At 36.4% G+C, this 144179-nt stretch overlaps 5 protein-coding genes, 7 long non-coding RNA genes and 4 pseudogenes across 19 annotated transcripts; 12 read left to right on the top strand and 4 right to left on the bottom strand.

Moving 5' to 3' along the window:
* The first annotated feature begins 4840 nt into the window (after positions 1–4840).
* Positions 4841–5235, top strand: LOC147506357 (uncharacterized). The gene is made up of 3 exons (XR_015220804.1): positions 4841–4870; positions 4967–5084; positions 5173–5235. It is a non-coding gene; the product is annotated as an uncharacterized LOC147506357 (long non-coding RNA).
* A 4487-nt stretch (positions 5236–9722) lies between these two features.
* On the top strand, positions 9723–11636 carry LOC147506356 (uncharacterized). The gene is made up of 3 exons (XR_015220803.1): positions 9723–9790; positions 10350–10627; positions 11531–11636. It is a non-coding gene; the product is annotated as an uncharacterized LOC147506356 (long non-coding RNA).
* A 6963-nt stretch (positions 11637–18599) lies between these two features.
* On the top strand, positions 18600–19097 carry LOC147506355 (chlorophyll a-b binding protein of LHCII type 1-like; annotated as a pseudogene).
* Positions 19098–29428: 10331 nt separating this feature from the next.
* LOC147506353 (pyruvate decarboxylase 1-like) lies at positions 29429–35203 on the top strand (annotated as a pseudogene). The gene is made up of 7 exons (XR_015193696.1): positions 29429–30078; positions 30629–30792; positions 30902–31553; positions 31775–31892; positions 31993–32181; positions 32274–32405; positions 34677–35203. The product of XR_015193696.1 is annotated as a pyruvate decarboxylase 1-like (transcript).
* LOC147506354 (beta-amyrin 28-monooxygenase-like) lies at positions 32617–34159 on the bottom strand. The gene is made up of 3 exons (XM_086558543.1): positions 33879–34159; positions 33401–33588; positions 32617–33063 (listed from the first exon to the last, which is right to left on the bottom strand). Exons 1-3 carry the CDS (start codon positions 34087–34089, stop codon positions 32713–32715), a joined length of 750 nt encoding a protein of 249 aa, XP_086414669.1. The 5' UTR covers positions 34090–34159; the 3' UTR covers positions 32617–32712.
* A 2581-nt stretch (positions 35204–37784) lies between the features above and the next one.
* Positions 37785–39812, bottom strand: LOC147506352 (ethylene-overproduction protein 1-like). The gene is made up of 2 exons (XM_086604240.1): positions 39630–39812; positions 37785–38359 (listed from the first exon to the last, which is right to left on the bottom strand). Exons 1-2 carry the CDS (start codon positions 39778–39780, stop codon positions 38109–38111), a joined length of 402 nt encoding a protein of 133 aa, XP_086460366.1. The 5' UTR covers positions 39781–39812; the 3' UTR covers positions 37785–38108.
* Positions 39813–48048: 8236 nt separating this feature from the next.
* On the top strand, positions 48049–97419 carry LOC147506346 (uncharacterized). Of its 4 annotated transcripts, none has more exons than XM_086558540.1 (7): positions 48049–49330; positions 53207–53309; positions 53500–54161; positions 54263–54516; positions 94677–95006; positions 95646–95705; positions 97202–97419. In XM_086558540.1, the coding sequence occupies exons 4-7, from the start codon at positions 54337–54339 to the stop codon at positions 97385–97387; spliced, it is 756 nt and encodes a 251-aa protein (XP_086414666.1). In that variant the 5' UTR covers positions 48049–49330; positions 53207–53309; positions 53500–54161; positions 54263–54336; the 3' UTR covers positions 97388–97419. The 4 variants fall into 4 exon arrangements, with proteins under 4 accessions (XP_086414666.1, XP_086414668.1, XP_086414665.1 ...); XM_086558542.1 differs by adding an exon at positions 94523–94572 and having other exon boundaries at positions 53500–54516; XM_086558539.1 differs by having other exon boundaries at positions 53500–54516.
* On the bottom strand, positions 50241–50939 carry LOC147506351 (secreted RxLR effector protein 161 pseudogene; annotated as a pseudogene).
* LOC147506350 (uncharacterized) lies at positions 56762–58617 on the top strand. Its single transcript, XR_015193694.1, has 3 exons — positions 56762–56962; positions 57162–57230; positions 58516–58617. It is a non-coding gene; the product is annotated as an uncharacterized LOC147506350 (long non-coding RNA).
* LOC147506349 (protein NDH-DEPENDENT CYCLIC ELECTRON FLOW 5-like) lies at positions 62607–63918 on the top strand (annotated as a pseudogene).
* Positions 80912–81587, bottom strand: LOC147506348 (uncharacterized). Its single transcript, XR_015193695.1, has 2 exons — positions 81492–81587; positions 80912–81221 (listed from the first exon to the last, which is right to left on the bottom strand). It is a non-coding gene; the product is annotated as an uncharacterized LOC147506348 (long non-coding RNA).
* On the top strand, positions 82618–87305 carry LOC147506347 (uncharacterized). Of its 4 annotated transcripts, none has more exons than XR_015193691.1 (4): positions 82618–82673; positions 82982–83031; positions 83626–83817; positions 86103–87305. It is a non-coding gene; the product is annotated as an uncharacterized LOC147506347 (long non-coding RNA). The 4 variants fall into 4 exon arrangements; XR_015193692.1 differs by lacking the exons at positions 82618–82673; positions 82982–83031 and adding an exon at positions 83277–83340 and having other exon boundaries at positions 86103–86185; positions 86332–87305; XR_015193693.1 differs by lacking the exons at positions 82618–82673; positions 82982–83031 and adding an exon at positions 83288–83340 and having other exon boundaries at positions 86103–86927; positions 87001–87305.
* Positions 97420–100247: 2828 nt separating the features above from the next.
* On the top strand, positions 100248–101078 carry LOC147506345 (uncharacterized). Its single transcript, XR_015220802.1, has 3 exons — positions 100248–100508; positions 100855–100904; positions 101003–101078. It is a non-coding gene; the product is annotated as an uncharacterized LOC147506345 (long non-coding RNA).
* A 3787-nt stretch (positions 101079–104865) lies between these two features.
* LOC147506344 (uncharacterized) lies at positions 104866–106936 on the top strand. The gene is made up of 3 exons (XR_015220801.1): positions 104866–105254; positions 105991–106064; positions 106674–106936. It is a non-coding gene; the product is annotated as an uncharacterized LOC147506344 (long non-coding RNA).
* A 9426-nt stretch (positions 106937–116362) lies between these two features.
* Positions 116363–117518, top strand: LOC147506343 (protein FAR1-RELATED SEQUENCE 9-like). Its single transcript, XM_086605749.1, has 2 exons — positions 116363–117231; positions 117330–117518. Exons 1-2 carry the CDS (start codon positions 116482–116484, stop codon positions 117516–117518), a joined length of 939 nt encoding a protein of 312 aa, XP_086461875.1. The 5' UTR covers positions 116363–116481.
* A 23107-nt stretch (positions 117519–140625) lies between these two features.
* Positions 140626–141723, top strand: LOC147506342 (uncharacterized). Its single transcript, XM_086605747.1, has 2 exons — positions 140626–140766; positions 140857–141723. Exons 1-2 carry the CDS (start codon positions 140626–140628, stop codon positions 141721–141723), a joined length of 1008 nt encoding a protein of 335 aa, XP_086461873.1.
* Positions 141724–144179: the final 2456 nt, after the last annotated feature.

The raw sequence follows: 144179 nt of genomic DNA, 5'->3' as shown, positions 1-144179 counted from the left end.
GACTATAATGCAAAATGATCGAAAAGGACTGGGCTGGAAAGGGAGGAGAAAACAATTCAAATGGATAGCATGCCTAAAAATGATCTACTATTATTATAAAGGGGGGGCCTCCTTTCTTAAGTTATAGCATCGCTTCAATGGACGTAACGACAAGAGCTTGATTCTGACTCACTTTACGCTTCGGATATGTCGGCAAGTCCTTAATATAAAACCAAGTTCCGATTGTGGTTGTCATAGGTTTTCATCTTATGGTCATAAACAAAACCAATTTTATATGCATGACCGGGTTCCACCGACCCGATCGCAGCCTCTATGTTAATATTCTTTTGCTCCAAGATATTTTTTTGTTTTCAACTTTAATTTTGGTCGGTTGAACACGAGTCAAACCGGGCTGCTTAGGACTCTAAAGTGACATTGCATTTTGATCGACTTTCCCAAACAAATGATGGTACATGGGTTGTGGGTACCTTATACATTTGATAACAATACAAGAAGTTATTGTAAAGGATTTGATCGGATAGGACAAAGTACAATCAGAAATCAACTAGAAAAATCACAAAATACAAGAAAAACATATTTTTTAACTCGGATATAAAAATAGTCCTAATGAAACAAGTTGTGATAATGACATATTAGAATCTCGAAGAAATTTGGCGTGATATTAATATTAAAAAGAAAAAAATGGCCGATTTAATCTAATGCTAATGTCACTATTTTTAAATATTTTATTGAAAGGATATACATAGATATCTTTTTTACATATCATTATTCTCGAAAGACGGTCAACCTTTTTACAAATAAGTGGAGGTGACTTGCATTATTTTCGTATTGGTTCCCCGAGGTAACCCGAACCATTTTCATCTTATACAATTTCATTTGTATCTTTCCGCTTTTAAATATTTTATTATTTCATTTCATCTTATCTTAGCTCTTGACATAATTTTCAGCTGACCGATGCTAAATGTATGTATTTTGCATTTAATTAGTGTAATAATCTCTACCTCTCTTAATATTTCCCTTTTTTATTTTCTCTTGGGAGGACCCGGCTTTTGAGAGCAAAGGCATTGGGCTTGAACCAATTCAAACATATGTGCCTTGGAATTTGCATGAACCAAAACCCGGGAATGGATGTTTGAGGGTATTCATGGACTTAGAATCTTTTCTCAAGATGTGTCCCGAGCTAGGTTTCCTTTGTGATGCTTCACTGGACCATACATATCGTGGGTGAGCAATTAATTTTCTGTTTGAATAGAATAAGGCGCAAGAAAGGTAACGCATTTGAGTGCCCATTGTCTTTCGATTGATTGTTTGATTGTTGTCCTCGATTTGACTTGACCTTTAGTTGAGATTGAATTTACAAGTTCGGTAGTGAAAGGTGACTTTCAATGTTAGGTGGTAATGACATCCACGGAACAGTCATAGTGGCAATAAATTAAACGCTAAGTTTTTCTCATTTTGAATCTTCATCTAGGAGGAGAATTCATTGGTAATTAGATTGTTCAAGTAAGTAGATTCCTAGAATATTGCTCAAGTTAGGATGCATGGATTGGCTATCTGCATATTTGGCTCCTACATGGTCAAACACAATTTGATCTTAGGTCACTGAACCATACAATAGTATAGATTCAATGATTTGTTGATTAATGAATTTCTATATGTTGTTTCAGTGGATTATTTTGGCGAGTTTGCAGACTTTTGTTTCAAACAATTAGGTGGTGACAGGTTAAGAAGTGGGTTACCGTGAATGAACCTTCAATCTTGACTACTCATGGCTATTTAAATGGACTTAATGCTCTCGTGTCGGTTCACCACCAAATGGAAACGGTAGATATATCAAATTAACCAAATAGTGGTTCATGTATGGAAGCCACCTTGAATTGATGCTACCGGCAAAGATGCTTTAAAAAGGATCAAGGGTGAAAAAAACATATTGATCTACAAAAACACCGGTTCTCCTATATTTAAGAACAATCGACGGATGTATTCCTCATGTGAGAGCCTATATTTCTATTGTGTGCTGTGGTCGTAGTGATTACATCTCTTCAGTTTTCTTTCTATTTTTAAAAGATATTATTATTGCTTATTTTGTTTCTTTTGTTTTAACGCCATATTGTTTCAAAAGATACAATATGAAAGCAGTCATTATTTTATTGCTAATATCTATATATTATTTTCAATTCAATTAGTATATTGGTCAGTTAGTAAATTCACATTGTCTTAGTATACCAACAACAACGCACTTCTTTAATGTATACATTTGAACCAAAAAGAAAAAAAAAGGAAACTAATGTGTACCTCAAAACACAATTTCCAAAACTAATACTATTTTCGCATTAATAAGGGGTATGAATTTTCCATTATCACCACACCTAATTATTTTAATCTCAATTAAATCAATGTGATTATTCCAAGGAAAAATTATATAAATCAAATTTAAAACATCTCACTAATTAAAAAAAACAAGTTAAAAGCCAATAAAAAAAAGTTAAACGTTAAACATAGAGGCTAACAATCATAATGGGCCTGATATTAATCGTTCATGATAATGATTTGCCGTTTTGATTATTCTATTTGAGCTTTCTTAAGATCAGCTTAAGTCCTTTATCAAAAATAAAACTTAAGTCATAAAGTCTTGCCAGAACTAACTCAAATTTAATAACGATCGTTTTCCAGCTGCCCTTCCCTTTGCCTAAATGTATGTAATAGTTGCAAAAACAACTTCCAGTCATTCCTCCTTCTAAAACGGCCGCAATCTATACAACTTCCATGCCTCCCATTAATGTATATGTTAAATATCACAAGCGTGATACAACCCCTTACAACATTGAACCTCTTTAATTGGTCAAGACCGTTTCTTCTCCCGGGCTTTCTTTACTATTGTTTATATACATGTTGTGCTGGAGAGGTTGGGAGCATATAGTTCAATTGATCATGTAAAATATTTGCATATTTTAGGTAATCGTTGGAGTTACATACCATGCTATTGTTTTCCTCATGAGTCATATTAGTCTTAGCCTTATCTTAATCAAAACTTTCTTCCATGGCACTATAAGATGATTATATTCTTTTACTTATGTGATCTAGATACTCTTTCTTTGAAAGTGTGCATTTAAGATTTTGGCTTAATTTCTTTCGTTCATTCAATATTGGTTGTTTTGTAGGCATACCTCAATGGCAACAACAGAATTCCAACACCTTTCTATGCTTCGATGCGGGCACAACCAAATTGAAAATAAAAGTTAAATCTAACAAGAGTGTGGGAGTCAATCCCTTTGGAATAACAACAATGAGGTCCTCAGTAGAGACTTTCTTCCATTGGATGCTAAGGTAATCAACCGCATTTGTTTTGCAATCATTCAAAATTTACCACTGATTTTTCCCCTTCTTGCTAGGGAACCCACATACATGCTAAATTGGAATCGAAGGATTTTAAAGATTTTGACAAATTTGGAAAAGGAGCTTTGTTGGAAGAGGGCAACATCTACATCATTGAGAGATTTGACGTGGTGTTAGCAACGACCTATCGACGATGGTGCATCCCTTTGTAATAAAATTCAAACCGCATTAATATTGATCTGATTAGATGATGAAGGGGGCTGAAATTGCAAGATACAACTTCAATTTCATTGAGTACCATGGGTGATTGTCCGACAAAGCGAAAGCAGAAAACTCTTCTATCGGGTAATCAATCACAACCTTATGCTTAAATATTCCCTCTCGGTTTTACTTCCCTGTTAAATTAAACTGTCACTTAAAGTTAATCTGGATATGATCAAAGATCTAACCTTATATTTATTTAAACAAGCGGATGTGATTGGTGTGTTGAAAAAAAGTCGGCTGACACAAAGCAAACTGGCTCTGTTTTAAAGGAGATAGTACTCATGGATCGAAGTTAGTACACCCTTTATATATCAATTTAAAGCAGGACAAACATGTTTTTGTAACCTCATCAAGTTTATTCACCCTTTAGGCGCGCTGAAGTGACCATTACTTTATGGGGTGATCTGGTCAAATCAATTCCGGACGACATACTAACACAACAGAATGTGATCATTATAGCCACTTCGCTGGCTGCAAAGGATTATCAAGGTAATAATACATTTACAGTGTTCATAATTTGAATTGTTATTGAAAAATTAATTAATTTTAAATTCTATTCTAAGCCAATGCACTTTTAATGTCTTTTGTTGTAGACAAGATTACCCTTTCATCACATTAGTGGAACAAAGATCTATGTCAACCTAGATATCCATGCCGTAACTGAATACAAAGCGGGTAAGTTTAGGATATTTATCTAACATATTTGCATTCGTTCTTTCATAACGCATTAAAGAATAGGTTATGGAAATAAAAAATAAGTTTATGTAACAAATGAATGTGTTGTAATCAACCACATTGACATTTGGGCCAATTTCCTCTCCCTTTAATTGGTTTGTGTATTTTGTTTACTACCATTCCTTGGCTATATTGTCCTATACTCATAACGGTCTTACATTCTTTTATATTGTTGCCCACTAGCATTGAAGCGCAAACATATTGGTTGAGCTTGAAGGCCCCATTGAAAATCTATCTGAAGAAGCCTTTGCTTAGAGGCGGAGAGTTACCATAGGTGAATTGAAGGAAATGGGAAGAGATCAATCATATAAGGTATATGCTAATTTTTTTCTTTCATATATGAATGTATATACTTTTTGCTCAAAATATACTCCATTCTTTCTTTGTAGGGATCAAGTTATACTTGCAGTGCCATTATAGACAAAGTATACAGTAATAATTGGTACTACAATAGTTGCAAGCGTTGTATGAAAACGATTGCAGTAGGTGAACAAGACACTAATCATCCAAAATGTAGGGTGGACAGCGAAAAAAGGTGAGTTAAATATATATTTTTTGTTGCTTTTTTAGAGTATTATTTTAAATGACAAATGACTACTTCTTGCCTATACACATTCTAATGTCTAAACAGGTACAAGCTTCGATTTGCTGTGAATGATTTCTCAGACATTACCACTTTTGTCGCTTTCAACAAACATGTTGAACACTTGGTGAAGAAGTCGGTTGAAGAATTAGAAATTATCCATAAGGCAAGCTAATTAAAAAACCCCATGACTCCCGTCTATTTTTAAAATGAAGGCCATTTGTCTAAATTACCCATTCTTATCCAACTTACAGGACCGAGGCCCCAAAGCGATTCAAACCGAACTAAGGAAACTTGAAGGCCGATCTTACATTTTCAGTGCAAATTCATCGAAGTTGCAAAGGAAGGTTTTGAATCGTTTACCGTTGAGAAGGTTTACCCCGACCAAGCTGTCATCGATTGTCAATTGGTTGGCGAGGGTAGTTTCATCGTGTCTTTTGGTCGGATAACAAATTTGTTTTACTACAATCACATTTAACCATTTTACACAACCTTAGGGAAACCAAGGTGCATGTGTGGAGTCATCTGTTGATATTGTTGAAGAAGGTCGATCCGGGCAAAGCATTAACCTCGAGATACAACCATAAAAAAAAAAACTAAAAACATAGTTCAAGGTGAATGTACAACACAACACTCTTGGATGTAGTAATTTAAAAAATTGATTTATTCTGTTTGTTTAAAAATTCTACATGAAGCATAAAATCAAAAGTCCATGTGTGACAACGCGTTTTACCCTTTCTACATTGCGGGGAGACATCCATGGCTGAGAATCAATACATTGTCTTAACTTCTACTTCTTTTAATGTGTGTTCTTAACAAGAGGGATTTGGATACTATTTGAGAAGTGTGCCTCTTTATGTTTTTTTTTTCCTTTGGTGCCTTTTGTGTTTCACTTTTTTTTTCAACCTGTCTTTTTCGTTTAGGTGGTTTGGTGCTTCCGTGATCTAACTTTGATTTATTTTTATATCAGTTCAATGTTTATTGTTATGTTCCATTTTTTTTTTTTCACTTTGTTTTTTTTTTCATGTACCATGTGCTGCAATTTATCACTTACTTTTCCCTTCGCATGCACCAAACATCATGTATGAATTCTAAGGATTGTAACTACCATACTAGTACAAGTAGAGATGAGGGTATATGTGGAACGGATGGAATCTCTTATGCAACTTTCTAATGTAGGCCACTTTAATTTATGGGTTCTACTAGGCATGTGATCATCTTTGCTATTAAAATGTTAAGCGTGTTCGCCTTCACATGAATCTTGAATTTTTTCCCATTTATACGGATTTAGTTGCTAGCAAACTAGGCGTATTTCTCTTATTATCGCCCATTTCTCTCATCTATATATTAAATTCTTTTTTTGCAGGGTATATCTTAGCGAAATCGTCACAAAGGTGACCTTTTCAATTTTCCAAAATATACCGAATTTTTAAGTGCTTGGTCTGATTTTAAAGGGAATGATGTGTTTTTTTTTGATATGCATTGTTGCTGTTTGTTATTTGACCATCAATAAAATTATAATGCTTACTTGCGTACTTTGAGCCGCTAAGCGTTAAAGGTAAGAAATTTGTTCATACATGTGGTGTTGAGAATGGATTACAAGGAGTAGTATATATGCATTAACGTCATATTTCTTTTTCATAATTTAAAAAAAGGTTGACAAAACCGAGTCTAACATTCTCAAGAATGGTTGTTTCTTATAGCACAACACTTAACAAATATTTAAAATTATTAGTCGATATTGATTGTCGCCAATTAATTTGTTCATTGTCTAATAGCCATCGTTTTCGTCTCGACCGACACTACAATTTAGGTCATGTTGCGCGTCGCAGTTCTTATGGGTTGCCTCCGTTTTAAGATGGTTCCCTATTCCGGTTTCTGTTTTCCTTTTCTGGCAGTTCATATGGTTTTGCTCTCTGTAACTTTTTTTTTTCTTTTGTTCTAAGATGAAGCTTTGAATACCCTTATGTTGCGACAAGGTTGTAATTGTTTCACATTGGAAGTTGATGGAAGGTATGTATAGGTAGTGGTTAGGATGATTAGAATCGACAACAAGAAGTGCACACCTTATGGACCCGGCTTTTGGTGATCAAAAATTTGGGATTATTTTTGATTAGTTTAATACTTTTGCTTAAATTGATTTAGCCAACCACTTAATCATAATATTATTAGGGATGATGTCAAATCGAAACCTCTCTGGCGCGTCATCGCTCATTGTATGCTGATTTCCCCTTAGTGGTAGGGATTTGACGACATGTGCAAGGTATAATTTTGCACACTCATGCTCTTAAGTTAACCAATTTGGGTCCCTTTATTTAATTATAACTATACATTATGTTTCTTCCGGTGTGTCACGGTTATTAGTTTTAGTTTATATTTAGTGATATATTCTTTGACCTTGTTCATGTGAGAAATTTCAAATAGTTTGTTGTTGGCAATTTCAAATCTGAGAGGTGCATGACATCCACTAGCAGCAACAACAGCAACCCAATGTGTGGTAGCAGCATCAAAAATTCAATCCGCTGAACGCCACGTCAAGTAAATATGTACCAGCAACTGCGGTGTAATGACGGTGGGATAGGGGGAGTAGGTGAGCAAGGGGAAAGGGGTGGGTCGGCGTGGGCAAAATAGTTTAGTGAGAAGAAGGACCATAACACCGGTGCAATCAAGCCATGCCCCTATCTTAAACCATTCTATTACAAGCGGACAAGACCGCGACTAAGGGTGGTGGATCGATCAGCCGCGTCTCGGGGTTATTTACACATCATGGTGACTCCATCGAACATAAGGTGATTTCCTTTTTAGCTTTGCATTTACGTTGACACTATGTGATTCGGTATATGTTTTGCAAGTGTTGGAGTAAGCACCTGCTTTTAGCGTTTTTCAAGGACTTCCTCTTAAAAAAATTGTCAGTTATACATGTCGTCTTAGGTTTGGATTCAACCTGTATAGGTCATTTACTTTCCATTAGGAATATCATTTGATCTCAAGTTGGATCATAAAGCTTTTAAAGCTTCGGGATGTTTAAGCTCGGCTATTTTTAGGTTTTGCATGAGAACAACAACATTTTGGCCGTTGAAACAGTGGTTTGTTAAGGGGCAAATAAAAGTACATTGCCTCTAAAGACACCCATTTTTGGCACTACAAAGTGACAATGTGCTCGCGCAAGTTGAATAAGCCAAGCCTAACAATAAAGACCAGACAATGGTGAAAAAGACAAGCACACCAACTGAGTAACCCCAGTACATTAGCTTAAACCTATGAAGGCTTTAGTTCTTATCTTTCATATTTTCCTTCTAGGAAAGGTTATATGATCTTATGTCATATTTTTGATATGATGATTCTTAATTGACTTCGTTGATTGGTTTCTCCATTTTTTGTAAAGTTCTTTTCTTAGTATATTGTGTTGTATAGGGATGAAGCTTTGAATCAAAGAGTTTTTGTGTTATGATTGATGTTTTTCACTTGGTCGACCCACAAAACATGTTACTCGGTCAATAACCAAGGGATACGACATCCGATGTCTGACATCTTAACTAACCCTTCATTTAAGTTTAATAGATCATAAACATATATATATATGTAACATGTTATTAATTGCTATAACACTTACCCCTGAATGCACCTTTAACCAATTCTCTACTAATGACATCCTCTAGCGATCAGCGATTCATGGCGTTTATGAGTCATTACTACTCACTCAAATACATGAAGAACTAACTTAAGAAGTCAATCAAATAGAGGAAGATTAAGCTCGGGGAGAAGATGTTGCGAGAACCTCTGAGAAGAAGTGGATTGATGGGCTAAGGCTTCAAAGAATTTGATACCAATCTCGAAACCAACTAGCGGACCATCGGGTTATTGAATGCTCATTCTTATTACGTCTATTTTCTTCCTGTCATTTGTTGTGCTTACCAACCGATTAGCTTACAACTAATAAAAATAAATAATTGCAAGAAGTAATGACACATTCAGGATATTTCGTGATATTCAACACACATACCGTACTCATACATAATACAAATGCCAAATGTCTTTGTGGAATTTGGACTTTTGGAGGTCTTTACAAACACACTCCAAGGGCTGTCTTCATTCATAACTAAGTAGCGCACAAAAGTGAATTCTCTTTTCAGATATTTTGCAACACAAATACAAAGATCAACACATAATACAAACAACACCAAATTTGCGATTGATACAAACAACACCAATATTCCAACTAATCAGGGATTGACTGATTGGCATCATAATACAACATTCTAAAAACTATTGACGCTAAATTCTCTACATCTTTTATCACTATTTGCTAATTTTGCCTAGCTCAAATCATATTATATTTGCCAATCCTTTTTTCTTGGTTTGAAACCTTTAAACTGTATATATGCATGTCCTCATTTTATTTAGCCATTTAACATTTCTTTTTCTTTTTTTTTTTAAAAAATAAACACAATTCTAGAAGAGACAAAAAGAAATTAACGAATTATTTCTAGAAATACTTAATATTTTGATGCAGGAATATGATGATCTAGGAGATGATTTTTTTGCCAATTAGCCACAAGCCAACAGAGAATCTTGATCTAGATAATGTGGAGCAAGCAACATAGGACACACGCGACTTACGATCCTCCAACATAGGGTTCGTGGGGCTTCTACTGAGAAAATGGGTTGGAAAGGGAAGGGGCTTGGCAAAGATGAGCAAGGTATCCTTTATATTTTGGTAATTATCGCCAGTTTTTACCAACTGATTAGACTTACAAATTGACTAGGTTGTGGTTATAATTACAGATTGACTAGGACATGGAGCTTTTGCCCTAAAGCTTAGTAGAATTGTTAGACACAAAAGGATTAAACTTGCTCTACAATTGGATAGTGGTAAGGATTGAAGTCAGAAACCAATTGGATAGTACTTTAGAATTTTCACTTATTAGTTGCTTTACAAGGCATTATTCAATATTGATTGGTAAGTCTAGCTGATAATAAGGAATCTCTCATAAACGATCTAAGCCTGGTTTTGACAGAAACCAATTAACCTTTACCCCCGTTCTGCACAAAGATGTTCTATTTTTGGCCATACTTTTCTTTTTTATATTATTTTTCCTTTTGCCTATGTAGAGCTTTTGTTTTAACTTAAAGGTTGATTGCTCTCAAAGAATATATACTTCGTGCCAAGTATGCATTTTTCCCTCCCTTCTCTCTACTGAACAATTTTCTTGCTTATATATAATTAAGCATATTCCACTTCAGCATGTTCGTTAAATTCATACTTAAGTTTATGTATGTGATAATGTTCACGTGGAGATAATCAGTATCATTTTTTTGGGGGTAGATAAGTTGTTATAGTGATAAGCTATTAAAGTCACTTTCGCCTATGGTTCTTGGGTGGTGATAGACTGCTGAAGCTTTCCTTATGTTTCTCTTTTGTTTCCTGTAGTTGGTCACTGCAGTACTCCTGTGTAAACAAGTGAAAGGCGATGGAATTGCGTAGTGGTGCGCAACACTTATGATTGATTAGTCGGAATTTGAATGATAAATGGCATTAGGCTATCACTATTTAGATTAGATTAAAAGCCTGAAACCATCGAGGATTTCACTGTCCTGTCTCTCCATCTTTTTAAGGATTTTGCTCTTTCGTTTGGTGAAGAAACCCAACTTAACTCAAAGCCAACAACAATTCTCCCTTCTCCAAAATTTAATTGATGGTTGCATAAGGTACGTTTTTTTTCCTCATCTTCTTTCTATGTTTGACTATGTTTATGGGCAAGTAAAATAAAAAGACAAAGATCTATATTTTGGATGCCTATCTGCTATATATGTCGGGAAAATCTATATAGATGTTGATAATCAAATTTGATGAGCATGGAGTCGTTGTACTTAATTATTGTTTGTTTCCATGAGAAAATCAAAGGATGTTGAGATCTTACACCAAATGAGTTTAATTATACCAAGCTTAGAAAGTTAGAGTTTGTGATAATTTTTATGTTACTTTTGAACTTTCTTCGGATATATCTCTACTGTGGTAGCAGTTGATTTTCAAGTTCGTGACGATTTTCTCCCCTGGCTTCTTTTTTAAGGTGTGGATAGAAGAGATGAAACCGGCTCTTAAGTAAATTATAAGGACTGCAAAACAGTCAACCAACAGTGTTGAGGGCTAAATCTTACATTTATCTAATTAAGTATCGAAACAGCTCTGTAGCTAAAACCGTATTCCCCAAATTAAACGTTGTCGTCTTTGGAACCATGTCGAGGAGGAAGGCCATGCCCGAGAACCCAAGGAGGAGAACGTGACAAGTCTTGGACCTGTTGTACGAGATGGGGAGTATGTTTTTGGTGTGGTCCATATTTTTGCATCGTTAAATGACACCTTCATTCATGTCATTGATTTTTTAGGAAGGGGTTCATGGTTTGGATTTCTGGTGGAATGAAGGTCAAAGTTGATTTTCCGTGGTAACAGCAGTGTCAAGGGAAAGTCCAGTAACATTTAGAAGCAGCATACCTACACTTTATCTCTGCAACAGAAATGACTTTGAAAGACTGATTCCGCACTCTGTTAAATTCTTTATCATCTCCTATATAAGTTGCAGCTCTTAATGCATATGTATTTACTCCATGCAGTTTCTATTGCTTCTTACATGCGTATCAAAACCGCAATGCCTCAAAGACTAAAGACTTAATATGTTGCAAGCCAGCGCTAATTTGTAAAGTTGATGGCGAACAAGGCGTCAAAACCCGCTATTACATCTATTCGTTTTAGCGGTGATGAAACAATGCGATCTCTCAAGTAGGCACAATTTATGATATTCAATCATTGTCGAGGATCTATCTACTTAAACTACTCTCAATCAGCGGTTGAGCTACTTGCCCAATCTTTGTTATAGTTTGTAAGACCCGTTTCTTATTAATTGTAATGTATATAAATTTTTTTATCGCCAACGATTTAACAATGTTTTTCTTTGGGTTATACAAATAATAGGTCGTTTCTCACTTCCTCTCAAGATTCAAGCGGAAGAATTGGAACGCAACCTCAAGTGTGCACCCATGCATATAGCAAATCCAAACTTCAGTGACGGCTGTCTTTTAACGAGCTGCACCCTGTAGCAAGAGGTTAGTCTAATGATGTGTCAATATATATTTTATATATATTCAATAACGCAAGCAAAGAAAACAAACTAATCGATAATTTTATTGAATTAACAATATATATGTTTGCCTTTTCATATTTTATATATGTTCTTAATCCGGATATGCCAATGCTAAACATTCAATAAAATTGTTAAACATCAAGGAACTTAAATACGTACTTGAATTGACAAAATAACAATTGCTTTTCACCCTCCAATTTTTGGCTACACACATACTTAGCTTAATGTCTTTTCGATTTGATATTTTGATTTAATTTGCAGGTAATTCTTACAAGCTAACCAATAGGTTACGTCAATTGGGTGAAGGTCGAAACAATCGATGTTTACAAACCTATTATCGAAATGATATCTTTGAAGAAGGTCCCGGAGACAACAGGTTCAGTTTTTGTTCTTTGTAGACAATCGTAAGAGGGACAAATACATCAATACTACTTACTCTTTTCAACAAAACAATTAGGAAAAATCTGATGGAACCGCGATGAGCGATTTCATGATCGCCCATACCGAATCAATATGAGATTTTTCTGCAATCTTTGGATGGGAATAAGCGGGACTAACCTTCCCAACATAGTGTGCCATTTCTTCCCTTTTGAATTCATGTAAGTTATCTCGGACAATGGAAGCCGAAAGTAACTATTATGGCCAACTTAGTCTACTAAAACTAAGTACTTGACTCTGCTTTCAAGTTTTCATCAGCGACGGTATTGTCTTCTTTAGAAGTGTTCCAATTGTACTCACACTTGATCCAATCAATCAAATTTATTTATTTAATAGAAATTACTTATTTAAACATTGTGATGAATTCAAAGGATGCATCAAATATGATCCTCTCAATCAAATTTGCTTCCACTTCTAAAGGTGACCCTAATATATGATGTATGCACACAATAATATGTGCAAAACTAACCTCATGGGAGACTTCAATAGCCCGACAATTTATTGTTGTGCAATACAAATGGGGTGGGCGTCGGGGAATACTCTAACACTAAGCACCTTTTAATAGCTACTCACATGTGTCGATTACTACATTAAGCTAGCATATCCTAAGTTCCTATTTGGAGATTCTTCCATATCTAAGTCCAAACTATTTGGATATTAATCCATGTCGTTAGGCAATATTGATTTATACATTACTATGAATCCTAAGATGCAACATCAAAATAGCGTCACCCTCTTGCTATGCTCTAATCAACACTCTGCTCTATCATCTCTATTAGTATAGTACACCCACCTCTAATGCTTCAGCAAATTAAAAAATTTGTGTCATAACCATTTTCACTTAAGTTATTCAATATTTGAACTCCGTTAGCTACAGCTGCTCTTTATTTTGACACAAACAATTTCATTTCTCTATATCCCATTGACTTATAGAAAACCATCAGACTTAATAACTGTAAAAATATAGACAGCTTTTAAATAAAGAGATTATAAACCAATAAGCAAGGGTCGAAAACACATTATTACACATTATTAGATTCGCATAACTGCTTCAAAGCAATTAGATTAAATTCTTTGGCGTCAAAACGCGTCAAGACAAATTATGGGCTTTCAATAATCCCGTCAGGTTAGCCCAACTTAATCCTTCGCCAGCCTCTCAAATGTTTCGTCTCCCACTCTATTCACTTAAGTTCAAGCAAAGGGAATGGAAAGACACCAACATATAAATTCAAAAAAAAAAACGGAAACCGTTTGAACCAAAACTGATTACCCACTATCCATAGCTCCTTGCCAATCATAACGACGAACCCCATTAATGCCCGAAACAAAATATGCGTCTGCCTCTCCAGCTTATTTCTACTTTGGGTTGGTTTGTTTTCTATAAATCCCCACGATTTGATTCCATTTCCTCAACTATTATAGTCTCCTTGCTTATTCATTCTCTCCAACTAGACAAAGAAGCTAGGCATGTTATACTTTCTTATTGTGGCTCTCCACTAATATTTCGGATATTTCCTAACTAATTCATTTTCTTTTTTTGGTTATTCCATTACAGGCTATGGCTTATAACAACATTCCAATTTCATTCAAGAATTTACTCGATGAAGCATCCCGAATCCTAGGTATGCAATTACCATTGTATGGATCGAATTTCGTCAACAGGAGGTATGAGGCATGGGTTGAACTGCAACCTACAAGAATGAGGTTTCTTGGATTGCCCACACCATACGAGGATGATTTCAACAAGTGGCGGCAAGGCTGGCGTTAACTACCTTAAGAATACGTTCAAGTCGAAATCATTGACTACAACTTCCGCGGAACTGCGTGAAACACGGATGCAGTTTAAACTCTTGCGAACCAAGTTAATCAACTCCGAACCAAATAGCACAAGTACACAACCGAACTTTGATCTTGCAACATCAAATTCAAAATTCTGACACCCGCTTGCCAATCTAGAGGTTATAATTATCGGCGATGATGAAGCCGATGAGGCCAACAATAATGTCGACTCAGATTATGAACCCTCTCCGGAAATTGAGCGGGGTCCGAAGCTTGAAGCTTTTACTTTTAAGTGTTTTTCTTCTTGTTTGTTCTTTTAAGTTTCCCTAAAGCCTCGATAGTTACTTTCGAAGCCATGGTTTGTATCAAAGTCATTTATGGCTATGCTTAGTATTAATTTGAGTTGAAAAAGTGTTTGATCCTCTAATCTTTCACATTATTAAGTTTATATATGTGTTTGAAAAAATAACTTGAGCAAATTATGCTTAATTCCCAATTCGCTATGATATTTCCATTACCTTTGCAACTATTAATGACAGTTTATATGCACACACCCTTTTTTGTGTTCATGGTGATAAGCGTCGGCTATAAATGCAAGCGAGTGTATGTGTTCATTTGCCTGTTTCTACCTTCTTTTGGTATTTACCCTGTTCCTATTTATTCAGGATATGCTTGACGCAAGGCTGTGTCCTAATGTTCCCACATTCAATTCTCTTCTTAGTGCATTCCTTGGCAACCGGTTCCCTAATGTGTATGAAGTGCTTGAGTATCTTGGTTTTAGGGCGCAACCTTCTTTACAAACTTACAAGTTGCTCTTCAACCGCTCCACGGACATCGAATTCATGGTGATATCATGTTTTGTTGTGAACTCATAACAAACCATCGGCCACGCAGCTCATGCATTTCGCTCTCCATGCCATTTGCCGGACTATATGGTCGAGCGTGAAAGATCATTCAAGCAACTTCGTGGATCTAATGCGCCTTCCAATTGTGACTTCAAGCTCACGGGGCTCGCTCCTTCAAAGACAAACTACTCCAAACGGGGATATATATAGGCGTCCTGTCATTGAAGGCTAAACCATAAGACTATAAAGGTTATGGAACCCCACACCTTCTTCAAAATTTGCGGATGAATCGGTTATCACCGGCACCTCTCCTCGTGATATGCCAAGTCAACATTAAGAGGAGTCGCCAAAAAAGTGTATCCTTTTGCTGCAATAGTCGGGCAGGATGAAATGAAACTGTGTTTTCTACTTAATATGCTTGATACAAAAATTGGAGGAGTCACGATCATGGGTGATCGAGGGACTGGAAATCAAACACTTGTCGGCGGTCCTTAGTGGACTTACTTCACGAAATTAAGGTTGTTTAAGAACGCTGGCTGATGGCAGTCGTCCCCATAGGCAAACACATACCTAAGACCATCAATGAAGGTTAGGTTCGCTTCTTTTCTCTTTATGAGTACATAATAAGGTCCACATAGACTACTATTAAGAAAAATATGAGCATCCGCCAAAGTCTGCCGTTGTAGTGCTTTTCGTGTTCTTCACAAGTCAAGAACACAGGTGATAGAAGATCTTTGAATTTCACAAGAGCACCTACAACTTAATCATGAAAAGTGATATTGATATCGAGAACGATTTGTATGGGAACTAACTTTGTTCTTAGTGGTGGATCTACTATGTTCCTTGCCATTCTGATTCAGAAGAGAGGGGAGATCATTGCACTTGCACCAAGCCGCATGACAATTAAAGTAGCTGCACCTCCTAAGTGAAATTACGGTGAATGGAGGCTAACAACTTTGCGAAGCAGTGGCATCTATTGCTTCCAAGAGAGTACAGGTTTGTACAACTCAAGCTTTTCAGAATTTTGAGGTAAGCATATGCATTTGTTAATTTTCTAATATGTGGTCCGCCCGGCCCCGATCTTGTGAGAAGTTTACCTTCTACGAAATGGATCGACTACTATGGTCCTTTTGAAGCAGTTATTGTAGATGCGGTGACATGGGTCTTTTCAACTTGATGTTGGAACCCCCTAAACCAGCTGATTTTACAAAATAAACAAAACAATGCCGGTAAAAACCCGATAGAGAGGAGGTATTTAAGAAAAACTCACGAAAGAACGACTCGGAACACATTGTTGCAAAAGGTTGGTGGCTGCCATCTTTGCTTGATGGCTGAACTTGATGGATGAGTCTGGGAGGGTTTAGATAATGATAGAATCTAAGTGAGTTTTAAAATGATCGATATGGGCGTCTTGAAGTTGCTCTCCAAGTACTCGAAGCTTTTTGTATCGGTTTGGTCATATGGTGAAAGCCCTTGGTCCGTTGTAAACTGCCCGGCTTATCTTGGTGAACCTAACACATTGTAGATTTCAATGATTCTCGATTAACTTTCAGCTTAGAACGGATCGGCGTCAAGTGCTATTTGTCACCGCAACGATCCAGATACGGTTTGAGGAAAGTACCCGGCGTTTTCAAACCGCTATGGATGTCACTTAAATTGATCTCCACGTCCCCACCGGCCAGGTGTGCTTGACAAAGGACCTCAAGATTGACACTTTTAAAGAGTTGATTGTTAAGTCGTGACTCGGCAATAGTTAAGCACAAAGAAATTGGTGCTTCCATATGACGAGTCATACTTTCTTAAGCGTGAGAATTCTTGGTGGTGATCATAGACTTTGTGTAAGGCTCTTTTCCTCATTGAATGTTCTTTCGGTTTTGTAATGAAGTTGGTTGACATTTGATTAAGCGGAAAACATTTATCAGCCAGTGTGTTTGACAAAGGACCTCAAGATTGGCACTTCTAAAGAGTTGATTGTTAAGTCGTGACTCCCAACAATAGTTAAACACAAAGAAATTGGTGCTTCCATATGGCGAGGCATACTTTCTTAAGCGCGAGAATTCTTGGTGGTGATCATAGACTCTGTGTAAGGCTCTTTTTCCCATTGAATGTTCTTTCAGTTTCATAATGAAGTTGGTTGCAGTCAGGAGAATTTTTCAATGACCCAAAAAATTTATCTCAGATTAGTCGTCCTTCATATTTTTTATTTGATATATTGATAAACTTGGGACTTATTAAGATGTTTGAGCATTGTTGCACGCTTATACAATTGATGTTGTTTCGAAGAACTTAAAGCTTAAGTATCAATAGTGATCGCTTTCCAATATACTACAAAAAAAAAAAAACCTAATGAGAATCAGCCCTTTTAAGAATTGCTTTTATATAGAAGGAACTGATTCACCATGCAAAGGAATTCCCTACATATAATTCCTAAACACAGGTGTTGAATTGATATTAAATAGAACATTTTGTTGTATTGTTTTTCCATACTTCTTTTCAATATGAAGTCTGCAATTTTGTTCCTGTCGTTTGACGAGGTATTTTGCTTGCGACACATGAAATTTTATTAGCTGGTGCTTCTTTGAATTTATCTATTAAGCATACCTTTATCATCATTTTTCATATAATGACAGTGATACCTTATTTCACATCACTAACGATAAACAGTTATTGAATCTAGCTAACAAAATTAATACATGCTAATTTTCTAACTAGTTACGAATGGTGATGGTCCGAGAAGAAGGCAAGATAAAGCTAGCAAAGGTGACTCGACTTCACCAGAAATAGATTAACAATAGAACTCCAATGGATGACCAGGTATGCTATTGTTTTTCAGTTATTTGTACCTTTACCGTTAGATCTTTAAATTTGTCTTATTTGTGGGCCTTTACTTCCCATGTTTTCCATTATGTTGTGATTTCCCCTCTCAATATCGTTTTAAACGGGTTTGTTTCCTTTTCGGTAGTGTTCTTGACATTTGTTTTAGAGCATTATGATATGGATATGGATATGGGTATACATACAAACAAGAAGAAACATAAATCCCTTTCAACCAATGAGAAAAGATATTCAGATTTTTGGTAAAAAATTGTCTCCGCCAACTCCTATAAATGCAAAACACTTGACAACAACTAGAAACACAACTTGAGTAACAAGCATACATATTTTTCTTTCTCCGCAGTTTTCACTTCCTCCGATTACCATGGCTGCTTCATCGATGGCTCTAACTTCTCCCTTTCTATTTTGGAAAGGCGATTAAAAGCTTGCTCCATCAAAATCTGAGCTTCTAGGTGAAGGAAGGGTCACCATGAAAGGCGATTAGGCTAACCCAATGGTATGGTCCCGATAGAGTCGTACTTGGGACCATTTTCGGTGAGCCGCCATCTTATCTAACGGTCAATTCCCCGGTGACTATGTTTGGGACACCGGTGGCCTCTCTGCGACGACCGAGACATTCTCAAGAACCGTGAACTTGAGGTCATTCACTCAAGATGGGCAATGCTTGGTGCCCTTGGGATCTTCTTCCCTGAACTTCTTTCACGCAATGGGGTCAAGTTCGCCGAAGCAGTTTGGTTCAAGGCTGGTGAACAAATTTTCAGTCAAGGTGGATTGGACTACTTGGGTAACCCCAGTTTGGTTCATGCTCAAAGTATTCTAGCCATCTGGACTACACAAGTTATATTGATGGGTGTTGTTGAGGGCTACCGCATTCTTTGGTGGACCACTAGGTGAGGTAGTCGACCCATTGTACCACGGTGGCGGTTTCGACCCTCTAGGATCGGGTGATGATCACGAGGCCTTTCTTTGAATTGAAGGTAAAAGGAGCTTAAGAGCGGGAGATTAGCTATGTTCTCGTGTTTGAATTTTTTGTTCAAGCAATTATGGCGGGAAGGGACCTTTGGAGAACTTGGTCGACCACTTGGGTGACCAGTTAACAATAATGCTTGGGCATATGCCACAAACTTTGTCCCCGACAAGTGATCCGACATTCGACCTATAAATTTGAGCGGGGCATTTGGATTCTTATGTATGATGTAAATTCTTATGTATGGATATTTATTTGTTACATGTTGTGTGCCTTCTCTTAGTGTTGTAGAAGTCTTGCCTTATCCTAAGATTTATTTATTTTTAAAAACAATAATACTCTTAGGTGGGTTGGCTTGCACATGCAATCCATCTGCGAGGTTCGTGAAAGGGCTATGCATCACCTTAAGTTGTTTTCATTCATATATATTTTTGTGTAGAATCTTTTGATGATGCCCAATTGTTTGGCTATTGGAACTTATTTTCTCATTGCACCTCATATCCATATGTACAACATGGAATGGAACATGAACATGTTACATTAAATACATATATGTTAGTATTAACAAAGGATTTATCTTTCACTTGGTTTTCTTAACCATCCTCATCAAGCGATAGCTTGCACTTTGCAAATGGGGCAGACATTCTTCACTTGCAGCCATTTTTTAATGCGATGCATGGTATTCATGCCCACAACCAAGAGTTCCAACCTTCTCTTCATTTTCGATACTCAACCTATTCGGTTTAAGACTACGAAATACTTTAAAGAACAAGCTGCGTGAGTTTTTGCGAGTTTTGCAAACAACTTTGGACCATCATTGGCAATTAAGTTAAAAAAACTCAGATAAAAATATCAAACCTTGCATGAGGCTAACAAAGTAGTAGTATAAACAATTTAAGTAATTTTGGATTTGAACTTTACTTACGTTATATAGGCATGAAAGCCTAAATTTTGTAATCTAATGTTGATGCATGTAGCTTTTATATTATTTTGACATATATAAATACTCAAAATTCATCCTACACTTTTATTTTCCATCCACGTGCGAGCACGTGCATTTTAGCTAGTAATAATAAAAGCAGTCGTCCATAAGAAGACAACACGTAGTCAACGGGTCCATCATAAAAACACAGTTCGTCACATGGTCAAAAAGTTTCCACCACCTCCTCGGCTCCGCTCACAAAAATAAAAGGAATTAAAAAGAGGATAATCACAGGGTGATCTTGGATATACCCATAAAAATACTCCCGTGCCCCATAAATAACTAAGTTTTTGCCATACCCCAATAACCGCTTCAATCCAATAATATCTCTCAAATTAATTTGAGATATTTCCAATAGGGGTAAAGAAAGAGAAAAAACAAAAAAAACAAAGACTCATTCCAAAAGGAAACAACAAATATAAAAAATTGAAAATAATACTCTTGACCTTGAACAATAAGAGAACTTCTAATAAAGGTACTGCACAATAAGAGAACTTCTAATAAAGGTAAAGAATGTTCAAAAACAAATTTTTTTTCCTTTTCTAGAAGTTGCTTCAAATTTGATTTTTTTTTTTTCTTATTGCAATTACTTCTTCTTCATCATTGTAGAAGGGTTAAAGGAGTTTATTTCTCAAGCGGTAAATAAGAAAGACAGCAATGAGGAAAAAATACATTAATGGTGATGAGTGAGAGGAGGAGGAAGACTAAATTCTACAATTTTATCTTTTTCTAATTCCTTTAGTAAATGAGAAAAAAAAAATGACAAAAAAAAAAAAAAAAATAAGTCGCGAAAGGGTTTGTGTTTCTTTGGATGGATAAACATTTGTTCGTTTTGTCTTGAACTAGTATTTACCGTGCCTTCACGGCACGGATATCGGTGCCTTGGCGGCCTCGACGCGACATCCGCCTCCCTGACGCACAGATGAAGCCCCGACGCAAGATCCGCCCTCACGGTATGGCATACGGATACGCGCGCCGGCACCCTCGACGACATCTACCCCCGATATGGCGCAGATCACGCTGGCCTTCGCCCGGCGATCCGCATGCGACATAGATTCATAGATACGGCGAAATCTCGATGCACACATCCACCCGACGCGGCACATATATCGTGCGGCTTCGCGGTTCCCCACGCGACATCTGCCCTACTCATGTTTCCAGTGCGACACAAATCTGGCGTGCCTTGAAACCCGACGCGACATCGCCCGATGCGACATATATATCACGCGCCTTTAAGCATCCATCCCCCTCTACTCATGTTTCTAGAGCCCAACATCTATAAAAGTTCAGCCCAAAAAAAGTCTACACTTTTTGGGTGGGGGTGGGTAGATGGTGAGAAAAATTTTAAATTCACCCCAAAAACTTGTTAACTCACGGGGAAAACAATCTAGTGGCTATGGTGAGGGGGGTGGCACGACCAAATATCACCTTGTGAGGTGGAATTTGTTGTCCCACTCCTCTCTTCTTTGTTATATAGACTAGTTAATGCCCGTGCCTTCGGCACGGATTTTATAAAGAGATATTTTACCGAGTGTGATTTAAAATTTCACATGCATTTATTGTAATAATGGAAAAGAAAATTTGATAAATTAATGTATTCGTGAAGTCTAATGACTGTCTAAACTATCTGTGATAACTGATATTGAAGAGGAGTCTCCACCAAATAAACAGACCAACGCATTGAACACAGTTGCTTGCTGCTAAAGTCAGTTAGTGTGCAAAGCTATATGAGAGATATATCATCTATTGAAGGTTGATCCGTAACTGGTAAAAGCCAGTGTTTAAATTAATGAAACCACAAAGTGGGTCACCCAAGAAAAAAAAAATTTGTTTATAGAGAATTATAATTATGAAATACTAATATTGCGTCAATTTGATTTTTTATTTAGCGCCAACAACCAAGCCATTGCGATGTCCATCAGCTCACCAAAGAAAGGAGAAAACTGCGGGAGATATTGTCATAGCAGACATGTTAAAGTCAAGGGCAACTAATTATATGGGAAAGTGAGGCTGAAACACGTTTCAACATAAGAGAACTCCAATTAGGTCTTAGAACACCTAATCCATATGGTCACCGGGTGAGTATAAGGGTCCTTGTAGACTCTCTATGCACGCTTTTAAAAGGTATCCATAAGATTGCGGACTTCGTTACAACAAACAAGGTGGCCGGGCTTTAGTACAACTCTCCATGATTTTGAAGCAAAAAAAAAACGAATCGAGTTATCATTTTTTCGACATAATGTCAAAAAGTAATAATGTATTACCTTAATCACTTAATGACCCCTAGTTGATATTTTTGCGTGTACATTTTCATCAATCTTTTTTTGTATAAAAGTAAGATATCCGTCAAGAAATAGTTAAAACTACATATTGGTCTAGGTATGCACACCGTTTTTGGCTTGCACCCGAGCCTCATAAATTGTTTACATTGAATGTACATTTGGCAGCAAGATGTTGTGCCTTTCACACACCTAGAATGTAAACGGTGTAGATTAGCGATATATCCTAAGGTCATAATCGAAATTCCAATGCCGAGGCATTGATAATTAATTAAAGTTGGCATTCCCACAATCATCCATCAAAACCGTGAAAATACTTAAGCGATGAATTGAGCTAAAGAAAAATCTATATCTAGAGAAAAAAATTAAGGATCGAAAGTATTAACATTACATCGTACATTCCTAAACCACCCATGTGCAAATCTGCTCTAGCATCCTTCCCAATGCATTACATTGCGTTACATTTGTAGCATGATATTTGTACATATGCGAAATAGGATAGGGTTACGTTGATAAAAAAGTTGTATCACGAATAATTTCAACTAAACGGTTTTTCGAGAATATGGCCCATATATGTTATGTTAGCTGTTTATCTGACGAAGCGACTCAATTTGAATCAATTAGACCATAAAACTGAAATTGATATCGAATGATAGTTTTACTTGATAAAAGTCGACGATGATAAGATCAGCCTCACGGTTATAACTGGAATCCATAAATTGCCTAGGAAGAGAAATTAAGAAATGAGACCTAGATACGTGTGAGATTCATCCTAAAGCAAATAACTCAATAATAAAAGATATTTCAACAGTCACCTTACCTCTGGTCTTGTCTGGGTGGTCTTTTATTAACTGGTTTTAAAACTCCATCTAATGCCTTCATTTTTGAGTTCTCCACTGTTAGGAAGCTTCGAAGCTTAATGCTACTCTACATTATCGCCCGCCCGAACTCAAAAAAGGAAGCTTGTATTAGTAGCCAAAAGGTAGCAAGTTACATGGTGTTAATCTATACTAAGTTCCAAGGACTTTTAAGAGAAAGCTTTGTTAGTTTTAACTCTTTTATAATATTAAAAAATCTAGAATAAGTGAGTCCACCTGTGTAGGAATCCAGGCTTACCTTCCCACCAATGTGCAGTTCCTTTAGCGATGGATGTTCCTTTAGCTTTGGCTTTGCATACATCCATTCTGATCTAACCTTCTAGTTCACCTTGTTTGCTTGGAATGCCTTTTTTCTGCTTCGGCAGAATTAGACTCAACACAATAAAATTCCATTCCAATTCATTTGGCCTCACCAGTTCCTTCGATAAGGGCCGCACACTGAGTTACATAGCTACTGTCTACACCAAGTCCCTCAGTAAAAAGAAACATCCGACGACTTAAAGTAATACACCCCCAAACATGCTACCCACGGATTATCTTTAAAGTATTCATCATTTGACATATGTTATGAAGTTAAAATTTACTCTAAACTTGTGAATACTTTTCTTGTTTGGATTTTTTTCTCATAACTAAATCCCAAGGCATCTAAGAATAATGAGAATGGTATATACATTACAACATAATATGAGGTCCTTTAAGTATCAGGATTATTTGATACGTAATCTCGTGTATCCTCAATTTTATGCCCAAGCCCTTTTCAAGTAAGGAGTACATGATCTAAGCTAGTTCGGTCTTTTGCCCTTGTGATCATTAGTAGTAGAAGATGCATAATGCTCAAATATAAGGCCATTTTTAGTATGAGTAAATTTATAATTCCATTTAGAGTAAACAAACCAAAAACAACCTATCAAAAACTTATTATTTCAAATATAATAGAGAGTTCATGATAGGGTGGGTAGCAAAACTTTGAGCAATTTGAATAAATCACATCATATAGTCCTACACGAAAATGTGGGGGTGGGGGCTGCTTATCTGACAATTCTTCCAAAAAGAAAGAGAAGGAAAACATTAAAGCAGCCTACAGGAAAATGGCAAAAGGAATAATGTTAAGATTCAACTATAAAGCCATATCTCAATCCACAAACTCATACTTGTAGAAGGCTATGGCCTTTCTGAACTAAATGCAGAATCTTAATTGAAACACTATGATCCCCTTAAATTGGCGTAAATGCATTTATACCCATGTTAAGAAGCTGCTCCCCAAGATTATAGACTGTAAATCAGTTGCACGATAAGAAAATAAACAGGTAGTATTGAAGTTAAGAAATCATTAGGCTAAACTCGCAAATACCAAATCTCAACACCATCATATTGTTACTAAAGGTAGAATATCATCACACTTCTATAAAGAAAAAACAATTGGAATTGCTGGCCAAAATGTACTGTTCACACGACCATTACATAAACTTCGGAGAAAAATAAGAACGAAGATATAAACAATTGATTGGAAATTGAAAATAGAAAGGACCTCAATTGATGAAACCTTTTAGAGAAATTAGAAATTGACTTGCAAAATCGACCATTGTATCATGCGCCATTTTAACGTGGAGAAGTAAGATCGCTTTTTTTCTTCGTTGAGAACTTTGAGCACTGAAGGGCTTTTGTGAGCTTTGGAGAACGAAAGTTTTTTTATTCATTTTCACAATTAAAACTCAAATTAATTTCTAATCCTATTTGGTTGCATTGTAACCCTTGATTTATCCACCGTTAGATCAAATCCCAACCGTTGGCTATAAAATAATAATCCCCACACAGGCCAAACCTTTTAAATCCCCTCCATGTTTGGGCATTCACAAAGTTAGTGGCTTCTTAGGATTAGTAAGCAAGCACATGCACTCCTTCAGATAGTTTTAATTTTTATTTGAATAGATTACATTCGAGTCATTTTAATTGACATTCTAATCGACCAAATTCATCCATATAATATAAAATTCAAGCAAGATAATAGCAAGTGAAAAAGCGAAGCCGACTCACCGACAATCCCAAACTGGAAGGAGATAAATTTTTACTTCAAGAGATGAAAACAATTTGGGAAAGATCTGTAACGTGCTTCTGAACCTAATTCACTGGAAACGACAAAAAACAAATATTAGTGAGGAACTGCATATTTTTTCGTATGAATAATCAATGATTATCTGATGAATATTTAGTATCAGGTAACAATTCAAACTCAATGAGCTTATGCGAACTCTCAGAATGAAAATAATAAAAATTGCATAAAAAAGGAAAAAAAATAGAAACTTAAACTGGGGAAGCCCCAAGTTGAAAATAATTAATTAAATTGGGTGAGCAAGTTCAGAATAACTCGGTGAAGATGACAGTTGTATTACCTACTGTGTGTACTTGAAAGGAGTTCCATTTCACAAAATAAATTGAGAAAAATAGAAAAATGAAATAGGAAGAAATTGAGTTATGAGAGAAATCCAAAAAAAAAAAACAGAATGAGGAGAATAACCCTTGAGAATTTAGTGGACGTCTCTTTTCCAGAGTCAACGTTTCGTCAAAATCAGAATTACTTTGACTATGAAGCTCGAGAGTATTGTGACGAAATTACAATTAGAGTGTCTGTTCGGTTTCAATAATTAGGACACAAATAACTCCTAATCTCATTCAACATTGGGTGTTGGAAGCATACCAACACCGTTATGGGTGTCTTTGATGTTCCTTTTATAAGTTTGGGTCTTTTTTCTTTTAAACATGAATTCAAGGAAGAAGAAGTGAATTAGTATGGATGATGCATACTTTAACCTCAGTTAACATTTGTCGAGAAATATACATACTTTGATAAAAAAATTATATGATTACCTCATTGCAGTCACCTTGTTTGCTCGAACTTGCTCCGGCATACTTGTCTGAGAAGCTTTCACATTCCTTCTAAAAAAAATGTAGGAGGGGCTGACAAATAAGTTAAAAGAGAAATCAAACCCGAAATAAATCAGTCTTTAACAGCTGACCCAATCTGGTGTTATCACCACACACACAATAACATAAGCATATTGAACAGCTTAAGTTGCCGCAAGCTGTCAATGCTTGAAATAATTGAGAATCCAAATTCGTAAATTTTAGTTTCATTTCTTTATATTTCAAAAACAAAAGACCAATACATCAATCGACCTTCCTTTCCGACAATCAAGTAAGTGACATAGTAGGAACGAACTTGTGTAACAATTATGATAAACGAATTTCACTATCCAAAATTTTTTTAGTAATATAATTGCAAAATCAGAGGAAAAATATTGGAGGGTTCACATTCCTTTGTTAGAACTTAGAAGATAACAACCGATATCCCTTTCGACAATCAACTGATAATTGATCAATTGAGCGAGATATCAACTGATCTTCCATAACGACAATCAAGTAAGCAAAATAGCGAGGGACTAACTTAAGTAAAGAACCAAAAGCGCCGGAGGTTTTCACAACTAAGCACATCCGAAGTTTAAAAATAAATAAGCTGAAAGAGATACTTGGCGTACCAAATAGAACTAATGGAAGAGAACCAAAATATGGAGAAGAAGAGGAGCCGCGAGTGGGCGTCTAATATTTGATTGAGCTATAGGCGTTTGGTAATTGGCTATAATAGAAATGAATCACCAAGCAAGGTACATAATTTTCTGAGCTAAAGGAGAACCGATCAGGAGACAACCATTGTGCATGTAAAGAGTTTGAAGCGTAAGGTTTACTTTTTAAGCTGTTAATATAATGTGAGGGGGAGGCGAGCGATTGGGTTTGCGTTTATTTCACATTTCAGAATTTAATTAATTAATTGTTAGGCTAATTTTGGCTCACATTGTGGTAGCATTGATATTTTGTTGAAGAAGGTAAACACGTTATAGAGATAAAAAGTAACTTGGAGAACACGAAGGGTTTATTGGAATAAAGAAAGGTAGGTCTATTGGAGCGAATTATTTGTGCTAATTAATTACTCATTAATTCTTTTCTAATTTTACACGTGCCTTGGGTTTTGACCCTCGATTTATACCCCCTCAAATTGAAACCCAGCCACGAGTCAGAAATCGAGCTGTTTTGTTAAGTAGATGAAATAAATCCTAAAGCCACCCCTTTTAGATTGCATGCAGGAGACATATAAGCCTTAGGCACGCACTCTTTTAAATTTATGGCTAAAAAATGGCTGAAATAAATGACACCCTAAACATGTGTATAAAAGACTATATAGCCCCCTAAATCATATACTCTTTCACATCACTATGCTACTTTTAAGAAGGTTATAGTATATTTGATTCTTCTACCTTGTTATCCAACCTCACAATTTGCTCTAGTTCTTGAGACATTCTTGATTAGGTGGCGTCGTTGCAAATGCCATTCCTTTGTAGTTGGCGATGTTGTAGACCTATTGGAAAGGAAAATTTAGAGATCATGAGCATATAATCCACCTCAATTATACTTTGACCTGTTAAGTAGACCGAACTAAATGAAATTCAAGTGAATTTGGCAATGCGACCTGGGACATTATAATCTGATTTGAGTGTTTATTAACGTGAATTAAATAACCACTATCCTCAATCATTCGATTATAAATTACGATCTAGCGACTTGTATAGGGGAGAAAAAATAGAAAAATAAAACACCACATAATTAATTCACATCACATTAATGTAATTCAACTAATGAAAAGTACAATGGTTTAAATATGATGAACTTGACACTAACTTTGATACGTCCTATGCACAATTGTGTGAACCAAAATACTACAGAGAAATCAAATTTCAATACGTAAATAATTTAGATATAATTTGTAACCTCATGCATAAAAAAAATATAAGAGAAATCTAGCACACACACACACAGAGATATTTTCACGACTCATGGGTCATTAAAGAGTTGTAGGAAAGAAAATAAGCTAGCAGCTATTCATAATTGGCCAAGGTCCATAATGATCGATCCCCGCATATAGTAAGCAAGTGACAATTTTGATATGGCTGGACTTGAATGCAAAGTAAAGGACTCATGGGTCATTAAAGAGTTGTAGGAATGAAAATAAGCTAGCAGCTATTCATAATTGGCCAAGGTCCATAATGATCGATCCCCGCATATAGTAAGCAAGCGACAATTTTGATATAGCTGGACTTGAATGCAAAGTAAAAGGCTTTTAAACATTTCTACTTCTCAGTTTGTTTTTGCTAATGTCAGTTTGTTTTTCTCTGAGTAAAGCATTGCAATTCAAAGTAAAAATATTTAACATAAACCTTTGCATGTGACATTTACAAAGTATATCCTAAAGCAGTCCATAAAACACGCAGAAAGATACATGATTTGCATGGGCTTGGAGGGTGCCTAGAAGGATTTCTTGATATTATATTGCTCTTCAGTGAAGGGTTTAATGATAAAATTTGACCCAACACATAGCTGAAGCATCCCAGCAAATATTTGAACGGTAATGTGGAAATAGTATAACTGGTTCCACTAAATGATGCCTATGGCCAACTACCCTGCTACTTGCTACTTCACTTCAGTTTTCAAGGACTATTGCTCTGGGATCCATTCCCTCAACCTTCATTAACTTCCATCACAATCACAAAAGCTTATAAGAGTATTTAAACATCAATCTATTGGAGAAGAAAAGGAAATTAGATAGATATATACAGCTTACGTAGGATGGTTTTATTTGCATAGAAAACAAATAAACTAAATACTGTTTTGACTTTTCAAAATTAACAGAGAAAAGTCGAGAATTACCGGAGATACGAGATGATTTTGTATATATACGAGATGGAGGGGAGGAATAGAGATCAAAATCGTGACCTTTCCTTCTTAGCTTGAGAAAGGAGAAAATGACAGAATCAAATTAGAGAAATACCGAAGGAAGCAATCATTGGAAAGAAGACATATAATAAGTGAGGTACCTGGTAGAAATCTTAAAACCATATCTTATGCTTACCATCAAGAACTTTAGAGAAAAAAACGTGCGCCCCTCTTTTTTTTTTTTTTTTTTGGAGAACTTCGAGGGATTTGGAGAACGGAGAACGGAGAACGAAGGGTTTTTGTGAGCTTTGGAGAATGAAGGGTTCAAGCTTTAGAGAACTTAACCGAAGGGTTTTTTATTTATTTATTCAATTTCAGAATTAAAACTCTAATTAATTCCTAATCCACATGGCGCATTGTGGACCCTCGATTTATACCTCCTGAAACTCAATCCCAGCCGCGAGTCAGGAAACAGCTTTGTTTTGTTAGATTGATATACTTAATAAAAGAAAGGGTAATTTAGAAACTTAAATGTGTCTTAAACAATTTTATTTATTTATTTAAAAGTTGGGGTGTTTTTATGGGTGTGTACATGATCACCCTAATCACAACTCACAAACCTTCCATAAGAATAAAACCGCCCCTCGTTTCTCGCTCGTATGTTCAAAACCGACTAGAATCTTTCTAATTCATTATTTCCTATCTTTACTCCCAAGTCTCAAAGATCCTATAAATACTCCCTCACCCTTAAACCTTTTTCAAAACAAAAACCTTTCACTATTTTCTTGATCATGGAAACTCAACTAGGTACTATCTCTACAAATGGAACGGTTTCAACACTCCAGAGCGCAGTCTGTCCAGCTCTTCTTGGTTCACCCGAATCAACACTTGGTCGACACTTGGCACGTAGACTAGTTCAAATTGGTGTAACTGATGTTTTCTCTGTTCCCGGTGATTTTAATCTCACACTTCTTGATCATTTAATTGCTGAACCTGGTTTGAATAACATTGGTTATTGTAATGAACTTAATGCTGGTTATGCTGCTGATGGTTATGCACGTTCACGTGGTGTGGGTGCTTGTGTTGTTACTTTCACTGTTGGTGGTTTAAGTGTTCTTAATGCTATTGCTGGTGCTTATAGTGAGAATCTTCCTATTATTTGCATTGTTGGTGGGCCAATAGAATTCTTCATCATACTATTGGTGTCCCTGATTTCTCTCAAGAACTTCGATGCTTTCAGACTGTTACTTGTTATCAGGTAATTTTTACGAAATGCCCATCTTTTAAATCTGTCTAAATTTTATGTTTTTTGGTGTTATTTGTTTAATTTGATCAAGAATTATGATCCGGGTCTTTAGTGGTTTTCATGCTTATGGATAGGGCTGGAAATGGTACGGGATGCGACCCGAATCCGACCATATCCGAATCCATTTTAACGGTTTCTATGTTTGTGACTAGAATCCGACCCAAATATCCGAAAACCCGAATCATTTTAACAAGATTTATATTTTGATGCTTAAAAATTAATTTATATCTTACATTTATATATGAAAATCATTAAAATAGTGTATTTTTTTGTGTTTTTTAATGGATATGGATATCCAAAATCTGACCAGAATCCGGATGGATCCAAATATGGTAAAGAGTTTTGAGTGAGAATCCGACCCGAACCCGCTCCATTTCCAGCCCTACTTATGGATTATATTAATTTTGTGTTTTGTGGTGCAATATGTTAAATTAATGAAAGAACTATGATGTTGTGGTATTAAGTGATTTTGTTGATTATTGTTTGTGTTTTTGAATTTTAGGCTGCGGTGAATAATTTGGAAGATGCGCATGAGCAGATTGACACTGCTATCTCTACTGCTTTGAAAGAATGCAAGCCTGTTTATATTAGCATTAGCTGAAATTTTCCTGCAATTCCACATCCCACTTTCATTAGGGAACCTGTTCCTTTCGTCTTATCTCCCAGGTAAATTGGTCTGGATTGATCTTTGTTGATTTAAAGCAGTTTTATTACATTGAGTTGTATGTTAGGATTCATGATTCAAAAGATTGATTTTGGGTATTGTTGTTTGCAGGGTGAGCAATCAGATGGGTCTAGAAGCGGCCGTGGAAGCTGCAGCAGAATTCTTGGACAATGCTGTGAAGCCGGTATTGGTTGGTGGGCCAAAACTTGGTGGCAAAGGCTTCTGATGCTTTTGTGGAATTAGCTGATGCTTCTGGTTATCTTGCGGTAGCAGTGATGCCATCAGCTAAAGGGTTTGTGCCTGAGCACCAGCCAAGGTTCATAGGAACATACTGGGGTGCTGTAAGCACTGCATTTTGTGCTGAAATTGTGGAGTCAGCAGATGCTTACCTTTTTGCTGGACCCATTTTTAATGATTACAGTTCGGTCGGACACTCGCTTCTTCTCAAGAAGGAGAAGGCAATCATTGTTCAGCCCGATAGTGTGATTATTGCTAATGGTCCCACATTTGGGTGCATTCTGATGAAAGATTTCCTTTGTGCACTTGCAAAGAGGCTTAAGTGCAATACAACTGCGTATGAGAATTATCACCGCATCTATGTTCCAGAAGGTCTTCCTCTTAAATGTGAACCTCAGGAGCCTCTGAGGGTTAATATCCTTTTCAAGCACATTCAAGAAATGCTCTCGGGTGATACTGCTGTGATTGCTGAGACAGGGGATTCATGGTTTAACTGCCAAAAGCTAAAGTTGCCACAAGGATGTGGGTAAGCAAACAAAGTTTTGTGGTCTCTGTGAATTATTAATTTGATTCTACTTCTTCTAATCATTGCCATTGTTATTTCTGAAAATGCAACGGAATGCATGCTTTCCTTCCATTTATTTTGAGTCCATTGAACTCTCCTGTCACTTATTCTGCCTGAACTTAACTTAAACTTTCTTATCTTGGAAGATTATGGCCTAACTTTAATGTGGAACTGTTTTCTAGATATGAGTTTCAGATGCAATATGGATCAATTGGATGGTCAGTCGGAGCAACACTTGGTTACGCACAGGCAGCGAAAGATAAACGGGTGATTGCTTGTATCGGGGATGGAAGCTTCCAGGTAACCATCAGCATGGGTCCAAGATCCTTCTTTAATAGTTCTTAAGTAATTCTGATTTCTTAGTTGGAAACTTGAAGTTGTAAACATGCTGTGTGGACAGGTGACAGCGCAAGATGTTTCAACAATGATACGAGGTGGGCAGAATAGTATCATCTTCCTGATAAATAATGGTGGATATACTATTGAGGTTGAGATCCATGATGGGCCTTACAATGTGATTAAGAACTGGAACTACACTGGGGTTGTGGATGCCTTCCACAATGGTGAAGGGAAATGCTGGACTACTAAGGTAGGATTTCAAGTTTTACGACATGGTTAGTTAAAACCAAATGAATGATGCGGTCTGTTATACTTAATTGTTTATCATCTTTGTTTGTATAGGTCCGATATGAGGAAGAGCTTGTGGAAGCAATTGAGACAGCAACAGGAGTAAAGAAGGATTGCCTGTGCTTCATTGAGATTATCTGCCACAAGGATGATACAAGCAAAGAGCTGCTTGAATGGGGTTCCAAGGTAAGCTGTATCTATGCAAGTGGTAATATGAAATTTTAGTTTCCTTGAATGTGTTTTTTTGCAATGAGTACTTTAAAATTGGATTGTGCTAAATCTTGTCACTTTACGCACTCAAACTAGATATTTTTGAAACCATTGTTAAGTCAAAGAAACATATCTCAAAGGCTAGCTCTTCTAGATTCTTGATCAATATATTTTATCTGAAGAGAAATAGTTCTTAAAACACTTATATAGATAGTTGCTTGACTGATAACACGCCCATGAATTACATCCTTGACATAAGGAAGTCCGTTTAACTTTGAACGCACTAGTTTTGTTCAGTACAAAGGCTTGGAATCACATTAAACCAACATATATCCTTCCTAGGATGAAGCTTAATTGGAAGACCCATAGCTGGATAAGGCATCGGTTCACGCGTTATAGCTTCATCAGGAATCAACTCTGTCCACTTGGAATTTATTATCAAATGACGAAGGATCAACATCATCTCAATTCGTGCAAAATCAACTCCAGGACAAGCACGCGGTCCAGCTCCGAAAGGGATGTAGGTATATGGTGGTGCTGATTTTGAAGGATTCCCAAAGCGGGATGGATCAAATTTCTCTGGTTCTTCAAATATTTTCTCATCCATGTGTGTAGCACATGCAATCCAAAATACCTGTGATAAATTCTTAGTCAGATTTCCACGGGATTACAAACTGAAGTTAATTATCCGCTCATTGGTAAAATTTGCGTCTTTGGTACTCAATCTTCTAATGGGAGTTTTTTGTGGTGATTGAAAGAGCACTACAGACAGGAAAAAAATGCAAGCCTACAACGACAACAGGGTGAGAAGAATTGCATACCTGGTTGCTTCCATTTCTAGTTGCTTGGCAACAACAACATACACTTAATATTTAGAGATCTCTAATATTTCTGTACTTACAGATATTGCCGAAATAGTGTTTTGTGTATATGCTACATTGCTACTCATTAAGTCATTCATGGACACGTACCTGCCATCCTTTTGGAATATCAAAGCCACCAAAGCTGGTATCTTTAGTACTCTTAAAATTCCCAAATACTGGAGGAGTCACTCTCATGAGCTCCTGGGCCACTCTCCATGTATACTTCATCTTCTCTACATCACTCCACCTAAGCATTCCATCCTTTCCTTCCTTTGTCTTAGAGATTTCTGTTTGCTCTATAGAATGTAACGATGTAGCACTTCAACTAATCAGTACATTAGAACAAACATTCTTAAATTAAATAATACTAAGATCATAATGACTATGTCTAATACGAAAGTGTTAGTACTGCATCCATATTGTTACTGTATGTGCATTACAGGTCAGAACTCAGAAGTTCTTATATATATAGTCATAGTGTTGATCAAATGTCAGTCACCATCAAGTGAAGAAATGGATATCCCAAATATTTTTGCTGTAATAAGTAATACTGTAAATAGTACTGAAATTGGCAATTGTGACTAACCTTCAAGTACTGCCTCGTAAACATGAGTATCTCCAGCGAGGTGTCTTAGAAGGAGACTCAAAACAATTGCACTTGTATCATGACTGGCAATGATCATTGAGACGATGTTATCAATCATCTCATCTTTTGTTAAAGATTGATCTTCTTCATCTCTCAAATTAAGAAAACTTGAGATGACATCTTCACGAGGCGCCTCTTTCCCCTCTTCCATTTCTTTCTTTCTTCTCTCTACAAGTTTAGTGATCACAGTCGTTATCCTGTCTCTTGTCTGGCATGTTTGTGGGAAAATGGTTCCTGGAAAATCTATTGGAATCGCCCAAGCTCCTTTTAAGCGATTGTAAAATCTTCAAGCAATGCATCTTTCTCCTTACCTTCTGGTAATCCGAAAACCAAACTACAAGTTACCTTGAATGTGACCTTCTTCATCATCGTTACAACTTGTACTGAATCCTTCCCTTTCAGTTCCTACGGAACATATTTATTCAATCCTTTTACAAAATATCGCCAATTATATTCTGGAAAAGACTAAGGTAGTAAGGCCCCAAAATCATTACCTATCAATTATAAAACAATAATAACATGCATAAATCGTCCAGCGTACAACGAAAGTATACTGGCTATTATTTCAACATGATTGTATAGGTTAAATGTTGCAAGAAAAGCAGAGGGGAGACTTGGTAGTGTACATGTAGTTGTGAAGTTGAAACAATTCAAAACTAGTCATCATGTACAATACCTGTAACAGTTGTTCCTTTACTATTGCATCCATCTCTCCAACAAATCTCTGAATGCTTTCAGGTCTAAGAATTCTTGCCACCGATACTGGTTGGTTGCTCCCTAAGGCGTCATTGGCGCTGAATATGAACTTGTTGCCAGCCTGGCCTGTCAGAACAATCACCGGAGAACCCATCAGTGGGTCTTGAATACTGGACCATACTTGACCAAGCGTTTGTCAATCCATTGTTTTGTTTTGTCAATCTTTTGGGATCTCATAAAGCCTATAGACTCACCAACAAGTGGAAAGCCGAGTGATCTTGGAGGGAGTTTTTTCCCTAACAAAGGGAAGACTCTAAATCTGTAATACCCACCCAGAAGTGCTAGTAGTGTAACTAGTACAACAGCTAGTAATGGCTGTTGAAATGTAAAAAACGGTTCTATACGGCTCAAGAGTGACTCCATTGAAGTAGGCTGAATGAATATTGGTGAGGATGACTAACTCATGCCTAGTTATTTATAGTGCCTAAATATTATTGTGTTAAGTAATGAAGTTGAGTTCCTGTAACCTTTTATTTTTACTCTTAATACAATTACCTTTCGCCAAACAATAATAATAATGTCAAGTAAAGGAGCATTCTTAAACAGAACAACAATTAAAAGGTAAAAAAATAAACAAATCAATCGGCGTCTTGATTTTTTCTATTTTCCAAATAAAAAGCTATGATGCTTACTTTTTAAAAGTATTTCCAGAGTCTATATTCAAGGGATTAGGCTCAAAATATAACTCTATTGTAGCTTACACTTTACACTCAGTTTACAGTGAGAATACAAGTTATACAACAGAGTAATTCAAAAGTACGCCTACGTCTTCCTATCAATCAATTTTGACTATTTACGTTTTTAACCAAGGCAGAGTACAGGTGGAAAATGATCCGAGTTGCTTGGGTTTTTCGGCATCTTGCTCGCCCACTCTTTTGTGGTACTGTTTAAGCCGAACCTAATTATACTGAAGTTCGATTGTGCTCACTTCGGCGCTTCTGCTTGTTTTCTCATTTGCATTTCAATATAAGCCAAGTCTGAACATTTTTTTTTTCTAAGTAAACTGTGAATCTATTTTCTGAATATTTAAGCACAAATAATGGGTCATAAACTACGAAAAGAATTACATGTAGAGGAGATTTAAATTCAATGAGGTTGTTTTGGAGAACTCCACTGCTAATTAACAGAATCACATAGCTGGCCACATAGAAGCACCGATTCTCCGTCTTAACAGTAAATCTATCTCATGCGCACTGAAATTCCTTAACAACTCGCACAACTTGCACATCGTAATACCACAACTTGCACATCGTAATACCACAACTGCGATCTCCATCAACTAAACATGGAACATTTGTGGTTCCGTAACATAAACCAACAAATTTTATGTTCATAAGATGCATCAAATCCATCTGTATGTACTAACCTAGCAAGGACTTGAAGATGATTGCGGAGAGGGAGAGGCACGAACATCTTAGCTATATGGGATAGTATAGAATAGGTTTTTTACATCTCAACAATTTCCTTAAACTATCGATCTTTTTCTCAAGGTATTTGTAAATAGGTCTAAATGTTCGAGACATGCCAGGGGCTTTGTCTTGAATTTGGAAAAGGAGTATTGGCAATGGAAATATCCTCTCCTTTCTTTGCCACTCAAGTGACTAGCTCTCCAGACTATGGGAATGATTGGCTCAAAAGCATTCTACACTGGCCATGCATGGATCCATGCCCCTATGGTAGAAAGCAGGGTACTACTTATTTTTATCCCTAGACTTGACATCTACTGAAGTCACGCAGCCTAAAAAATGTCTCTGATATTTTTCCATCTTTTGTTTGTAGGGAAGAAAAAAATATGTTTTGTCTTGAGTCCATAGTCGGATGATTTCTTTGCTATTGTAGATTGAGCAAACAATCTCCACTTCAGAAGAACGCAAGGTTACATATCTATCTGTTCACTTTCGGTTTTTTTTTTTCTTTAAGACCCGTTATTATATCATCCTTCTCAATGTTTAAGTAATTATATTTAGTGATTGCATATTATTGTCAATCGGTTGATAGATCTTCTACGGTGCCTTAATTCTCAATTAATTTCTTAGTCATTGCGTAGTAAAAGATCAATTAGTGAGTGTATAAGTTACTACATTGTCGTTTCTTCATTTCTGTTTTGGTTCTTGATTGCTGCCATTTGTTAAATGATGTACTATCACCAGTGATGACTAGCCACCAAGAAATGACAATAGAAGTGATGACTAATGACCAAAAAACCTCTTAATAATTCGATTCTAATTGGGAAGCTTATGCACATTTCTTTTGTGGAAATAACCGAGATAGATTCCTTTAATTTTGCTAAGACCATTAATTCTTGATCTCTTCTACTATTCTTGATCTTCTTTTAAAACAATGGTAGAGCAAGATTAACAGCTTCTTCAAGAAAATAATAAAAGCACGAAAGCTATGTTCTTGCCATGAAAAATTATTTTTGAGTTCTTTTTACTACATCTAGAGACGGCTTAACGAAGAAATTGGTACGAGCATAACATAATTCATATGAGAAAACGAAATAAAAAACCTGTTAATAGAAGAGATAAATACTGCTACGGACTACCTACACTTCAGTGTAAAAATTCAAAAGATGTGAACAACGGAATTGCTAAAAAGATGGACCAGTGGTCAACCAATCAACCAATGTATATCATTTTGACAATGTACAGTTCAATAATCAAATAAAAGTACAAAAATAATATAGACAATCAATACTCACAGAATCTCAAACATTTCGCAGACTGACCAACTCTCCTCATGATAGGCAGCTGCAACATAATTTAGATGTGAGGGCAGGTCCAGAATTTCCGTAGAATAATAGGGTGAAACACCTAGTTACAATCTAATTCATATGTACATGAAGAGGAGAAAGCATTGCAAGTATGATCCCCAGATCAGGATAATCGACAGATAATGCAAAAGAGCTATTTTTTTTCCCACACAAATTGGGAGCGAAAAATCATACTTCGACTCCAATCATAGGAAGCTACCGAGTGAACTTGTCTTAATGAGGGAAAACTTTTAAGGGTGGAACCTTATAGGAAAGAAGGAAAGAACAGTTCAAGACCTTTCAAATAAGCAAATGGAAGAAACCATCACAAATTGTGATTTGTACAAATTTTCTGCTTTTATAAAGTTCCATTCAACTCTGGTTTGCTCTCTCAACAGACTGCAGCAGAAACTGCACACTATAACTTAATCAATTTCATAAGCCGATTGTAAATATATACATAGTACTCTCCTGCTTCAATTTCTTCAATATTTTCTTCGTCTGCTGTTTATCCTTTCTCTTGGTCCGATCATTCTGCATCTGGACTCTCATAAAACAAAGTCCTGATTCCCAGACCTGAGAGGTATGCTTGAGGTGACAGTTTTGGCTTCACCAGCATCCAAAATGGCAGCAGTAGCTTTGTCACATTAAACTGATACGGACTACAGAATACTTCTCTTAATGTGTAGTGGTTCATTAGCTCGATCCTGTGCTTTTTTATACAGCTCTAGTGTGTCCGCATGGTTGGGATCAAGACAGAGCGCTGCCTCGCAATCTCGGAGAGTTGAAAGGGAATCACCCATTGAGTCGTAAAATGCAGCTCGAAGATGGAGCAGCTGCATGTCTGGCTTGAAAGCAATGGCCTTTGAGAGCTCTGCTATTGCTTCAGCTTCTTTGTGGTCATCCATCAGGGCTGTCGAGACCCAACCACTACTAGTTAGTGCAAGATTCAATTGTGCCACTGGTAAACAAATTATATTGCTAGAAGGGTAATTAATCATGATTGCACACTTACAAGTGAGAAGGTGATGATAAACTTAATTCTAGAGGAACAGAGCATATGTAAATGGGACAGACACAAATAGATAAGACTAGATCGTAAGTATCAGTTCCTCATTTCCACCTAATAAACAATACATTCATCACTTGAAACAAGCATTCAACACAACATGCATGGACCTAACTCTTACACACATTAAACATACGTGAAGCTTACTTTTACTATTTTTCTTTTCCAAAAATCTATATTTAATATTAACCCATTTAAGTTTTCAGTTGAATGCATCTTTTCCACATCTCCTGCCATAGCATAAGTACAATTCAAGAGACCACGAAATCAAGGTGTTAGGTATATGTCTTTCACTAGCCGAAGTTACTTTTTGTAATTATTTCTCACATCAGCTCAAGGCATATGATATAGACCAGAAATCATATCATCTTTCAAAAAAAAATGAATATTTCCACAGAGAACTAGATGATGCATCTTTCAAATAGATGAAGAGTGTGTTTCTAAACTCATTTCTAATTAACAACTCAAAGGCAGTTTCTTACTATGGAAATTGGCCTGATGACGACATGAAAGATAAATGAAACCTTTTTTTACACAAGTATAATACATGGAAATTGGCTCCATTTGCCATTCTTTGGTTGCGAATCAAGAAGTAGAAAGATCATCCATAAGAATGCACAGTTGTTAAGATGCAAAAATCCCATAGGCGAAAATGAATCACAAGAGGGATGCAAGTCGTGAGACCTCAAATAATAACGCTAATATTATCTATATAGCTTTTGATCCTAGTTGGTTGGGAGTAGTTATTTCATTATTTATTTTTTCTCTGATATTCCTTAACTCAAGTAATTTGTATTGATTAATGATTAAGAAACAACAATATGAACATTGCATTTCAATTGTATCATTAGAATAAACACTATTATATTATGTTAGTGGCGTGTGATGCAATTGGGGTAGCAAACAGGTATTACACCATGTGTACTAGCATATTGGTCACTTTTCAAGGGCTGTAAACAGATTCTACCCTGTTGGTCACAATAACAAATGCACCACTACAAACACTTTATGCATGGAAGAACAATCACATGGTTATGACCAATTAGTCCTCAATTTCTCATTGACCAAAATTCCAGAGAAACAATAATTAATAAGGAATAACCACTGAGCTTACCAGCAGCCCTGTATCTGTAGGGGTAAGTCCTTAGTGGATCTAATTGTGTTGCCATGCTAAGGTCACTTCTGGCCATGTCACGATCACAGTACTCCGAACGTTTCTCATAGGCCGACGCATTGTTTCGTGCCTTTTCTATCAATTTTGCCATCTCATCATAAGCAGCTTTCCTCTGATTCTTAAGATGGTCATCATGATTATCTTCTTAATCCGGATATAATAACGGACATTTATGTATATTGTACATTGCTTTAAATCATCAATGAGTGAGATTCTTTTGTGAATCAACAAACTCGATGGATTGGATAATGACATTGTATGTAAGGTGTGTTGTTGATTATAGAAGGAATCCGTGACCCGCAGGAAGTCGGGTTGATGATGTCCCCTTGAGGAGCTCATAAGGATTGTCATGTAAACCCTGCAGATGGATTTAATCCGACATGACAATGAGGTTGAGTGGTACTACTCAAGGACATAAGAAGTTGATTAATGTAGTTATCAGTAACTTGACTTAATCAATGGGCATTCGATATCTTAAACACGGAGAGATCAACAAACATATAATATGGATCCCATAAACGTAACACGTAATTTGGGATTAGGGCGGTAGTGCAACAATGACCTTTAGTGGAATAAGCCATTTGTTGACGGACTTGGATTGTGTGTTCTGGGCGAACATTGGAAGCCCAAGCTCGTCAGGAGGCCCAACCCTAATTTTTCCTCATGGTCCCTATTGTAGCATATAAATAGAAACCTCTTTCTCTGGCCGTTTTTTACACAAGAAAAACTCAGGTTTTGCTCAAGGAAAGAGAGATCCAAAATCGGTTCTAACTTTGTGAGTGAGAGAGGCCAAGAGAGAAAGAAGAGGTTGGAAGATCGTTGCCCACATAACGTCCATTCTAAGGATAGGAATACAGCAGAAGATCAAGAGATTGCTGATTTTTCGTAGATCTTGAATTCTCATAGATATCACAGCTGATCGGTATGATTTCTAACCAAACCGTGAATACCCTTTATTCCGCTGCGCATGGGTTTTCGCGGTTTATAAATCATTTGGTGAAACCATAACGGTTCCTACAAAAGGGCGGGGGGCAAGACGAGTTGCCCCCCTCCCTTAGGGCAAAGAACATAGTACAGTCGCCCTAGTTGGCAAATCCCCGGAAGCTCATAAAACATATCTAAAAGTAACATGAGAGAATTTACATTGCATCAAAAAAGCTAAAAGCAAAAAAGAGACAGCGGTGCGAGAAAAGACCAAAAAAAAAAACTTGGCACTTCCTTAATACATTTGTGACCACAATGGATTAACATACAAAAAGGGCAACAATTTAACAAATGCAGAGATCACAGTCAAATACAAAGGAGGGGGCATCAGTTAAACACTTTCAGAAATCACGGCGTCCGCGGCTTCCTCAATAACCTCATCAGCGGCTGTCTCAATAGTCGTGGATACAACAACAGTGAGAGTGCCAGGCTCCGAGTCCTCAGCAGGATGGATGGACCCCTCAGGTGCTAAGACCACTGTTGACCCATCCGGTGGGGCATTTGTTCGTTCGAATGACGACCCTATTTGATAAGGCGGTCATGTTCTTCCTTGATCTTTTTGGCCACCCGCTTGTCGGCCAGAGATTTGAAGCGCTCTTGAAGCTGGTCCATGTCCACCTCATGCTGTTTGAGAAGAGCCACAGTAGCATCCTTGTGTTGCTGAGAGAGTGTGGCCAGAGCTTCGATATGTTGTTGGAGGAGGGGCCTCTCGCTGATTGCTTAGGCGATCATTGACGGTGTCCATGTAGGCCTGGTGGGAAGCCTCAGCAGAATGGAGCTCATCCTGAACCTTAATCTTATCCAGGGCAGTGGCTTCTAGGTCCCGTTTGAGTTGAGCGCAGGTTTCTTCCAGTGTGTCCACCTTGGATCGGGCGGCAAACAGGCTGCAGATCATATAAGAGATGTCCAGGCTCACCTAAGAAGATGAGAGGAGTTACACAACTGAGAGTAAAGACAAAAACAGAAAAGAAGATGAAAGGGAAGAGCACCTTCTCCCAACCGGTGTAGAAAGAGGTCCGGTGGTGATCAAATGAACCTTCTTCTGCATACGCTATGTCCTTGGGGAGGTGGGACCCATAGAACAGAGCAGAAGCCACCGCGGGATTATCCAAGGCTGAGTCATTAACATTGACAATACGGCTGCGGACCTTGAACGTGGGCCGGAAAGCAGGAGGGTTTTCCGCGGTTTCTTTCCCAGGTCGCTGCATATGGCGAGTAGGAGGAATAAGAATGGGGGGAACGGAAGCCTGGACAGTGGAGACTAGTTCATTAGACGCTTGTGAAGCGGTCCAGATTGAGAAGGAGGAGGGGCGGTAGGGGGTACTTCAGTTACCGCGTCATCATCGGAGTCGCTGTCAAACAGCTTCCTCTTAGAGAGGTTCATGTCGGAGCAGGGGGAGTATGCGGTAGGAGAGTGAGTGGAATGGTATTGGTCCTCCCAGGTGGTCAGCGACTGGTAAGAGCGAGATGCGGGGTGAACTGAGGGGGAAGGATGAGTGGGGCGCACTGGTCTGTGAGTGTTAGCAGGAGGTGATCGATGCTTTTACGGTCGCGAGGCACGGTCTTTGGAGGAGAATCGAGGGTTTGCGCTCTTTGGGGGGAGGTGGGCGGTAAAAGGGGTCGTTTGTATGTACCGATGGTTTGCAGTTGAGGGTCTGACAGTAGTTGAGTGCAAGTATGAGGGTCGACTCCAAGTACTGCGGCTTAAGAGGGACCTAAATCGCGGAGTTTCTAGAAGATGGAAGAGCTCACGCCAGCATAAATGCCCGACTTTGAATCCGTCCTCCAACCTGAACAGAAGAAGAAAACCAGAAGATTAGGGTTCATTAAGCGAATTACACATATAAGGGGAGAAATGCAAGGGGACTCACCGCTGGGTAGAAAGGCAAGATGATTTAGAGTCAAGTCGGTGGAGATCCGCGGACAGGAAGTTCCCAGATATGTACAGTGGATAGTGGTGCCACGTTTTATCGGAATATGTGACGCGGAGTACAAATGACAGTTTCTTAGGGCGAACACAAAAAGAGTGATAACCTACAAATACCAAACAAGCAAAACTACAAAAGTTCCAACCACAGTATGACAGGGGACGCCATTAACGATTTCTCCAAGCTTCACTGCCCCGACATTACTCAATCACCCAAAACCAAACATCAACCCAACGTCATTCAATCCTAACCTCATCAGTAAGTAAGGGTTCACTACCCCAACAGAGTTCAAAATAAACATAGAGGACGATTTCTTGCTATTGGGCTTTATCTGCCATTAACGCCCATAAAGCTTGGACAGTTCAATGTCGATTTCCTAGCTTCAACAGAGTTTTGACAGTTTAACCAATATTTAACAACGACAATTTTAACAAGTGTTTAACAACGATAGGACAAACAATAATGACCGAAGAATGAGCGAAAACTTTGAACAGTAAAATTATACATGAAATAGAAAAACTAATCTACTCACATTAATCCCAAGCTCCACGAATCCTCCTAGTCCGAATCGTCGCGTTCCAACGCTCTAGAAATCCAGCTTCTATCTCTGCCTCCATTTTTATTATATTTTATTCTCTCAAAACCCTATTCTCTAGAACAATGTGATTATATACTTGGGTTTGAAACCCAAGCTCAATACAAACTCGGGCCCAGAAACCAGGCCCACATATCCCAAATCCAATCCAAATCAAATATTAAATAAATAAATAAATAAATACGTATTTTAAATACTGCATTCTGATTATACAATATCTCAAAAGAATCTCGTCCCGAGATTCGGAAGTAAAGTAATCTATACGAACAAATAATATTGGTTATTAACTTAGAACCTACACAAGAATGTATGTATATTAAACTTAAGCAAGATAACGTTGATATTAATTATTTTTAAATAATTCCATAATATATGTCCTTGTGCCACTACAAAATCTATTATAGGTTAACTGTCTATATTAAAGCAAATTATTACTGCCACTTAAACACAAGACAAATATATCATTTCTCATTAGCATGCAGTTTCTTGACACGTAGCAATCTCTACGAAAAATAATATTCTACTTAAACTAATCAATAATATGGGGTAAGTTCATCCCTGCATAAAATATTATGGAGTCTTTCATTATCATGCACCAAAGAAAAATCAGTGCCCTAGTACACTTAAAATAAAAATCACTCATGTCATTGATATTACAATAAAACTTTATATTTACTTTAGTCATGCTATCAGAAATATTAAATTTAAAACAACCCTTGAATCCTAATTCATGCTTGCAACTGGATCAAATATAGCACGTATCAAAAAATAATTTTTCATATTCATCTATCAAAATCATATAGACTGAAACAAAACAATTAAGAATAAATACTCGACGCTCATTGCTATTATTATTATTACTAATTTTTTTTTAAATGGTGAAAAGATTCAAAAATTAATCTCCATATACAATCACAATTAACATAAGACTTGCTACCGTATCATATAATTTTTTTTAAAATTCTTTAGGATAATATAAACTCACTTCTAATATATCACCCATAACAAGTTATATTCTCATGGTAATATTTATGAACCATAAATCAAGGTACATATTTAAGAATACTCGAATATGCAAAAATCAATGTGAAACTAATTTAACAATATTAATCAATCATGTCATAATTTATAGGCACGACACATACTTATAAGACAAAATAAAAATCCGTTTGTTGTTGAAATACGATCATCATTATATTAAAACATCCTCTACATAAATTCCAATATAGTTTAAAAATAACAATTATCACCATTATTTTAATTAATCATTAATAACGTGACCTTAAGAAAACAACCTACACATGCATGTTTTCTTGGTAAAACAATATTAATCATCACATACGCACGGTAATAGTTCCTCTATATACAATAATATAAAAACGGGTATACGCAAGTATACACATCTCAAAAAGAATACACGTGTATACGCAAATATACACATATCAAAAAGAATACACGTGTATACGCAAGTATACACATCTCAAAAAGAATACACGTATATTTTATTTATTATTCGGTCTATTTCTAACTAATCACCTCTAACAGATTAATCACTTATACTTTAAAATATTATTCATCCATTAAAGTGTACGAGTAAGGCGAGATAGTTCCTCCAACACCGAGGCAATTAGTTCCTTACTTAGTACGTCACAAAGTCATCATATAATACAACTCATTCAATATAGATGAAAATATCTCATTGTTTCTAGAATAATAACATAACACTCCAATACAAAGTTCATAGACATGTTGTCGTACTTTATCCATACTCCACATGAAAATGAACACCAACAATAAAACAATATTATAGCAGCACACATCATTTTGATCAAGTCCGTTAATAATTAACATATTACACCTATAACCACTCATCATATGATAAGGAAAAATAAAATCATTTCATATGCACTCCACCAGAGTAACTAATATAAATATACACATTACACGTACAAACAAATCAAGAAAAATATTGACTCTCTTTATTTCTGTACCTCTTTCATTTTCTTTGTAAAAATAAAACAACTAGCGGAAATAGTTTTGAAAATAAAACTCCTTAAACACTACCCATAAACCACGATCCGAGAATCACTTAGACTTACCTAAGTCTAAGCTAACCAAATGCTCTGATACCAAACTGTGACACCCCGAATTTCGACAAAATTCAGAAAAACAATATTTGTTCCCGACTCTTCGATCTCCGAGGTGTGACGCACTCTCAACTTCCAAAAACCCATAAACAGTTTAAATATGCGGATAATTAAAAACCAATAAAAATTTAACATTTAACAAAAGTCCTCTTCATTACAAAACTTCACAAATAAGTTTAGGTTACAACTCTCCTTTCAATAACTCTTTAATTAAAATTACAAATGAAAATACAAAAACATTATCTAGACTGAAAATCTATATCACCTCAATGGAAAACAAAACCTATCTTGAATAGTGACGCTAACGCCAACCACAAACATCAACCAACCTTCTTCAACACTAAACCTGTCAAGACTTATCAACTATGTTCATTTAACGAACACACCCGATAAGCAAACATGCAAATCGGGTTGAGATTATAAAAATCTTTGGTGTGAGTAGCTCTAAAATACAACATATACTTATACATATACATACACAATCCATAAGGCAGGTTAGTTCCTCCACCGAGGCTTTAACTTCCAACAACTAATACGACATCCTTAAGTACAATAATTAAAGGTGTAGTTTCCTCCATCGAGCGCCTTAACTTCCCACTAACCACACAACAAACCATACAGCGATAATGAAAGGCATTTAGTTCCTCCACGAGGCGCCTTAGATTCTAACTAAACTAATAACCAACCAAACATATTATAAACGTACCGCATTTCATGCTCAATTACAGAGTGGGTCGTCTCTGCCCAAGTAATTAGTTTGACCCACCCCTAGGCAAAGTCATATACAATCCTCTATCTAAAGATATATCATTAACCAACATATTACCATAATTATATTAATTAAGGTTTTCTTTGCGTGTCCCTAAAATCACGTCGTATCTATGTCTTACCTAGTTTCCCTGGCTACCACAATTGCTTCCCAACGCCGAACATGTACATCCACATGCCTCCCCTTACATAATGAACCACTCCGTGTGTAACTACCCTGAGCGGGATGCCGCACACCAGGTAACCCTCACACGAAAGCCATTATGTAAGTACTGCCACTATTCGGCATAAAATATCGCGCATCTCGTTCTAATTTTGCGAACGGATTAATCAAGCCACCATTCGGCTACGCCAGAAGGGCCATTCAGCTTTACTGAAACGCCAGAAGGGCCAATCACATTACTTACGCCAGAAGGGTCATTCAGATTCACTGAAACGCCCAAAGGGCCAAATCACATGAGTTGTGGTAGCTAGGTTCTAGGATTTTCGTTACGTAATTTATTCAAGTGCCATACCTTTATATCTCATAATAATTCTACTATATCACGTGCAGGTCAAATACCCTATTGCACTAAGCCACAATATTTAGAAATATCTCAATTATATCTCATAACCACTTTCATTCTTTCACATGCCAATATATTATTGCACTACGCCACCATCCTGTGAGAAATATCCACAAATACTATACTACCTCATAGTAGCATCTCACATATATAATAATGGAGCTGTTATACATTTATTTCTCCAAAACTATTGCATTTAATATATATATCCCAACATATTATATAATGTCACAATATCAACGTCAAATCTTAATTAGATAATGACAACCAAATTTATACAAGCTTCCACAGCATTTTAGCATTTGATTTGTCCATACAATTTACAACATAAAATGTAGCACAATTAAACAATCCACAGTCCACAATCAAATCCCAAAAATCTAAAGTCCATGAATCTAAGTCCGTATGTAGTTTAATACTCATAAAAACATATATATCAAATTCTTATTATCAGAATTCCCCTATAGTTACGTGCCAATATTTATATGCTTTACACACTACTTACGTCAAATCTTAATTAGATAATGACAAACAAGGTTATACAAAGTTCGACAATCTTTTATTACTACATTTGTCCATATTCTTAAACATGTGAAAAAAAAATTGGAAAAAGTCAATGGTCAAAGTCAACACATCATGGTCAAAGTCAAAAGTCAACACATTATTGTCAAAGTCAACACATCATGGTCAAAGTCAAACTGTCATTTCCATGTTCAACAGGTTCAGGGTCATAGCCATGGTTCATGGCTAAGGGCAAAGGTGCATGGTTCATGGGCTCAATGCTAAGGTCATGGTTCGGACTCACTAGCCAAGCCCAAACCTTAGAACCCAAAAGTCTAAATGTTGAAAGACCCATTTGGATCTCGATCTATTAAGTCCTATGGACTGGCCCCAAACAATATTAGAAATTGGCCCAAAAACTAATTGGAAAAGGCCCAAACAAAACAAACTAAAATCGGGCCCAAAAACCAACTAAGGCCCAAGACCAAATAATAGAACTTTGGCCCAACCCAACTAACAAGCTAAGGCCCAAAAACTGAAATTAGATTTCGGCCCAACCAAAACTAAAACATTTCGGCCCAAGCCCAAACCGACCTACTGTTTATCTTCTCCAACAATTCTCTCCTCCACCACCACCAAAATCGACCACCACAATCTCCACACACCACCCAAAAATAACCAACCGAAATTGGTTAGGGGCAAAAACCCCACAACATTAACAAAACCGAAACCCTCAAATCATTCAATCCATATCTTCTTCAAAACTAGATCTAGAATAATTTCGACCTCCATTAATGGTTATTCAAGCTTTCAACAGCCCCCCCCCACCACTCTACAACACCCAATCAAACATCCATAACCAACAATTCATCAAACCAACAAATACCAAACAAGCAAAACTACAAAAGTTCCAACCACAGTATGACAGGGGACGCCATTAACGATTTCTCCAAGCTTCACTGCCCCGACATTACTCAATCACCCAAAACCAAACATCAACCCAACGTCATTCAATCCTAACCTCATCAGTAAGTAAGGGTTCACTACCCCAACAGAGTTCAAAATAAACATAGAGGACGATTTCTTGCTATTGGGCTTTATCTGCCATTAACGCCCATAAAGTTTGGACAGTTCAATGTTGATTTCTTAGCCTCAATAGAGTTTCGATAGTTTAACCAATCTTTAACAACGACAATTTTAACAAGTGTTTAACAACGATAGGACAAACAATAATGACCGAAGAATGAGCGAAAACTTTGAACAGTAAAATTATACATGAAATAGAAAAACTAATCTACTCACATTAATCCCAAGCTCCATGAATCCTCTTAGTCCGAATCGTCGCGTTCCAACGCTTTAGAAATCGATTATATCATAAATATCGTCGATTATATTGGAAATATCCTCAATATATCGGTCAAAGTCAACAATTTATATCGTATATATCGGAAATTACGATATATATCGGTAATATATCGGATACATCGGTCGGTGATATTTTGGGCTACCGCAACCCTACATATAAAAAGTGACAGTAGGAAGAGAGAAGGGAGAGGAATTATCACAAAGGAGGCTAGACGGCTAGACCTAGAGAATGAGGAGAGTGAAGAGAAAGTGAGTAGTGGGATACCACACCACGTCTTTGATAATAGACAAGAAAATCTTCTTACCTCTAAATTCTTCTGTCAATCCCAAATTCTTTGGCATTTAGTTTCTCTCTCCTAAACAAAATTTTTTCTCAGACCAAAAAAACAGCAATGGTAGACTCAGTCTCAGAAAACCAAAACCCTAAAACCGAAAAAGACAAAAATCAAGAAAACGACAACAACACCGTAGAAGAAGAAGATGATGACGTCATCGACGACGACATCGAAGAAGACGAAGGAGAAGAAGATAAACTGAGCAAAATCGTGAGAAAAATAACAGAGAGAAACAATTTTGTATATCTAATGAACATATTATCAAAAGAAAAAGTCAACTTATGTGTACACGACATAATCATTAAAGGAAACAAGAAAACAAAAGATCCATTACTTGAAAGTGAAGTTGAATCCTTAAAAACTGCTACGACTTTGCAAGAGTTACTTCTAGCTGCTGCTTTAGTTAATTCACGTCTTTGGAATCTTGATATTTTTCGTTCTGTTAATATTATGTGAGGATTTCTCCAATACCCAGAATACATGTCAATCAATAAAGAAAACCAAATAATAATAGGACATACCTGAAGCCATAGCGTTGATCAAGCAAGTCCTATAAACAGCAGCGGAACGTTGTTGTCTTCCACTCCAAAACCCTTCTTGTGTTCTCTCACAGTGGATGGAAAACTTATGAGAATCAGAATAGGGTTTGGGGTGGGGACCTCAACTTATATATTATGGGTGTATTTCTATTATAGCCCATCATGATAATAGAAATACGCTTAAGCCCAAAAAAGTATCTGCACATATAGTTAAGCCCATACTCACTTTATACACGTGTCATGACCTGACACGTGTGATTTGAGACATGTAAATGACTCGGTCATGTTACTTTAAGATCACGATTTAGTGAGTCTTCTTAATGTCACTCGGACGTAGTTCGACAATTAACAATTGTGTAATGTGTATGATCTATGTAGGTACACCTTAAAGAGAAAAGTTCTAACAATCTCCCACTTGTACCACATAGGTCATAACCTGATATTAAACAATGTTGACCTTAAGAGCTCTAAATTTTATTGTCGAAATAATGAGTGATGTCTCAAAAAACACAATCTGGTCCATTGAAAAGAAAAATATAGGATCACAGCGGCCTTTGCCACATTTAGCATGACTAGACCCATCTGTGGTCACAATACTAATATCTCCAACGACATAGATTAAGTATGGATGTGTAGCATGAAAATAACATGTAATGTGATCCCTGAACATGTTCATTTTCAATTAGTCCAACCTTATGATTTATAATGATTTCTTTATTCTATTTAATCAAACTTTATATGCGCAACCATAAATGAATAAGTAGATAACTTTATTTCAAAAAAATAATCATCAATAGTAAACAAAAATTAATACAAACTCCCACTAAAATGAAACATCAGAAGGACTAACCACCCCCATACGAGCTACATGCTCCTTAAATGCCTTAGGTGGTAAGCCCTTAGTTAGCGGATCAGCTATCTGGAGATTTGTATTAACATACTCAATTGTCATATGATGATCTTTAACCCTCTCTTTCACGACAAGAAACTTGATGTCAATGTGCCTAGACTTTGACGAACTCTTGTTGTTCTTGGAATAAAGTTCTGCGGCTTTATTATCACAATAAACCGTTAATGGTTTCTCAATGAAACCCATTGCATGAAGCCCAGAAGTGAAATTTCTATACCACTTTACTTGATTTGATGCTTCAAAACAAGCAATAAATTCTGCTTCCATAGTGGAGGAGGCTATTAGTGTTTGTTTGACACTTTTCCATGATACAGCACCTCCAGCTAACATGAAAACATAACCAGACGTGGATTTTCTACTATCCAAGCAACCAGCAAAATCTGAATCCGAATACCCAATCAACTCAAAATGATCGGTTTTTCGGTATGTGAGCATAAAATCTTTTGTCCTTTGCAAATACCGCATCACCTTTTTAGCCGCTTTCCAATGATCCATTCCTGGATTACTTAAGTATCTGCCTAGCATTCCAACTACGTACGCAATATCTGGACGCGTACAAACTTGAGCATACATAAGACTCCCTACTATTGATGCATAAGGAATATCTTGCATTTGTTCTTTCTCTAAATCGTTCTTTGGACATTGAAGCAAACTCAATTTATCACCCTTAGCAATGGGGGCATCACCTAGTGCACGGTTTGCATGCCAAACCTACTTAGCACCCTTTCAACATAAGCCTTTTTGTGATAAGCCTAGAATGCCACGTGATCTATCACGATGAATTTCAATGCCTAGCACAAAAGATGCTTCACCAAGATCTTTCATCTCAAAAATTCCTTGAAAGAAATCGCTTTGGTTTCATGCAAAAGGCCTATGTCATGCCGCTAATAGGATGTCATCAACATATAGCACTAGAAAAATAAATTTACTCCCACTGATCTTGTGATAAACACATTGATCCACATCATTTTCCTTAAAACCAAAAGAGGAAATGATGTGATCAAACTTTAAATACCACTGACGAGATGCCTGCTTTAAGCCATAGATAGATTTCTTTAATTTACAAACCAAATGTTCAGAGCCTTTGGACTCAAAACCATGAGGTTGCCTCATATAGATAGTCTCCTGAATGTCACCATTCAGAAAAGCTGTCTTAACATCCATCTGGTGTAACTCTAAATCATAATGAGCTACAAGTGCCATAATAAGTCTAAAAGAGTCTTTCGATGAAACTGGAGAGAAAGTCTTTTTATAGTCAATGCCTGCCTTTTGAGTAAAGCCTTTTGCAACAAGACGTGCTTTATATCTGTCAATGCTACCTTTTGAGTCTCTTTTGGTTTTGAAAATCCATTTGTTAGCAATGGGTTTGACTCCATTAGGCAACTCGACAAGATCCCAAACGCTATCATTGTCTTTTTCATAGACTTTAACTCCTCTATCATGGCATTCATCCAATCTAAGAAGTGAGCACTTTGTTTGGCTTGAATGAAAGTAGTAGGATCATTTTCCATTCCTATATCAAACTCATGCTCTTGGAGATAGACTATATATTCATCTGAATTAATAGCTGCTCTCGGCCCCTAGTTGATCTCCTTATTGGCACTTTCAATTGAATTTGTTGAGGTTCTTCTATAATAGCGAGGGGCCAACTCTGGAATATTTAGTTGATCTACAACCGCATCCTGCCTAATGACAGGTGTAATCAACTCATCTCTATGGATATCTATTAAAGGAATATCAACATGCTCTTCTTCAAAAACAATATTCCGTTGTTGTGTGCTCCCACTATCCTCAACATCCTCAATAAATTTGGCATTATCCGTCTCAATTAGGGTATTGGAAGAGGGGCAATAAAATTTGAAACCCCTTGACCTTTCCGAATAACCAATAAAGTAGCAACTAACTGTTCTTGAGTCCAATTTTCTTTCATTAGGCCTATATGGCCTAGCCTCAGCTGGACAACCCCAAATATGTAAATGCCTTATCTTTGGGTTTCTTTCGGTCCATAATTCATATGGGGTTTTAGTTCTTTTGCTTTACTAGGTACTCGGTTAAGGATATATACTGCAGTCTTTAAGGCTTCACCCCAAAGAGACTCTGGTAAGGTAGAATGACAAATCATACTCCTAACCATGTCCTTTAGAGTCCGATTTCGTCTCTCAGATACACCATTTTGACGTGGAGTCCCCCGGCATGGTGTATTGAGGAACGATGCCACATTCCTCCAAGTATCTTGCAAATGGTCCGGATGTTGGCCTTTTCCATCATACCTACCATAGTATTCACCACCACGGTCGGATCGATAGCTTTAATTTTCTTAGAATGTTGATTTTCAACTTCAGCTTTATAGGCCTTAAATACATCCAAAGGATCTGTGATTTTTCATGAATTAAGTATAGATACCCATAACGAGAATAGTCATCTCAGAAGCGTGATAAAATACCGTTGACCATTCCAAGAAGTCAGAGGAAATGGACCACAAATATCGGTATATATCAAGTCTAAGACACTTGAACTCCTGGCGGCACCAAACTTCCTTATATTTGTTTGTTTACCCTTTATACATTCAATACAAACTTTAAAGTCTGAAAAATCAAGGGCACCAAGAACTCCATTTGACACAAGCCTTTCAATTCTCTGTTTAGAGATATGACCCAAACGCTTGTGCCACAATGTAGAGGAGTTCTCATTAATTAATCTACGCTTAGTACCATAGTTATTAACATGCAAAGTTTCATTTAACCTTAAGTGAGAGGCATCCAAGTCTAACTTGTATAGATTATCAATCAAAGAGTATTTGTTGACATAGTATTTGTTTGATTGTTATTATATTTGTTGTATATGTTTTATTAGCTAGAGAGGTAGGGGTTGTTGAGTAGTCTTGATTCTGGTCCACTTCCTGGTACTGCTAATGTTACTATTGAAGTTGAGGAAAAAAATATCTTCAGTTACTTCTTAGGTTACTTATTCTCCAAACCCGAGGTATTGTTTTCGCTTTCAATGTAGTATTTGTTTGATTGTTATTATATTTGTTGTATATGTTTTATTGGCTAGAGAGGTAGGGGTTGTTGAGTAGTCTTGATTCCGGGTCGGGTCCACTTCGGTAATCGCTAATGTTACTATTGAAGTTGAGGAAAAAAATATCTTCAGTTACTTATTCTCCAAACCCGAGGTATTGTTTCTGCTCAATGTAGTATTTGTTTGATTGTTATTATATATGTTTGTTTAAGGGTAAAAATGTTGTATATGTTTTATTGGCTAGAGAGGTAGGGGTTGTTGAGTAGTCTATGCATGCTACTTTAGCTAGTTTAGGTTATTGGGTTTTGATGAAAGTCAAGTTCTATGGTTTTAAACATTTGTAATTGTTTAGTTATGATAGAGTTTTGCCTCCCTTAATATTTTACAATTTGAATGTTCAGAGTAATTTGTAGTGAATAAAGTAGGCCATATGTTGTTAGCAAAAATGATAGCAAGTGTTTCTTACAGCTATTCACATATTACTTAATAAGGGTGGCAAACAACCAGGGTATGATGTGTTGATATAAGCTGTGCATAACCTCTATATTCCTAGCTGTGATATACGATGTGAGCAGTCATTGGTATGCATGTGCAGGGAAGCAAAACATTTTATGTGAAATAAGTTGAAATGGTTTACCAATATTTACGTTCACACTTTGTTTTCTTTTATGACATTATTTTTTGTAGGCTAGGTCTTGTTCTCTCGAGTTCACAATAAATTTGAAATTTTTTTGGAAATGGTGACATATGGGATAGTTCATGGGCTTATCGTTGCGATCAAGCTTCAGATATCAGTGCAGGAGCTTATTTACTGAGGTTTAAAGGATTATCATACCCTTTAACGACTCGGATATCGCTACAATCTCAAGATTGGTTGAATATTTCTTCTTACAAAGAGCGAATGTTGGGTCTTTCAGTTGGCTTACTTTCAACGAGGCATCATGATTTGGCTTACAATCTCACTTGGCGTAATTTAACGGATCCATTTCAAATGTCCTCAAGGTCGGTTAGGAAGCAGCTTGGGCATAGTTTGCTCTCATCGCTAAAGTACAAATTCACTGTCGATAGGAGAGATTCTCCTCTGAGGCCAACCCGAGGATATGCTTTTGTTTCCAGTACCCAAGTTGGTGGGCTTTCACCCGATAGTCGGAGCTTGCGATTTTTACGCCAGGCCTCACTCTTTCTCTATGTTCTTGCTTACTTTAAAGCGCAGTTGTGTTCTGTGATTCTGTCGAGTAGTGTCTTGCTATAACCTTATTATTCATTGGAAGTTGGATATTTGATTGTACAATTGTTTTTTGCCTCTGATCTTCCGTTTTTTTGGATGAATACCACGTTTTAACAGTTGACGTTCATTGAATGTTTGTGTCTATGTTCTCATATTTTAGACCTATTAGATTCAACAGGGTTTAATACACGTTACATTGTTTTCCTTTTGGTGTGTGTGTGGGGGGGGGTGTTGGGCTGTGGTGGGATGGCATATGGTACTGTGTTGTGTACTGTTCTTTCAGACCTATTGGATTCGACAAGGGGTTGAGATACATGCTTTCATATTGGATTTATAGAAAATCTACTTTTTTTTCTTTGCTCGGTCAGTATTTACTTATAATATATGAAAATAGGCTGATATAGCCCACAATACAATAGGAAAGCATTACAATGAAGTGGCTAAATACCAATCGACTTTTATTATTGTACCGGAGTAAACAGATGAACAAAACCTTCAATCTATATTATGTGGTGTATCGTCATTGCTTCCTTAGTGGTTATCTCTGCATGACCTTGTTTTACTTTTTTTCCTTTTTTGGGCTCAGTGACCTTGTTACTCTGCATGGCCTTGTTGTCTCAGTGTGACTTTCCAGTTTCCACATAATAAGTTGGATCAGAAAGTGGAATGCTTAAAACAATAACTTGTTTGTTTCTGTTCTCCTATGCTGATCACTACGGAAAAGTAATACAAATATATGTACACCTTCGCTAAGCACTTGGGCCTTTTAGTTTATTACCTCATTGGGCTCGTACGTGGTGCACATCTATATATATATATAAAAGCTCGCGCACATTCTCTCTCCTCACCATATTGTTCTATTTTCCAACCCAAACAATATGATTGGCTCCTAAAAAATCGGATAGAATAATAATTAGTGACACCTCCTCAGCTTTGTTTAAATCTCCCTAATTTATTCTTAATTTTCTATGGTTCCTCAAACTAAACAAAATAAAAACCATTCCCTAATCATAAACACTCAGCACACTATTCTTTCTGTCTCTTTTTCGCCCTTTTTACCTACTCGCAAAGAACAAAAAAAAACTAGCCGTAATTCACATACCTTCTTTATCCCGTATGTTTATCCCATATCTGCATACGCTTGCTCCTGAAACACCAAAACATCAAATCCCCAATAACATTCTATAAACGTCTCGAGCCACGGAAGGATTTTTAGAACCCTAAAACGTTATCCTCCCTCCCTCCTCGCAGCGATCACTCCATTTTTCAAGTCTCCCATCTAATCATCTAATCAATGACTATCATTTCAGACCTTCTCTAAATTCTTAATCTACCTTGCCGAAGATTGGTTCGAAAAGGTCGAGAATGAACTCCATTAGGTACCTAATCCATCAAAGTTTTCAGTCCCAGTAATACACTATTTTTCACCTTAACTCCTTGACCATTTTCTTCAATAACAATGGGTGGGTGCGTTTCTTCAAGGCGGTGGCGATGCGCCTACTATAGATTACTCCGGGTGTGTTTCATGATAATGGGACAGAGTTATCGGTTACATCGCCGATATAGAGTCAATGTGAGAAGAAGAAGGTGGAGTCGCAGAAGTTTAATTTGAAGAGTCTAGGAGGGGTAGTTCTAATGGTGGGGAGATTCATTTAGTTTGAGGTTGGGGAATTTGCAGAAATATGTTGAAGGTGAACAAGTTGTCGGCGGGTTGGCCTCCTTGGTTGAAAGTGTCATTCTTTGGTGAAGCCATTCAAGGATGGATTCCTCTTAGAGTCGATTCTTTTGAGAAATTGGAGAAGGTATAATGTAGTTTACAATTTTTCCTAATTTGGTTTTTACAATTTTATTTGACTTTTGGTATTGATTTGGAAATGCTTTAAATGCTGCATTGGCCTTTTGTTGTTTCAAGTTTCATAAGAAAAAAAGACTATTTATTTCACCTAATATTCTAACTCAGTGAAATTAAGCTTATTTCATATGTGAATTCAAAACTTGCCCCTCGAATCCAAGGGCCAAGATCCATTTGGTTCTTACTCTCCAACAAGAATTTTATTCATTTGCGTGGATGCTCTAAGGTATCCGACAACTAGGACTTATTCAACATCTTGAATTGACTGAGATTTGTTGCAGATGAAGAAAAAGTGCAAAATGCTAATTTAAAAGAGGCTTTGATCCCCGAAAAGAAGAGTAGAGTTAGAGTTCTTTGACAAAGAGAGACCGACGTTTGACCTAGGCGTTCTATTAAGGGCTTCAGCAGAAATGATGGGGAAAAGAAAGATGGAAAGCACATACAAAGTTACAATAGACTCGGGTCCCATTGTCGTAGTTACAAGGTTCAAGGAGATGAGTTAGAGTTCTTACAACTACCACGATGTCTGTATCAAAGGTGAAATTCATTATGTATTGGAAATTCATTCTTTCAGTCTCTCTATCATTACTCATTAGTGTGAAAGTAATATAATTACTGTTTTAGTTTTTATTGATTAAGTAGTAAGAATACACCTGGAAACAATTTTCCTATTGCTGTGTAGTTTAAGCAACCGTTTCGATTCCTAACTTACTATTTCGTTGATACTTCTTTCCAGATATGTGTCGTTGTTAGCAGAACAACATATGCACCAGAAGACATTATTCTTGACAGTGCAGGTGTGAAGGTAAATGTTTCCTTCTATAATAAAAATATTGCTTGATATGATTTTTTTATTTCTGAATTCCTTCCTCCCATTTTATGATTTTTTTAAAAAAAGTTTAGAATCAAACTCAAAATTTTCCTTGCCGAAACTGTGAAATCAAAAGGTATCCCATCCTATTTCCTTTTAGATTGTATAAAATAATATCATACTTTACCCATAAAATAATAAACATATTCTTAATGTCCTGTTTGCATACATTATAGTCTCAGGTTGACATGCATTTTATTACAATTTTTTGGTGAGAGAGGGATCAAATGGTGTATAGTTTATTTGTTGGTAACTTGGAGGATTAGAAGCATGACTATTGGTTTCCAATTGGCTGTTTTTGCATTAATTGCTACTTCATCAATCTTATTGATTAGTGTACCCGTTTTGCTGCACTGTGAGAGTGTCCACGTAGGCTAATTTTAACTACCCTTTTTACTCACGAAATCGGAGAACCCGGCGATTTCAACTCCCAAAAGTGATCAAACCTAAACCTAAAACCGGTGATTTAATATAAAGAATCAATTTAATCCTATGAGGTAAACTTCAATCCAAAGATCTAATTCAGATCCGAGAGGGCTTATGTGGTGTTGTCTGCGGGGAGCAAACGGAGTCCCCAAATCCTCATGTTAAGTGGAATTGGACCCCTCCGAACTACTTAGCAAGTTCAACATTGCACCCATGATCGATGCACCCCAAGTAGGTCAAGATATCGAGAGACCACCCCGGCATAAAATTTCTCTTGGATCTTTGGAATAGGTAATGTGTGCTCTCCCAAGACAACCGGATCCCTCTCAAGTTGTAGGAATTGCGTAGTAGTTCACACGGTTCTTATTTCCGGTATGGTGGAGGAAGTAAAACCAAGCTAAGAAGACCAAGAAGGGTTCTACTGGGAAAGCTAGCCTATCCAAGTTCTAAAGGGAAGTTAGAGCTGAATAGTACAGATCCCAGAAAAATCCTTCGGTAAGATATAACTATCTTCTAGAGGAAAATGACTTTGAACTGGTGCTACTTGCAGGAGATGCAATCAGAAAATTATGAAGGGAGAGCTAAGTCATATTTTCCCCGACAATAAAAAAATCATAATTAGAAAGTCACATATGAAAAAGGACCTACTTCTGCAGAAACTTAGGTTACCTTAAAATTGAAAAGGATTCACTTTAGTATAGGTTATGTGTCCCTGCATGTCATTTGTTACATGCTCTTGACATTCACTAGGTAACTGCTATTGTGCACACTAACATGCCTTATGCGTATGAAGGCAGTGCAGTTGGGCGTTGGGTTCGTGTAGCGCAACCACTTCATTTGCAACAAGGATACAACGAATTGGCTCTATTGTCAGACACAGTGTGTTTGCAGGCAATAGTCACAAATATAGATATCTAGGGTCACGTGATCTGATGCCAACATAGGTCTATATAAAAATGCAAAAAGCTAGATTGGCAGATTAAACAAATACTCTCGCAATAGGCATCAAGTTTTGTTGCAACACATGAGGGAAATGTGAGCTTTGTTGCGTCATTGTGCTCTATTTCTACGGATACAGCCTAATTATTATAATGGCCCTGGAGCTAGATTTTTGGACCCGTTCAACGAACGGAGTCCGTTTTTATATAATTTTTTCTATTTTATTATTATGTATAAAAAATGTTACTTCAAAAGTATATTAAAATTGCATATAGTCCAATTTTATCGCTTAGGCCCATAGTGCACTTCTTAGGGCTATAGTACATCTTAAACATAGCCCATAATAAAGTTTGTTAACCCATTTAATTGTGGTTGAGTGTAATTTTTTAATGAAAATGTGTCCTTGGTCAGAGTATTATTTATTAAGAACTTTTTATTGATGTATAAACTTGCACTTACTGAAACATTAAGTTGTGACGGAAGAAGAATAAAAGAATTAGAAGGATAAAATTCGTATTGACTAAACTATTATTTATCTGCTACTATTTATCAAGGTATGTGGAATTTATAGTTAAAATATTACAAACAAATTTGCAACTTTACATAATGTTGTTTGAATATGGTTTAACATTGTTTGAACAAAGTGTTAGAGTGTATTTTGTATTTATGAATAGTGCATCCAGGAAAAAAAAGCAGTAATGTTACACCAACCAACTTATTTCACATTTTGAACTACTATTTATATCTACTAATGTGTCAAAAGTCCTAATCATTGATTTACATAGAGATACGTATCCGCGTGTATTGTAATGCAAAGCAACATTATCCAAATAGTAAGTCGCAATAGTATGTTTAAAAAGTAAGTCCGTGTAACACTACTCCTTTCAAAGAAAATGCATTGGGTTTTAAAAAAAAAACAATGAGGCCAAAATGATTTTATGGACAACTCGATGTTTAGACACCTACACCATCACAAAACTCCAATGAATTAATGGACTATGGGCCAAAGTTTGGGCTTTCGTAAAATATATACATATTTAGAAGACCAACTTTTTGACGTAAAAATAAGGCAAATTGTAAAAGCTTTGAAATGGGCTATGTTATTTTGGTTTGGTCTCTACTTATTTTCAATTTTGTTTTTGGTTTATTTTGTTTCTTTGACTTGTCATTGGAAGACCATGTGTACAGGATCTATTATTTATGTGCTTACAACAAAAAAAGAGGAAGTTATGACGCCTGAAGTTTGTTTGGGTGGAATTGTAGAAGTTCTTCCATCATCGTTCCTTACACCTCTAGCCACAAACTCATTTCCCCTCATCAGACGCCATGGATGGGTAAGTTGTTTTAGTCCAATTGCTTAAGATACTTAAGAGACAAAGTAAGATGAGTTGTATATGTGCATGTGTTGGGGACTTGGGTGTTACGAACTACATGAAGATGAGTCCGATAGCGATAGTCTTCTATTCATGCGTGATATAAATCAATTATCAAGTTTAAGTGTACTTATTTTACTTATAAATAGTTAAGAATGTTGTCTCTTATCATTACACCAAATTACATTTAACTAATATTTTGCCTAATTTAATTTGTTTACTTTGTTTTGAAGGATATGTGCTTGCAGTTTAATAAGTTTAATTGATTCTAGTTGTCTGGGTTATCGTGAAGATTATTTAGTCATTTTAAGGAAAATTGTCAGTCGTCATATGGCAACAAAAACAGCAGCTGAATGTGTTAAATATATGGAAAATTGGAAGAATTATTTTATTACCAAGAAGGAGATATAGTGGGTTGTTCTAGAGAAGTGAAAACCAAAGTTGAGCGTGATATGGCGACATTATATAAAATTGGCATTCATTTGTACTCTAGTGGGGTTTCCTTGGAGTTCAATTGAAAATATTTATATATAAATATTCCAACAAAGTCTTGGTGTAGTCCTTGGCCTAGTAGGCCTGTTACCATTAATTTATATATGTAGGACTTCTATTGTGTGTGAGATTCCAAGCGGTTTGTCTACCCGTTTTTTTTCCATTCCATATTTTCACTCATTTTTCTTGGGTGTTTAGAGCATCTTCCATATTAAGCCAAGTATCGTGATTATGTACACGTTTTTTAAAGCATTCCAGTCAAGTTACTTCTAGCCACAACATTGGCCAAGTAACGATTACGCATTACACATTTTTAAAGCATTCCAGTCCAAGTTACTTCTAGGCTAATTTCCACATAGGAGAGTAAGCCTCCCGCCATGTTGTTTCTTGTATCGTTTTTTTTTGTTTTTTTCACAAAGGTATCTCGATCGGGGGATCTCTCCCAATATACTTGAACTACTTGACCAAGAAAAATAGATATAAGGTACTATACCTAATCTACTTCGAGACTTCTAGCTAGTGTTGTTGCGTGCCAAGCATTTTTCCGAGATACCCAATTAAACGGAAAAACAATCGGTCAAAAGGATATCGTGGTCGAGAATTAAGTGCCTTCTCGCCACGCCAAAGCCAATAATAATCACACAACTTTTGCTAGTAAGAACGTAAGATAATTAACCCTCCATTCCCATGAATAGTTTTAGTCAGTAACTCAATTTTTGTTAATATCATTCGATTTTCTTCAATTGATCATATAATCGACTTCCAATCAAGTAGAGTTCTTCAATTTGATGGCTAAACATCTTTTTGACTTTCACATCATACTCAATAAATAAATAAATAAAAATAAAAAAAACTACTGCCAAACTAAACCAAGTTATGTACTATTGTACTGTCAACAATCTCACATTTGCAGTGTATGATACCAAAGAAGCGTACTAATCCTCAAGATTTTCTTTTTTTAATTCTGAAACCGTTCTTTTCCTCTTTGTTGCTTTTGTCCTTGTTTTGGTTTTTCTCAATGTCTTTCATTTCTTTAATTTTTTCTTCGAGACAATATTAATATATCTTATCTTTGTTGTGTTTATCATCAACCAAACAATCTAGCATAATATTTCGGGACGCCGAGTTGATTATGTTTTTTCAACCTCTTTTCTTTTTCTTCAGAAGTTCTTTGAAATTGAAGTCTTCAATTTCAATATCACGTTCATCCTTTATAAAGCGATTAAAAGCGTGAAAAGCTGCTAAATCATCTGCTTTTGCAACAGAATATGTAGTGCTTCCATCAATTTCTTTAACTACGACGTCTTCATTGTTAAAGAATAAGTCTTTTGGTACCTTTAATGTTATAGTGCTTTTGAATCGTCCGTTCTCTAATTCTGTGTTGTAGACTGGATCTTGCTGAACGTTAAGTCCTCCTTCTAGAATTTCCTTTAGCAATTTTTTTTTTACATAAGCTGTAATTTTCGTACGACATTATTTGCAATATACATAATAAAATTTATAAATTATTTATCCAATACTCTTTAATATTAATAAGACAATAATAGCAAGCATATGCTCATATCATGTACCTTAAAAATAGTTATATCAATTAAAATCAGAATAATAGGAACTCACCAAATCACCAAAGATTATCCGGATATACGGACCATCTGCATGCAAAATGCGGGGTCCGAGAGGAGTCGCTATATTCCATTTGCGGGTCTTGATCCGCGTGCCACTAAATATACAAGAAAAAAAACACAGCAAATCATTACCTAATTTGAAGAATGAAAACATATAAAGAACAACAAAAAAAACATTAATATAGTCACTTCTATCTACTCCAATTCACGCCATAACTCTAACCATGGGACACATCATTCTTGAGAAGCAACAAAAGACTCACCATTAGATGATTCTGAATCTGAAATGCCAACCATCTTCTGAATTGAATCAACATCCCCAGCTTCAGAGAGCGTGTGTGTCCGAAGAGTAACTGCGTCCTTGCTGCGTATGAGAAAATTATAGATCAATATAGATAACCTAGGATGCCTCAATTAGATTGTACAAGAGTTCCAGCAAAGGACCATACTCTGTAACTCCAAATATCTCCTTGATGATTAAGGACCTCTCCCTTGAACAGAATTCTGGCAGCTGATCCACAATCCCCAACAAAAGGAATCATTTCAATATGTGATATACACAGAAGATGCTTGAAGGCGGTGCTGCTGTTATACAAGGAGGCATGTTTCTGAATTTCAGGTGTACAAGCCAAGGTGGAGTCCCATGGTCACCCGGCACTTGGGTTCTCCATGATGTTTGAGGAAACGCAGAAGACTTTATCGACGCAGGTCATCTATCAATTCAAATTTTAATTTTGTAGTTAAAAACACTTTTCAATAGAAGACAGTGGAACTTATCAATGCAGGTAGAGTTGGTGAGCAGGAATTCAAACGACATGGTCGAAGTTAAACACATTGTGACCCTGCATCCAGATGTCTTAAGCTCAGAAGTAGTGATGACAAACTATAGATCTTCAGCTCTAGAGCTGACTGGGTCTTTGTTGAGCCATTTAAGCATAAGCAGCCCCGATGCAACTTATGCTGTTGGGCTAGAAGGTTCAAATAAATTCAGCAAACCACCTTTTGTGTCTGATTACACCATCATTCCGACAGTGTACTCATCCAATAAATAGAACTTCCCTTGATCATTTCTTATTCAACTTATCTTGGGAGTACACAGGACAAAGAAAAAATTAACCTAATGTGTGTTAGCGATAATGTTCAATATAATCAGAGAACGCATAGGAAGCACTTCACCAGAAAACTATGAAAAAAAAATTAACCAATTTACTTTTGGTCTTAGAAGTTCCTTTAATCTGAATAAGTTTCATGACTTTCATCTATTATTTATACGATCAAATTTCAAATCATTTACTTCCTAAAATGTATGTGACCAGCTATATTAAGAGTTGTCTTTCTACTGTAATACAACAAGGTAGAAGAAACTCAGTTGCAATGGGGGAGTAGTGGGTTTAAAGAACTATACATTTTCAGTCCTGGATCAAATTACGAATTGTATGGTAAGTATGCGTACACCTGTACAAGTCCATCGGTGATCTTTGAAACCAATTGTCTTGAATCCTAAAGGTGTATGGAGGGGCGAACACTTTCTACATAATCCAAACCTCTAAATCATACAAGGGGAGAAAGTTACTGATCGAGACCAAAAGTACATTATCTGTTTCGTTGTTGCAACTCTATCAATTAACCAAAATGTTGATTCTGAGTTATAAATTGCTTCAGAATTAAGAAGGAAAAGAAAAGAAGGACCAGCATGTATTTGACACCAAGAACAAAGTCAAGAGAGTCAACAAATAGGTTGTATTAAGAACATAAGAAACACAAAAATGAAGGTACAACATGTATTTAATCAAGTAGGAATGAAATGATGTCCTACTTCATAAGTGTCCATCCATGTGATTGATAATAGGACTGCAACTAAGATTATGAAAAACCAGCAAACGAATTTCAGAACCACATTCATAAAAGTATTTTGTTTGATACTACGACTTCCGACTCCATCCTTACGTCCAAACTCTATGACACTAGAAACTTGATCATTAACCCATGTGATTGATAATAGGACTGCAACTAAGATTATGAAAAACCAGCAAACGAATTTCAGAACCACATTCATAAAATTATTTTGTTTGATACTACGACTTCCGACTCCATCCTTACGTCCAAACTCTATGACACTAGAAACTTGATCATTAACATTCAAAACAGAAGCATTCAATACGTCAGACTTCCATTGAAATTGTTTAATAATGCTTTTTGGATATAGGCATATGTAAGTCGATTGTTATTTTCTAATTTTTAGTACTTGCTTTAAACTTGATTGGCCTTCTTCCTGTTAATAAGACTGAGTTCCCTTTTGTTCTTAGGTACTTACACTTCTAATATTTGGCTTTTGTAAATTATTTATGTGATTGTTGATATGCCAAATAGTTTTTCGCTATAAACATGTTACTTTTTCCTTAGTTGCTATAATCTAGATATCCAACTCATATCCCTATCTGCGCCTGCAAATTCTACTATCAGTATAGATGACTACAAGGAAGAGTCCCACCATGCTTTAACTTCTAATTGTCAAACAAAAAAAAAATTATAGATATGTTCAAAATTAGAGTCATACTAATCTTTGGAATTCTAATGAAATAAAAAAACCTTTTCTTATATATATACAAAACATAACGATCATATCCCCCCCACTCCTAACGATATAAAAAACAGGGTAAACTTTTGGTTCTCAATTATTTTTTTATGATATACATGTTGAATCAAATATTACATATCTAATTGAATTGCTCTAAATTTTTTCATTGTATAGAATAGAAGATATTGAATTAAGGCTCTGAGAAAAGAGTAACACAAACGGTTAAGGTAAACAAATTTTTATTTTTACATCTATTTCAATTTTATTTATTAGTATTAATAAACATGTTTTATTTAATCAATGAATTCAACATCAAAAATATATGTTATTACCTTCTATTAGTTTGTGTTCAAGTATTACTAGAGTTATTGTGGTTAGTTAAGGTAAAAAAAACATGCACATAAACTGAAACCTAGGACACCAATTCAAATTGATACAAATAAACTGTTAAACTAAAAGTTGTGTACCTTAAGCCGAGCATGCAAAGTGAGCAAAATATCATTTAGTAGTGTTGAAGCCCAAACTGGATCAGGATGCTCAGATGCGATTATGGATCCCAATTCATCAAAAGATTCATATAAACTTTGCATCCAACTCCAGTTACTATTCCCATCATGTAGTTAGGCAGCTCTCTACAACAGCAACGCGGCGTTTGCAACGCAGCTAAACGCCTTAACATAATAAGAATGGCGTACACAAAGTGAGAGAATCCATAGTTAAATTTCACCATATAATACGTTATTGTCCCTGAAACAACTGAAATCACGACAAGAAAAGGGAAGGACAAAAGGAAGTTGGATATGGTGAATGCACCAACTCCATAGTATCCACTGAGCCTTTCGCGACTAAAGAACTGTATGAAACAGAAACTTCAAGATTTTAACAAGAGCTACAACCTTTAGAATTTGTCTTAAAACTATTTCGCTACGATAGAATGTTGTAATGTTTGCTGTGTCAGCTAAATGCATTAGGTACACTTAGGGTGTGATACTTCTATAGCTGGATGCCTCATAAGACGTAAATCATCTTAGTAAATTCTGCTTAATTGAACACAAACTGGGAAACTACGTCAATATGGGATTTATTCAGTAACTAAAAGTAATTTAGTGGAACCAGGATTACTGTAGTGAATTTTGTTTTTTTTCATTCATAAGAAGGGTCTGCACTGATTCTTGATACAATCTCAAGAGGAGAGGTCAGAAAAAATGGGATAAAGAAAGTGAAGCGTGAAGTAAAGATGCCATTAACAGAAGTATTTGACATATACAAGCTACCTATAAGTTTTCAAAACAAATAAGTTGTCTGACAATAACCAGTCTCCTCAAGAAGTATCATGAAGGATTTGTGCGAGCTTGAAGCTTCCAATCTGATTTTCTACACTACTTTAAAGCAGATTTAGGAGGCAACTTACATGTAATCCATTTTATAAAATTAGGTATGGCTCGAGAGGGTTGAGCATTCTATATCTATAACAGATGGAGCATTTCTCATTGAAACACTAAACTTGGCGGGACTAACTATTTACATTATACAACTATTAAAAGAAAAGATTGTCGAGAGAAAGACATAAGTAGAGTAAATCCAAAGAACTATGGATAACACAACAAATTTTACCCCGACCACTTCTTAGCGACTCAAATGACTCACCACTTTTCAACAACAATATTTTCTAGATGAGTTCCTAGAGAGAGCCTACCACCAAATTTTTGAATTCCCCTGACAAGAGAATCAACAACTCCCCCACTTCCACGAAGAAAATACTCAAGTTAACAACCAAGTTTATACCATTCTACAAACATATCGATAAATGGTGAGACTGGATATCCTAATTGGTTGACAATTTGTAATTGTTCCCGTTTATACTATAAAACATTTTGTTGTCGTTACTATCATATTCCAAATCATTAACTAATTTAATTTTTAAAATGCAGCTCATGGAGTATGAAACCAAACACAATATTTCACTCAAGGCGGTGTTGAGAGAAATTCTCATCAAGGAAAAATCCGGGGAGAACCCGGTTTACATATCAAAGATTGAAAACAAACCGACGCTGCAGATGTCATAATAGATTTGCCGATAATGAGAGAAATCTTCAAAAATCCAAATTATCCTATAAGCCAATCATTTTAGGGGCATTATCAAACTAAGAAAGTGGACTCGAGAAAATGCGGCTGCGAGGAAACGCTATCCGCTTCCCTACAGCCAGATATATACAAATTTGAGGTTTTAGACATCAACCACAAAGAAGTCATTACTAAAGCGTCAAGAGCTACATGAAGCAAATACTAGAGAAAAACAACTTCAGCAAGATATTGAAAAATTGAGAAAAGAAAATGCCTATTTGAAGTCAATAAATGAAGCATTGTTTATAGGAGGACCAAATTGGGATATGGACTACCTAAGCATCCCAAATAATTCATCGGATGAGGATGAGGATTAGCGTTGTGTTTTTGAAGCTGAATTCTATATTGGATGAGGATTAGTACAGTGTTAGATACATCAAATTTATGTTTTTGTTTTTTCAATTTGAATTATCTATAGTTCATCATAACTTAATGAAATATTTATTTTAGGACATATACAGAGTCGTTCAGAATTTTCTTTTGATGACATTAAGAACCTGTTTTGGCTTGAATCCACCTAAGGTCATCTGAAACAAAACCTTTTGCTCCTCACGTGTTAGCATAACCCCATATGTATGACCCCCTAAGTCAGTCTTTGAGATACATGATCTATGTAAATAACAACATTGCCGATCAATTGTCCCTAGCATAAATTAGAACACAATTCGAAACTCTTATGATTTGCCTTTCAAATTAACAATAGATATTTACCGTTTCTATAAAATAGTTACTACATATCTTCAGTTTCATGGGTACTATCTCTATTGTCTGGGAATTGTCGTCTATTGCATATAGCTTAGGTTTTTGTATTGAGTGTTCAATTGGTGTGGTATATTAAGCTTCTTTTGGTATTGCAAGACGAGTGGGTATTAGGTGCATTTTCTAAGTGAAATGACACCAAATATTGATTGTACTCTCAACAACATCATTTGGCACATAGTCAAAATCGACATGAACATAAGTATTTCTCCAAAAATTTAGTTTATTATTTTGTCCTGATGCTACTAAAAATATATTATGAATAATAACAAATACCTTCTGCAATGATTCCGGCAGTTTCGAGCTTTAGATTGAACCTGTCATAAAAGTATTGTGCAATTATGTTGTCCACCGTCGATTCCACTCCAAAACAATACCCATAAGTCAAGGCCAAAATCCACCCTCAGTAATTGGTGACCTGTTGAACACCTGCGACTATTTATCTTTTGGTCTCTCTCCTGACTTCTGGAGCAGCTTGAATGCATCACCACTCTGGTAGAGCACAAAACAATGTCAGAGAGACAGTTAGCATCAGTAATTACGATGCTAACAAAGATAGTATGATGTTTAAAGCATTACTCTTAAGAGCTCTCATGCAGACGTGTATCAGACAGTAGCTCCAAGAATATTACTTTGGCATGTGGATAACACACCGTGAACACTTTCCTTCTTTCATCAGGGTGAAGGCTTCGTTAATATCCTCAAATGGCAGATTATGTGTGATAAACTCATCAATTTGAATTTCCTGCATATGTAAACTATCAAAATTAGCTAATTAATGGAGCATGACGTGATAAGAATCATAAGCTTCGCCATTACAGGCAATTGAATCTGCGCTTTTGAAAGAAAGCAAGCTGCGCGGGAAAAACTGATAGCGATTTAAATTTGAATTGAATTTTAGATTCAATACCCACAATTTGTTCGGCCCAGGCCCAACACTAATACTTATGGGTTTCTAAACCCAATAGCTTCTACCTAATTAAAAAAAATATATCTAATTTAAAATAAGGTGATTTAACTTTAGGACGTCCCAATAATATGGGTATTTGCGTTGGACCAAAAGTTTTACGTTTCAGAGCTTTAGGTAACCCTATCGTTAGTTAACGATTCATTTACCAAGTTTGACTGTCTATTGTGGTGTGTCTGGTGTTATGCCATTTCAAAATGCAACAATTACCCCTCACACATTTTGCACGTGCTCACACCATAAAACTCAAAAATTATTTAACTAATTATTTCATTCTTCCTCTTCTCTATTATTTACAATTATTTATTGACTTCATTTTATTATGTATATTGCAGATAATGCATGTATGAAAATTACTGTTTATGTAAAAAAAAAAAATGCTAAAGGAAATTCTAGAAGCGAGGACTTAACATTCAACAAGATCCAATTATACAACACAAAATTAGAGAGCGGACGATTCAAAAGCAATCGTGACATTAAAGGTACCAAAATACTTATTCTTTAACAAAGTGAAGACGCGTCATAGTTAAAGCAATTGATGGAAGCCCAACATATTCATTTGCAAAAGCAGAGGATTCAGCAGACTTTTCACGCAATACAGTTTTATAAAGGATGAGCGTGATATAGAAATTGAAGACTTCAATTTCAAAGAACTTATGAAGAAAAGAATAGAAGTTGAAGAAAAGCAAAATCAACTCGATATCCTCGAAATATTATGCTAGATTATTTGGTTGATGATAAACATAACAAAGATAAAATATATTATCTTGAAGAAAAAATTAAAAAGGAATGAAAGGCATGTAGAGTTTTATAATAAAGAAAAGAAAACCATGAAGATTAGTACTTTAATACCAAAACTTTATTATGTTGGTCACATATTATTTTTTTTTAATGAGGTTTAAGCTTTTTTTATGAAAGTTTGTAACTATTGAGTCAGTTAATTTTTAGTTTAAATTTATAATATTAGCTTGCCATTCCTGCATAACAATGTGGTCAATATCTTTGATCTCCAATTTCAACATGAACATTGGTTAAATAGCCATTCCTGCTCTTTGTACTCCCTCTACATTGCCCAAAATCCATTTCCACAACCTTGACATTGTCTTCAATCTGTCTATCAATGTACATGCAGAAAAATCATATTGATGATTAAAAGGCGAATAATTTGTATTTCTTTTATTTATAAGAGAGATTCTCCCATCATAATAGTGGATATGCTCTTAAGTAGTGCAAACTATTTTCAGTAGGATGCATGTGGTCATTTTATTTATATAGAAATAATTTCTTATCTGTGTTATAATTTCATATCTGAGAAACGACAAAAATAAGTTCATATCTGTGTTATAATTAAAAAGCAAATACAAGAGCTTCACCTTCGTTTACAGCAAAACAGTCCATATCTACATCTGTATTTAATTTAAGAGATTTAGACATGAAATCAAGTGGTATGTTGAAATAACCCTTTCTCAAGCAAAAGTGATACACCAGTTGACCGAACCCCAAGCATTCTCATAGCAGATATAGCAGCAATTCCAAAATTTGCTGAAATTTGGGAAACAAGAACTAAGAAAGATCAAGAAATATACTGATCTAACACAAAAAAACTACTTCGACACAAATTTTCATACATTTAAAGACATCGGTAGGTTATAGAGAAAATATACGGGCGTATAACTCGATGTTTGCTTTCACATCAACTGGAGGAGTGATTGATAAAAAAATAAACAACGGAAAGGGGCCATATGTTTATAAGATAAGTGAGCAGAATCATCACAAAATTGGAACCTTGCTACCAATTCCAAGTTAGCTTTTAAATTTGGCCAGTTATACATATATACAGCAAATGAAGTGCAAAATATTAGATTGTTTAGGTATGTATAATTTTCTTTAATGAACAATGCAAAAAATAATTTGACATTTGATTTTTCTTAATAATTTTGTGATTACATGTCATTTACCTGTTAATTTTGTTTTTGTTCTTTACGCCAGGTCAGATTCCTAAATTTGGCCAGTTATACGTATATGTTACAGCCAATGAAGTGCAAAACAAATTGAACTCTTTTAGTAAAAAGATTGAAAAAAAAAACCGTTAGATCCAAACATTATAGCAGGACTCATTGAAATGTTAAATGAAAACAACATAATAGCTGAGAGTTACATAATGGCCAGAGATAGATTTATAGAATCTGAAATCGCTGATGTTAGTATAAGACTCATTAGTACAAGACAGACTGACGGAAGAGTATACAATATGCCAACTTCTAATGAGGTAGCTGGTCTCATTGTTGGTAATGAAGATGAATCTCAAGGTAACCGTCACGTTGTTGTCGACAAGAAAGGATACGGCTTGAAGAGGATCGATGAGACTTTTCCAAGTTTTATGTCAATGCAATACCCTATCTTATTTCCTGATGGAGCTAATGGGTATAGGGTAGTAAATTTGGTAAGAGACAACATGTTACCATAAGAGAGTATTATGCTTTTAGAATGCAAATGAGAGCAAATGAAGGACTAACAATATTTAGAGGTGGTCGATTGAAGCAACAATTTTGGGTTGATGCATACACTGCTGCTAAGGAAATGAGGCTTTCGTGGGTTAGAAATAACCAACATACGATTCGTGCTGAACTATACCAAGGTTTGGTTGATGCTGTTATTTATGGGGACCCTAAACCTGCATCTGTTGGTAGGCAATTAGTTTTACCATCGTCTTTTACAGGTAAGTTCAATCAAATCCCAAATACTCACTTGGAACCTTTGAAAATGAATATATAATGACAAATGATTAATTTTACAATTGTTTTTTATAGGCGGTCCAAGATATATGGTTCAAAATTATCAGGATGACATAGCCATTTCCAGATGGGCTGGAACTCCTGATATTTTCACCACATTTACTTGCAACCCCAAATGGCCTTAAATTCAAATGGCATTGGACAAGGTTTCATTAGCATTCACCGAAGTCCTTATTTTGTGTATTTTAGCCTAATCAATAATTTCATATTAAAATTTGATCTGTTTATTATGTTTATGGTTGATGACATTCAATGTTTTGATTTGTTCCCGCTTTTTTGCGCAAGTGTTTTCCAAGCTTACGAGCCTGTATAGAACAAAAATATAGCTTTACTCCAAAACTTGGGGAAGAAGAAATCTCTTCCTCAATTCAATAATATCCACATTAGTAGCTTTTATCTACAAATGATGAGTGGTGTGCTTAACTGCTCAAACCCAGGTCTACTTTTTGTCTTCCTCAAGATTCTCTTAGAACCCTAAGGTACACAAAGCATAGATGCCTCAAATCTCTCTCGGGCAAGAGCAAGTAAAATTGGAAAAACCTCATTAAAAAGAAACAGAGGCAGCCCCAATCATGTGAAATTGGCGAAGGATATGATGAGTTTAAGGTTTCTTCATTCTCTTCCCCAGAATCCAATATAAACTGCTTTCTGTCAACAAAGAAAACTTTCCAAGCATCTTGCTTTACAACATATTGGGTTTGATGTGAAAAAAGCTTTGTTGAATCGGAACTTGAAATAAACCTTTGATTTCAAGCAAATGCCTGATTTTCACATAACCCCTCTCTTTTGTCAATTTTTTTCCCACTTTTTTGTTTAATATTCACTTATTTTAAACATTTTGGAATTTTGAATTTAGTCCCGTTTCTACATAAAGATTATTTATTTTACATTTTTTTAGCAATTGGGTATCTTAATTTTTCCTTCTTTATCGTGACAATTAACCTTCTTCTTCATGTCAGTTATACTTCTCTTATTCTCTTTCTATTTCTTTTGCTTATTTTAATTTTGTATTGTATTCTTAATTATTTGGTTATATATATTCTTATAATTTCTTAAGGTTTATAGCTTCAAGAACTCTTTATGCCAATTAAGCTTTCAAGTTGATTTCCATTATGTTACCCCATGAAAGCATCGCGTAAGTACCGAAAAAATTCAGTTTTATTGAATGATTGTGTTTTTGTTTTACATTTTGTTTGCTCTGGGGAGATTTATTATGTTTTTTTTTTTTGTTTTTAGTGATATGTCGATTGTAAAACTGGCGGTATCAAATTCAATCAACATGCATTTTACACACTATTTCCTGCTTTCATTGATATGAAAGTAGGGCTTAAAGTACCATAAATACATGTTGCAAAAACAAAGTCAAATGTAACAACAAAGGCTAATAGTACTTTGGTTCCATGGGAAATATGGAAGCGAGTCAAACGACATAAGAAAGAGATATCATGTTTTTTTAACCATATTTAATATTACATATTTCAGCCAACATGGCCATACCTGCTTTTGGTTTACTTATTATTATTATTATTATTTGAAGCAATAATACTTTATGCTGATGATATTGCTATATTGAATGGGATTCCTATTGCATACTAGCCCATTGCTACATGTACTAACTCATGTTCGTAGCCAATGTTTTGTTCAATGGCGTGTTTATACTATTGATAGCTAAATCGGTTTCTTACCCTTATGTTAAATAGTTTTGTTAAATCTCATGTGTAGAATACCCTACATATTCTAAATCTCACTTTTCTCTTCTTCCCTAATAAAAATGTATTCAACTAAAATAAAAATTCACGCACATTTCTCCAACAAAATTCTTTCTTAATTGAAAACAACCATATTTATTGCTAATTAGAAGCCATTTTTACCAATATTAGTGTTGATTCTCTCTTTCCACAGTTGAGTTGTTGTAGACAGACACTTAATTCTTAAGTTGCTACTATGAAGCAACACCTGTTGTTGTTGCAGGATGAAGGAACAGGTTTTATATTCATCATCTTCTTTAATTCTTTTATTACCAATGACTTTTGAGGTCTAAGATAATTTATTTTACTACCTTTATATGCGGGTTTAAGGTAATCTATTCTACTGCCTTTATATGCGTTAATACAAATTGGGCTTTCATCATGCATATAGAATATTCATCCACCAGAATAGTGTTTTATTTTTGGCAATGAATTGGCCATGTTCTTTGACACCATTAATAAGATTGTGTGATTGGTCATGTACTACCCATCCCTTTTATTGCACATCGTGGACCAAACGTAATTATTCATGTAATTAATAATTCAATGACTCTTGAATTTAGGGTGTACGTAATATATGGAGCTACTCCATGTCGTCTCACATGGAATGTATGAATTGTATATTCATATTCTATTCAAAATTGCTGAAGCAGTTATCATTCATAAATAAAAATAGACCTCAGTATCCATAATTAGTCATTCTAAGGTCTTTTTGTAGTTTAAGAGTGACATTTCATGGGTGGCCAGAGGCCATCCAATTTTGTTCAACTCTATATTGAGTCGCAATAGTAGGTTGTTAAGTAGATCTTAGTAGCCCTGGGTAAATATGTTTTTTAGTTTTATGGATAATCAAGGCATCATAATATTTTTAAGAAATCCATTCAGGCTACTTAGTTTCATACCGCTTTCGAAATTTTCAAATGATGTTTCTCTGGGGTAACAATTGAGTTACATGAAAGAGGTGGGAGGTCGGAGTTTAAGATTTGGCTCCTTCTATTGAAAAACAAATATGGGATGCAACAACTATTGGATACTCATTAAGGTAATCTATCTTTAGTTTATTTTAATAGTTGTTACAATTTCATTTCTACTCCATCTCCCTTAGAGTTAATTACTAATTATTTTTAAGTGTTGGTAAAATATAACGGAACATGAGGTCAGGTAGTAAGATTGCATGAGCACATATGTCCCAACATGCGATTGAGTTATATATAATAGTACTGATAATTTACCATATTCCGTTGCCTTGGTTTGCAATCATCATATACATTATTTCTTATATTTTTTATTGCTTTCATGTGGCATTTACTTATTTCACCGAAAATAGGTTTTGAGCGTGTCTATTATAATGTCATACTAAAGTGCTAGCTATATAGTAGTACATCTAGATTCTAAAAAACATTTTGTTATTGGAACACAAATCGCCTCAGACAAAGGTACTTTGCACCTGCAAGTCATATATTTACAAACTAATCTCACATTCTCATTTAGTACTATTTTTTCCACCAATGTCCGGGACACATGCACGCCGTTTACTTATAAAATTCTCATAAACATGTCTTTACCCTTTGCATAGACTTGGGAGATCATATATGTTTATATACCATATTCTCTTATCTCTTAATCTACTTACTTGACATCTTCTCATAAGGTAACAATATCTTAATCGACATGTAATTTTTGTTTAGGCGAGTAATAGATGCACAACATGGTTGTGCATGGGGAAGAGAACATGAGTTAATAATGACTTCACATCCTCTCCGTTTCTTTTGATGCTATAAACTTCCTGTAATTATGTTACATTAAGTGTCACAAATGTTGTAACATATGGTAGAAATTGAAAGTTGTATTTATATTAGTTGAGTGTTGCATATTCATTTTATTATATGGATGCAAAATCTGTGTTTCTTTATGATCGATAAATAAAAAATCGATTTTTATGATCAGTCAATAGAAAATCGGAAGATGTATAACTTACAAAACTATGTTCATGTATAAAAATCCTGTTTAGGTAGTGTTTCATAGCTATGGTCATTACTAAATTATCAGATTGAACGATAGAAGTTTAGCGTGAATATGAGTGGTATAAAAGTCCTATCTAGGTAGTGTTATTTCAGAGTTGTGGTTAGGAAAAGTACCAAATTTTATGTTTCCTTTTATTTTATTACGTAAAAAAAAAATACAAAAAGATTAACGTTTTCCTCATGTAATAATAAGATTTATGTATAAATAAAAACATCATCATTTATAATTAATAAATGTTCATTGGCTTTGTAAAAGCCAAATATCCCAACAATTTCCCACTTGCTTTCAAAACCACATTGAGCAACCACTCTAAGACCTATATTATCCATGTGACTCTCAAAAGGATTGATAGGCAAAACTTTAGTAAAAGGGTATGCAAGATTCTCAGTTGTAGGAATCTTTGTAACTGCAATATCACCACGCTACACAATATCACGTATCAAATGATACTTACGCTCCACATGCTTTGACCTCTTATGATACTTAGGCTCTTTGGATTGAGCTACTACACCACTATTGTCACAAAATAATGTTACAGGGATCTGTGAAAACTTCTTAAACCAGACTACCTCTTTTGCTGCTTCACTAGCTGCAACATACTCTGCCTCTATAGTCGAATCTGCAATACATTATTGTTTTACACTTCTCCAACTAACTGCTCCACTACCAAGTGTAAACACATATCTAGATGTAGACTTTCATCAATTGTGCTAAGATTTTACCAACTATAATTGATGTATAAATACGGCGCACATAGAACTCTTAAAAACAATAGCCAACTAAAGTTCAAGGCCAAGTGACCATGCACAAAAAATGCAATTCTTGGATGTTACAAAATAATATATAGTTTGGAGTAGATACATAAACTAAAGTTTATTTACCGTTTATGATATAATTTGTTTATTAAATTTTGAAAGTATACCAGGCCGACCACGTTCCAAATTATTATTTGTTAATGGGTAATTTTTTGCAAACGTTAATTAAGATGAAATACTTCGGAACATTCAGCAACCATGATTGTATTATTATGGCTTCATGTCGATTATTTATTTTTGAGTATGTTCAATCGAGAAAAGAAAAAAAAATGATTATTAAGAAGAGATTCATTGCCGGAGAAAGGTAATCTTACTCCCATGAATGAAATTGTTTAAATTTTTGTTGTTTGAATTTTTTTAATTCATGCTATGCAGAAAATTTTAAGTAAATTCAAAATGTCTAGCAAAAAAAATTATTTCATTTAACAGCAGAAATTATGGCTAAGTTCAAGACGAGGAGAATATGGATAGATCAGTTAAAGAGCTTCATCTCTTATAGTATAAATGTCTTGCATAATTATTTATTGCTTATCATTTTCTTTATTGTTTGAAGTCTAGAACAAAATCTGGCAAATAATTGGCCCTGGAACTTTGATCAATTAATTTAATGTATGAGTTTTTATATAGTTTGGAAATAAGATTTTTGATATATAATAATAAAATGAAAAAAATTACCACCAATGGATGTTCTATAGTCTCTACCTCTAGACTCAACTTGAGCTCCAATAAGAAATTCCATTTTTCTCTAGAGCCAACCAAATTTGATGTGTGAGTGTGTTTGTGTATAAGTCAGTTAGTGTGTGCGTGCGCACACGTGATAAGAGATATGATGATCATATGTGAGCTACTTCATGTTCTAATCTTTGCCATGAAAGGGTGTCTAGGTGACTCAGTGTTTGTATGGAAACAAGTTATGATCTATCATACATTATTATTAGTCATAGACTTATATCCATAAAAAAGATATAGTTATTGGTTTATAGCAGTTTTCAAGGATAACCCACAAAGGAAAAATTGCTCATTAAGTATCTAGCGGAACAACAAAAAGATAGTGAGATTTTAATGCAAACCTTAAGGAGAAAATAGAGCAATGTTAGAACTAACAATTCCCCCGTAGCAATTGCGACATCCAGTTGCCTATAAAGCAATATCTACAAAACTAATTTAGCCAATCATTTTCGGGGACGTATCAAGCTAAGAAAGTGGACTCAGAAAATGCGGATGCAGGAAACGCTATCCGCTTTCTATAGCAGATATACAAATTTGAGGTTTTAGATGCCAACCACAAAGAAGTCATTACTAAACGTGAAGAGCTACATGAAACAAATACTAGAGAAAAACAACTTCAGCAATATATTGAAAACTTGAGAAAAGAAAATGCCTATTTAAAGTCAATAAATGAAGCATTGCTTATAGGACCATATTGGGAAATGGACTACCTAAGCATCCCAAATAATTCATCAGAATTGGATGAGGATTAGCGTAGTGTTAGATCTATCAAATTTATTTTTTAAGTTATTTTCGAGCTGAATTCTATATTGGATGAGGATTAGCACAGTGTTAGATCCATCAAATTTATGTTTTTGTTTTTTTCGATTTGAATTATCTATAGTTCATCATAACTTAATGAAATATTTATTTTTCTCTACATTTGCATTTACTTTTACAAAAAAATTAAGTTTTACATTTGTTATACAGATGAAGGCAAACAACCGACTACCAATAATCACGGCAGACATGTACACAGGTTTAGATGATAGTACTAACAACTCAATGGTTAGAGAAAAAAGATTTAGCGCTATCACAGTCAGAAAAACCCCTGAAATTGTAATAGATTTCAATGCTGATGAAGAAATTGCAGAATGTATTGAAAAAAATGGAATTGCCTCAAGGAATGAAGGATTTGTAAACCGAGTATTCAAGATCAAACTTGAGAAATTTATGATGAATTTACGCAACAGCCAATATTTTGAAAAAGGTAAATCAATACGTTTTACATTTACTGATTGTTAAAAATTAACAAATCAATGTTAGAGATAAAAAAATGATAATAATAATTATTATTATTTTACAGCTATCTACAGGATAAATTTTCGACCCAGAAGATTTCCAAGAGCAAATATTTTTTTATTTTTACAGGCCGTAGAAAAGAAAGAATATGCCAACAACGAGGAAAACAAGGACACACACCCAACTGTAGCAGAAGCAACTTAAAGGACATTCGAATTAGAAAACGAACAAGTTTTCTATATCAACAACACGTAAACCATCGTGGTGATGGACATAGTACTATGAATAAAAGCTTACTATTTATGAACATTAGTCACTATTGAAACTGCTATTTTAAATTTTAGATTAAAAACATATTTCTTGCTTCAGCTTAGCGCCTTAGCTCCACGTTAATTTGGCAAAATGTACTTTGTCCACCGTCCACCAATAAAAGGAAAATAAACTTTTTCATCCATTCCCTGGTGAAAACGGGGGCAATGCGTATGTACTATGGGTATTATTTTGCCAATTTACATAGCCATGTAGTGAGGTTTATGGTCCAAAAAATATCCCAATTATCAAGAATGTTTTGCAATTGAACAGTTCCCTATACATTTTGATATATGACAAATTTTTAAGTAGAAATTGAACAAAAAACAGAGAACATGTCGCATTTCGTTAAAATGGTACCTGAAATGCATTACATTACGTTTATAGACCAATAGGGCAAGATCCAGTAGCTTATGTATTGGAATGACAGAGAGAGTGGTACCTTTTGGCCCTGGGGAATAGAAGAACGGAGCTTTTGGATATTAGAATTGATGGAGAGGGCACGCGGACGGAGCCGATTGTTGTTCTTCAACTGTGGATTTGGGAAGAAATTTTGGAGGCCGACTCTTGCAACTCATTTGCCAGCTCCCCAATCTCCTTGCTTAAGTTAAAGTCTCCGATCATTTGATTTGGGGTGTGCTCTGTAACTTAATTTGAATAGAAGTTGCCGATACAAATACCCGCTTAAAATATATCTTATCAAATTTGTTGGGCCTAGGCCCAATAGTACAATAGAAGTTTGAAAAAAACTAATTTAAGATATATATACAAAACTAAATTAGAATCCTACGAAAATCCAATCTAATTGAGCCTCCAAATCATGCCTTATCTCCTACACGTAGAAGTTTGAAAAAAAAAAACTAATTTAAGATATATATACAAAACTAAATCAGAATCCTACGAATATCTAATCACGTAGTAATTGAGCCTCCTACGAAATATCATGCCTTATCTCCTATATATGTACAAAAAAAAAAAAAAAAAAAACAATCGCACTACACATATCGAAAAACCAGGTAGTTTACTTTCTTCCTCTTATCCATTATTTACAATTCTTTTCTGAGTTCATTTCATATTGATTAAGTTTTTTTTATTTTTATTTATTTATTTATTTATTTATTTATTTATTTATTTATTATTATTATTATCATTATTATTATTATTAATATTAAAGAGTATTGGATAAATAATTTATAAATTTTATTATGTATATTGCAAATAATGTCGTACGAAAATTACAGCTTATGTAAAAAAAAAATTGCTAAAGGAAATTCTAGAAGGAGGACTTAACGTTCAGCCAAGATCCAAATCTACAACACGTAATTAGAGAACGGACGATTCAAAAGCACTATAACATTAAAGGTACAAAAGACTTATTCTTTAACAATGAAGACGTCGTAGTTAAAGAAATTGATGGAAGCACTACATATTCTGTTGCAAAAGCAGATGATTTAGCAGCTTTTCACGCAATACAGTTTATAAAGGATGAACGTGATATTGAAATTGAAGACTTCAATTTCAAAGAACTTACGAAGAAAAGAAAAGAGGTTGAAAAAAAACATAATCAACTCGACGTCCTCAGAAATATTATGCTAGATTGTTTGGTTGATGATAAACACAACAAAGATAAGATATATTAATATTGTCTCGAAGAAAAAATTAAAGAAATGAAAGACATTGAGAAAAACCAAAACAAGGACAAAAGCAACAAAGAGGAAAAGAACGGTTTCAGAATTAAAAAAAGAAAATCTTGAGGATTAGTACGCTTCTTTGGTATCATACACTGCAAATGTGAGATTGTTGATAGTACAATAGTACATAACTTGGTTTAGTTTGGCAGTAGTTTTTTTTATTTTTATTTATTTATTTATTGAGTATGATGTGAAAGTCACAAAGATGTTTAGCCATCAAATTGAAGAACTCTACTTGATTGGAAGTCGATTATATGATCAATTGAAGAAAATCGAATGATATTAACAAAAATTGAGTTACTGACTAAAACTATTCATGGGAATGGAGGGTTAATTATCTTACGTTCTTACTAGCAAAAGTTGTGTGATTATTATTGGCTTTGACGTGGCAGTAGAAGGCACTTAATTCTGACACGATATCCTTTTGACTGATTGTTTTCGTTTAATTGGGTATCTCAGAAAAATGCTTGGCACGCAACAACACTAGCTAGAAGTCTCGGAAGTAGATTCGTATAGTACCTTATATCTATTTTTCTTGGTCAAGTAGTTCAAGTATATTGGGAGAGATCCCCCCTGATCGAGATACCTTTGTGAAAAAAACAGATACAAGAAACAACATGGCCGGAGGCGACTCTCCTATGTGGAAATTAGCCTAGAAGTAACTTGGACTGGAATGCTTTAAAAAATGTGTACGTAATACGTTACTTGGCCAATGTTGTGGCTAGAAGTAACTTGGACTGGAATGCTTTAAAAAACGTGTACATAATACGATACTTGGCTTAATATGGAAGATGCTCTAAACACCCAAGAAAAATGAGTGAAAATATGGAATGGAAAAAACTGCAGGTAGACAAACCGCTTGGAATCTCACACACAATAGAAGTCCTACATATATAAATTAATGGTAACAGGCCTACTAGGCCAAGGACTACACCGCACTGTTGGAATATTTATATATAAATATTTTCAATTGAACTCCAAGGAAACCCCACTAGAGTACAAATGAATGCCAATTTTATATAATGTCGTCATACGCTCAACTTTGGTTTTCACTTCTCTAGAACAACCCACTATATCTCCCTTCTTGGTAATAAAATAATTCTTCCAATTTTCCATATATTTAACACATTCAGCTGCTGTTTTTGTTGCCATATGACGACTGACAATTTTCCTTAAAATGACTAAATAATCTTCACGATAACCCAGACAACTAGAATCAATTAAACTTATTAAACTGCAAGCACATATCCTTCAAAACAAAGTAAACAAATTAAATTAGGCAAAATATTAGTTAAATGTAATTTGGTGTAATGATAAGAGACAACATTCTTAACTATTTATAAGTAAAATAAGTACACTTAAACTTGATAATTGATTTATATGCATGAATAGAAGACTATCGCTATCCGGACTCATCTTCATGTAGTTGAGAACACCCAAGTCCCCAACACATGCACATATACAACTCATCTTACTTTGTCTCTTAAGTATCTTAAGCAATTGGACTAAAACAACTTACCCATCCATGGCGTCTACAGTAGGGGAAATGAGTTTGTGGCTAGAGGTGTAAGGAGCGATGATGGAAGAACTTCTACAATTCCACCCAAACAAACTTAGGGGGCGTCATAACTTCCTCTTTTTTTGTTGTAAGCACATAAATAATAGATCCTGTACACATGGTCTTCCAATGACAAGTCAAAGAAACAAAATAAACCAAAAAAACAAAATTGAAAATAAGTAGAGACCAAACCAAAATAACATAGCCCATTTCAAAGCTTTTACAATTTGCCTTATTTTCTGTCAAAAGCTGGTCTTCTAAATATGTATATATTTTACGAAAGCCCAAACTTTGGCCCATAGTCCATTAATTCATTGGAGTTTTGTGATGGTGTAGGTGTCTAAACATCGAGTTGTCCATAAAATCATTTTGGCCTCATTGTTTTTTTTTTAAAACCCAATGCATTTTCTTTGAAAGGAGTAGTGTTACACGGACTTACTTTTTAAACATACTATTGCGACTTACTATTTGGATAATGTTGCTTTGCATTACAATACACGCGGATACGTATCTCTATGTAAATCAATGATTAGGACTTTTGACACATTAGTAGATATAAATAGTAGTTCAAAATGTGAAATAAGTTGGTTGGTGTAACATTACTGCTTTTTTTTCCTGGATGCACTATTCATAAATACAAAATACACTCTAACACTTTGTTCAAACAATGTTAAACCATATTCAAACAACATTATGTAAAGTTGCAAATTTGTTTGTAATATTTTAACTATAAATTCCACATACCTTGATAAATAGTAGCAGATAAATAATAGTTTAGTCAATACGAATTTTATCCTTCTAATTCTTTTATTCTTCTTCCGTCACAACTTAATGTTTCAGTAAGTGCAAGTTTATACATCAATAAAAAGTTCTTAATAAATAATACTCTGACCAAGGACACATTTTCATTAAAAAATTACACTCAACCACAATTAAATGGGTTAACAAACTTTATTATGGGCTATGTTTAAGATGTACTATAGCCCTAAGAAGTGCACTATGGGCCTAAGCGATAAAATTGGACTATATGCAATTTTAATATACTTTTGAAGTAACATTTTTTATACATAATAATATACCATTATTGTCCAAAAAGATAAATTGAAAATTCAAATCTGCTGAAGTTCCTTCAATTGATTACAGGTACGATTTATTTGTTTATTAAATTTTTTAAATTGTTAATTTTCCTTCGTTGGGTTTTATAAACTTTATTTTGGTAAAATGGTTCAGTCCTCAAGTTCGATGGGCTTAAAGCCTCTAATAAACTTTTTCCTTCAACTCCGCCATTTTTCTATTTTATATTTTTCATTGAAGTTTGATTAGTCATATATTCTTAATGATCACATCATTTTCACCTTGGTCGGTCTTTATTCTTTCAAGGGACATGCATTCGACGTGTTAAATCACGAGTCCTGTAAAAAACATTGAGTTATATCTCTATTTTGATGCAGATGTGGAATCATGCTACTTGCATATTGAGGACAACAAACCGGATCAAATTGTAAGTATAATTTGCGGTGATTTCCAATTAAGTAGGAATCTCTATTTAAAAATAAAATGAATAAATGGGATTTCCATCTTGATTGTCCTTTATGTAATTGACTTTGCCCTGTATTATAATCTCAGCCTTGATGATGTTCAAGGCATAAACTCACTTGGATGGGAAGATCAGGAAATGATAAGGAAGTATATAGAGGGTGGTATGTCTTCCTCAAATATTACAACTGTTGCTAATGTAGGTGGTATCGAGGTTTTACAAACTCACGGTGCTACTTGCAGGAGATCTGATCAGAAAATTATGAAGGGAGAGGTAAGTCATATTTTCCCGACAATAAAAACCATAATTAGTCTTTGATCATCTTAGAAAGTCACAGGATGAAAAAGGACCTACTTCTAGGAATTACACGAAAGTTGAAAAGGATTCATTGTAGTATATGTTTATGGTAATAGGGTTTAGTGTCGGATATGATTGGTACTAAATGTACTCAAAAGCTCAGAAAGGAAGGTTTAGTAGACCTTAAGAGGTTTCATAAGTATCCATATATTTCAATTGTCTTCTTTACCATTCTTTTGAGATGGTTTATTTTTTTTTTAGGTTCGCATATCAACCAAGCTAGAAGGGCAAGGTGCAAGGGGGGTGGCATGGCACAATGCAAGCTATTTTATGGAATCATCTCCATCTACCCAAGTAGAGAATGAAGTTATTAGGGTGGGAGAGCCTTTCTGTTTCAGATCGGGGAAGTTGTTAGTTCCTTGACTAGGAAGGGATGTTCCACCAACAAAAACGGTATGAATTCATCCAATTTTGTGAAAGTATTGCTAATGTTAGTTTAAAGTTTGAGGCTTCATCATTTTAGTTTACTAAAACTTAAGTGCCCTCTTCAAATTTGAATTCTGAGGCACATGTGGATAATGAACTTTTGGAAAAACCTTCCAAAGGTGGAATGAAACACAAAATTAGTACCAGTGATTGTCAAAAACATAAATGACTCACAATAATTGTACACGGCCATTGATTGTATGTTATAAGTACTTAATATTCTACTTTAACAAAATGTTCATTGTTTGACACAATTAATTGTATTCGGGATTTCTATTATTATGTAGATTATGATTAACTTCGAGTATGAATTCTTTTTAAGTTAATATCATTGTTAATTATGAGGTTGTGAGCCAATTGGCAGCGAATTTGTAGGCTGCATGTTAAGTAGTTAAGGGATAATAAATTTTTAACACAAAGTATCAAATCTTAGTCAGTAACTCAGTATTTACATTGCGTTTTGAGAAGAAATGCAATCATTTATTAAGGTGCCCATAGTTACTACTCTTAGTGTGGGATTCATAACTCATGGGATTGTCCAAGTTACACTTAACTTGGAAAGATCTGTCGAAACTCAAAATATCAGCTTCGAAATCCACCACCGCACACGAGATCCATAAATATTTCCTTCAGTAGTAGCCCGGTCACCTATGATCCTTCCCGTGAAAGAAACCGAGATGTTGGCTTGGTCTGGCCCGTCCCATTGGTGTCATCGGACAACCCCAAAATACCAAACCTGAAAAGATAGCCATGAGTGCACTGTTATAACCTTTTAACGGAATCGAAACAATAGCCATGACAGCACCTGTGGTCACGAAGAGTGTAAGTAGTGGCCAATCTGATCAGAAGAAATTAGTGACAATGCATTTTGTGCTTCCCTCTAAGTATACCAAGTCCAAAGAAGCACCAAAACCGATTAATGAGTAAAGGAGGGAGGAGGGAGTATTCATGGTGTGATAAGTTTTTCAAGAGTGCCAACAACAGCTATAGTAGAAGAGAAGGTTGAGAAACTGATGAAGAATTTGGAAAAAGATGGGTACAAGTGATTGGAGACTATTTGATAGCAAGGTATAATCCGCCTTGAGCATTGCCTTCTTTGAAGACTAACGAAATCATGATCCGTATTGAGCTGGTGGGAGTAATGGCGAGTCTGTCTTTCTTTTCTTTCTTTTTGGGTTGTTTAGCTTTTGTAGTTTGCTTGCTTTTTATGCTTTGTACCTGTAATTGGCTTACTCTATTGCCATTAAAACACTAAAGCCATGCATATACTAGCCGAAAGTGGCAGTTATCTTTACATCATTTTGAATAATGCATGTCACATATTAGAGTTTCCGATGGGGAACAAGTCCTGATCGCATTAATCGCATGAAACAAGTAGTATAGCCTAGGGATTTGAATCAAAAGGTAAGCACCAATTATGGCCGACTAGCTTAAGACAGTCCACGAAGTTTCATCTGAGATGGGACTGAAGTATAATGTTTGTTGCATGAAGTCAATTGAGCGTATTAAAACATCACAAAGCTATTCATTAGTGATCTACACCTATTCCATCGTAGCTCGACCCAATTGTCGAAAGCAGCTCATGGAAGGGGTGACTGTTAGCCTAACCTATAAAGGAGAAGGATAAGAATATTAGAGAGGGTAACAAGTATATATACTTCTGCCCCAATTTTTAAAAGCATCAATACAACAGCTATACAAGTTAAGAAAATCTCTTATGCCTTTGAAATAGGAAGCCTCATTAGAGACTGTTACTATTGTTAGTTCAATTCTCCACCACCACCCAGTGTCGAAACCTTTACCAACTGTCTCTGTTGTGGCATCTTCGCTCCATTCTGCTTCTAATGGAGGGAAAAGAGTAGTGGCATCGCGTTATGAGTTGAGTGTGGAATTGAGTTCTGCAGTTGAAAGTGGACCGTTGGGGACAATTGTTGCGAAAGATGTCGAGGCGGCTGTTGCTGCTCCTGCCCCTGTAGTGGAAGTTCGAAACCAGCTCTTTCTTTGAATGTGGAATTGGGTTTTGTTGTTCCTTTTACTACAATTAATGCAGGGTGTTGTTAGTAGGAATTGAGAGTCTTTCAGTACCGACGTTTAGAGTTGGGTATACTATTACTAATGATGCTCTTGACAGTCTTTACAAGATGGTAATATCTTATTTGAAGTTGTTGATGTTGCATTGTGAATGTATAGTTATCCATCCATTATTGATTTGTTTTGATTTTGATATAATTTTCTTATATATAATGTATCAGTGGAATTCATAGATTAAGTCGAAGGGAGTCACTTGAGTGCATTGCTTGCAAAGGCGACTGCTCCGCTTCGCTTACTGATGGTGGTTAGTCATTATTTTCATTTCTCTGTAATCTTTCTGAGTAATTATGGGTAGTTTTTTCATTGCTGTATTGTTTACTTTATTTGGTATTTTGATTCAATGTATGATTATGTGTGGCCATTGTTAAATTGATTTTTGACATTTTGCAGAGCGTTGACAATTTAATGGTATCGAACATCTGGGATATTATTTGTGGATGTTGTAGAAAAAAGAATTTGTTTTTACATCTAGCATTTGTTTCACAGCTACTGTTGGTTGGTAAGAAATAGAATTATATCAAAAGAGAAATAAAAAGAAAAAAAGAAAAAGAAAAAGAAAGACAAAAAAAACATATAGGTGAAAATCCTTTCAAGGTGAAAGAGAATTTTTTTTTTCATCCAAGGTTTTGAAATGATACAGGCGACCAGTTCTAGAAGAGGGATTACTTCATCCATGAAATAGGATGCATGTGCTGTAATAGTACATTAACAATCAATAAATGGTGGAAGTTTAGTAAGTGAATATATAATTTTCTAAGCTAAGCTTCACATGCCACCCTGCAAGATCAGCTGTTAGAAGTCAAGAACTCTGGTAGCCTAAAGAATTTACTGGATAGGATTGGAATAACAGTGAACTATGTTACCAAAGATCCAGTACAATGTATATGGAGGAAGACAAAAAGGGGAATGCCAAGTTAAACACTGATGGTTCTTTGTCAGAAAATGGCTGTAGAATTGGTGGGATTGTCAGAGACTCAAATGGCAAGGTACTATTGGCATACACTAGAGCAGGTGGTTGTCGGTCTGTTCTTTCTCAAGAACTAAAAGCTATTTTGGCAGGTCTCCAAGGATGCAAAGCAATACAACAACTGAAGGTTGAGGTGGCTTCTGACTCATTGAGGGCAGTTAAGATCATACGACACCAAGAAATAGTACCATGGCATTGTGCCAATATTACAGCTGCTATTGATCAACTCATTAGACAATTTGTTAGTGTCAATGTAATACATGTGCATCGGGAAGCTAATAGAGTTGCTGATCATCTTGCTTTGCTAGCAATTGATCATGAACTTGAGTATTTTGTACCTCTAACTGCTACACTTATGCCCATTGTCGAGGAGGACAGAAAGGAACCATTTACTCTTTTTTTTTAACCAAACTAATTTATTAATTTGTTAATTACACCAAACGGTATCTACACACACCAGTAGCGTCCATACTAAGTATATTACATAGAAAAGATGGAGGTGTGGAGAACCAAAGTTCACTATAAATAGGGATGTGAAGCCACCTTGATGGATATGCCACCATGAATTTGTGTAGGCAGTTTGGTTTGGGGCTAACTTCCGTAACACTTATATAATGGAAAAGAAGACTTCAAGATGGTGGTCCATCCAAGCAATGATTGACGGTAGTGATGATATTCTTGAGCTCTTCAAGTCCATACTAAGTATATTATATAGCAAAAATAGAGGTGTGGAAACCAAAGTTCACTATAAACAGGGATGTGAAGCCACCTTGATGGATATAGAAAAGATGGAGGTGTGGAGAACCAAAGTTCACTATAAACAGGGATGTGAACCCACCTTGATGGATATGCCACCGTGAATTTGTGTAGGCAGTTTGGTTTGGGGCTAACTTCCGTAACACACTTATATAATGGAAAAGAAGACTTCAAGATGGTGGTCCATCCAAGCAATGATTGACGGTAGTGATGATATTCTTGAGCTCTTCAATACGCTTATCTGGAACATGTATTGCTTGCGAGATATATACAACTTGATCCATTGTGGGCAATATCTAATGCACTAAATTTTTTGTTAGATATGATCCAACATCTTCATGGTCTACAGAACAATTTCCCTCCTGGAGGGCGGCCGAAGTTAATATAAACACTGATGGCTCTGCTAGGCTGAATGCAGGTCCTACTGGAGCGGCAGGTGTGCATAGGGATGACACTGGTAAGTTCATTTTTTCCATGGCCATTCCAATTTTTCTTGGAACAAATAACTTGGCCGAGTTTCAATCATACTCTATGCACTCATAATTGTGATCGAAAAAGCTAAACCCACCCAAGTTAATAATTGAAGTGGTCTGTTTACTATTGGTAAGTTGTAAATAGAGAAATTCAGAAGGTGCATTCGTCATTTCAACCACTATTTATGGATATTAAAGAGATCTGTAGTCAATCAAGATGAGTTAACATTACAATGGTGGCATAGAGAGGCAGACGGGTGTGCCGACAAGTTAGCATATCAATGACAGGATTTATCTGACTTCTTTCGCTTCTGCCTTGAATACCCTGATTCAATTCCCCCATTTCTACTATGAGAATTGTCCTCCCCATTTGCAACAGGTGGCAATACAAATACATTCTATGGCTTCAGTTTGGTGGGTAATCCCACGAGCATTTTTAGCTTCATGTATTTAGTATGTTGTAATTTGTGTATGCACAAACTGAGTTATCAGATTTCCTCTCTTTTATTCCGTCTTGATTAATGAATGTTGTCATAAACAATGCTTGCTAATTTCAATGACACATTCCTCCACCTATTTGTTAATTTAATTATGAGCTAATAATTTTCATTTTAATTCTAATTCAAAATTTTTAAAGAAAATGCTTAAGCTTATTTTTGCATGATCAACCATTACACACGTACTCTACAGACATCAAGTCTTTCCCATGGTTACATAGGAGAGCTCTTTTTAAATGAAGAATTATAAATATGTAACTTGGAATAGGAATTAGAAAGGGTGGAATAGACCTTATATAAAATAATTTTTTAAAAAATGGAATGGACTATCGTACTCCCTTATAAAAATTGAAAACATGTAGCTTTATATCAATGACACGTGAGCTAGAGAAGGCAAATACATCAATTATTTTTCAATACTGCTTCCACTAGAAATTAAATGTGCATAGGTTTTATGGAAGAAACATTGGTTCCAAAAGGAAATCGGAAAATGAATACAACTACATGGAACTAACTTCAAAAAATAATTAACATGGAATCGAAAACTGGATACAACTGCATTGAACTAACTTTAAAAAATAATTAACGGGAAATCGAAAATTGGATGCAACTGTGTTAAACTAATCTCAAAGAATAATTAATGGAAAATCGGAAAACTAAATGGAACTGACCTCAAAGAATAATTCACGGTAAATTGAAACTGGATGCAAATGCATCGAATTAACCTCAAAGAAAATGCATCAAACTAACCTAATCGAAAACTGGATGCAAATGCATCGAACGAATCTCAATGAAACAGAAAATTGGAAACTAGATCAAACTAACCTCGAAGATCAATTAACGGGAAATCGGAAACGGGATGCAAATGCATCGAACTAATCTAAAAAAATAATTAACGGGAAATTGGAAACTAAATGCAAATGCATCATATCGAATGAATAATTAAATATTCAAATCGAACCGAACTAACCTAAAAGAATAATTAACATGAAATCAGCAACCGGATGCAAATGCATTGAACCACCTCAAAGGGTAATTAACAGGAAATCGGGAATTTGATGTAACTGCATAATTAACACGGAAAATCGAAAACTGGATACAAATACATCGAACTAACCGCAAAGAATAATTAACGGAAAATCCAAAACTCGATGCAACTACATTGAACTAACCTTAAAGAATAATTAATGGGAAATCAGAAACTAGATGCAACTGCATAAAACTAGCCTCAAAGAATAATTAGCAAGGAAATCAGAAACTGGATACAACTGCATCAAACTGACTTCAAAGAATAATTAACGGGAAATCTAAAACTGGATGCAAAAGCATTGAACTAACCTTAAGGAATAATTAACAAGGAATCGGAAACTGGATGCAAATGCGTTGAACTAAACTCAAATAATAATTAACAGGGAATCGAAAAGTGGATGCAACCGCATTGAACAACCCTCAAAGAATAATTAACAGGAAATCAAAAATTGAATGCAAATGCATTGAACTAATCTCAAATAATAATTAACGGAAATCGAAAACTAAATGCAACTACAATGAACTAACATAAAAGAATAATTAACGAGAAATCGAAAACTGACTAATATTTGATTATCCCACATAGTGAATCATGTCAAATATTTTTAAAGCCATATTTGCAAAGACACTAAAGAATTATCAATAGAACTTGGTATTACACACAACCTTGGATATTTAATGGGAAATCGGAAACTTGATGCAAAAACATATATTTAACCTCAAAGAATAATTAACATAAAATGGATGCAAATGCATTAAACTAACTAATTAACATAAAACAATCATTAACGGGAAATGGGCAACATGATGCAAATACATTGAACTAATTAACATCAACGAGTAATTAATAGAAAGTTAAAAACTGGATGCAAATGTATTAAACTAACGTCGAAACATAGTTGTATTATGTGTAGTGGGAATGTCTCGACAAGTATAGTTTTGCATTTAAAATGACGTTTATCATATCTCTTTTTGTATAATTGGGAATACCTTGCTATTTAAATAGTTTCAATATGATCTTTACCTCATTGAGCATTATCACAAAACTTCAATCAAACTTTTATTATTAAAAAACAAAAAAAAGTCGAAGGGTTTTATTAAGGGTGGATTATTACTTTTTATGGAGAGTGGGGTTTTTACGATATAAGAAATTTGGATGAGTGATTAATATAATATTTATATCTCATTGATATGCACACACAACAAGAGTTCACCTCCCCACCACAACAAGAGTTCATCTCATTGGCTCGCGCACATTCTCTCTCCTCACCACATCGCTCTATTTTGCACTTCGAGCAATATGATTGGCTCTTAAAAATTCGGATGGAATAATAATTAGTGACACCTCCCCAAGTTTGTTTAAATCTCCCTAATCTATTCTTAATTTTCTATGGACTCCTCAAATTTTTTTTAAAAAAAAAACAAATTAAATAAACCTTATACAAATTCTACCGAAAACCTAACTTTTCTCTTGAAACTACGATTGTCTCTTATCTTCTTCCCTACCAAGCAAGAGTTCACAATTGCCCCAGTACTGCATCGAGCCAAACTGGCAGCCATGACACAAAAATTGTACGCCTCAATTCAACAACCCCTTTTCTCTCCTCGCCTACGCCCATTTCCCAAATCTCTTCCATCGTCATAATGACCAGCAAAGACCGGAATCTCGATGCCATCTTTGACAAAAAACGAGACCTTGGTTATGTGGTAGCGTTCAACTTAGCCTATTTTGTCTCTTAAGTATCTTAAGCAATTGGACTAAAATAATATTTGACTAAAACAATCTACCCATCCATGGCGTCTACGGTAATATAAGTAAGACTACAAGGAGTTCAAGCAAAAATGCTCTACACAGGGAAATGGGTTTATGGCTAGAGGTGTAAGGAACGATGAGGGAAAAACTTCTACACTTTCACCGAAACAAACTTCAGACGTCAGAACTTCCGATCCCTTTTTTTGTGTTTGAACAATTAAATCTCAGTTCACGTGGTCTTACAATGACAAATGAAAGAAACGAAATAAACCGAAAAAACAAAATTGAAAATAAACAGAGACCAAACCAAAATAGCATAGCCCAATTCAAAGCTCATAGACAAGTGTTTACAATGTGTCTTATTTTCAAACCAGTAATGTTACACCCACCCACTAATTTAATATTTTGACCTACTATTTAAATCTAATGATGTGTCAAAAGTCCTAATCATTGATTTACATAGAGATACATGTCCGTGTGTATTGCAATGCAAACCAATATTATCCAAATAATTAGTCGCAATAGTATATCTAAAAAGAAAGTCTGTGTAACACTACTCCATTAAAAGAACTGTTGAAAAAAAATTCCAAAAAAATATCATGTAACAAAAAATTGGAAACTAGATCAAATGCATTGAGCTAACCTAAAAACTTAATTAAAATGGATACAACTATACGTAACTTAACTTAAAAAATAATTAAAGAGAAATCGGAAAATTTATATAAATGCATTGGGTTTTTTTTAAAATAAACAATGAGGCCAACACGATTTTATGGACAACTCGATGTTTAGACGACTACACCATCACAAAACTCCATCCAATTAATGGACTATGGGCTAAAGTTTGGGCTTTCGTAAAATACATACATATTTAAAAGACTTTGGGCTTTTGACGTTGTTCGTACATTTTTTGGCTTGATATACTATTCATACATACAAAATACACTCTAACGCTTTGTTCAAACAATATTACAGCATATTCAAACAACATTATGCAAAGTTGCAGACCTGTTTGTAATATTTTAAGTATAAATTCCACATACGTTGATAAATAGTAACAAATAAATAATAGTTCAGTTAATACAAATAATACTCATACCAAGAACACATTTTCATTAAAAAATTAAACTCAACCACAATTAAATGGGTTAACAAACTTTATTATGGGCTATGTCTAAGATGCACTATAGCACTAAGAAGTGCGCTATGGGCCTAAGCGATAAAATTGGACTGTATGCGTCAATTTAGTTCGTATTACAGATTACCAAATGGGCTTATGACTTAAGTCCACATTTGTATACAACTCACATTTTAATATAGTTTTGAAGTAACATTTTTTATACATGATAATAAAATGAAAAAAATCATATAAAATCGGTCCCCGTTCGTTGAACGGGTTCAAAAATCTAGTGTAAATCAAAATTATGTATTCTATAGTCCCACGTGTCGCTAATACCATTAAAGTCCTACCAGCTGTAACATTTTGGGGTTATTATCAGACTTGCGTGTGTTTTTAAGCTTGATCTGCAATAGAAATGACTCGTGTTGGGCTCTGAATTGGTCAGGTTTTGGGCTGAATTACCATCCCTAAGTCGCTGATTTATCAAGAAATAAAAATATCAAAAAGGAAAAGAGAACTGAAATATAGATTATGTGTGAGGGAGCTATGTAGTTACCTGTGCAGGAAATGGCTAGGTGCTAGGGTTGGGCCTAGAACGTAGGCAATTGCCTAGCACATGTCCTTGATATGTAGTCACATGCACAGGCGATATATAGGCGTCAGGCCAGAGCCTATGCGGTAGTCCCCCCAATTATAGTATTTCGTGTTAAAATCGAACTTGGGCGTGTCCTTAAGCTCTGGCTTCAGTGGATCTGTCCATGATCCAATTCTAATGATTTGTGTTGAGGTTTGGCTTTTGCCCTGGTCAGGTTTCATGCTAAATTGGCATCCCTTTATCCATGGTTTACTAGGAAATACAATGAATAGGAAAAAGGAAAATCGAGAGCAAATATAAATCATGTACGAGGGAGCTTCTATGTCATCGCAGGCGCATGCAATGGCTAGATTAGGTTGCATAGCCATGCCCCGGCCGCTAATACGAATATTCTGCACTTTTTCCCACAATATTTAATCTTTAAAAACAGAAAGTTTTGATGTATATCACATTATGACCTACTTAATATGTATACACAACTAGTCAGCTTGAAGACATGCTTAACTTGAATTGCTTTTCTTGCTTGAAGACTATAGAATTGAATGCATCAAGTTCTTAGCCTCTTAGGTAATTAGTTTAGTTTCAGATTTCCTGTCTCCAAGTAGTAGATTGTTTGGAGATATGTGGAGCCTTATGCAGATGGCCACATTGAGCCTTGGGGAACGGACCTTATCTGAGCCCCCCCTAACGGTGGTATAGGGGCAGCGCCTGGGCTGAACAATTTGAACAATTTTGTCTAAGTGAGATCTTGTTCAATAATGGTTTATAGGACACAAAAGTTTGTAACAAGATTAAGAGATGCTTAGATGAGAAGTGAAAAAGTGTCGTAAAAAACAAAAAATAAATTTAGGTGATTTTGGCTCGGGTTGATCATTTGCACCTAATTCCAGGCAAACATGTGTTTGACTGAATCACTAAGCCTCTGACTGCTTACTGAGGGAGCAGGGAAAATATGGCAACAATTGATGGTAAACAATTTGTTATTATTTACACTAGAAAAGAATAAGCAATTTGTTATTGTTGCAGTCTGTTTAGGCATAGATCTGATCTCAGATGTATTGGAAATATCTCAAGAACATAAATTGAGTTGGAAGAAAATAGAATAAATGTTAGGAATGCAGCTACTAGTACAACTGGAATCTCCATCTGTTATCTTCTGTTACGTTCCAGGAATCCTGGTGGTAGCATTTTTTGTATGTTGTCCTAGGAATGAAGACTGGGCGGGTGGCTGAATGCCAAATTCTTATGATTTTGAATTACTAACACATTAATTTATTTGCGTACTTGCCAATTATGTAGCTTGTCATCTTTATTGTTTATCCTGAAAGTGTTTTCATGCTGTTATAATCTTGGATCCCTGCTTATTATTCCGTCATTTTTGGTTTTTTCAGTTAAGTTCATCTTTTTAGTTGCACTCGCTACAAGTGGTACTCAATTAATTGTATGTGTACGCATGTATTTTTATCAGAATAGTACAAAAGAACCAGTTCTACTTTTTTTTTAATAAATTACCGAGTTCCCTTCTTTTTTATTCATTTTGAGCAGGAGTTCAATCTTGGCTGGGCTTTTCCTCGGGGATTTTATATATCAGGAAGGGCGATGATTGATATATCAGGAAGTTCGGCTAACTGTACAGGAAGGGATGTCCTTGGTGGAGACCTTGCCTGTAGTGCTTTTGCAGACCTGTCGTTCAATCTTCCTTTGAAGCTGTTGAGAGATGCTGGAGTTCGTGGACATCTATTTGCTTCTACTGGAAATCTCACCAAACTGACAGAAAACAAGTTTCAAAACTTCTCGTTTAGGAAATTTGGAGAGACATTCTGGAGTTCCATTGGTGCTGGGATAATTGTTCCCACCAAACTTTTTCGATTGGAGGTCAGTTATTTATCCTAGTATTTTCATGTTATGATCACCCTGAAGGTGAATTTGTTGTCTGGAAGAATCCTATCAGATAGCGGCAGTGTTTTAAAGAACGTATCTAAGCCTCAAGGCGTTATGCCCTCTGCGAGGCCTGAGGCTTAAGCCTCATTTAAAAAAAAATGAGAATGAGGAAAGATGAGGTTGGATGATGGAAGTTGTAATTTTTGATAGAATGAGGTGTTTTGATGCTCAAACCAATAAGATAATAGGGAGTTTGTAGTCTTTAAAGAAATTATGAGCCATCAAAAAATTGAAAAAAGAAAGAAATATTAAAAATATGTAAAGACGTGTAAGGCTTAAGCCTCTTGGTGCTAAACTCTTAAAATTCGTTAGGTGTGCCTTGAGGATTAAGCCTCAATGAGTTTTTGTTTTTTAACCTTGAATATCGGTTTCTGTAATGCCAAATAGATGAGAGTGATTTATCTTCTTGGTTTATTACAAAAACTTGTTAGAATTCCTTAACTGTTCCTGATTTAAATTTGATTATGTTTTCAGTAATGCCAAATAGGTGAGAGTGATTATCTTCTTGGTTTATTACAAAAACTTGTCAAAATTCCGTAACTGTCCCTGATTTAAATTTGATTATGTTTTCAGATTAACTACTGCTACATACGGAAACAATTTGAGCATTACCGCGGCAAGACCGGCATACAGTTTAGCTTCTCATCTCCGTCATAACTCTTTCTTGGTTGCATCAAAGTTCTCCGTTAAGTTTTCCAGTAAAAACAGGGATTCCATAAATCACATTTGTTTGTTCAATCATTTTGTGATTATCTATCTATTCAGGGCATCCATGACTTGAACAATTATTTTGGGGATTTAGGAAACATGTAGTTCTTTGAGAACATGTTGTTTTAGATGCTGGAAATCTTGCTTAGTCTATTCTGATGACCATGATTGCACATAGTACTCATTTTTATTATAAGTAGACAGATAGCCCATATTAGAGTGTCCACACCATTGGGTGGGACAAGTTATGCAAAACTAAATCAGAAGGGGGATTGGGGTTTAGAAAGATGAGAGATATCAATGTAGCCATGCTAGCTAAGCTCCCTTGGAAAGCTGCTACAGATACTGAATCTGTTTGGACAAGAACTCTTGCTAACATATATAGCAAAAACTGGATAGGGGATGTTTGGAAGCCACCTGGACATGCCTCCTTCTTTTGGAAAGGTATACACAGCACATTCAATCTTATCAGTGGAGGGCTTGTCTGGGGGATACATAGTGGTAACACCACTTCTGTTCTGGATGACCCCTGGGTGATATGTAATGGGAAACCTCAGACTCTGAGAGAGTTAGGGGTGGAGGATCCCAGACTTGAAGGCCTCCATGTGGCTGACCTCTTTCTTGAGGATAGGACTGGATGGGATGAAGCCAAGCTACAAGGCTTCTTCCCCCCATTCCTAGAAACTAGAATTAAAGAGATTATGATAAGACCTATGGGCCTTGGAAAGGATAGGCTGATCTGGAGTGGAGAGAAAACTGGGAGATTTACTATAAAATCTGCCTACAGGTTTCTAACAAAGAGAGATGAAGGACAGAGCTCCAGCTTCAGTGCAAAAACAGTCAAGATCATTTGGAAGGCTAAAATACCAGCCAATATCCAAATGTTCATATGGAAAGCATATATGAATGCCTTACCTATGGGAGAAAGGCTGATTTCCTGGAAAGTGGGGGGAATATTCCCACCGCCCTTGGTGTTATCAGAATTTGGAAACAGATAGTCACCTGTTTTTTGAATGTAACGGGACGAACTTTGTGGTTCACCTCAAGCTTGGGGTTAAGAATGGAGACTCAGGGGAAGGAACAATACTAAAGAATGGATTTCCAAATTCATTAGTTGGGCGTAAAACAAGAGCCAACAGATAGCTCAGCAGGGAGTTCAGGCGTGTTATATCCTTTACAACATTTGGAAAGCAAGGAATGAGGCCAAGTTTGAACAAAGGCTACCTAACAGAGAAAGAATTCTCAGAAGAAGTGAGATGGAGGCAAACAATTGTTACAAGGGCCTTGCTACAGCCAACAACCAGACTGAACACTCTATCCCCTCTGAAATTAATACTGATCATAATAGCTATGATTTTGATTCTCTGTTCCCAGTGATCCCAAATGAGTGTATTAATATGAGGTATGATGCTGCATTTCAGGTTATAACAGGAGAGGCAGCTGCTGGAACAATAGCTTGGGACTCGGAAGGCAAAGTGGTAGGGGCAGGCACCAGAAGGTTTCAGGCCAGGTCAGCAGAGGAAGCCGAGATGGTTGCTGCAGAGGTGGCACTAGAGCTGGCAAAGCATCATGGATGGAAAGCTGTGAATGTCGAAGGGGATTGTTGAGGAGGTTGTAAAGGCACTTAATGGCCTAACTTGTTCTTTGGTACCGAGAGTCTGTAGCGACTATGTAATTAAGTTAAGCTCGAATTTGATTTCTGTAAGTTTAAATGGGTGAACAGAAGAGCTAATGGAGAGGCACATGGGCTAGCACAATGGGCCATCCATCAGCTGCAAATGGAGCAATTACCCTTTTGTGTTCAGGCAGACAAGATTATCCCTGTTCTGATTTAATGGTTATTAATAATATATTTGGTATTAACAAAAAAAAATATATATATATTATCAGGAGTGTGTTTTCGTACGAGGATTTATTGCCAGTTTAAGGAACATCGCAGGTAAACTGACTAAAGAGTTGAAACAGCAAAACTTTAGGCTAACCAGGAGGAAACAACTTTAAATATCTATAATTCTAGATGGACAAAGCGTATGTTTCTTCTCCACTAAAATTCCCTCCATTGACTCTCTTAACAATGTTTCCGTTATTGATTCTGCAATTCATTTTCTCCAAATAATAACGAGTCATAGTCATTTTATGAAGAATTTTCGAAAGTGAAGCACCCTAGAAGGTTGGATGTAGCGAAATACTTCTCTATGGAGTTATGTGCTCCCATACTATCGTGGTATATGTACTCTGTCCCGTCAACTCGAGAGTCAATCATCTGAATTTTCTTAGCTAGTCAATCATCTGAAGTTTATTGATTTTGGATTTGATTTGCATTTGGAGAGACCCAGAGTCATAGAATTGTTCAAAGTTCAGCTTCATTAGAGGGTGATGATGATGAACCTTAGACTTCAATTTTATTTTGCAAGTCAACAAACACAAATAATGAGTTCTAGCACTTAGAACTCTGAACTTATTTGTCTCTTTTGGCTACTGTCGTGTGCTGTCTAGAGGACCTCTCTCTGCACTTATGTGTATATATATGTGTTCCCTTCATCATTTAAAATATATGTGTATATGTATCATCGATTAATAGAAGAAAGAAAGAGACTATGGAGTATGTACTCAATTGCTGTGCGTTTTATAGCTTGATAAATGTGCAAATGTGCCACGTATTACTTGCAAGATTCCATATGAAATTAGTATATATTCATGAAAGAGTGCCACAGACCTACATTTGAAGAAAAGCTAGAATGGTTCTAGACGTTACCCCATTATATGACATAGGTTTTCCTACTCCTATGCTTTTCAAAACCAAAAATGAGCATCAGTATTCTTTTAGTGCAATTATTCCGCCTGAAAGCTACCATCACCATTCACCAGCGCCCCAACAGGTAATCGTAGAGGGAGCCATTATAGGCTCTAGCTGGCGTATGTCTTTCTACATAAGCATCCACATTATTTCCATAAAGGAGTTCAACTCGAAAATTACGAGTGTAATCCTCAGGCGCAGCTAGAAGAGTTTTTAATTCACAAGCCACAACCTCCCACATGTGGGACTAGTGCACAACCCCTGCGTGACATGTTCATGTTCATGTTCATTCTCTACCTCCTACAGTGGATAGAAGTGTAGAACTACTCTAGTTCGTCAGTTTGTTTGCAAAGATATAGATAACACTGGTGCTTACTTAGTAACAACCTGACAATAGCTGTTGATGGTCTATAATCCTATAAAGCTCCTTATCCCCCATCTATTGTTTATTTCGTAGAATAATAGGGTGAAACACCTAGTTACAATCTAATTCATATGTATATGAAGAGGAGAAAGCATGGCAAGTATGATCCCCAGATCAGGATAATCGACAGATAATGCAAAAGAGCTATTTTTTTTCCCACACCAATTGGGAGCGAAAAATCATACTTCGACTCCAATCATAGGACGCTACCGGGTGAAGTTGTCTTAATGAGGGAAAACTTTTAAGGGTGGAACCTTACAGGAAAGAAGGAAAGATCAGTTCAAAGGATATAACAAAGAGACCTTTCAAATAAGCAATTTGAATGCTCTCAGTAATTTGAATGATCATATTTAACCAATTCACTGTTGAAATCCACACAAATTGTTGTCGTATAAGAATCATTTTTCTCTACTTTATCCCATAAGCAAGTCTTAATCATATTTTGGCGATCTATTTACTTCTGCAATACATAAACCAAACAAAATCTACTAGTTTGTTTTTGTTTTTCAACTACAAATTCGTTCGTCTCTCTCTATTTCATCCAGAAATCCAAAACCATAATCAATCTCTTAAAATCGAGTTAGAAAAGATGGAGAGTGGAGAAGAAATATCGAATTCTCCTCCCTCGGGTAGAGAGTGGAGAGGAAATATATAGAATTCTCTTCCCCCTTTGGTGCTCCATTGGTTAATTGCATTCTTAGCTATTATTGCTCCATGCACATATTGATGTTCATTTTGTAACAATTTGGTAACTCATGAGTCTTGAGATGACCAATTGTAATGATCCAATAAGTTAGTCTCAAGATATGATCAATGGCAATGACATCGCGGTCGCCAATATATTGATGACAATATATGTCCCTCACACAGCCCTTCTTCGTTAGGTCGTGCTTTCTTAAAAATGATCTGACGAGAGAAATAATTTGACACATGTCCAAGTGGAACAGTGAGCGTGTTGGAGCTCGTGTGAGCGTACACTACACCAGAACTGAAATTTTGTGACAGAGGCTTTTGAGGCTTTGTGACGCCAAATTGGCGTCACAAATTTTGTGACCGTAATTAGGCGTCAGTATTCAGTTTTTGGCGTCACAATAAAACAAAAGGTAATTTTTTTTTAAAAGAAAATTCTGGAAAAATTAGTGACGGCATATTGGCGTGAAGTTATAAAGATTTTAGCTAATAAAAAATTGAAACCAACGGACATGCTCGCATGTGCAAGCATCAAACTCGAAAGCCATCGGGTTCTTCTCGATCTCAACTCTCTGAAAGAGTGGAACGAGAACCATTTTGTAGTTTCTCCACCCAATTCCCATCAGATTTAGAAACAACCATCTGTGTGAGAACCCCACTCTCTCTCGATGAAAACAGATCATCTAACCCCATCCTCTCCTCTCCTTGTCATATCTTCAAACCCCTTTTCTATAGTTCTTGCCATTTCGATGGAGTTTTACTAATTATTTCAACACAAAATAACTCGATCTATTGAAGAAAGCTTGCTTTAACCAAGGTAACAAATAATTTGGGTTTCAATTTTTTGATATTGGGGTTTTGTATAGGCATAAAAGTTCAGTTATTTATTATTAGTTATGTGAACCATTGGCAGTATTCAACGACTCCATCTATTTCCATACATAAGACCAAGCCAATTTAAGCTCACCTTTACCTCGCCATCCCCAGAATCAATTGTTGGATGCGAGGTTCACTCCGATACAAATTATAAGTGACCAGCAGAGTCGAGAATCCTAATAGTAATAGTTGTTTCTATGTTCAGCTTAATATATTGTGCTTCGTCTTTTTGGGATACCTTTTACTTGATCTACACTGTTTTTTGTTGGATGAAATTTCATTTCTAGCCTGCTGAGAAGTTTTCAAAGATAGTATCTGAAGGTTCTCTATTTGGAAGGTCTGGAACACCATCTGCATTATCTTGTATTCATTTCCTCATGTTCATTTTGTAGTTGTTCTAAGTAAATGATATTCATGTAAGTATTTCTTCTGTAGGTTTCCCTACTTCTTACCTTGCCTCTGCATATATTGGTGGCAGCAGTTGTGTTTGTTGCTTTGTTCTGGCTTCCCGTATGTTTTTCAAACAATGATTATTTTGCAGATATATACACGCCACTTTCATGTCTATTTACCAATATTTGAGATCTTCCATTTTTCGGATTGTAGGAAACTATGCACATGAACCATGGAGATAACAGAGAAGGAGACATCTCATTTGAGTCATTGGAGAACGCAGGAATTCAAGAGAAAGGGACAAATAAAAGTTTGTTTAGGAATTGGCCTCTAATGTCAGCAGTTATTTTATATTGTATATTCTCTCTACACAACATGGCCTAATCATAGGCAAGTTGATAAAGTGCAATTTTTATTTTTATTTATTTATTTTTCTTATTACTATTATTTTTGTTTTGTTATATCCACAATTTGTATAAGCTATAAATCCGTTGTATTTGCTGAACTTTCTTTCACAGGTATTTTCTCTATGGGCTGTCAGTTCGAAAACCTTTGGATTAGGTTTTTCGACTAATAAGGTTGCATTGGCGTTGTTCTCACAATCTCTGGTAAGTTGGATACTTATCATCATAGTTTTATTTCTTATAACTTATAATTAGAAGTGCTTCTGAAATTAGAAAAATTCTCCAACCTCTTTTCAGAACCTATTTACTCAATTAGATAAAGTATTGCTTCAGAATTTCTTTGTGAATAGTATCTATAATGCTTCTTTGCAATAATATATTATATGTACTGGATACTCAAGTCAAATCTTTTCCTTCAACTCCCTCTTGGAAAATCAAATTTGTCTTGTTAGAAACGCAATGTTAGCGGTTAAGTGATCTAGGAGTATTAAAAGAAATTCACCAACTTTACTTTGTATATGTACATATAATCTTTGTGAAGTAGTTTAATGACTTTGTTTGTTCTTGGGATTAAATTACTAACTTATTCAAGTATAGGTGGGGGCCTTTTAGTCTTTCAAACTTTTCTATATCCATTGATAGAGAGAATTCTCGGTCGATCATGGTTTTCAAGCGTTCTTGTGGTAGGTGTCAAGATTTTCCATGGTTTAAAGTTTATCTTTAAGATTCAGCTCAGATTATTGATTGAATGTGCTCCCTTTATGTTATCGTGTAGGTTTTATCTGTACCCGGTGTTGCAAAGTTACCCCTTCATAGCTATGTTATATCGGGTTCGACTTTTTAATTTTCTTTAACTGTGCATCTATCTTTGATGAATGTTTTAACAAGAAGTATGAACTTCATGATGGTCATTTTTTTCTCTTTTCTTTTTGCCTACAAGAAAAAATGAACTTAATGATGGTCTGTTTAATATTGTTTTTCTCTTTAATGAGATAGTCATTGCCAATTGGACTATCCGTTATTTTCTGAGAACAATGCGGTGGTAACTTTTCACTATCATATTTGCATTGATATCTATTGGCTTGTTTGTGCCATTTTCACTAGAATGATTGACATTTATTACCATACGAATAGGACCAGAAGCAAGGAGGAGCTGCAAATGGAATTGCTATGACTGGGATGTCTCTCTTCAGAGGTCTTGGACTGGCCATAGGAGGTTTTCTGTAAGTACTCTTAAGAAGTATTTTGTTACGACAATGACATGTACTTGCACATGAATACAACAATTTCTCAATATATAACCATTTGTATCATCTTCCAGCTTCAAAAACGATGACATTATAGTTTTATTTTCCCTAGCGAGCTGACTACGATTAGCTGTTCTTGAAGACCAAGTGAAACCCATAGAGCCCTCACAAAAATGGAGTCGTTTTAATATAGGCCAATAGAACAGCTTTCTGTTTTGTGCTTCCTGTTTGACCTAGACAGATACAAATTTAGAGTCATCTTCCTAGCTCGTACAACATGATGCAACCTCGCTAGTGTAATCCAAGATCATATCAGTGATATCTCAGATCATTCGTTTAACATACCAGTTCTTTCTTATGATATATAATGAGCATTCAAACATGTGACACCATTACATTATTTAAGTCACACCTTAGAATGACGAGTCCAAAGGAAATGGTGGAAGGTTGGCCACAGTTTCAATGTCAATCTTGTTTAATGTACTTGTTGCGCCATCTGTGGAGTTTATGTGTACAACTATACAATTGTTCTCCCTGATTTCCATATTTCATTCATACCATCATTTCTTTGTCTTCAAAGCAAATCCAATATTTCGTTGAATATTTAAGGTGATCTGGTAGAATAAAGAAAAATCAAATTCCAATCTTGTTCCTTAATTACTTGTGTCTTTGTTATATGTAGGGTTTCTTGGACACAAAAGCGCCAGGATACTTCTTTCCTCCCAGGTACGCAGCACTAGACTCTGAGTAGATTCTGTATATGTACTCAGGAAGTGATTTACAAGGGTCACTAAAGTTATAGACATGCCCCACCACTGTATGTGATACTTCCCTTCCATCCCTTTTGTATCATTCCTTCTTGTCCAAGTACTAAATATGGTTTCGTGCTTTTCATTTTGTGGTTGACTTTTTGTTTTCAAAGGAACTTATTGGTAGACATTAAAGTATCCACGTGTTTTGGGTACATATCGATATAACCATTTGAAAATACTTTGGTACATATTTAATTGATCTTATAGATAATATACTTGGTATCAGTCGATTAGAGTATTACTTAAACGATGGTTCAGTGCGTATTAGCATAGGTTGAGTAAATGGAATAGGTAGACCAGAATGCACATTTTAAACTTAACCTCGAGTCTTTATATCATTATCATATATTGTTTTAGGTTTCATGGCCCATCACTTCAATAAGGTGTTCACCTGTCTCCTTAGTGCTTCAAGCTTTTGAATGCACATTGTGCCTGAAGTTCTTATGATGTGAGCCACATAGCAATCCATATTGACCATGCTTCGATTGGGCATCTCTAGATTAAGTAACGCTTCTATGTGTATTTCTCTCTTGAGATGTAAATTTGTGGGTTTATTATGTCGAATGGCTTTGATGTTGAAATCCTATTGATGATTAATCTTGTATTGCTTCCATGCAAGACTCACATTACTCTAACTGCAGGAGAAGTACCCTTCTGACTGTATTGCTGACTCTCTCTTCAAATAAAATTTTAAGCTCTCAACTTCTTTTATGATGCATCAATCTAGTATTTATTCACCTTCTGTTGATTGTGCAGTTGTTGAAACACATCCCCGCTTACGTAAGCAGTTTTGGGATCCGTAAGTGGCCAAAACATGTTCTTATCGAGATATACATGGTTAGTATATCAAGACATGCCTTTAGCTTTGCAAATAGCCAAATACATTATGTATTTCTCTAAGTAGTAGTTGATTCTCAGCATTTTAGAAGTTAGTCGATCGTGTTTCATGCCATGCCTTAGTTATGGTGTTAATATGGTGTTATATTTCCGTTCTCCAAAGTTGATGGTTTGGCAAATATTCTGGTGAGGAGGAGAGCCCGAGATAGATGTTCTTTGCTGGATTTTATGTATTGTTTGGATCAGGTAAAAGACGTGTCATGCTTATCAACTTATTAATAATTGTATTTTCTATATAGGAAAGAAAGAAAGCAAGTTATTGAGGAAAATGGACATTTTGAAACTATAGTACATATGTGATACCTCTGCTACTCTCATGGCAATTTAAGAATCAGGATTGATGTTTCCAAGAAACTGGAATTAGTGGAATTTGGTGATTAACTCTAGTGAAATAAGCTCCCTTTTAGCTACAAACAATCAGGGATGGAACGGAACTGTGCATCAATAGGAGTAGAGTTAGGCTTCGTGAACAAATCTTTGAATAAGTTTCTGCTTTTGCATGTGAAATAGGACTTGTGCTATCTTTCATTCTTTGCGATCTATATCTTGCAATCCTCTCCGAGACAAACTAGCAAGGTAAGTGTATCCGTCACATTTATCAAGAAAACGAATTGCTCAAGGCATTCATGTATTACTTGTCCTTTGTCAGGTAGTCATTCTTGTGGTAATGCTCTATACATCTGATCCAAACTAAAAGTCATCTTATGGCATTTGTGTAATCTAGTTCTCCTTTTATCTGTTCTTGCTTACATTCTTGAGAGAATTTCTGGACGTTTTTTTTTCCTTTCTCAGGTTTGTAAGGGAGACTGTTGCTGAAAGCATCTTGCCTGGAGGAGGGGTGGCCAAGGGGGAATGATGTTGCAGTAAGATCTGCCAGATACTGTTTATCCAAGAGAATATGGTACCTTAAGAAATTTGTGCAATTGTACACTAGGTACCTGGTCTGCTAAAATTTTCACTTCATGCTATGTTGCCCATGTCGTCATCTGTATATTCTAGTCATTTTTAAGCTAATTTAATACTCTTCTTACCCTGCTGAACCAAGAAGCAAACCGGTATTCCAAGTGATGTAATTCCTTTTTTTGTCTACTCAAGGTTTTACCACTTGGACCGATGAGTGTACTTGTTGGGTTACCTATCATTATGAGTTTGTATCTTTTGTTTCCTCTACGAGTTCATATATATTCTACCAATTCACCTTCTCCAAAATCAAACTCTTCCCAATAAAAAGAAAAACAAAAATAGAACATACCATCTTTTTTATACCTTCTTTTCAATAGACGCTTTGTACTTCACTAATCACCATCTTCATTGCATAATTGCATAAAATGGAAATTAGATAGGGTTTTCCAACCTATTAAACTTGGTCCTTCGAGAAGGGGAGGAAAACAATGAAGAAGAAAGTTATGGTCTTGTAGTTTCCCTTACGTTATACTATTATCTACTTGACTAAAACCTGCAACTACACATGCCTTGAGCATTCAATCTATACACATTTTTTGTTCTATTATCGCCAAGATATCGTATGTATATATATGATAATTTTCCGTATATTTTTAAATTAAAAGTTAGACTCGAGTTAAGTGCTACACGCCTGCTTTAAATGTATATATATGATTTTGTATCTTTAAATGCTTCAAAGATTAAATACTTTTTTCGACTGATATCAGAAGCAACTTATGAACTTGAAGCTGAATTCATTGAAAGACAGCCAGTAATAATGGTTCTAGATTCTGAGGTGCAAGTAATTTGTTGAATTATCATTTTGACTGTCTTTGCGGTGTTAGGACTAGTATTGTTCAGTTTGCGATATTAATAAGCTTGTGAATCAAGTAGCAAGTATTTAACAGAGAAGGAGATTTCCATTTCATTTAGTGGCCGTGTCTAGAATAGCTAACAATTTGTTGTTGCTGCTGTTGTTGTGTTAAATATGTTTGGCAGTGTGAAATTTATTCTTAATGGTTGTTCACGCATTACTTTTTTGTCACTTAAGGATGTATATATCTTTAATGGTTGGAATTTATCCTTAATAGTTGTTCACGCATTACTAGAAGGTAGAGGCAGTACCCGTTTAGTTGTATATATGTCACCTTGTTATTCATATAGCTTCTAGGGCTAAAGAGGCTCCCATAAGTGGTTTACGGTGTATTAGTGTTGTGTTATCAAATAGTAATAGCCTATAGCTTCTTTGATATCCTAGTGGCATGATTACCTTCTTGCTATGTTACTAATTTGGTAGACTAGAAACTATGTCACTTAGTTTTAATTAGTATAAGTGAACCTATTGTTGTATATATCTCTCGTTACATTTTAAGGTAGAAGTCTATTTAAATTCTTTTGTTAAATGAAACAGGTAATGCACGTGGCATTTGTTTGTTGCCGACCTTGAAGGATGGAGGTGGTCGATATTGCCACTTGGACACTTTCTAATAATAAGGCTTTTTTTCTAGCTAGTTGTAAGCATAATGTAATGTACTTTTTCGTTTGGAAAATTGAAGTACTTGGTATTTAGGAGTGATTTGTATTGTACTTTTCGCTTGGAAAATTGAAGTACTTGGTGTTTACAAGTGATTTGATAATTTTGAGTGATGGAATGAATGTTTTATTCTTGAATGCGATTGATGGTGTGATTGTGTATTTTATGGAATGAACTGTTTTTTAAAAGAGTTGTATCTTGGGCTCTTGGCTAGTTCATATAGCAACCGGTGCTGGCTAGGACTAGTTGTATCTTGAATAATAATAATAATAATAATAATTGGTTGTTATACATCGGTGGATGTATAACAACTAATTATTATTATTTTTTTTTTCTAAAATATATTTTGTGACGCCAAAACGACGTTACAAAATTTGTGACGCCTAACATTTTGTAACGCCATTTTGACGTCACAAATTAGTGACGCCAAAATGGCGTCACAAATATAGTGACGCTATTTTGGCGTCACAAATTTGTGACGCCAAAATAGCGTCACAAAATATAGTAACGTCATTTTGACGTCAGAAATTAGTGACGCCAAAATAGCGTCACAAATATTTGTGACGTCAAAATGGCGTCACAAAAATAATTGACGCCAAATTGTGACGCTATATTTGTGACGCCAAAATGGTGTTACTAAAATTATTCGTGACGCCATTTTGGCGTCACAAAAAAGCTGTTTTGGTGTAGTGGTAGGTCAAGGGATCTTTTAGCGTTTATGGAAGCGTTCTGCTCGAGTGAGCGTAGGTCAAGGGACCTTTAGTGCTTAAGTAAGCGTTCAGCTCCAGTAGGTCAAGAGACCTTTTAGCACTTATGGAAGCGTTTTGCTCGAGTGAGCGTAGGTCAAGGGACCTCTTAGCGCTTATGAAAGCGTTCTGCTCTAATAGGTCAAGGGACCTTTTAGCACTTATGTAAGCGTTTTGCTCGAGTGAGCGTAGGTCAAGGGACCTCTTAGCACTTATGAAAGCGTTCTGCTCGAGTGAGCATAGGTTGAGGGACCTTTAGTGCTTAAGTAAGCGTTTTGCTCGAGTGAGCGTAAGTCAAGGGACCCCTTAGCGCGCTTATAAAAGCGTTCTGCTCGAATGAGCATAGGTTGAGGGACCCTTAGTGCTTAAGTAAGCGTTCTGCTCCAGTAGGTCAAGGGACCAGGGAGTGTTTTGCACTAAGTTGGTCCTAGAAGTATAGGTCCCCAACTAGTGAGAAGTGGTGACGCTATGTAGCGTTTGAGCTCGAGTGAGCGTTATACCTAGGTGGTCGTTGTGACCGAGTGAGTCTCAGATGCTCTAGTGAGCCTCGATTTGGAGATCGCAGTTGATAGATAGCCTTGAATTGGCGTGACTGTAGTTAGCCCCAGTTTTGGAGCTTGATTGATCTGTTTAGATCGCAATGATTAGCCCCAGTTCGGAGATGGCTATGGCTAGCCTCCAGTTTGATTGATCTGCACTAGATCGAACTAATGTCAAAAGGGAATTAGAACAAACTAAAGGGATATGGATATTTAGACTTTGGTACCACTTCTTAGTGCAATATTAGGAAATAGTACAATTTTTCAAAAAAATTAGGAAATAGTACCACTTTTTTTCTTGACCGTCAGTTGACCGAGTTGACCACGGTCAAACTGGCAGTATTTTCAATATGGCGATATTACCCTTCTCGTGCCTCTCACGTGTTTGATGTAATTAGGTTTTGGTACGACTTTTTAGATTGATATTAGGAAATAATACCAAATTCAAAAAAATTAGAAAATAGTACCACTTCTGGTCACTTGACCGAGTTGACCGAAGTCGCACTAGTTGACAAAAGGAGACGAGATGTTTAGATTAGGAGCAAAACTTGGGATGTTGAGAATAAGATCAAAGTTTATGAAGCAGAGAAAATTGAAAATAAATAGTAAAACCAAGAAATGTCGTCCTCGCATAGTTAACTGCCCAACTGACAACGTAGCGGAGGAGGAGATGACCGTGTGCTTTGTTGTGTTTATGAAATGTAATTATCGCTTGTACCAGTTAAATCCGACCTTTGATACTGGTAGTAGTAAAAGTAAAATTAAATATGTCCCTTGTTTATTATGGATTTAGATGTGCTTCAGTAGTCTAAAGTTTATATTATTGGAGGTCTTGACTGTGATTCTCAGCTGCCTGAATATCATCATATTCCGTCATCGACTGTCTAGGTCATTGACACTCCCTCTTTTGGCAAGACTGATAGTATGAGTGTGGGCACTGCAATGTACGGTGGCAAGTCTTCGACTTTAACGGCTGTTTTGGATGGGAAAATTTATGTATTCGGTTCTACCGGGGAGCCGTGGGCGGAGGTTTTTGATCCGGCTATGAATAGGTGGGAAGGTTTACCTTATCTTTCTGAAAAGGTTATTAACCTTTTAAAGAGTAGGGTTGGTATGCCCGTAGTTTATGAAAAACAGAAGAAGATTCTTGTGTTCTACAATGGTGTTTGTGAGTGCTATTTTGATGTATCTACTCATTTATGGAAATATGATCTAACCTTGCCTATAAGAAAGGACTTCTATATGAACTGGGGTGGAAGTGTTATTGTAGATGACCGTCTATACATGTTCTGTTTGCCTAAAAAGGAATTGTATGCTTATGATCTAGTCCAGGGAGGGCAAGACTTCATCCCGGTGTATGGTTTAGAAAAAGACGTCGAGTCAATAAATCTTCACGATTGTCGAGCAGGATACACACGTATGTTTCATTTGGAAAACGGAGTGATATGCATGGTCTGGCTTGTAGGGACTTTCTCTTCGTATGATGTAAATTGTGTTGAATATTATCATATTCACTGTTTGAAGTTTCATGTCAACCCACGAAATGGTTGCTTGCATCTTTGTTGTTGACACGCGATTACTATTTCCTCAAAGGTTTTGTCGATGTCTTTGATTGCTTTGCAATGTAAGTATTCATGTCTTTGTCTTTCAATTTTAATTTTTCAAGTTTTTCTGGCGAGTCATAGTTGGTGGTCTTGAGGGAGTTGGAAACACCTTGAGGAGGATTTGCATGCTTCAATGATGCGGGGAGAACTTCCATAGTCCATCAAGACGCTTGATCTTCGATCTCTCGGAATGAACATTTGGCAGTGTTGGCATGGTAAATATCGAAAGTATAAAGGACAAAATACCGGAGGTGAAATCATTTAATTCGGGCATGCATGTTTTGTGAACAGTGCGATTTCAGTCAACTTGGTCAACTGACATAAGTGGTACTATTTCCTAATTTTTTTGAAATTTGGTACTATTTCCTAATATCGGTCTAAAAAGTGGTACCAAACTCTAAAAAACCCTGAGGGTATTGTGGACATTATGAGAATCTGAACAGATTTTAACAGTTTGACTTCGGTCAACTAACGGTCAATTGACAGAAGTGGTACTATTTCTTAATTTTTTTGAAATCTGGTACTATTTCCTAATATCGGTGTAAAAAGTGGTACCAAAGTCTAAAAAGCCCCAAACTAAATAGTAATTTCAAAAAAATCGGGCCTTGAGCTCAAAAGGCTGGGTTGTATATGCACAGATGGTTGTAGCTAACCCAGTTTGGAGTGTAATCAACTTGCAGTAGGTCGAGCTGTTAAAAATTGACCTACTACAAATGTAATAGGTTATCTACATTATTGTTGATGAAGTCCTGAACGATGCTTTCGCTCAAGACTTTTTGACATTGCAGAGATTTAATAAATGAGAAGTCGTTGGTTTGAGCTTTGCATGTGTGGTTGTAGCTTCCATTTCATATTGTAAGCGACTTGCATCAAAATATTGATCTATATCCTCTGAAAGATCATTAGTAACTGGTAAAGGGTATATCTTTGAGCATTGTTAAGGTATCACTGCATGGTAATTACTACAATAGCCATAACCCAAAATCTGTAGTTGAATCAATCAACCTGTAACACATTCGATCAACTACACCACAAAATAGTAGTAGGTGTCAAGAATTGCGAGGTCGCGCTGGAAGGAGAATTGACCAGATCAATTGGAAGATAGTGGTCTTAGAACTGGTAGTAGTCTCAAATTTGCGAGATCGTATTATGTAAGAATTGAACTGGTAATACTCTCGAATTTTGCGAGATTTGCAAGATCGCATTATGTAAGAATTGAACTGGTACAACGGTAGCACTGTCGTAGTCATGAACTAGCATGTTCATTCCTATTCCTACACAAAATGGTAGACTCCCAACTGGTGTGAGTCATTTGCTGATGCCATACGATTGAGAATACTAGATTGGTAATGGTAGACATGTTTTTCTCCATTTTAAGATTTAGCTAAGAGGGTGACCAAATGTAAATAGAAGAAATTAAGCTTGGTCCTTATATTCATAATTGGAGTTTCAAGATGTAAGAAACCATAGCAATAAATTGAGATGACTTTAGTGACGTTGTGGTTGATCAAAATAGTGTCTGTGAGTACCATCAAGTACAAGGTCGCTGATTGATACTTGATGTTATATGCATGAATTCAAGTTGCTGAGTGATATGAATATTCATGAAAAATATATATAACACTCATCATGCCAATAACGAAACTTGTAAGTAGCTGGTAAATTACAAGCTTATAACTATGATGAAATGGATTGTCTAATGATATGCATCGGCATGTCCTGGGTCTTTTATTGGCAAAAGTAGCACACAGTTTCATAATAGCACAAGGAATCCATTGGATTCGACTACTAAGGCACTGTCATTTTACTGGCTATTCAATACAGAGAGCTTTCCAACAACATTAGTTAGAATAATGTAACGGTGCTCCTTGTGTCCTGTCCTGATGTATGTTATTAGCATGAATGACCATCCAATTAAATCTAATAATTGGTGTAACTCCCACGTATTAACTAGAAGTCAAAGCATTTGTCCATGCACACCGCTACTATGATTTGTAATCTATAATTATTCCACTTGCATACACACCATCAAATTAATAGCACCTTCATGTTTTGCAGAAATAGTAGATTAATTCCAACTAGCATGTTTCAAAGGTATTGAATAGTATCAAGACCTATTGAGGTCGCATGATAGATACTGGTATCGAGCAGCAATACCATTTGTCTTTTATACAAGACAATATAATGGGAAATGATCCCAGATAGGGAAGTACAGATCTTGAGGTCTGTCGACCTGACATGTTCTAGTATCCGATCCTGTACGATATTGGTCTAGCCTAGCTCTTAATAGAGTTTGAGCAATATATGTAATTGAAAGTAAAAAGAGTTAAAGTAACTTATCAGACTAGCATCCCAGCTCAGAATTTCAATGTCATTATTTTGACAGCAAACTTGTTATTTTCAGCAACACATAAAAAATTGAGTAATTCATTTGCGACTTTTTGACCATGCTTCGTGGTGCTTGGAAAACGTAGACGAATTTTCAAGAAATTCAATCCAAAGACGGTGCCAATGTAAAGGTCCTAATTGGGCGAACCATACGTGTGTAGGAAATTTGGGGAGAATGATGTTGTGACTGAGTTCGAAGGATCGAACTGCCTAAGTATCCAGTTCACTGACGAACTGGAATCAAGTCGAACGCAGTTCGTTGTTTGGATTTTGTGATCGAATGATCGATGGTGAATAGAGAAGATGGACAGTGGAGAAGAAATATCGAATTATCCTCCCTCTTGTAGAGAATGGAGAGGAAATATATAGAATTCTCTCCCCCCTTTAGTGCTCCATTGGTTAATTGCATTCATAGCTATTATTGCTCCATGCACATATTGATGTTCATTTTGTAACCATTTGGTAACTCATGACTCTTGAGATGACCAATTGTAATGATCCAATAAATTAGTCTCAAAATATGATCAATGACAATGACACGTGTCGCCAATATATTGATGACAATATATGTCCCTCACAATTAATGGTCTAGGGTATACTTATAAATCTATAAATCTAGTCCAACTCAATCCCAAAACCATTTCAATAAGTTGCCAACTTGCAAGTCCTGGACTGCACCTATGGATGGAACCAAGATTTCTAGTCTGGCAGTGCAAGAGCATATTCCCATAATTGAACTAGAACGATCGCACCCCAAGTTGCATCATGCATCTTGCATCCCATTGTGCGGCACTTTCTTGGGTGTAAATATTATGACCCGTTAGTCCTATCCGGTTCCAAACCCGAACCGTTTTAGTAACTTGCAAGCCCTTCACTCCATCCACATTCTGTTAGGCATCCTTTGGTTCTTATCAAAGACCATGAATACTGAGTAGTCGAGAATGCTCCTAGTGACCCACGTCAGCCCCCCTTTTTTCTCTGAGACTGACACATCAGATTCGGTATAAAAAAAGGAATTCTACACCTTTTTTTGCCGATTTCAATTGTTCGTAACCCAAAATAGATAAAAAACAAAACCCCAGAAAACAGATATACCTTCAGGAAAAAAAAATCCACTCCCTCTTTCCATACTCTATTTTCAATACTCCATCTTTCCATACTCTCTTTTCAATCGTAAAAAGCACCCCCCAACTCTACAAAAAAAAAGTCATCTCTTCAAACCCTCTCTCTTATTCTTCTTCCAAAATTATATATATATATATATCGGTTTGTCTAGGGTGCCACTCTTATAGTGACACTCTTATCTCACACTTCTCTTGAGCCGTCGGATCTCGCCCTCAAGATCTGAAGATCTCAATGAGGGTAAAAACGTATTTTCCTCATCATCTTCTCAAAAAAAAAAAAAAAAAAACCGATCTAACAAAAAAAAAAAAAACCGAAATTGGGTTCTCTCTCTCTACGGCTCTCTCGGCTTCTTCTTCTCATCATTTGGCAATTCGATTTCTTCATTTGGTTTCTTCTTCTCTGACAGGTATCATTTGGCACTTCAACTATAGTGCACTTTTGGTTATGGTGCTTGCCTATTGGAACGTTTTAATTGACACTTGGATTGTCATTATACCATAAAAACTTGAATTTTGATTTAATTTAGGTTGCTATGATTATAGTTATGATTAATACCCTCGTTTAAAGACGGCGACAATTTCGGTGAACTCTGTCGTATTCTTCATGCCAGATTACGCCGAGTTTTAAACTCGTCGAGTTAGGTGAACTAGCATATTCGGTGAACTCGTCAGTATTCTTCATGCCCTATTCTCGCCGAGAGTTGGTGAACTCGTGCGTATTCTTCATGCCGTGATTCTCGCCGAGTTTTGAACTCTTTTCGGAGTTCGGTGAACTCTGTCGTATTCTTCATGCCAGATTAAGCCGAAGTTTTGAACTCGTCGTATTCTTCATGCCGTGATTCGCCGGAGTTTTGAACTCTGTCGAAGTTCGTGAACTCGTCGTATTCTTCATGTCGTATTCTCGCCGAAGTTTTGAACTTTGTCGAGTTCGGTGAACTCGTCGTATTCTTCATGCCGATATTCGCCGGAGTTTTGAACTCGTCGGGAGTTCGATGAACTCTGTCGAGTTCGTTGAAGTAGTATATTCGGTAAACTCGTCGAAGTTCGGTGAACTCGTCATTATTCTTCATGCCGTGATTACGTCGAGTTTTGAACTCTGTCGAGTTCGGTAAACTTTATCGAGTTTTGAACTCGGCCGAAGTTGGTGAAGTAGCATATTCGATGAACTCGTCAGATTCTTCATGCCGTGATTCTCGCCGAGTTTTGAACTCGCCGTCGAAGTTCGGTGAACTCGTCGTATTCTTCATGCCGATTCGGCCGAAGTTTTGAACTCTTTTTAGAGTTCGTGAACTCTATCGTATTCTTCATGCCGTATGATGCGTCAGAGTTTTGAACTCTGTCGAGTTCGGTGAACTCTATCGAGTTTTGAACTCTTTCGAGTTTTGAACTCGTCGAGTTCGTTGAAGTAGCATATTCGGTGAACTCCGAAGTTTTGAACTCATCGAAGTGATACGTTAGAGTTTTGAACTCTTTTCGAGTTCGTGAACTCGTCGTATTCTTCATGCCGATTCGTCAGAGTTTTGAACTCGCCGGAGTTCGATAAACTCTATCGAGTTTTGAACTCGGCGAGTTCGGTTGAACTCGGACGAGTTGATTGAAGTAGCATATTCGGTGAACTCTGTCGAGTTTTGAACTCGTCGTATTCTTCATGCCGTGATTCGTCGAGTTTTGAACTCGCCGAGTTTGATGAACTCTATCGAGTTTTGAACTCTGTCGAGTTAGGTGAACTCGTCGAGAGTTCGTGAACTAACATATTCGGTGAACTTTGTCAGAGTTTTGAACTCTGTCAGAGTTCGGTGAACTGACAGAGTTCGGTGAACTAGCATATTCGGTGAACTCTGTCAGAGTTTTGAACTCTGACAGAGTTCGGTGAAGTAGCATATTTGGTTAACTCTGTCAGAGTTTTGAACTCTGTCAGAGTTTTGATATTTAAGTTATTTACACTGTTTATGTACATTGGGATTTTTGACTGTTTAAGTTATTTATATTTTTAATTTTTTCGATTTATAGAAATGGAGACAGAGACATCAATCAATATCGAAGAAGACGTAGTTGGGTCTTCGTCTACTAAAGCCCCTGTTCAAGGCACGCAAACATTAGCTGCTCCTTATATAGGAATGACTTTTACAAGTGTTGATGAGGCAAAGACTTATTACAAAGAGTATGGTCAACAAGAGGGATTTGAGACTCGTGTTCGGACGACTTCCAAGCAACAAAATTAGGTGGATTTGGTTAGTGGTTGTTTCTTTGGTTTGCTCCACGGAAGGGTTAACAAAGAGATGAAGTCCGATCAAGAAATACATCAACTATTCGGTGTGGTTGCCAAGCTAGAATTCGTATTAAGAAAAGAATGCATGAAGAGATATATGAGGTCAGTGTTGCTCATAATGACCATAGTCACGGTCTGGTGACCCCATCGAAGAGAATTTGCATGAAAACTAACAAACATATGCCCCGGCGCCGAAGTGCTTGACCGAGATATTTAGTGATAACAGGTTTATCCGTTGGGAAAGTGGCATCTGTTTTCCATGGAGAGGAAGTTGGGTTTACACGTAAAGATTGTTGGAACCATTATTATGGTTTGACCGTAAAGATGCCTAAAGAAGGTGATGCAACCGCCTTTCGCAATATTTTATCTTAAGAAAGAGCCGAGGATCCCCGGTTCTATTACGCTTATTGATTTAGATGAAAATGGGACTGCGGTGAACTTTTTCTCGGGTTCATGGGAGGTCGATGCCGATTATGAATATTTCGGGGGATGTTGTGTCTTTTGATACCACATATCGCACCAATGCATATTCCATGCCTTTTGCCCCTTTTAATGAGTCAACCATCATTATCGGTCGATTCAGTTTGGTTGCGCATTGTTGCTTGATGAGACCGAAGATACATTCATATGGCTATTTAAGACGGGCTTGCAGCCATGGGTGGTCGTCGTCGCCAACCGCAATCATCATCGACCGGGATAGAAGCGATGACCAGCCATTGCCAAAGTGTTTCCTAATACTCGCCATCGTTATCGCCTTTGGCATATTATGCAGAAATTTAAGAGAATATGTCATTTACCAAATTTGAGACATTGGTAACTGAGTTGAAGAACACTATTTCTTTTTCGTATAGGATTGTTGATTTTGAGAGAAGATGGTGTACAATCATTGAGAAGTATGAGTTGTCTGAAAATCCTTGGTTGACAGAGATATATTCAATGCGGGAGAAATGGGTTCCTTGTTATCTCAGTGGCACCTTTTTTGCTGGTATGCACACGACTGGTCGAAGATGAATCGATGAATGCTCATTATGACCAGTTTGTCAATTCGACGACTACGCTTATGCAGTTTGTACATGGTAATGAGAAGTCTTTGGCTTTGCTTGCTAGGAAAGAAAGAGATTCTGATTACCGCACCGAGCATAGTTCACGGATTGTGCCTAACGATGCTTTCATCCTTATGCATGCCGCGAAGGTCTATACGATCTCAATATTCAATAAATTTAAAGAGCAACTAGAAAAGGCAAAGATGGAGTACAAAATTGATGGGGAACAAATTGACAGGTATGGAACCGGAAGCTACATGGTGAAATGGAGAGACCCGCTGAAGAATTCTGTTTGGAGAGTGAGTTTCGATAGAGGAACCTTAGAGGGAGACTGCGAATGCAAGTACTTTCAGTTTATGGGTTTGCTTTGTGGTCATATCTTAAAGGTTTTTATGCGCTACGAGATTGAAGAGATTCCAAACCATTTTAGATTGACGCGGTGGATGCAAAAGTCTAACACTTATAGAGCGGAGTTTGATACTGGATTTGTGGTCGGGAATGTCTCAAATGAACCTTTGAGAGTGGCTCATTCTATCAAGGTTGCTTCTCAAGTGGCTTACGATGCGTCGCATACTTTTGAGGGTTATTCATATTTTATTGAAAAGATTGGTGAAATGGCTATTGAAATTTCAAAGTTTAATGAGACTTCCTACAAAGGAGACGCAGAAGTTGCAGAGCCTCCAGTTGCAGAGCCTTCGATACCTTCGGTTAATACATCACAGGTTTTTTTTATTTGAATGTTTAATTTGATATAAATTTAGTGTTTAATTCGGTGTTTAATTTGATATAAATATTTATTTTAATTCGGTCTTTATTTCAGCTATTGATTTTGAATCCCAACATTTCTCAAACAAAAGGGAGGGGGAAGAAGAAAGCGGATAGATGGAAATCCCCCAAAGAGATAGCCCTAAACAATTCAGGAAGAAAGTGTCACAGATGTGGACAGATTGCTAACCATGACTCGAGAAATTGTCAGGAGAAAAATAATAATGTAATCTGTCGATTGTAAGTATAGCTTTATTCAAAACTCTTTGATTCTAAATGTTCACTAGTTCTAATGATATTTTATATCAAGGTCATGGACTTCATTGATGTCCGGACTTGTTAAGAGTGGTTTAGATATGGCAGCCTTGTTAGAGTTTTATAAAGTGTTGTTAAGTTGAACTGCGGTCGAGGGTTGTGTTCCATTGCATCATTATGTCCATTGGATAGTATCTAATATTGTCTGCTAGCTAGGCTCTAGATAGGAAACATCATAATGATAGACCGGTGCTTTTTTTGATAACTTCTTTCTCCCTTTTTATTTTCAAAGTTCAATATTCTTTGGTTTAGGTTACATTTGGGGAGTTTAATTAGACCGAAGTTCTAATCTCATTGATGTTGTAGAAAAGAGAAGTATGGCTCAAGGAGAAATGGAGAATTTGGAGGCAAAGCTTTGCTTTAGGTAAAAATACTGCCTACTCATCTGTTCGTTTCCAGCCCCTCGACTTTGCATCAATCGATCTTCAGTCTTTTCATCATTCTTTGCGGTTATGTTTTCGACCGCTACAGTTCCACAAGATGCCACAAGATTCATCGCCACTTGACTATGCACCATTCAAGAAAAGGCGTCAAAATTGAGTTATTAGCTACAACGGAGAAATTGTCGGAAAAGAGCTTTAGAGAAGAAGCAAGTATGTTGAAAGAAGGTGGAGAAGTTGAAGAGAGCTGAAACTTGGAGTGAAAGGCTTGAACAAGCCAAAGCTAGGTGCTGCAGGCTATACTTGTTGCTAATTCATTCGATGTGCTTAAATGTTGTAATACGTAACAATAATATTTGGGATTGCATAAAGCATTTTGATGTGCTTATTATAAATGTTTCGTTGTTGTTACACAAGCGTGCCCACTTGCAATTTTGTTCCAGAAAGTTGATATGATGTATTGATGCAGATACTATACCACCAAGATAATGCCAACGCTTTTCAACAACAAATTTACCTCAACTCATATGATCATCAATCAACATCAACACAAAACAAACCAAACTGATAAATTGCCAAAACATCAACATCAACGATATGGACTTAGTACGCCATATCGTTTGGATTTGAATTTGGATAAAAAAATGGGCATCATTTTTATTTGGACTTAGTCCCAAACGGTGGCCATGCCATTTGGACTTTGAATTAAAAAAAATGCGGTGCATCTGTTTTGGACTTTGTCCCAAACGGCATGGCCACACCGTTTGGGGACTAAGTCCAAACAGACACGCTATATTTTTTGCAAGTTCAAAGTCCAAACGGCATGGCCACACCGTTTGGTTTTTAGTCTCAAACGGCATGCTATTTTTGGTACTAACATGCCGCGTTTGGGACTAAGTCCAAACGGGTGTGGCCATGCCGCTTGGGGACAAAGTCCAAACAGACACGCCATTTTTTTTTTCAAAGTCCAAACGGCATGGCCACACCGTTTGGACTTTACCAAACGGTGGCCATGCCGTTTGGACTTAAGCGGTGCCAAACGGTGTGGCCACACCGTTTGGGACAAAGTCCAAACATACACGCCATTTTTTTATCCAAGTTCAAATCCAAACGATATGGCCGCACTGTTTGGACTTAGTCCCAAACGGCATGGCCACACCGTTTGGGACTAAGTCCAAACGGTGCGGCCATATTGTTTGGATTTGAACTTGGATGAAAATGAATTTGTCTGTTTTTTTGCCTCTTGACTGGTGTGGCCACACTGTTTGGGACCTAGTCCAAACGGTGTGGCAATGTCGTTTGGAACTATTTTGTCGAGAGGCACAAATACTGTGGATAGAGTGAAGAAATAAGGTTTTGGATTCTTGTATAATGCTTCATACGGTGAATGGTGGACATCTCTCAAGTTCATTGATTTTGTAACTTACGGATCCTACAGACATTAACCAAATGTAGCCAGAGAAATTGTATCATTAAAAGTGGTTCCACATGAAGTGTTCAAAGGTGTTCGTTCCCCTTCAACATATATACTCAGATCTTGATCTTTCTTTTTGTTTTTCAATATGATCACCTGATCCAAAATTTTGTAATGGAATGATTGTTAGGTGTTTCTTTATTTATGTACAAATAATATCAATGTATATCGTCTAATTTGTCAACATTATGAGAAGGTTTATGATCCTGAAAATACTTAATACAAAAAGCATTTATATTTTTTTCTCAATAGTATGAATAAGGTACGAGATATAAGCATGCCAAAGATCGTTCTCGGACGATACATAAAGTTTAATCAGAATGAAATTGTGAAATGCTTGTGAAGTGTTTTCCCACATTATTGAAACAACTGCTTGCTGGAAATGCAGCTTATATAAACAATTTGATCTTTGTACAACAATAGCACTCAATTGTGCATGCAAAGTTTTAGTAAATAGATACAGAAGCACTAAAATACAGAGAAGGTTCAGCAGTTGGTGAATAAGTGATGTCTTCGGCCAGATGTTGTTGTTGACATACTTTTTGGCAGCATTCTGCCTTAAAATGATATCTAGAACACTATACTACGCTTCCTGAGAGTTCTCTGATTCCTGACCACGGAGAGCACTCACAATGGACTTCATTGGAATTTTCACAGCATAACTTATCTGAACTTTGAAGCTTTTCGACTGATACGGTCGTCTAAATCTTTTCCGGTCACTCCCATTCAGACTCCTGCTACCCCCTGGACTTCCATTCCCAGCAGTCCTACATATAAAATCGTCAAAAGAGTTAACAGTAGAGCCAAAGTAATAATAAATTACCAATCACGAAACTAAAGACACCCAATGTATGCATACTTAGAAGAACCGGAATCTTCTAACATAACGATTGAACTCGAAGTTTGTTACGTGGGAGGGAACCCAGAGTAAACAAACTCTTTTCCCCATCATCATAAAGTGTTTTCCTCCCAACTCATTATCATATGTCTCATGAAGCTTGTCAATGACTTTTCTTCCAATGCCCTTTCCATCTACGGGGACGGTCATCTTCATAAAAAGAGCGATTTGCTTCCCACGTAAGAAAGAAAGTAAATATAAGAAAAAGATTTATCATCATGCACCTAGAGAAATACAAATGAATAACCTTGAAACTTAATTACTTACATCTGTAGTGATAGAAATCACCATCTACACCACCGATATTTACTTTGAAATGGTTGGTTAGTAATCAGATTGGTCGTCCCCTTGCGTGCAAAACCAGGCCTAGCTACTTGAACACGCTGGACTTGAACCTTAACAATTTTTGTGTCCAACTTCGTCAACACGTAAAAGGAACATCACCTGCCGTAGAAGAGGTGGAGGGGTGGCAAAAGATCAGCCCCATCTGCTCCGTGAGAATCCATCCGCAAAAATGAGACACATTATCGACAAAGTGTCAAAAACAACCTACAACAGTTTCAAATTAGTGCGGTGGGGTTGAGAGCATAGTACAAAGACCAAAGGCTACATCCATCCAACATAAAAAATAGGTACCAAAACATAACAAGATACCACCCAAAAATGTCTTATATAGAATCATTACTACGAGTTAACCCCATGACTAAACTTGGTGTGTTTGATCTCATTTGGAATATTTCCTCACCCAAAGTCTCCTCCACTTGTAATAACTTTCCCACACAACTAAAACTGTTTAGTGGTGAAAAGTTCCACAGAATCAAGAGTTTAATTCCTTTTTGCCTATTAAGTTAAAAGGACGTTTTTTACACATGGAGAAATTCTCGCAAATCAAACACATGACAACCGCTATAATTTCAAAATAAGTAAAACACAAACATAAAAATAAAAACTTTAGATCTTACCATATTGTGAGGAGGGAGTGAGCGAGTGAGTGAGGAGAAGAAGATGGGGAGAGAGAGATCCAAATTTTCTTTGGAGAAGGAAGGTTGGAGGAGAAGAAGTCGACCAAAATTTTGGATTTGAGATTTTTGTACGAAATGACCGATATACCCCCATTTGTTTTTGTATTGGGCCAAAGATTTTTAGCTTTTAGATCTTTTGAGATCAGGATGTAATCCGACGGTTCAAGAGGAGTGTGAGATAAGAGTGTCACTATAAGAGTGGCACTCTAGACAAACCGTATATATTTTTTTTAAATTTTGTAGATTCTTTTAATTTTTTTTTTCTCTTTTTTATTATTTTTATTCAGGATTTGATCTGATAACTATTTGGTCGAATAAGATGGTCGAGGGCTCTTTGGTGATGGCTGAACTAGAAAATGCTTCATCACCAGATGATGCAGCTGTTCAAGTGTTCAACTAAGCAGCAGCCAGTCCCCGATCCAGGTACCAGGCCAGACTAAGCTTTATCACATACAAGGAGCATTTAAAATCTGCAAAACAGTTTTTGACTTCTTGCAAATTATTCTCTTTCACTCGGCTAGACTCCTCATAGTCTCAGAGCCGGTCCTGTTATACTGTCTACAATGGTAAAAATATAGTAAGTATGCATAGAGTGGAAGCTACTTTTAGAAGATTGTGTAAATTTTGAGACAACTCTTTGAATATGTAGAGCAACAGAGAGAATGTTTTTTTTTTGGGAGCAACAGAAAGAATGTTGTAAATCCTAGGTGGCTCCTAATGCCCATGAATGTTGAGAACCGATAAACAGACCGAGCAATTTAAACTATGTTTGGGCTCAATTTGTTTTATGTATTTCTCGAGCAATTAAAGGTAAGGATGGTATATGCCACAGATTGCTCTAAGGCATTTGTTATCTCGCTTCATATTACGTGTACGACATCATTTTTTGCCTTTGATTTTATGTGGGCTGCTGCTTTGTATTTTTGGCCCTCGTATACTTATGTCGCAGTTGACTACTACTGGCTTTGGAGGGTATGGATTCTTTTCAAATTAAACTAACTGCATGCAGTAGACAGATTTGGGGTTTGATTCCTTGTTTAGTTAGGAAATGCTTTTGCGCACAGGCTGGTGTGCATGTTTATTTGTTTGTGGGTCGTGGGTGGTTGCAGTTAATTTGTCTACCCTTTTAAAAAAGTATATAGTTCCATATTTTAGTGATCAGTAACATATGTCTCTATTGGTTTTGGTCGAATAAGATATAAATATGTTGCCCATACACATTCAGTTATTGGCGGGTTATCATGTACGGTATTTATAATGTTATTCATGTTTAGAATAATGTTCTCTTTTACAGATGCTTCTGATCGGAGAACTGCTTTTCTGGCTTTAAGGAACTCCCTATATCTGCTCCCATTGGGGTACGTGGCCTATGACTGTGAATTCTCATCCCAGTATAAACTCTTGACCATCTAAAAAGCCTCTTTACTTTTTACATTCAAGTACTGCATGAAGGCAACTGCAAAAGCCATTTTAATAGCATGAATTCAGATAGTTTGCCCCTTTTCTCTGTTTCTTTTTGGATGTATATATGTTTACAATCATGCTATAGTAAACTGAAATACACTTGATATAAAACAACTAATGGAGAAAAGAAAAAGTTAGTAGGGGTCATAATTTGAATCCCGGGCCTTTTAGATGTCTTTAATGATTGAAGATGGAGTCCCCACTCCTCAATCATGGCACTTCTCTAATTGTTAAATGTGAAATAATTGTTATAATCGTTTACTTTATTACACCTCATATTTTACAATAATTTGGCATAAAAAAAGTAATTCTACGCCATTTTTTGCCGATTTTAATTGTTCGTAACCCAAAATAGATAAAAAAAAATAAAACCCACCTCTTTCCATACTCTCTTTTCAATTGTACAAAACACCCCCAACTCTGCGGAAAAAAAAATTCATCTCTTCAAAATAGATAAAAAAAAAAAAAAAAGAACCCCTCTTTCCATACCCTCTTTTTAATTGTACAAAACACCCCCAACTCTGCAAAAAAAAAAAAATCATCTGTTCAAAATAGAAAAAAAAAAAAAACCCTATTTCCATACCCTCTTTTTAATTGTACAAAACACCTCCAATTCAAAAAAAAAAAAAAAAAAATCATCTCTTCAAACCATCTCTTTTATTCTTCTTCCAAAATTAAAAGTTACTATCAAACTACCACAATAAGAGTTAGACAGGTTGATAAGTGAGATTACTGAATATTATCTTAGTGATGAGGTCAGTGCGGCTGCCAAAATTTGGAACGAGCAATGCAACTTGATTTTGAAGGATGCATTCTCAAATTTTTTTATTCCTTCGCTGGAAAAGGAAGTGCGTTCTGTGTTGATTGGTGATGTTCACCTTTTGAGTATGTTAGAGATTTGATTCTCTAATTGGGCAAAGTGTGAATACAAAGATTTTTCCTTACTCACGATATTCGTGTGCATAGTTTTGAGTAGGGATTTCAAACCATCCTAAGTCTAGGACAACTTACAATTTGTTTTTGCTCTTTTAGGAAACTAGTGAGTAAGTTTTAAGCTATGGTTGAATTAATACTAACTACTTGGTTTTTTTAATGCGAAAATGAAAACTTAAAGTTACGTAAATATGCAACTAAAACAAAGATAAAAATTAATTATTGGAAGAATGTGGAGGGAAATTTTTCCTCATGTGAAGACAACCTCTATTGTTGACTCTAGATTGTTGCATCCTAATCTTCCTAGAACTCATAGACAAATCCTAACAAGATTACTTTGGTCCCTAACAATATGACTTATCTCTCTAAGATCAAATTGTTAGCATGTGGAACCAAAGTAATGACTTATCTCTAAGATCATCATCTTGATTCCTAACTAGACTCTACACCAACTACCATTTTGGGATAGGATATAGGTCTAGTTATTTTTCCTAAACAACTTTTTAGAATCAATTTACAAAGGTTATCCCTCACATGAGCTTCATTAACCCTCCACAAAAGGGAGGTTTTAGTTCATGGATTAAAATGAAAAGTGCAAAATAGAAATGTAAAATGAGAGAGAGAACAAAAAGAAGAAGAAACTAAAGAAGAAATTACTTACCTTAAGAAAATTAGATTTTATTTAGAAGAAGAAGAACAAAAGTTTCTTCCATTAAAACTATTACAAGTGATATTCACTTTTTGCTATGTTAGAGATTTGAATCTCTTCTTTGGCGAAAATGCGAATTCAAAGATATTTTCCTTACTCACGATCTTCGTGTTCATATAGTTTGGAGTAAGGATTCGAAGCAACCTAAATTCTAGGACCACTTACAACTTGGTTTTACTCTTTTAGGAAACTAGTGAGTAAGTTTAGGTATGATTGTGTAAATACTAAATACTTGGTTTCTTTACTACTCAAAAATTGAAAACATTAAGTTACGTAAACATGCAACTAAGACACGATAAAATTTTACTAAAACAAAAGTGGAGAGTTAATTCTCCTCATGTGAAGATAACTTTTGTTATTTGATTTTAGTAAGTGTATTTTTATCTTCCTAGAACTCATAGACAAGTCCTAATAAAATAAAACTTGATCCCTAACATATATGACTCATCTCTAAGCTCATACATGCTAGCATGTAAAACCAAAGCAATGATTTATCTCTAAGCTCATCACTTTGATCCCTAACTAGACTCTACACCAACTATCATTTTGGGATAGGATGTAGGTCTAGTTGTTCTTCCTAAACAACTTACTAAACCAAATAACAAAAAATTTCCCTCACATGAGTATTATTAACTCCCCACAAGGGGAAGGTTTAGCTCATGATCCTTGGGCTAAAAGATGAGAAGTACAAATTATAATTGTAAGAGAAGAGAGAGCTAAAAGAAGAAGAAAATATATATATAAACTCACTTGCATGAAGAAGTGAGATTTTTTCAAGAGGAACATAAGGTTTCCTCCATTAAAACTATTACAAGCTACTTTTATTCCAAACTAAAACTAAACTAAAATTTAAGACAAAGGAACTAAAATAATACATGGTAAAGGAAAAGAAGTCAAGGGAGTAAATGGAGTGTCCCCCCTTGTTTTGTTTTCTTCTCCATTTGAGAGAAATCTCATTTTCTCCCACGTGAAACACCAAACCACATTTACTTCATTTTTATCCACCACATTAAAACAAAGTGACACCTTGCCTTTTTTTCACTATTAACACCTAATCTAATTAATTACATGCAAGGTGTCAACTTTGCACTAATAATTTGGCATTTTTGTCTTGACATGCTCCATGATTGATGACTCATCACATCTTGTGGGCCCGCATAGTGGGTCCACGTGCAGTCCAGTGGCGGTCTGGTCTTTTAGCAATTTTACAACTTCTCGCCTATGCATAGAGTTCATCGCCCTGATTGTCTGAGCAGCTCACTTGTCACATTCGGAGTCCTGGTTCAAGAGGTAGGAGCTTCGGATGTTTGATGCTTCGGTGCGGATTTGTTGGGCTTTACATGGCTGATTTGGAAGAATTCATATATATGTCGTTCCCCGTGCTTTAACGCAGGTTTAACCAATATTTTCATGTTTACTGTGAATACCTGCAAAAGTACGAAAATATACTTATTTCATGATTTTTAAACACATAATTAACCAAATTTATATGTCTCAATGGGGTTTCATATTACAGTTTTAGGTGCTTATCAACAAGCTTTTCATAAAAACTAAAAACTAAAACTAAGGAACTAAAAAAAATAATGCATGATAAAGGAAAATAAGTCAAGGGAGTAAATGGAGTGCATCCCCTCTTGTTTTGTTTTCTTCTCCATTTGGGAGAAATCTCATTTCCTCCCACGTGAAACACCAAACCACATTTACTTCCTTCTTACCCATACAATCCACAACAAAGTGACACCTATCTTTTTTCCACTATTAACACCTAATCTCATCTAACTTTATTAACTACATGCAAGGTGTCACTTTTGCACCAATTATTTGCACCTTTGTCTTGACTTGTATGATGACTCATCAAATCTTATGGGCCCGCATAGTGGGTCCACGTGCAGTACAATGGTGATCCAGTCTTTTGGCAATTTTACAACTTCCTGCCTATGCGTAGAGTTCATCACACTGATCGTCTGAGCAGCTTACTTGTCACATTAGGAGTCCTAGTTCAAGAGGTAGGAGCTTCGGAAGTTTGATGCTTCTGTGCGGATTTGTTGGGCTTCACATGGGCTTAATCAGAAAGCTTATGTACACTCCTATTCCGTGTTTAAATGGTGGCTTTATCATTATTTGTACGTTAGTTGCTTCAACCTGCAAAAACACGAAAATGCGATTATTTCATGATTATTAAGCACAAAATTAACCGAAATATTATGTCTCTATGGGGTTTTATATTACAGTTTTGGGTGCTTATCACATCTTTCCCAAACAGCACTTTGCTTGTCCTCAAGCAAAGAAGAGACATTAAAATAGATAAGTGGCCAAAACTGTGCATCTTAAACACATCTCGTTTCGCAAAGCGCGGTTGCATTGATCGTATGCAACAAGGCCTTAAACCACTAGGAATTCCCTAGTGGACGAGTTATAGCCTCGTGATAGTTTTCCAGAGAAGATACTCACAAACTTCATTTATACTACATCGACTCAGTAACAAAAGCTTGTTTCCTAAATTAATCTCAGATATCTATACATCTCTTTGGCGGGGAACGAAGATTAATTCCTTTGAAACTCAAGTTAATATGCATACAATAATTAAAATATCTACATATGAACATACATACAGTGAGCTTTACATTGAAAAGTACTAGCAGGGCCGTTTCTGGATCCTTTGGAGAGCGTACCTAAATGGGTGCTCACAGGTATGTGTCGAAACACAAATTCGCTCATAATTTTTCCACTTAGGTTTTGCTAACTCCAGTGTGCAATGGGCACATATTTCCTCATATACTCAATGACAGTCAGAGGAGCCGAGGTCAATCAATCACATCTACTACTTATTATCACACCATCCTACTCATAATTGAGCTAGAGGTCTTTATTAGGTATTATGGGGCTTAGGTGGTTGTGTAGAAGAAAATAGAAATGGATAATAAAAAATGATAAGTATGAGAGAATAGGGTCTTCAAGATATTTACACTCGAGAAATCCTTGTTTTCCTTTCCTGCTTCTATCTGAGTTTTCATATTTTGCTCATAAGCCTTGTACTTATTTCACACTTTAATAATTTTTTTTTTTTTTTTTTTTTGAAACAAGAAGCTTAAGAAACATAATTCTATTTTCCTTTCCTGAAGCAAGTGACTAACTTTTATTTGGGTCAAGTCTTTCTCTTTACCTTTCTACATTTCATCTTATTTCTCATACTCATCACTTAGGTAGGTTATTCTATTTAGGGTTAATAGATGGGAAATGAATTTTTGGCGAAAGTGAAAGGTTTAATGAAAGGTTCAGTGGAGTGACTAGCAATAAAATTTGAAACAGGTAAGAATTTTTAGTTATGTCGATCCAAAAAAGGCCTAAATTCTCGCCTAGGGTTTAGGTGGTGATCAAGTAAGTAGATGCGTGATTTTCTCTATTCGGAAAAACTACTCCTCTGTGTCATTTCTCACAAATCACTCATATCAAGGCTTTTGGTTAGATTCTCACAAGATTGATAGTTTAAGTAGACTAACCGTGGGTTCCAGAAACTTACTGCTATGTACAATTAATGATACTCAGTGCATGAATACTCATGAAAAGATGAAGAACTATTGCGTACGTATTATCTTAAGTTTCTTAAAAATGAATCCTAATTCGAATGCTAATGTGAGACTTCTAGATAATTTCATCATTGAAAAGGAAACAAGACTTTGGCACTAAGTACATTTATTAACAAGAAAATAAAAACTATATACAACCTACAAGTTGCCTAATTTTGCTATAGGTTTAAGGCACCCCCAAACAGAATGATGCTTAGTCCTCGAAGTATCAATAGATAAAGAAAGAAATTACCTAAGAACCGTGAGCAAAATTAGGGCTGGATTGCTGGAACATAAATGTTGGAGAACATAATATATTATACAGAAATAAACAAAGAAAGACAGTAGCACACGAAACATAACTATTTACAGTTAGATATATGTACAATGACATGCTCAAATTTACCATCCAGCAGGATGTGTTGGTCTGACGTCTTCTATAATGAAATGCATTTCCTTAGCATCGCGCCAAAAGATAATAGTCTGCCAAATTTCTGCCCATTCTTTGTCTCCGGATTTGTTCAAATGTGTCCTTATTTTTTCATCCTTCGGGTAACAACGAACATGCCTCAAGTACCGAGCGGGACGTTTCCATTGCCTAAACCTTAATGAACGAATGATTTTGTTTGCTGGGCACATAGAATCTATCTTGACCCAGTCATGAAAAGTAGCTGAAAACTGTGGGAAATGTGTCTTCATGATTCGGCAAGCGGTTACAGGTAAAAGTATATACTGATCCTGAAAAGTGCGAGCTCGTTTCAGATTGGAGATAACACAACCTAAGATATTAAATAATGTATGACCTTGAGCCAGTGCATTGAATACTATGTAGGCAGCCTCATTGGTAGTAGAAAAGTGCCAATCTCCCATAATGTTCAAGAGTATAAACAACATCACAATCCCCATGTTCATGGTCATGCTTGCTAATGGAATGGTGATGTCACGCCATGGCACATGACCATCTCCTTCCCGTATAATCCCAAGACCATCACCGTAAGTTTCGCGAAAAACATGCCAATGAAAGGAACGGTAAGAATTGTGATAGATGTAATGCCATGATGCGGCCGGTTCGTGATATGGAAGATCCAAAGTTAGGGCAAGCTGTTGTTCAGAAAAAATATGTCGTGTGTCACCAACTAGGATTGTGAAACCGTCTAAGTAGAAGCCATGCGCATGGTTGAATGCTGGTGTGTCTTCCATATTAGCATAAAAGTATGCAGCCAAACTCGGAGAATAAGTTTGGTCAGGTTGAAGAACTAGGGAAGACCACCCAATGTTTGTGATGTAGTCACGGAAGAGATGACTATAAATATTGGAATCCATCATAGACTGAAAGGATTGCTCAGGAATGAGTTTTGGAGGTGTTATGTTTGATGAAGATGCCATGTTGGATGAAGTAAAGAAATGGGTAAGGATAAAGGCAAACTGTATGGATGAATGAGTATGGAAGAAAATAGACTCTCCTGTAATGACATTGAAAAACACATGTTAAAATTGTTCTTGTCACAACGTGAATTATGACAATTCTAGTAGGCATTTCTTACAACATAAGACACAAAGATAACAACAAAATTCATAATACGAAGAAAAACGTAATAACATATTCGATTATTTATTTATTGACTTGGTATTATTATTATTCTATTTTTATTTAATAAGGAAATCATGGATTATTATGATGATTCTGGAGACGCAAATCGTGCACCACACTGTTTAGTTCTTCAATTTGTTGGCTGAGCAGTATCTGAATGTCCCCTTGGCTGGCAGAGAGTGTAGTTTGATTCTCCATTAGAAGAGCGTGATTTTGCAAGGACTGAGAATGATTTTCCAAGATTTCCTCCTATTCAACATCATGTATTGCTTGACGTTCTTGGAAATCCTTAAGAGTTTTAATGATTATTTCCTGACGAGCGTGTAGTTCCCGCATGCCTTGATGAAGAAATTGAATGCCTTCCATTGGATTAAAAATGTTTAGCATGGCATGTTCATCAAAGAAATGTTCAGAGTTTGAGCTTGGGTCGTTCTGTTCATCTGTCAGAGTATCAGGAGTCCAAAAACCAATGGAATAGTCTGTGTGGAGTACACTAATATTTGCTCTTTGAAGGGGTGTCTCTGGAGAAATTACTGGATAATCCCAACACATCATAATTTGCGTGACTAAAGTAGGTAGAGGTGCTAACCTTATTGTTTTCCTGGTGATCGCATTCCAGAGGTGTTGGATTAGACAAAAATCATCCCTTTGAGTCTGCAAAATCCAAAGTAGGTGAAGTTGAGGCTTTGTGACTTCTAATTGGTGTGATGTACCTACCACATTGTGTCCCAACCAGTGGAGCACAACTCGTTGATTCTGTTTCAAAGAGCGTTGAAGAACAACGTGATGTCTATTTCCGACTTCGCCACGAGATACGGTAACTTATAGTAAAGTTTTGACGGAATCAAATGTTGACTCTGGAAAAAGGAACTCCTGGGTATTCATTGGAATTTGAAGTATGTCGGAGATAATTTCCCTAGTCAATTCAAATCGTTGTCCATAGGCATTGAAGTAGAATTTTCCATTTTCAGGTCCGCTAAATTGGTAGAACATCAAAACCAATTCTCGGGAATAACCAGCTGCTGAATGATATAGAAGAGGCATCCATCCTCGATGTACAATTTCTATGTCAAAATAAGGAGAAAATCGGCCATCATCAAAAAATTCATATAGTATTTCTCAGGCATTATTTTTCTTGGGTGATCCATTTGGAAGTATTACGGAGGGAAGGATAGTGAAGAATGCTTAAAATGAGAATGGCTGAAAAGAAGAGATGTATAGCCAATCTATGAGTCTACACCAATCAGGATTCCAAGTGTGGTTAAATCCGGAATTAATATGTGAAAACACAAGTGACTCATATGTTGTTGTGACACATACTTTTAGGAACAACAACTATGGGTATCCATAGTAAGTCTTTTCATGTCAGATGTCCAAAAACAATTAATGATGCATTAAAATGATAGAAAAATATGGAGGAAAGTTTCACAATTTCAGAATTTATGATCATACCTCAGTAATAGAATATGGATAGAATAATCGAGCTGCGTGTGTGACAAGTGTTGGGCGTACCATGTAGCGTGCACGATCTTCTCTGAACACCATGAGTTGAGATTGAATTATTTTGGTGAGTTATTGATTTTTCTTCTTTGTTATGGTTTTGATCGTTGTTTTATTTATTATTTTTTTTAATGGGGTAAAAAATACAACTAATACACACAAATATAAAATAGGGAACTTCTCCATTTAATACGTAAACCGTACAAATGTGTGAGAATTATTTAACACACCATACTAATATACAAAACGACAAAGGGAAAGAGAGATGTTGGTTACATAGATCTAGATATTCTAGAGCATGTTATGCATGAGCGACAGTAGAACAATGATAAATACTGTGATAGCCCATTCGCGTTGCTCTTTTTCCAATCGCTCGATCGGATACATTTTTTTTTTTTTTTTTTTTGAATGAAAAGATAATATGTGAAAATTAAGCTTTGGAGAGTGAGAGAATGGGGTGAGTAAAGGGTGATGAGGAGTGTCGGAATTTATAGGCGAAAATCTAATCATTTAGAAATCTGACCGTTGGGTATCTGACCGAACACGTGATTTGGGTTGGTTCTAATTTTTGGCCCAAGCCCAAATGAATTCCGGAAATTCCCTTTATGTTCCGAAATGTCTCGAAATTTCAAACGCGGAATTTCGATTTGTCTTAACTCCAAATTGAACGAATGAGATGTCAAAACGATCGGCATTAAAAATGTCATCCAATGGAATATGACAAAGGCAAGTCAGACCTTTTTATTCTTATTTGGGGGGTTGAATCTTGTAAAAACATAACGCAACCCCCTATTTTTTTTTTATTATTAATAATGATAACGAGTTTTACAAATAATTAGGACAAGCGTGCAACAAGTTGCGACGCAAGTCCTTTCTGAATGACAAATCCTATCCTCCTAAAAATAAACTCGTTAGAACCAACTGTCATTACGTTGCGGTCCATAACTTTCTGCAATCTCTTAAGGAGCTCAACAGACTGTTGTGCCAAGAAACCAAAAGTGTCAAAACTGAAAGGAATGAAACAATGCTGGTTAGCTCTACAAGCCTCCTCGTGTTTCTCAATTTTCCCTGCCGCTGCTTTATTAGCTACTTCTCCCACCTCAAAGACTCCATTCCTAAGCCCTACCAATGGAGAGGCTCCAGTTACATCAACACACGCATGCCTCCCCTCAGACCAACTGTAGATCAATACATCCGCAGGCCGAAGTGTCGATCTCCCCTCATTCAGATCAGTGAGAAAATTCACAGGAGCCTCCTTCTTCACTTGTACCCCAGCCCTCCAAAATGCATCACATAAAATATCTCTGACATGATCATGTCGGTATTTGAAACCTGGGAAATATCTACAATTAATGTGCTGCATGATCCCCAAAAGCATCTAGTCTACTCTTTTTTAAGAAGTTTTTATTTATTTACAAATTTTATATACAAATGTACAATTCGAGAGGAACGTGTCAACAACACCGGCAGTCAAAAAAAAAAACACCACAAACAGCTAAATCAGGCAACTTTCATGTCGGCTCTGGGGCGAACCCAATCCAGCCAGACTGTGGCTTAACCTTTATGTTTTGGGGGCCTAGGGTTCAGGACGGTACCATCCCTGACCAATGTGCAATGGTCTAATAATAATATTACCCTTAGTACATATGATATAGCCTCAAACCGCCGAAAAAGCGATCCACATAGCGCTGCCGCCGGGTTGGCTGGTGGAATCCATTGCCTGTACGAATTAGGAAATGTCCAATGTTACATAACACGACTCTCTTTGGGCACCATGCGTAGTGCTAAGGGAAAGATAAAAAAAAAACGAGTATATACATGTTGAGTCTTTTAACGTCAGATCCTCAAGACGAATGTGAGTCTTTTAACGTCAGATCCTTAAGATGAATGTGAGTCGTTTAACGTCAAATCCTCAAGAAGAATATGAGACTTTTAACGTCAGATCCTCAAGACGAATGTGAGTTGTTTAACGTCAGATCCTCAAGACGAATCCCAACCTGTGGGAAAAACGGGGCGACGACGAAGTTTATCCTGCTGCTGCGGTGTCAGACAATAATATACCTTATACTGGCTCATATCGGATAATAGTTCAAGACCTGGACAGAAAGGTGTTTGACAATTCATACACCACCCCATCCTTCGCGCACGTCGCTTTCGAGCAAAAGTACTACGACCATTACCTATTCGAGATGAGTGAGATTTATACCAAATGATGAGTTGGAGTTCGCGAGGAAGAGAATAGAAAAGGGAGGAGAAGGAAGGAGTTGAAATTTTTGGTACCCATTGTTTTCCAGAAGGCACGTTTGCTTGATTATTAGAAGAAATTTATACTCAGTTCTGAAGTAGAGTTTTTGTGGACTAAGGTTCCGGCGCTTGCAACCACACACTCTAGAAGATTTGAGAGAAGAAAATAAAAGAGGGCCCGACTACCCTAATGGTGTACTTTCCCTGTCTTACACACATGGAAAGAAGTACCCCAGTGAATCTTTTAGTCTCTGTAGATTGGATCTTTGAGAAGAGTCTCTTCGACATCTGGAGAGCGCAACTCATGATAATATTTAAGGTGTTGGCCATTTACTTGAAATTCGCTATTAGCATTTAAGTTTTTCAAAGAGATAGCCCCATAAGGGGTGACAACAGAGACAGTGAAAGGACCAGACCATCTAGTTTTTAATTTTCCTGGAAAAATGTGTAATCTTGAGTTGTACAACAAGACTTTTTGACCAATTTTGAAATCTTTTCTTAATATGTGCTTGTCATGCACTCTTTTCATGTTGGATTTATAGGATTTCGAGAGATCATAGGCATCACTCCGAATTTCCTCAAGCTCATTTAACTGCAATTTTCGCTTCGTGCCTGCCGCCTTGGTATTATAATTTAGGCTTTTGATGTCCCATAGAGCATGATGCTCAAGTTCAACCGGAAGATGACAAGGTTTATTAAAAACGAGACGGTAAGGGGACATACTTATAGGTGTCTTAAAAGCTATTTTATATGCCCACAAGGCATCAGATAATCTGAGAGACCAGTCTTTTCTAGATGGATTAACTGTTTTTTCTAAAATGGATTTAATCTCTCTATTAGAGACTTCGACTTGGTCACTGGTCTGAGGATGATACGGAGTTGCCACCTTGTGAGTGACACCATATTTCCTTACTAACAATTCAAAAAATTTATTATAATTTTTTTCCCCCATCACTAATGATAGCTTTGGGAACACCAAATCGAGAGAAAATATTTTCCTTTACGAACAAAACGACAGTTTTATGATCATTAGTACGACAGGCCATCGCCTCAATCCATTTTGACACGTAGTCAACAGCTACCAGTATGTATAGAAAGCCATGAGAATTTGGAAAGGGACTCATGAAGTCGATGCCCCATACGTCAAAGATTTCCACAATTAAAATGGAATTTAAGTGCATCATATTGCGTTGAGTAATACGTCCTAGCTGTTGGCATCGGTTGCATGCTTTGCAATGCTCATGTGCATCTCGAAATAGTGTTGGCCAATAAAATCCACATTGTAGATACTTGGCCGCTGTTTTCTTACCACTGAAATGGCCACCACAAGATTGTTCATGGCAGAAGGATAACATGTCATTGTGTTCCCAGTCGGGAATGCAACGGCGGAGCAGTTGGTCGGAACAATACTTGAAGAGGTAGGGATCATCCCATAAATAAAATTTCACAGTGGATAAAACTTTTTTCGGTCATTATGAGACCAAGATGAAGGAACTTCCTCGGTAACTAGGTAATTTACTATATCAGCGTACCAAGGAGACGAAAAGACAGAATACAAGTGTTCATCGAGAAAGGAATCACAGATGGGTTCTGTATCATTATTGACCTCACTGATGAGTCGGGATAAATGGTCTGCAACCACATTTTCACAATCTTTTTTATCTCTAATTTCTAGAGTAAATTCTTGCAAGAGGAGAATCCAGCGGATCAACCTCTGTTTTGCATCTTTTTTCGCTAATAGGTAACGAAGCGTCGCATGGTCGGTGTAGACAATTGTGGAAGAACCCACTAGGTACGGACGAAACTTATCCAAGGCATATACAACAACGAGAAACTCTTTCTCAGTGGTGGTATAGTTACGTTGAGCTTCATTAAGGGTTTTACTCGCGTAGTAAATGACAATTGGCTTGTTCTCTCGGCGTTGCCCTAGGACAGCTCCAATAGCGTAGTCACTTGCATCACACATTAATTCAAAAGGTTTAGACCAATCAGGTGGTTGAATTATAGGAGCTGTCGTCAGGGAGGATTTTAAAGTCTCAAAGGCTTGTTTGCAACTTAAAGTGAAGTCAAATATGGCATCTTTAAACAGGAGATTTATTAAAGGTCGAGCAACCTTTGAGAAATCTTGAATAAATCTCCTATAGAATCCTGCGTGTCCCAAAAATGCACGTATGTCGCGAACTGATTTTGGTATAGGAAGGGAAGCAATTTTTTCAATCTTAGCTTTATCGACTTCGATTCCATCCTTTGAAACGATATGACCTAGAACTATTCTTTTTGTAACCATAAAATGACATTTTTCCCAATTAAGAACGAGGTTTTTCTCTTCACAACGTACTAAAACCTTTTCAAGATTTGATAGACAGCTATCGAAAGAATTACCATATATAGAGAAATCGTCCATGAACACTTCCATAAAGCATTCAACCATATCACTGAAAATATGAATCATATAACGTTGGAATGTACCAGGTGCATTGCAAAGGCGAAAAGGCATTCGTTTATATGCAAATGTACCAAAAGGACAGATGAACGTTGTTTTTTCTTGATCAGCAGGATCTATGATTATTTGAAAATATCCTGAATAACCATCAAGAAAACAGTAAAATGCATGACCCGCTAACCGTTCAAGCATCTGATCAATGAAGGGAAGTGGGAAATGATCTTTACGAGTGACCGCATTAAGTTTGCGATAGTCAATGCATATTCACCACCTCACTGGAATACGAGCGGAGATGCAATCATCTTTATCATTTCGCACAAGTATAATGCCAGACTTCTTGGGAACAACGTGCACTGGACTCACCCAAACACTATCCGAGATAGGGTAAATAATACCGGCATCGAGTAACCTTAAAATTTCTTCCCGTACCACCTCCTTCATGGTGGGATTAAGACGACGTTGTGGCTCATGTGACGTCTTGGCATTTTCTTCAAGATGTATATGATGGGTGCAAACATTAGGGTCAATGCCTTTAATGCCATCGAGAGACCATCCAATAGCAGAACGGTGTTTTTGAATGACACTAATTAAACGTGATTCCTGATCGGCAGTCAATTGTGATGATATGATAATTGGATGACTACCATCTGGTTCAAGATGTACGTATTTTAATTCCGAAGGAATAGGCTTTAAGTCAGGGGTGGGAGGAGTAGGTATTAAAGATTCTTGAGGAAAATCGTCTTCCATAGAGAAAATAGATTGATGCACGTCCAAGTCGGTTGAAAAGATGGTTGTAGGGTCAAATAGTGGTATTGACTCTAATAACTCGTTTACATCCTGCGAATAAGCATCAACATCAAATTCAGAATCACCAAATGAAAGAAATTGGTGTACTTCATCGTCAGGAAAAGAGTTTGTAAAACATTCTTGTACAAGGGTGTCAACCAAGTTAACTTCACCATCATTTTCATTCTCTGGAATTTGTTTCATCAACTTGAACACGTTAACCTCGACCGAAAGATTTCTGAAGGACATGGTCATAGAACCATCCCTACAGTTTATGAGAGCATTAGCAGTTGCTAGGAAGGGACGCCCTAATATTATGGGAATGGAGTCACAGGCAACTTCTGTATCCAAAATGACAAAATCAACGGGATAGAAAAAATCTTGGACTTTTACAAGGACGTTTTTCACAATGCCTTTTGGATACTTAATGGAACGATCCGCTAACTGTAGAGTCATCGTGGTAGGTTTAAGCTCATGAAGACCTAGTTGTTTGAATAAGTAATAAGGAAGTAAGTTCACACTACCTCCTAGGTCTAGTAGTGCAGTGGTCGTATATTTGTCACCTAATGTGCATGGAACTGTTGGTCTACCAGGGTCCTTGTATTTGACTATACCATTGTATTCGGTGATTGACGGAAACTGTTCGGTAAGGAATGCTTGTAGAGGAACATTTGTTCTCCTTTTTGTGGTGCACATATCTTTTAAAAATTTAGCATGTTTTGGCAATTGTTTTAGGGCATCGAGAAAAGGTAAGTTTATTGTTAAATTCTTAAAAGTTTCTCGAATTTCATCAAAATTTTCGTCAGGTTTATTCTTTGCCAAACGGGATGGAAACGGTGCCTTAGGGCGGAATTTGGCATAAGGATCCGTTCCCTCATTTCCCAATTTATGAATTGGTGAGTTTGATGAACTCTGTGTTCCCACTATATGTTCATTATCGGGAGCTGATTTGCTGGAACCTTTGGTTACGTTTGTTTGATCATCTGGCACATGGATTTGATTGTCAATGGTTTTTCCAGAACGAAGAGTAGTTATGGCATTCACCTCACCTTGGTTTGGAGCATTTGTATTAGGTACATTGGTAACTTCACAGGTAGTGTTTGCTGGCTTAGGGTTTGGAACTGCTTGGCCAGGAAACACGCCTTTCTGACTCTTTTCTTGCGCTAATTGTTGAAGTGATTGTTGGATAAACGTTAGGATTTGGGATTGTTGGTTCATGTAAGCGAACAAAGTCTCGCTTGTCCTATCAGTAGCGAGAGGCATAGGTTGTGTAACAGGGACTAGTTCACGATTATTGCTGAGAAGTTGTTGATTATAGCCAGAATTTGGATTGGCTGGAACAAGGCTACGGTTGTTTTGATAGTTATCATTAGAATTACTTTGAAACTGATTTTGACTTTGTTGGTATTGCTGATTATTTCATTGGCGGTATGGAATAAAGTTGTTGGGTTGTCGAACAGGTGGATTTGCGAAACTTGGAGGAGCCCCCATCTGTTGGTTATTTTAGCGCCAAGCTAAATTCGGATGCTGTCTCCAAGGTGCATTAGGAATGTTGAATGCACATGCCTCCTCTGATGGTTGAGTAGGGGAAACATATAACAAGGGACAATACGCATCATGATGGTTAGGACTAAGACAAAGAACACATGGGGAGGTGTTAACGTTCATGACCTGTTGTGGGAGTTGATCGTTTACTTGAACTACAAGAGCATCTACTTTTTAAGTGAGGGATTCTATAAGATTTTTTAATTCGGGATAGTTTTTTACCTCAAAAATAGATGCAACTTTTGGAACAGTATCCTTAGATGACCTAGAAGAATCCGCGTTACCCCAATGTGTACCTCTTTTTGCTTGTTTTTCAAGAAAAGTATATGCTTCAGTAGCTCCTTTGTCCATGAAGCAACCACCGTTCATTATATCAAGAGTTTCTTTTTGATGATCAGAAAGTCCATTAAAGAATGAACGAACAAGGACAACTTTGTCTAGTTGGTGATGAGGACATTCTAAAAGAAGATCAGTAAAGTGACTCCATGCTTCCGTAAAGGATTCATGAGGATTTTAACGAAAGAATTGAATTTTCTGAAGCATTTTAGTAGTTTTCTTCTGAGTGTAAAATTGAAGCATGAAAGCTTGAACAAGTTTATTCCACGTGTCTATGGATTGTGGATGTTGTCCAGCTAGCCAAATTGACGCTTTCTCCGCTAAAGTGAATGGAAACAACCGCAGCAAGAGTTGTTCCTTAGAGACGGCTGGATGGTGAAATGTTGTGGCCACTTGCTGAAGCCTACGAAGATGATGGTACGGTTTTTCATGATCCAAACCATGATACACAGGTAACAAACTAAAAACGTTTGGCGGAATTCGAAAATCACCGACAATGTCCTCGAGTTTGATGCAGGAAGAAAGTCTTTCCTGTAATGCTGTATAGAAGTCCGAAAGTGGCTTCTCAGCTGGTGGATTTTCGTCAGCCATAATGAATGATGGGAATGGTGACAAGGAATCTTTTTTATTTGGATTAATAGATGAAGAACTTTGTGGTGGTGAAAACTTATGCAAAAGCTTATCGTATTTCCTCCTACGATAAGTATGTTCAAATTCTTTAGTAGAACCAGACCTTAATCTCATGCAAGCATAAAATTAGATTTAATTGAAAGAAGGAACTTATTATTACCTTAATTTTATGATTATCTTCAAGCATTAGAGTTGAGCAACGTAGGCCTAAGCTGCTGCTAACGTAGCAGTGAAGCTAGGAATATGTGTGCATACACCAACAGCCAGGTCACAAGAGAGATATGAGGGAGGCTTTCCGTGTAAGCACGATTCTAATTAAGTAACCTCAATCTTTCAAGTTTCCTAGACACCGTTGGAATATGATTAAGATTTATGGAATTAAAATTTATCCAAGGTCTTACTTTTTTTTTTTTTTTTTTTACCTTAAAATTTATGCAAGGGAGAAAGTACAATCAGGCAAATACAACCTACTCATACATTACTAGATATAGTAGCCTGTGAAGATACTCTACTCATACGTATATTAATACGAATAAACAAGGTTGTATCATCAATAAATATTTCGATACATACAAGCAAATACACATTAGTAATACGTATATGTAGGCAAATAGGTAGATATATATTACGGATACGTAAATCTACAGTAACATGCAAATTGTAATCACTCATACGTATCTAATTACAGTAGCATGCGAAGATATTATACGTACACAGATATATACGACTAGGCAAAGACGTAAACTAAACATGCAACGTATTATACATAAACTAAAATACGACTCTTGTATTGCATAATAATTCGATTTCGTCAATACTTATTGAGATTGCGAATGTCATATAGAGAGCAGCTTCACCCCGTAGGGTTTAGAAACAACTTACCCAACGTAGATTTTAACCCTCGTTGGAATGTTCTCCTATTTCATGACAAAATTAACTTATTAAACAAGATAATTTTCTAAAATGATGATTTTGGAGGGGAAAACAGTTGATTTTGACCTCAAAAATGACCTCCACTGACCTGTGACAGCATGCGCGCCGTCGAGATCTTTCCGAATTGAGCTCACATGCGTGATTCAGAGAACCATAGCCAAAGTTATGGCCAAAATACTAAAACACACCCTAATCACTATGTATAACTCCTAAGTTATATATGACAACATGCAAATAACCACTCATACGGTAATATATATGCTAAACTTGTGACTTATATATATATGGCAACATGCAAATAACCATGCAAAATAGTACCATTTGTATGTATATATATATATTAATATGTAATTCATGACCACTTAACCGCATATATATATTCACAGGCGTATTCACATGATTCATGCATATTACTAACCTAATACACAAAATATAGTCCATTAACTACTACATAATAACTACATACATGTGAAGCATGCAAAAATATTGAAAATTTGGAACCTGCAAGCTTCCCGCAAGTCCACCAAAGAACCGGTGTACTTCCAGAGCGGCAGCTCTATCCTCGTCCGTGTTGTGGATAAGATGGAAAAACCAGTGTACTTCCAGAGCAAAACCTTGTTGGATGCTGAGATGAGGTATAGCCGAGTGGAGAAGTATGCTTTAGTACTAGTATTCTCAGCTTTGAAGCTGAAGCCATATTTCGAGTCACATGCGGTGGTGGTGGTGACAAATCTGCCCCTCAAACAAGCCGAGAAGTCCGGAAGAATGCTGAAATAGGCCGTGATGTTAAGTTCATATGAAATCCAATATCAGATAAGAACAGCGGAGAAAGCGCAGGCAGTCGTAGAGTTCTTGGTAGAATTCCCAACCGAGGATCCCACATGGGGGGAAGAAATGGTCCTGGAACCCGAACGAGAAGTGGAGCAGGATCCCTTAAACCCATGGGACGAGAGGAACGGGTGGAGAGTGTTCGCAGATGGGTCCGTGACGGATGAAGGCAGCGGAATTGGGGTGGTGCTAGTTACGCCGGAGAACAATAGAATAGAACAAACCATGAAGCTGGGGTTCACCGCATCTAACAATGAGTCGGAATATGAGGCAGTGATAGCGGGTTTAAGAATGGCTAAAGGTTTGGGTGTGAAGAAGCTTCCAATATATTCAGATTCAAATCTGGTGGTGTGCCAGGCAAACGGCAGTTTTACAGCTAGGTGTCCTCGGATGGCGAGATACTTTGAGGTTGTGCATATGTGGGCTGCGAAATTCACGAAAGTCAGATTCATACATTTGAATCGCGGGGAGAATCAGCATACAGATGCCTTGGCGTACGTGGCCGCGGCCATGCCTGGGTCAAAGGAAAGAACGATCAAGGTGGGGAGGTTGGCCAGACTGAGCACTGAGGGACCGGTGGAAGTGATGCATACCAAGGCAGACAATGATGGATGGATGGAGCCCATCAAGCGCTTTTTGTCTGGACAGGAGGTGAGTGAGAAAAAAGAAAGGAGAAGATTGGAACAGGCTTTGCAAAGGTATACACTACTGGATGGGGAGTTGTACAGAAAGAATTTCAATGGGGCTTTATTGAGATGTCTGGGGCCGAAACTAGCACAGGAGGTGCTGGCAGAGTTACATGAGGGGATTGTGGGAGTCACTCAGTGGGAAGGACCACGACCCATCGACTAATAACATAGGGATACTTTTGGCCACACATGAAGAGAGATGTTGTGGAATTTGCTAAGAGATGTGAGAAATGTCAGAGGTTCGCCCAGTTAATATTCGCTCAAGCCGAGCCGCTGCACAATGTGTCTAGTCCATGGCCATTCACAATGTGGGCCTTGGACATTGTAGGCCCGCTGCCCATGGCAAGCGGCAAGAGGAGGTTTATGTTAGCTTCCACGGACTATTTCACAAAGTGGATTGAGGCTGTACCACTACAACAGGTGAAAGAGGCTCAAGTGATCAAGTTCCTATGGGAGAACATTATATGCCGGTTCGGATTACCGTATGCTATCATCGCGGACAATGGAACCCAGTTCACAGGGTCCAAGGTGAAGGATTTTTTACAAGCCTATAATGTGAAACAAGGATTCTCGGTCTCATACAACCCCGAGGGTAATGGACAGGCCGAATCCTCCAACAAAATCATATTAAACAATCTCAAGAAGAAACTGGAAGATAAGAAAGGTGTGTGGGCCGATGAGTTGAACCATGTGCTTTGGGCATACCAAACTACACCATGGACCACCACTAAGGAGACTCCATTCTCACTAACATATGGTGTGGAGGCAGTGATACCGTCAGAAATGGTGGCGGCCACAACCCACACAAGGACTGTCGAACAGGGGTTGAACTAGGGCATATTGTCCAGGGACTTGAGTTTAGCTGAAGAAAAGAGGGATTCCACACGCATAAGACTTGAAGAGTATCATCGACGCCTTCAAAGATAGTACAACAAGAGAGTTAAGCCGCGGCAATTCAAAGTGGGGGATTCAGTGCTCCGAAAGGGTGACCCCCAGCACCAGGAAGGCGAGTAAGGGGAAGTTAGAGCCGAACTGGGAGGGGCCTATATTGTAGTGGATACAGGAGGAGCAGGCACCTACAGGTTGCGAACCATGGAAGGAAAATTGATTGAGAGACCTTGGAACGTGAGACTATTGAAGAAGTTTCATGAGTGAATGTAAAGAAAGAATTGAGCTATTTGTAAATATTTTTTAATACCATAACATTTTTGAGTGGGCAATACTGCTTTGAGTTTCGAGTTAGCGTCAGGATGGAAACTGCGAGGGGGATGAGCCCTTCGCGGACACGAGGTCCGGATCGAATCGGGGCAAGAGGAGTTTCCTCGTTCGTGGATGAGAGGTCCAATCACCAGCGGGGGTAAGATAAGTTGTCCCTCCTCGGACATGAGGTCTGAGGCGAACGGGGGGCAAGGTGAGTTGCTTTTTTCGCGGACGTGAGGTTTGAGTAGAGTAAAAGGGTGGGGGGCAAGACTAGTTCCCCTTAGGGCAAAGAACACAGTACAGTCACCCTAGTTGGCAGAGCTCCGAAAGCTCATAAAACATATCTAAAAGTAACATGAGAGAATTTACATTGCATCAAAAGAGCTAAAAGCAGAAAAGAGACAGCGGTGCGAGAAAAGACCAAAAAAAAAAAACTTGGCACTTCCTTAATACATTGTGACACAATGGATTAACATACAAAAAGGGGCAACAGTTTAACAAATGCAGAGATCATAGTCACATACAAAGGAAGGGACAACAGTTAAACACTTTCAGAAATCACGGCGTCCGCGGCTTCCTTAATAACCTCATCAGCGACTGCTCGAGTCCTCAACACCATTTCTCACCCTCGAGCTCTTGAACCAATATATACAAAGTTTGATCTATGCAATCCATGGAAAACCAGAACCATATCAACTAAGTTGTCCTGATAAGTCCACCAGCCACAGCCTGTAGCCTTCATGGCACCATCTGAGTCAATTTTGTGAGTTTGGGTTTGGTCCATTGGCATTGTACTAGAACTTTAGCAATCGAAGGGAAACTCAGGTTAGTTAAACCTTGCCAATAAGTGAGCATGTTGGCTGCTGCACTTTCCTGCATTAATGTGATCGTAGCTTGTAAATAAACTCTCATTGACCTCCACTTGTGTTTGATTTTTTACGCAGGCATCGTTCCGCAATTGAAGTTGCAGGTGTTCTGCAACTGGTGCAATTATGGAAAACCACCTTCTTTATATACACATTAAAATTCATGATTCCATTTGTTCTTTAATAAAATTGTGTCTCTGTATTTTACCAGTGTTTTTTTGCGTGTATATAGTAGATGAGATAATAAGGTTATTTGCTATGACTGCTTCGTAAACATTGTAGGCAGACACCAATGACTCATATCGAGATACCCGCCCTTAGCTAGAGTAATTGAGCAAAGACACAGAACACGCATTGTATATGATATGGACCCTGTTCTATGTTTGGCTCATCCAAAGAAAACACGTTGAAACATGCAAAGAAATTCTTAGACATTCAAAGAGCACTAATATACTGCATAAACTTTTCTAGCTTTCTGTGTTATTATCAAATGTTGAGAAAATGTAATTGATTACTATTAGTAGCTAATCTTGTCTCAACTGACTAGAACAAA

The sequence above is a fragment of the Coptis chinensis genome, chromosome 4, assembly GCF_015680905.1.
Source record: "Coptis chinensis isolate HL-2020 chromosome 4, ASM1568090v1, whole genome shotgun sequence".
NCBI lineage: Eukaryota > Viridiplantae > Streptophyta > Magnoliopsida > Ranunculales > Ranunculaceae > Coptis > Coptis chinensis.
Note: the sequence above shows the minus strand (reverse complement) of the source record. Positions and strands in the feature narration are given on the sequence as shown.

What these genes read in the sequence shown, in the direction of transcription:
- LOC147506354 (XM_086558543.1), bottom strand. Translation starts at nt 34,089, where the DNA reads ATGGAAGAGGGGAAAGAGGCGCCTCGTGAAGATGTCATCTCAAGTTTT. An exon ending in TTACGAGGCAGTACTTGAAG is followed by an intron (nt 33,589 to 33,878) that starts GTTAGTCACAAT and finishes TACATTCTATAG; the next exon opens with AGCAAACAGAAATCTCTAAG. An exon ending in ATATTCCAAAAGGATGGCAG is followed by an intron (nt 33,064 to 33,400) that starts GTACGTGTCCAT and finishes AATTTATCACAG; the next exon opens with GTATTTTGGATTGCATGTGC.
- LOC147506352 (XM_086604240.1), bottom strand. Translation starts at nt 39,780, where the DNA reads ATGGCAAAATTGATAGAAAAGGCACGAAACAATGCGTCGGCCTATGAG. An exon ending in CTACAGATACAGGGCTGCTG is followed by an intron (nt 38,360 to 39,629) that starts GTAAGCTCAGTG and finishes GGGTCTCGACAG; the next exon opens with CCCTGATGGATGACCACAAA.
- LOC147506342 (XM_086605747.1), top strand. Translation starts at nt 140,626, where the DNA reads ATGGAAAAACCAGTGTACTTCCAGAGCAAAACCTTGTTGGATGCTGAG. An exon ending in AGTCACATGCGGTGGTGGTG is followed by an intron (nt 140,767 to 140,856) that starts GTGACAAATCTG and finishes ATCCAATATCAG; the next exon opens with ATAAGAACAGCGGAGAAAGC.
- LOC147506346 (XM_086558539.1), top strand. Translation starts at nt 54,247, where the DNA reads ATGTTGGGTCTTTCAGTTGGCTTACTTTCAACGAGGCATCATGATTTG. An exon ending in CCAAACTTTTTCGATTGGAG is followed by an intron (nt 95,007 to 95,645) that starts GTCAGTTATTTA and finishes TTATGTTTTCAG; the next exon opens with ATTAACTACTGCTACATACG. An exon ending in GCGGCAAGACCGGCATACAG is followed by an intron (nt 95,706 to 97,201) that starts TTTAGCTTCTCA and finishes GCTGCATTTCAG; the next exon opens with GTTATAACAGGAGAGGCAGC.
- LOC147506343 (XM_086605749.1), top strand. Translation starts at nt 116,482, where the DNA reads ATGAATGCTCATTATGACCAGTTTGTCAATTCGACGACTACGCTTATG. An exon ending in CTTCGGTTAATACATCACAG is followed by an intron (nt 117,232 to 117,329) that starts GTTTTTTTTATT and finishes TCTTTATTTCAG; the next exon opens with CTATTGATTTTGAATCCCAA.